The sequence below is a fragment of the Strix uralensis genome, chromosome 14, assembly GCF_047716275.1.
Source record: "Strix uralensis isolate ZFMK-TIS-50842 chromosome 14, bStrUra1, whole genome shotgun sequence".
Taxonomy (NCBI): domain Eukaryota; kingdom Metazoa; phylum Chordata; class Aves; order Strigiformes; family Strigidae; genus Strix; species Strix uralensis.
This window is the reverse complement of record NC_133985.1, coordinates 22,684,166-22,822,500: the sequence shown is the minus strand read 5'-3', so window position 1 is coordinate 22,822,500 and position 138,335 is coordinate 22,684,166. Positions and strand designations below refer to the sequence as shown.

The 138,335-nt window shown below is 46.9% G+C and overlaps 5 protein-coding genes across 12 annotated transcripts; 2 read left to right on the top strand and 3 right to left on the bottom strand.

Moving 5' to 3' along the window:
- Nucleotides 1-36,541: 36,541 nt before the first annotated feature.
- Nucleotides 36,542-51,904, top strand: SPRY4 (sprouty RTK signaling antagonist 4). The gene is made up of 2 exons (XM_074883473.1): nt 36,542-37,092; nt 47,541-51,904. The coding sequence occupies exon 2, from the start codon at nt 47,587-47,589 to the stop codon at nt 48,484-48,486; it is 900 nt and encodes a 299-aa protein (XP_074739574.1). The 5' UTR covers nt 36,542-37,092; nt 47,541-47,586; the 3' UTR covers nt 48,487-51,904.
- A 26,614-nt stretch (nt 51,905-78,518) lies between these two features.
- On the bottom strand, nt 78,519-95,900 carry NDFIP1 (Nedd4 family interacting protein 1). The gene is made up of 8 exons (XM_074883467.1): nt 95,646-95,900; nt 85,969-86,056; nt 84,663-84,793; nt 83,660-83,747; nt 83,362-83,486; nt 81,428-81,494; nt 80,966-81,071; nt 78,519-78,679 (listed from the first exon to the last, which is right to left on the bottom strand). Exons 1-7 carry the CDS (start codon nt 95,688-95,690, stop codon nt 80,968-80,970), a joined length of 648 nt encoding a protein of 215 aa, XP_074739568.1. The 5' UTR covers nt 95,691-95,900; the 3' UTR covers nt 78,519-78,679; nt 80,966-80,967.
- Nucleotides 95,901-102,783: 6,883 nt separating this feature from the next.
- On the top strand, nt 102,784-107,617 carry GNPDA1 (glucosamine-6-phosphate deaminase 1). Of its 3 annotated transcripts, none has more exons than XM_074883346.1 (7): nt 102,784-102,863; nt 102,946-103,071; nt 103,141-103,242; nt 104,444-104,626; nt 105,265-105,449; nt 106,101-106,275; nt 106,559-107,617. In XM_074883346.1, the coding sequence occupies exons 2-7, from the start codon at nt 102,948-102,950 to the stop codon at nt 106,654-106,656; spliced, it is 867 nt and encodes a 288-aa protein (XP_074739447.1). In that variant the 5' UTR covers nt 102,784-102,863; nt 102,946-102,947; the 3' UTR covers nt 106,657-107,617. The 3 variants fall into 3 exon arrangements, with proteins under 3 accessions (XP_074739447.1, XP_074739448.1, XP_074739446.1); XM_074883347.1 differs by having other exon boundaries at nt 102,790-102,863; nt 102,936-103,071; XM_074883345.1 differs by having other exon boundaries at nt 102,801-102,863; nt 102,925-103,071.
- Nucleotides 107,618-109,917: 2,300 nt separating this feature from the next.
- RNF14 (ring finger protein 14) lies at nt 109,918-118,537 on the bottom strand. Of its 5 annotated transcripts, none has more exons than XM_074883341.1 (9): nt 118,382-118,537; nt 117,599-117,790; nt 116,909-117,071; nt 116,238-116,389; nt 115,288-115,815; nt 114,275-114,503; nt 113,441-113,613; nt 112,705-112,835; nt 109,918-111,482 (listed from the first exon to the last, which is right to left on the bottom strand). In XM_074883341.1, exons 3-9 carry the CDS (start codon nt 117,060-117,062, stop codon nt 111,425-111,427), a joined length of 1,425 nt encoding a protein of 474 aa, XP_074739442.1. In that variant the 5' UTR covers nt 117,063-117,071; nt 117,599-117,790; nt 118,382-118,537; the 3' UTR covers nt 109,918-111,424. The 5 variants fall into 5 exon arrangements, with proteins under 5 accessions (XP_074739442.1, XP_074739445.1, XP_074739441.1 ...); XM_074883344.1 differs by having other exon boundaries at nt 116,909-117,090; nt 118,375-118,533; XM_074883340.1 differs by having other exon boundaries at nt 118,375-118,533.
- Nucleotides 118,538-118,959: 422 nt separating this feature from the next.
- On the bottom strand, nt 118,960-137,761 carry HSPA4 (heat shock protein family A (Hsp70) member 4). Of its 2 annotated transcripts, none has more exons than XM_074883259.1 (19): nt 137,497-137,761; nt 133,328-133,385; nt 131,517-131,657; nt 130,694-130,816; nt 130,157-130,256; nt 129,625-129,758; nt 127,499-127,743; nt 127,040-127,116; nt 126,586-126,737; nt 125,505-125,611; nt 125,047-125,180; nt 124,400-124,581; nt 123,906-123,995; nt 123,242-123,394; nt 122,606-122,731; nt 121,474-121,581; nt 121,041-121,160; nt 120,485-120,646; nt 118,960-120,226 (listed from the first exon to the last, which is right to left on the bottom strand). In XM_074883259.1, the coding sequence occupies exons 1-19, from the start codon at nt 137,601-137,603 to the stop codon at nt 120,020-120,022; spliced, it is 2,526 nt and encodes an 841-aa protein (XP_074739360.1). In that variant the 5' UTR covers nt 137,604-137,761; the 3' UTR covers nt 118,960-120,019. The 2 variants fall into 2 exon arrangements, with proteins under 2 accessions (XP_074739360.1, XP_074739362.1); XM_074883261.1 differs by having other exon boundaries at nt 131,517-131,593; nt 137,497-137,760.
- Between the last annotated feature and the right edge of the window lie 574 nt (nt 137,762-138,335).

The window sequence follows — 138,335 nt, the reverse complement described above, 5'->3', positions numbered from 1 at the left end:
GCAACATTTAGAGAGGAAAAGAAGTATAAAATCATTCAGGTCTGGGGCCATCAGGCCTGAGATGCTGCTCAGGTCATGCAAGTATTTTATTCGCCTGGTGCTGGCTGTGCACCTCTGCCCCTTCCCCCGTCGCCCGCTGCTCCAGCAGCGCTGCCAGGAGGGCCCCGGGGGCCGTGCAGCGGGAGGAAAGGGAAGAGCAGGCGTTGACACCACCGTTCTAAGCTCTTCCAGTTTTTCAATGACACAAACTGGTCATATTTGAATGAAGTTCATTAGAACCCATTAATCTGAAGTTTAGAGGTTAGACACGCGTACGGGGCCAGTTGCATTCACTGTGGGTGTCGAAGGGGCTCAGCAGCACACTGTTCTGCATTTTGAAGAACTATTTGGCCTGATAATTAACAAAAAAAAATTAGCATGCAGTCCATTTTTTAAGTTTTCAGGCACTGTCTAAATCTCAGCCTTCTACCTTTTTGGCTCTAGTTTCAGACTCTCTTCCCAGGAAAATGTTTGTAAAAATAATTTGCTATAATTAGAAAAACGATTCATTGAAAATTCATTACTGGAACCCTGTCCTGCAACTCAGAGTACAGCAGGCTCCAAGACATTTCTTTCTGTGACATGTTACTGGTAAACTGACAACCAAAGTGACGCCTATGTTTGTTTTACAAAAACTTTTTTTTTTTTTGAGTTCCAGCTCCCAGAATCAAATGATTATGTGTGCTTTGCTACACCTATTAAAAATATCTGTTGATTGTAGCCCCTGCGCCTGGCGGGAGTCCCGACTCCCAAGAAGAATGGGAATGACAAGAATGGGATATATATTCGTTTGACAGTATCTCATGAAATATCTGCTCAGCTGTGGCTGACAGCTATTACTGTACGTGGTTCTAGGAGTCTCAGTATCTGGCCACCAGAAAGATCAGTCTCTGCACCCTGTGCTGGGTAACACCTGGGAGTTGTCACCACGTCACCCCCCGGGAGAAGGGGGACTGTCACTGCAAGGACAAAGTAAATTTGGATGATGTGACCAAGCCCAAACAATGCCCGAGTCTGAGGCGTTCCAGTGCTCTGAGGGAGCTCTGTTATCCCGCGCTCTCCCCAGGATCAGCACAACTGGAAACCAGCGACTCCAGCCAGGGATCGGGGCTCCTTCGCCGTCCCTCTCTCCATCCCTCTGCGCTGGCACGGAGCCCTTCGGACACAGCATCTCACTGCTCTCACTGCTTCCCACTGCATCCCACTGCTTCGCTCCCGGCAAAGAAAAGCACAGTTTGCTCATATTTGTTAAAAAGGGAGATGGCAAGAAAAGGCAACCCTTGAACACATCCCTCCGACCTGGGATTCTGAGCTGTTAATATCCCTTCAGGTCTGGGACTTTTCCAACAGAGCAGAGCAGGCTGGGGGCTGAGGGATGGTAACTCTCTGACCAATTACAAAGTAATTAAAAGACCCACCATCGGCTCCACAGAGAAAGCTTTGCATATGGACTTTAATTATTATACCACAGTCTTGCCAGAAAAACACAAAAGAGGATCTCAGGCAGCTCGGAGGATGCATATGGCTTGTGTAGGTGGAGAAAGCTAAGAGACTGTTACTTTGGGTAGGAAGTGGATTTTCTCTCTCCTATAATCTTGTTAAATTACCCCGTTTTTAAATCAGTGATTTATATCTCTCTCTTTAAATCCAGAGGGGAAAAAAAAAACAAACCCTCTCTCTAAACAGCAAGTATGTGACAAGCAATACATTTTCACTTTCATTTATCCTCACATTGCAAAGTTCACTCAGCAAACCAAAAGTGTTAAAGGAAAATACTGGGGAAGGCTGGTTAAAAAGAAAACCTTGGCTGAAATGAGATGGAAAACAGATTTCCCGGGTTAGGTAAGTATCAGAAAATAATACATAATGTTAGACATCTGAAAAAGGAAGTAGGAAAATATTTAGAAATTTGCATAACCATTTGCAGCCTAAGAAAAGCACAGAAAAACAGTTTCATTCCGAAAGGACATTTCAAGCAGACGGCCGTGCCGGGAGGTGCTGCGCCCCCCGATCTGTGCCGGGAAACGGCGATTCCCCCCGCACAGCACCGGCTGCCTGGCAGGGCCCCGCGTACGCCTGCCCGAGGATTCCCACACAGATTTTCATTGCGATGCTTGCCGTTTGGGTTTCAGGGAGTCTCCCCTCCCTTTTACACCAGTTTTGCATCTGTGTAGGTCTAACAGCTTCCATGGGGGATCATCTCTTAGCAACACTCACAGAAATAAAATAAAGCTCCGCCCAGACCTGAGACAGAGGCCGTGCTGCAGCCCACCTGCAACAGGGAGGGCTCGCGCGTGGGAATTTACACTGGCAGCCGTGTATTTTCAGACAGGGAAAAGGAAAAATAACCCCAAACCATCTAAAATCTCTACCTAATGGAGTTATATATGCTCTTCTAGCAAACTGCAAGGAAATACCAGGAACCCCAGTGCTGCTCTGGGCTGTGTGCGGGGCAGGGTGAGGACACCCCAGGGAAACGCGGGGACAGGGCAGTATTGCCCGCTCGGATGAGTTTCCCCCCAGGCCGGTGTGTGGGCCCATGGCAGCACTGACCTGGGGGCCAGCACACCCCACGCTCACGGCAGCGTCAGGAAGTGGCTCTGGGAGGAATTTCCAAGCAAAGAGCAATGCCCACGGGTGGAAACTCAAAGGTTCAGTGGCAAACCGTGTGTGGTGGCTCAAACCAGGCTGCTCCTGCCAGCCCAGGGAGTGCAGGCTACCGCTGGAAGAAGTTGAACCTGATAAAGCTCAGCAGGCCCTGCCTGCACCCTACAGCACCTCGCTGGCCCATCAGCGGCTTCCACCCTCGGCCACTTCAGCCACCAGCTGGGCTAGTGTCCCGGCGAGCAAAGGCTGCAGTGCCAACACGATGCCAGGCGTCATGGCCATGAGCTCAAATGATACAAACTCTTGGGGGTAAACACGTGCACGTCCCAGCTTCCACCCCTGCGCCGGCGCTCCAGGCAATGCCGAGGGCAGTGCAGCGGGAATCAGGTCTAGAAAAGCAGGTTTTGGTGAAAGCATTGCTGCAGCAGCATTGGGGCAAGCGGTGGGTAAGGCATGAGGTGGCCTGGCCGTGCCCTGCTGCAGCGTGCCGTGCCATAGCTGTGCAGTTTGTTAAATACATGAGAATTTGTCCTCAGGGGTGCAGGCAAGTGCTGGCGGCGATGTCAGCCCACGCGGCCCACGAGCAGCCCCAAACATCAAAGCCTCTTCCCCACAGCTGAGTCCTTCTCTTCTCCCCCTCCACCCAAAGTGTCCCAGACCCGCTAAGCTCAACATGTCCAAAACTGGAACAAGTCAGAATGATTTAAGAGGTGCCAAGGTTGGCACTTTGGCAACAGTTTGTCCTTGGTGGGCTCCAAGGACAAAGTCTTGTTTTGTTTGCTTGTACAGAAGCTCCATCTTCCACTCGGAGGCTGCGACCTGCGTGGCAAGCCCTGATGAGGGGTACGATCCTGCTCCAGGCTGAGGGGATGGGGACCCCGGAGCTGAGCGCAGCATGGCCGTGTGATATGCACCGCTCTACCTGGGCCGCTCCAGCTTTTTAAGCTCAGAGAAGCATGAAAACTCCACACCTCAGAGCCAGGGAGTTCCCTTAAGGATTGTGTCCTTTCCCGCAGAGGGGATGCACAACACTTTTCGTATGTTGTCCCCTTGCCTCTTCAAAGCAGGGTTCAAATGACTCTGAAGGATCTCAACCTTGTTTGTAAGCTGCTGGTGAGTTTCCCCCTCATTCTGATGGACCCTACAGAGCAGTTCCAAACCACTTTAAGACTCTCCAGTTAACATCTCATCTACCTGCCAATTTCCGAAGGTCTCACTGTGCTGCCATTGAGCACCAAGTCCTTGTTACCTTCCCAAGAACAAACGGCTCCGTCCTATGACCCAAATGCCTCTGTCCTATGACCAAAACAGCTCCATCCTATGACCCAAATGCCTCCGTCCTACAACCCAAATGCCTCTGTCCTATGACCAAAACAGCTCCATCCTATGACCCAAATGCCTCCGTCCTATGACCCAACTGGCTCCGTCCTATGACCCAAACCCCCGGCGTAAGGTTTTGCCGGCTGTGACAGCAGAGAGAAGTTGCGTGTCGGGGAGTCGGGAGGAAGCCCTGCCACCATCGACAGACGTCTTTAGCTCTGCTGACTCACTGCTTTTCCCCCCAGCAGGAAAAACACGTCCGAGTACCATGAGCCCTTCTCACAGCAGCCCACGTTACTGTTGGTGGACTCGTGGCTGAGCAAGACGTTGGGGAACAGAGAAGAGCCCCTTTCTATTTCAGGACTCTGGGTGAGGTGGATGGAAATCACCAGGCTCCCGGTTCCCGTGGGAAGTCGTTAATAACCTCCTAAACACTGTCACATCCTTTAACGTGCATGCTATTATGGGATGCTGAGAGAGAAGCCATTGGGTCGGTGAGCACGTGGGGCTCCTTCCCCCCCGCCACCCACCAGGCACGTCCGGGACGGTCCCACCATGCCCCAGCCCGGGCACAGCACAAGACACGACTTTGTGCGCCTGTCCCCACGGCTGACAGCGTATTTGAAAAGGAAATCCTCCCCCGTGGCCTCGACGACTGCGAGGGAAATAAAGCCATCTGTTCATTGAGACATGCCTGTTTCAAACCAATTAATATAAAGAGCTTATATTAAAGGATCTCCCTTAGATGCAAATCCCCTCTTGTAAACAAACCTCACAGGTCTCAGCCCCAGTCTCTAAGGCAAGTTCCAATCTGATTAGTTACTCCACATGCCTTAAATTCCCCCTTATCGTTACCAATGAATAAAACTGTAAATTCTATCTTTTTGCTGAGATACATTAAACACTTACTGCATTTCACCTTCAGGTGCCCTTTTCAGTGATATTTAGTGAAACTGGGACCTCTTGGGTGAAAGACAAGTAATTTAACTTATTTCTTTGCACTAGTTGTTCTCCAGACCACCACCCACACACCACAGCTCGAGACCTCCACAACAGTACAGCACGCACTGAATTTTATTTCCCATATACGCACCACTGCTGACTATTTTTGGATGACTGCCTAAACCAGAGAGCACAGCGCAAGGTGCATAGTTCAGTACATTAAAAAACTGGAGAATGAATTAATGAGAAGGATGTTCAGCAGCAGTTTTCTGACTTACTTTGAGCAGCAGGCCTGAAAAGCATCTGTGGGAAAAGTGCTTCGTTTAGGTGAGTTTACCTGGGCAGGATGAGAACTGAGTATTGCTGCAGGAACAACACACACGTCTTGGCTCTCTGAACTCTGGAAAAGCGGTTGGATGAGGAAAGACCATCACCCCTATGGAGGAAATGCATTTGTTGGCTGATGGTTAAACCTGGTTAGCAACAAAATGGATCCACAGGCTGCTCCTCCACAGCTCAAGGAACCCAGAGGAAACTCTCCATGACTCCTTTGAGCACGGGCCTTCCATCCACCCACCAATATCCCCTTTCTTTTCTCAGACAATTTGTCTTCTCGGTTTTCCACTTCGATTTAAATACACAAGCCTGAAAGCTCCCAAAATTGTAGCACAGCCTGGCAAAGCTGTTAAGCAATGTATATCCCTGCCCACTTTAGCTCCAGCCCTGGACCACTCTCTGCTCCCCACAGCAGTGACGTGGTTCCAGGCCACCTCAGTGGACACGTGCTCATCAATAAAGGGGGCTTGATCCTGAGTCAAAACCAGCCTGATTTCTTCCCCTTGCCTCGTACATCACTTTTTTCTATACTGTTTAAAAACAGACACAGAGAAGCAGGAAAATGATCAAACTGTGAGAGTTAACTGAATAAGAAGAAGTATATGTGACATTTATTTGGGTTTCTTCCCTGTCTTTATAAGTAAAGCAGAGTCCTTAGGTGGTACCTGGGGTGTTCACACAGAGGCATGTGCTTTGCTTCTCTTTTCTTGCTTACAGTCAGCCCTTGCTCAGGAGGAAAAGTCCCTTTCCAGTAAACACAAATCTCCCAGACATGGACTAAATATTGTCTTCTATTGCAGGGCCAAATTAAGAGATGCATTTCTGGAAGAAACAGGAAAAAAGCTTTTCATTAGAGGTGAGCCCATTTCCCTCGTAGGCTGCAATGGCAATTCAACTCCCTGTCCAGGAGCTGCAGTTTGTCAGAGGCACCAGGAGTGCTGGCAAAAGAAGAAGTCATCTCAAGCCTGTTGAAAGATCAGGAGACACACATATGGTCATCTTTGGCTCACTGCTGTCCTTCCCCAAGAGTGGAACAGCAATTCTGTCAGCCCCAGGGCTTCCCAGCCAGTACAGAGCAAGTATCTCCCCATTGCCCTAGAGGCAATAAAATGGGAAGTTCTGGTCTTACATGAAATTCATCACAGAAAGTGAAATTGTGGGTGCCCCACGCCTGCACATGAAGCAGAAGCTGCCGGAAGCTGAGTTGCACTGAAACCAGTGCAAGTGAATGAGGAGTCTGGCAAAAAGAGCGAGCCAGTGCTGGGAACACTTGTGATTTTGGCATTGAAAGTGTTACAGAAAACATGCCATAAAGTTCCTCTGAGGCTTTAATTTCCCTCCCCCCAATCTTCCTTTGATTTTGATCCCCTCCTTCCCTCGTGTCCTTTGAACTTTTAAAAAGGCACTTTGAAGACATGTCATAAAGCACTGTTTTTATTCAGGATCTCCTCTTTGATGCTCCTGCTGCTGTGTGTGAAGTGCAGCCTCGCAGGATGTGGGAGCCGGAGGAGCCGAAAGCTGAGACGGAAAGGAAAGGCCAGAAAAGTAAAAGTGTGGACGCGGTGTTTGTCAATAACTCGCTGGGCCATGCAGGCGGGCACAGGCAGCAGCCCTTGTTCTTGCCAAACACGTTGGCTTCTGGGCAAAACGGAGCTGGTGTAATTATACCCAACCTGCTCCTCCAAGGGCACCACGGGCCTGAGGTGGGAAGCGGTGGGGAGGAAGAAGAGGGGCAGCTGGCTGGGAAGTCCTTCATCCCAAAGGTCATCCCCATCTCCCACGTGCTCCCAAAACCTGAGATTTAAGAATAAAATACCAGAACAGGCAGCCTGCCCTGGGGCAGAAGAAGGCATAAGCAGCCCATGTCCAGGTTCCTGCTCCTGACTATCTGCCTCTGACCTGGGGGTTTTAATTTGGCCAATCTGCATCCAAAACCACAACGCAGCCAATTTGGTTGGGTTGGTCAAAGGCAGCTGCTTGGCCCAAATCAGTCCTATCACAAGAACTGGTCTTTAGCATATGACACAATTATTCTAAAGAGGACACGTGCCTATTTTGAAGTAGTTGCTCGAGGCAAGATTTACTGTATTAACTCTATTCACTGGTTCTTCTATTTCAAATCTGCGTTACTTGCATTTAAACAAATCCTGGTGCCTTCTTTCATAATTTTATTTTGAATCTCCGGAGATGGAGACGTTCTTAAAGTCCCAAAAACTAGGATCCTATGGTATGGGCGAAATCTTCATTTAAGTTTTAAAAAGGTGTCTAACCACAATGGTTAGGGCGGAACAACTGAAAATAAACAAGCCTAAAAAAACCAAAAATTAATCAGAAAATAATAAGGATGAACTAATGCAAGTAAATAGAAACGTATTGCAGATTGAAGTATTATGAACTCTAACCCAATGCTCTGATATGGAGATATGTCCCAACTCACAGTATTTGAGCATTTTGATACTGAAATGCCCCCACAAGCTCTGCTGGAAGTCCCTGCCACCAGCCAGTCCCTCCCGGCTCCCGAAGCGCTGAGCTGAGCCCTGAGGGTCACTGCGGGGGGGTTCCTTACAGAAAACCGAGTCTCCAGCAGCCAGGCAGGGCAGGGATGGGCTGACTCTTCTCGTGAAACCCCCACTCCTATGTGCAAGGAAGAGACTTTTTCTTCCAAAGAGGGATGGCTCAAACATGATGCTATTTGCCACGATAGATAGCATCTGTGCCACGGGCTTTGGGATTGCCACAGTATGTTACCGGATCTGCCTGTCAGAGAAAGACAGAAAGACCAAAGAAAGGATTACATGCAAGCGTATAATTCTGCATTTACAGCTACTTAAATATTGAATCAGTGCTACAGGATTATATACATTTGATATTTCCTGGATCAAGCAGACTGTGTAATTCATCGTGATCGAAGTTACAAGGAGGGACTTTTTCTTTAAAAAAAAAAAAAAAAGGGGGGGGGGGAACCCCACCTTAAACCCCACCTTCAAATAACTCTGCCAGCAAGCAGGGTTTTTTTCACCAAATCACATTCACTTTATTTCTCCCAGCGTCAAGCAGTCTCCCCTCACGACTTAGAAGCCACAGTCACAGTCGCACCACCCACCATTGCTGGGCCACCACTGTCAACTCTCAGTGAGCCCATCCAAGGAGCGCAGGGCTGTTCCTGTGTGGCTCGTGGGAAAGTGCAGGGAAGCAGAGTGAGCCCAGCCACGCCAGCCGCTGGCGCATCCCTGCCCGGGTCCCGCCAGAGGCAGCTCCTCTCCCAGGGCTAATTCACACTCCAGTGGAAAGCAAAATTTAAATAGGAGATCGCGGCCCTTGCCACGGAAGCCAAAAGCAGCAAAGCTGGCAGCTGCCTGTGGTAACAGCCCTGCCTGCTGCTCGCCGAGGCCTGGCAGGTGCAGGGAGGTGGCAACAGGGCACAGGCTCGATAAATGGGAGGAACAGCACGAAAGTGGGAGAGGTTGAAAGTTGGTTTGCAACCCCTCCCAAAGATAGGGAGGACGGTGCTGCCACAGGTGCCCTCCTGCCTTGCTGATTCCTCAAGGACAGGGAAGGCCCCACCATCTCCAAACGCTGTTGGATGCACAAAGGTTTCTGCACCACATCTCGTGCCGCAGGACGCGTCAGAGCAGAGCCAGCCCAGCCCCCGGGTCCCTGCTGCCGGGCTCCCCCAACCCTGCTCCTAACGCCGCGCTTGTCCGGGCAGCAATCTCAGCCACCATCATGGCAATGGCATCACAAACTCTGGGGGGTTTCAACACCAAACGCTTCCAGCTTTCTAGCCAAAAAAAATGAATTGCCAGTGCTCTCCTGCTTGCTGGACTGGGTAAGGCGCTACGGGCACATGCCATCGCAGGATCGCGTGACAATACAGGGAGTTTTTTGTCCGTACTGGGACTCTCTACCTTTATGAGAGATCATCACATGCTACAGATTACCACAATCTTGCATCTAAGTGCATCACAGTGCCTTCTGACGTGGAGCGTGAGAAACGGGATAGGGAAAACAAGGAATAAGGAAGCAAGGAGGAGTTGAAAAGACACATATCACCTTAATTTATGCAACATTTCATTGAAGAACCGGAAGTTTCTGAGCAGAACTTATCTTAAGGAAAGGGTCTTCACACAAGACCCAGATTTGTTTGGGTCTGTACCACAGTCGTATGGACAAGTTGTCAGGTGCCAATCCCACAAAAATCTAACACTACATGTAAGCTAACAATTATTTGTAGGCAAAACAGTATTAAATAACCAAAAAAGTATTAAATAATCCTGTGCACACATAGTGCCCATTCACCAAGAACAGAGAGTCAGCTTCCAAGGGCATCCCGCAGGAAGACAATGCGGCTGCTGGCAGCAGAAGGAAGTGGATGCTGAGCTCACCACCAGCACCAGCTCTTCAGACCCAGCAGAAGTGCGTGGTTCAGAGCCTTTCCACACTGAAATACCTTCCCCTCAAACTAAAAAGCTCAGAGCTGCAGCCCAGGCTTAGGCTGGGTGACTCTTTTCCCCCCCGGGAGTTTCTTTCTGAATTAGAATTGGACATTTCTGCAGCAAAGCTGTTTTTGCAGCGCAGGCCTCTGTGGCACGATGCCACCGGTCGGAGCCTCTCAACTTTATTTAACCTTTGTGTAGGGAATTGCATTAACTCATCGCAAGAGAACCTCTCGGCAAGGGAGAAACAGATGTTCAGGCATTAGATAAGCTACAGGCAAGTCCACAGCGTTTATCAGCAGGGATGCGGGGTTAGTTTTGGTTTTGTTATTTTTAAAGGCTGAGCAGTGGTAGGAGTTATTCGGAAACAAGTGAAAATTATCCTGAAAACTGCTTGAGGGGCTTTTGAAAGAATGTTTTTCTTCAGTTGCTCCTTTTACCTGCAATACCAATATTTTATTCTTTTTTTTTTTTTTTTAAACTTACAGCCAAGTATCTGCTCCTGCAACTGAATGCAGATGCAGCTGGAACAGGATATTTTAACTTGCTTCCAAGCTGGGAATTCTGCACTTTAAACTTGAGATAAGGAGAAAACTTTGTTTTAAAGACACATGTCCCCTAACAAAAGACAAAAATACTTCCAGAGGGGCCACTCCACATCGCTCCTGAGAAAGCAGTACTGCAGAAAATAGCAAAATCTAAAGAGCTATTACGATTCTAGCATGCATTTATTAAATTATCCCCACTTAATACACTCCCTCCCTGCTTGGTCTTTAAAAGAACCACTAAAATATCCATGTAAAAATTATTTCTTTTGATTGTGTCTGACTTGTCAGGCACCTGTTGGTTCTGCTAGGAGCTCAAACTCTCTGCTCTATGATTTAAGGAAAAGCAGGTCTCTGGAGGCAAAATCTGGCCATCGCTTCTTCATTCACTGCGTAAGCAGACACAGGCACACTTACACCCAGGTGAAAACCTGCATTTGAGCTTTTCAAAGTGCTTCATGGGCAACAATTAATTTCACTACAGGCCAGCTTGCACTGCTCAAAGATGTGCTTTTAAGCCAACTTAAACCCTGCATAAACCACTGCAAAGTTATTTATATTTGTATCAATAACTGGCCAACTTTTTATGTAGATAAAAGATGAACTACTGCACTAGATTGCACTAACTCCAGCCGCTGACAGGAGAGTTCTCGTGAATCCCCACACATCCTTTTAGCAGTTACTGTCCTGACCAACTTTCAATCCACAGAGAGAAATAACTTGTCCAAAGCCACGTAGACACACAACTCTACAGATGTCAGAAGTCTTGGATAACGGAATTGTAATTGTGACTCAGTGACACAGTTAAGCTTCAGTTTAAGTATATATATATATTTATACACACACACACACTCAATGTAGAATGAGATTCGGGGGTGACAGCCCCTCTACACTTAGGACTGTCCTCTTGAAGAGGTCAGCAGGAAGGCCAGGCCCGTTGTGGTGCCATGAGTTATCAACGCCCAAGCAAAGCAATAGCTCTACTGACCAGAAGATCTTACAGAGGACGAGCGAGATCTGGCAAAGCAACCACGGCTCTTCTTGGTGGAACAAAGTACTCTTGGGAAGCGCCATGGCAGCCTGGCTCCTCCCGCAGCAGCTACCTTCATACAAGGAGGCTTGAGGAAAGCAACCAAGGAGAAAAATTTTAGGTAGTAAATGAAAACTAAGTGGTTTGTGTTACTAACCTACAGCAGATTTTTAAAAGACGTGTTCAAACATCTAAAGCTGCAAATATGAAAACTGGCACTACAGAGAAACCCGCTGTCCAGCCTGCTTGCATCTTACCTACCCAAACATCAGACAAAACTCAGGCCCTGAGGTTTTCATCCTCCTTAAGCCCTGCTCTCCCACTGGCACAGGGGAGTTGCCCCAGGGCTTCCCAAGGACCTTCACCAAGAGGAGGTCAAGGGAGGAGAGAGCTCAGCAGCCACCCTGCCACTGCCAAGCCCACTCTTCAGCAAACTAGGTCAAATTCAAATGCTTTACTCTCAGCTGAAGGTCATTACTGTATCCCCAGCCTGCACTGGGCAAGCTAAAATATATTTACATTGAGAAGATGCAGAGAGGTTTTGGAGCTGGAAATAGTTAAGGGAAAAACAGGCTGTTAAAGAGAGCATGTGCATGAGCATGCATCTAAAATGGTGAATACAGAGGGAGGAAAGAATTAAAAAAACAAATCATCAGACATTTCCCTCCAAGGGCAAGAGTGCTAGCCCTGCCTTCCCCACTCTTGGTCAAGCACTGGTAAGTGTTGCCGGTACAAACTACAGCACTGACTAGAGGTAAAGGTCTTGGATAACACTTGCAGAGCGCTTTGACATGGAAAGTCCAAATTCCCCTTTACAGAGACAAAGTCTGACAAAAGCATAATGGAAATAGGCTTCCGACAGACAAAAAAGTGACTCCCTGGCACACACACAAGCCCATGTAAACTTTCCAGCCTGCCCTCCAAGTGTGAGCACTGGTGTTTCCGTTAAGTGCCTGAAAGCTCAGAAAGCATCCGGCAAAAAAGTAAACTCATGATTAGACCGAGCACGACTTTTTGCTTTAATTTCTGCAGAATTATTACATGTAGCTTTGCAATAGGAGCAGAGATTACCCTGCTAAATTTGAGAGTGTCTCTTCTGACTGCCATACAGATAGGAATGAAAATTTAGCCATTTGAGAGTATTTGTCTGGAATTATTATTGGGAAGATCTGTCAGAGACTCATACAGAGGTGGGTTGGAAACAGCCCTAGATCTGGAGCCACACTCAACTCTGGGAAAGCCCAAATCTGGACTAGGCTGCCTCCCCTTCCCCTGTCTCCCCGGCATGACCCCACCACCAAGGTGGGGTCCTGGGAGCCTCAGGAAGGGGACACGTCTTGACATGGAGGTTGCATCACGGCCGTCATTCACGTGTTGTGCAGACCAGCTCTTCTGTCCCGATGGCATGGCTGTGAAAGCTATAGCATTGCCCGCACAGGAAAGTTATGTTAGAAGGCTAATTAATGTATTTTGGCTGTCTTTTAATGAAACTCGGCAGCTGGAAGTGGGCACAGAGCCAGCGCCACGTGACCGCTCAGTTCTCCTTTGGACACGTTTCAGGAATCTCTTTGCTGAAGTATCCAGTTGTCCTGCATGACATTTTTCCCCCCAAACTGAACTAATCAATGTCTGGCTGCTAGTTATTGTGGAGGGAGGGGGAGAAACGCGCACGGACAAGCTGTTGTACATCAACCGCTGTATTATATTTTTGCTAGCAATACAGCTCGACACAGTGTTTTACTCCGCCATTTATCTTCACGCAAGCAGAAAGGCTGCAAGCGGGTGAGTGTCTGCCGTGGAGAGCAGTTTGAAGGGAGGTTATTGCATTCTTGACTTAAGCCCATTTTTCTGGTTTCCATGCAAACGTCAATGAATTTAAAAAGGGAGCATTCAGTATCTCTCTATATGGGGATTATACTCTTGCTTGGCAGAGGGATGAATCCAATGGATTTCTTCTGCCTCTCACGGTTACAGCCCCGACTGTCTCAAAGCACACCCCCCCGTTACCTCCATCGGTTACCGTGGCCGTTCTCACAAGCACTGGGCAGAAATGCACACTCTAAATGCACAGGAATATATATGCTTGCACCTCATACATGTACATACACACACATACAGGTGTGTGTCCAGGACCAAAGACAACAGGAATGTAAATATGTTTTACGCCTAATTATGGAAAGTACTTTGGCAGAAGGTGGCCAGAGGCACAAAGAGCTACTATTGAGATTCCTCAAGCCATGGCCTCCATTCAGTACACAATCAACAATATTTAGACAGTATGGGCTAGTTCCTTCCTTCTCAAGGTAACTTCCTCCTCCTGGCAGCCCTCGGGCAGGCTATAAAATGACCTTATGTTTAAGGACAGTCTCAAATAAAATAAGCAAAGGAAAACCGCGCCTGCTCGCTCCCCCTGCACCTCCACTGTTGTTTCACGGTTCTCTTCTTTGTCTTCAGGGTATGGGCAGCTTCTCTGGTTGAATGGAGCTGAAAAGCTCCCAAAGCAGATGCCCGCACGCTGCCCAGCAGGCAGCAGGCAGGCAGCAGGCAGGCAGGGTGTGCTGGGCAACCCTGCTGTGTGGCACACACCAACGGCTGCACGAAGCAGGCTGGCGGGCACCGTGCGGCGAGAAGAAAAGCAAAAAAAAAAATTAAAAAAATGATGGCATGAAAATTAAGACTTACTTATTAATCCCAAAGGAATTTCAGTTTGGGTTCTGCCTCTCTCCCTCCCATTTCCAGCCTTCCCCAAGCACAGGCTCTCCGACGAGATGCCCAAATGTTTCCTTGCCTTTCCGCCGTGCAGCTTTGATAGCAATCCCTTTCTCGCCGTGCAGTGCCCCATTCCAATCTGCTACCCGTAACATTCGGCTCCAGACCACAAGGCACATTGGCTTCTGAAAGTCTGGCTCTAAAAACCAAATAAAAAGCTTTTCATTGACACTCAAATGTAGGTGCAGCAAGTCAAAAGCCTTATTTTTGTGTTTTACAGTGCTCCCACCTGAATAAATTCATTTTAAGTGCCACTTTTCCATTTGTGGATTATGAAATGTTGGGAGGTCTGGATGCCATAGCCAGGTACCAAAAAGCAATATATTACCCACTGCAGGAGTCTGTCGGCGCTGCTCTGACCGCAGCCATCGCCACCGGACAGCTTTGCAGAGCACCGACCCGCGCAGCCCCCGAGCGCTGCCTCGGACCCGCCGCCGCGGATGGACAGACGGACGGACAGCAGCACGTCCCCTGCTCACAGGAGGGACAGCCAGCAGCCTGGTAAGCTGTAAAGCAGTGGTGGGACTTGAATGTGACACGGCCCGGTGGAAAAAAATTACTAATATAAAATTTTTCCTAATCCACCCACCTTCCTGCTCCCCTTCGGAGCAGAACAGCTCCATTATACCACAGGGTTTGCTGAGCCAGGACCTGAGCAGCGAAAGGAGGGCTTCCACCAGCCCTCAGAACATACACACACACACTCTGGTCCGACTGGGTTTCTTGCAACTACCCGGTTTAGATACAGCTGTGATTCTGCCCGCTTTCAGCTATAACACACAGCGTCGCCTTAAATTACGTGTGTGTCTGTGGGTGTAAATGCAAGTGCAGGCAAGAGATGTAGGCACACTCACCTTACACGTTAAAACCTACAGTAAAAATCTGGAGAAACAAAGTGGCATGGGATTATTGGCTCTGTCTATATTTAATTTTTCAGACATTTTTAATCACATGGAATGATAGCTTAGGTATGTCAGAGCATCACTGGCTACCGATCCAGAGGACAAAGATGCTCTGCGTGCAGAGATCTGAAGCTCTGTCCGCAGTGGGAACATGTATCATCCTATCAAACACATAAAATATCAGCAAGCTTAGCATCTTCCATACAGAAGGATTTGCCAGGTTTAAAATCCAGATCACAACAACTCCAAAAGCAAGAGGTACTATATGAGCCCGCTTCTTCCCATTCAGTGTATGAAAGGTTTGCCACAGCCCTTGGTCGCTCTCTAGCAAAACCCAGAAGGTTTAAGTTTATTCTGCTCGTGCAAGGAAACTTCTCCGACAAATCAAATGTGTGTCTGGCTGGGAAGGCTGCAGCGTATGGTTCCTCACTCCCCGCACATACCAACCTTTCACAGTAATGCAGGGACAGAAGCACTAGGTGGCAAAAAAAGCCAACAGGTCCTTATTAGTAGAAATGAGCATTAATGTATCTATAAAATTTCAGGTAGTTTAATAACCACCATGGTGGGTATCAGCCCATATACCCATCAGCATGTTTTATTGTACCCAACAAAGGGATGGAAGCGAGGGCTCAATTACAGAAAGAAAAGGGAGAGAAAGGGGTTAAACCCCAATTTGTTACTGAATAAATGTTACCAAAGTACAAATAGCATCTTGCTGGATTTCTGTGTGCTGTTTCCTTCCTGGTAATGGCAGTGTAATAAAGCATCAAAATAAACAGTAATCAAAACTAAAATGGCTAGAATTGGTCTGTATTCCAGATGAGAAACATCTGCAGGGGTAGATCAGCAGATCTCTTCTGTGTTTCCTGCGCAATTAGTTGGACAATGCTGCACTCTTATAGGTAAAGTTATTCTCCCAGCCTCTTCTATTGCCTCATAAATTAAATCAGTATTTTTGGAAAGAAAAAAAAAAAATCAATAAATACCTCTAGATAAATAAGAGCAAAAAACTCCCTTAGATGTAGTTTAGATGCCTGCCTTCGAGAACATTTCCTGTACAGCCCTTCTCATTTCTAGACGCATTTTCTCAAATGGATGGGGGGAAAAAAAACAACCCTCAAATGTTTTAAAATTTAAAAATAAGACTATAATTTTTCCTCTACTAAAAGGAATATAAGAAAACGGTAGGATTAGACCAGTCTATTAACTGACTTGTTACCAGACAGGACAGTCTCATTAATTTTGGAACCACTACTGTCAATTATGAAAGCATTGTGTTTGTCATACACATTGATTAGAAAAGCTGTTTATTTGAACTAATAAAGCAGTAAATGAGCTGAAATTGTCTTTTCTTTATTTTTAATATGATAAATGGAATAAACTATGAGTACATCTGTTCCAAGCCTCTTTTCCACAACATGTTATGCCTGAAGAGCCTGAAAAACGTTCTCTTCTATTCCAACATCTCAAAGTAACGATTTTCTGCAAAGCATCACCTACAAAACATCCATCAGGACTTACAGAGTTTAATCCTCGTTCTGCATTTAGTTCACTTTCTGAACTAAACCACATTATATGGGGAGGAGAAAACAGGCATTCGCCTATAAATAATTGTGGGCATAGTAGCCCATCGACCTTGCAAACATTCCTCAGCACGTCAGGACAGCTCAGACATCTGTGATGGTGCCCTTATCAGCCAAGGCTTTGGTTGAGGCACCCTCCCACAACGCCCGGGAAGGCTGGCCAGGCCCGCCGAGCTCGGACCGAGTCCTGGACAGGCTCACCAGCCCCAGGTACAGCTCTGCCAGATGTCAAGAGAGCCAGAACGTTTGGCCTCACCCCCAACGCATGGATCTGGGGGGTGTCAGCTGCAGAGCTTCGTTTCAAGCCGCTCTCTCTAGTCAGAGCCCTGGGCCTCCATGGGCACAAGCAGACCCTTCCTCAGCCAGTCCCACATTTCCCCTGCAAACACCAAGCAACGGGCTTCACAGCAAACTCCATCCACAGATGAGGCGCGACGGGAGGAGCTCACCCACTGCCCCCAGCCCTGGGACCCCCAACACACGTCCCTGCAGCACCTCAGCTCCAAACTTCCAGGTTGACCAGTCCCAACTCATTTCTTTCAGAAAAACCTGCAGCATGATAATAGGAAGAAGCCAGAGGACCAGACATGGTGATCTATTTTAACCACAAAACTATTTTTCCTCTTCCATTATCACTATTTTTCTTAAACCTTGTTGATTAAGGGTCTGAGCCTCCCCCCATCAGGATAAACACCCTTGGTCATCTTAAACAGAGATATGCGCACAAACTGCTATTATTTTAAAAACATTCCCACCAGATAACAAAAGAAAGCCCATACACAAATCTGCACAATACTGCAGCAGCCCTTTCCTCTCGTGAGACGCCACACTGCTGTATTTTTCAATGGAGTATATTCTGAACCTCACTTTTTGCCCAGGAGCTGTGATGACAGAGCACATTAAGACAAATACACGGTCTGGTTTCGGGATCTCCTGGGATCAGTTCAGCTGGAGCTGGGAATGCAGACCTGCTCCCTGCACTGCCTCTGAATGGGAGCTCAGTAAGGCAGCAAATAGTGGGGGGGGGGGGGGGGGGGAAATGTCAGCAGATAATGAACACCTTATTTTAGGCTGTGGTCAAGTCATTTGCTTTTCTGAGGAGGGATTTTTTTTTTTTTTTATTGTATTTAGTGGTTTTTTTAGGGCAGCCACAGTGAAGTTTCTACATAAAGGAAAAGCAAACAGCTGAAGAGTCCTCCTTGGGCTTTGATCCTCCCTGCAGAGAGCAAACCATGAAGTGTTTGTTAAAATCTTAATCCGATTTAAAAGTGCTTTTGAATGTCTTAGGGGAGGAAGTGCTGGCTCTCGCTGTCCCATCCAGCCCTGGTTTGTAAAGCCGTGTTACTGGTTTTGCACAAGCAGAGTATCCCCGTCCTGGACAGCTGTTGCTTCGGCCAAAAGCACCCACCCAGAGATAAAGCTTATTTAAAATGGACAGTTAGTACATCTCTTTATTTAGGTACCCTTTTGCTCCCTGAAGAAAGACTCGTTTTCTCAGCAGAGGTAAAAGCACACCTTGCTGGGGTACAATGGCAAGAGGGGTCCCTTTGCCAGCCCCCACTAACCCAGCCACGCTCTGCCCAGCTCCCCGAACCCCTTGCTGCATTCCACATCTCTAAAGTCAAGCAGGAAAGGCAATTCCTGTGTGCGTCCTCCCAGGCTGGGACACGCAGCGTTTGCCACCTCCACCTGTTTTCTAACACACAATTAGACAGCGGTGAAAGGGGTGTCAGCACAGCCCCGTGCCACGGGGCCAATTGCAATCACTGTCAGGCAATCCAGGAAGTTCTGACTCCTCGAAAGAGAACTGAATACTTGTGTGGGCAATATGGCAGAATCAGCCAATTTCTATTGATTGCTAATTAACGAGTTGCTGGAGCTCTGTGCAGCTCCCCAGTAACTAAACCCTCAACTGTATAAAGCAGGGGAACACAGTTTAAGCAAGAGCAAGAAGCCTGCTCAGTGCTGGCAGTCACTAAGAAACACTTGAAAATAATGCAAATTGGATAATTGCTTAACCTGTGGTTATTCCACTGACACACCAGGAAGTCTGAGCACCACACGAACACCCTGTGTATGATCACACATCTCGGGTCATGGAATACAAACCCCAACATGAACGAGACCCAGGCAACCTGCTGTAGCAGAATCACCCAATGCGTGCACATCCCAGGCCAAGCCCTGGACCCCGCCTGGGCAGGCCTGGCTTTGCTGCAGCAAGCCCCACTGACAAGGCGACCCTGCCTACAGCCACCCCAACAGCAACGAGCAGCTCTCACACCAGCTCTGCTAAAGACCATTCCTGTGATGTGCATCTGGATGAGTATTTCTCATGTTTTTCTTAACATATGTTGAACTTAGCACATAAAACTCTTTCTACTTTTTTCCTTTTAAAAATGCCATTTCAAAGGGAATCAGCATGTGATTGTGCAAGAGTGTGCAAAAAAAGAATGTGCAAAAAACCTGCTATTGCTGACCAAATTTCAGCTGCTATATCTTTCCCTCGTTGACAAAGGAAGACGACTTGTTCTTGGGAAAACGCCATGCCACAACCCACCCGCTGTCCCAGCACCTCTGCGGAGGCTCCACCATTCCCACCGGATCCTCAGCAGGTGCCTGGGTACCAGTAGTCCCATCCAAAAGGCTTTACTGACCAGCTTTGAGACAAACTGTTGGCCAGATATTTTAAGACTTAGGAAAATAAATAGGTACAAGGAGCAGGGAGTGAGCAGAGACACTCATTTCACTGCAGGTCTGAGCTCGACACAGACTTTTAACATAAAGGGAGTGCAGTGCAAAGCCTAATGAGCGAAGTTGTTTTGAGAGCACAAAGTGTCCTTATTCTTTGCAAAATGGAAAATTTGTCAGATGTCTGCAGGCAAGCCAAGGAAAACACAAGCTGCATGCCTGCCGTGGCACGGGGGCACAAACGCTGTTATTGTTAATGTGACAAAGTTGCACATCTAGTCACACAAATTACCAGAATGAAGAAGTCCTGAGTTTAAAGAAGAAAAGCAAAAGTACTGTCAAAATGAGCCACGCTTGGGGCCTGGGCAAGCTTGACTGCATTTCTTCGAATGGTATGGTGCTTCCATTCTTTTGGGAAAGAAGAGGGAAGAAATGGATCCCACTTACTCTATATCAAGCAGTATCTGTAATTTAAATGTACAATTAAAAAAAAAACCAAAACCCAAGACTGTCTGAAATAGGCTCCAGCTGCCCTGGGTAACCCATACCTCCCCCCAGGCACCCAAGGGCCCAGCCAAAACCCACCAGCTCCAGGAGCCGGCTCTTGCCACCAACCCCTCACAGATGTGGCACCACAGTGGAGCACCCTCTGCCACCTCCACATCCAGCTGCACGGAGAGGGTCCAGAGGGCACCCAGGAGATCCGAGGCTAAAGATTATTTCTCCAAAAAGAGATGTATTTCTACAAAGCTCCACCACTCAGGGCAGAGTTAATGAGGTTTAAAGCGCATACAGCCGGCCCAGAAGCACTGGCCTTGCTCTACATTAGCAGGTAGCGTTGGGCTGTGTCTATGAACACTGGGGTACACACCGCAGCTCTGCATCATAGCAGCATTTCGACAGTGGAGCCCTTTCAGGATTAAAGATGCCCAACCTGAGAATGCCCAGGTTCATTTGTATTTAATAACAGGAGGACAGAGGTACAGAAGAAACACTGGCCGGAGAGCGATGCTGCCTGGGCACAGAGCAGAGGGGGTTACCTGCAGGTCTCTCTCAGCCCATCAGCAGGTGAGCTTTTATGCCACCCATTGCTGATTCCAATAATGTATTATTCTCTGGATCCCTCTATTTTGCTGTCAACAAAGAGATTATCTAGATATGCAGCTTGGCATAGGGATGCCCGTAGCCCAATGTCTCTGTTATCACAGTAGTAGGACCCTGCTACACCAGGAGCTGCACAGCCAGAGCAACAACCCTGGCTTCAAAGAGTTTACGAAGGAGAAGAACAGGAACATTGAAGATTTAGGATCCTCACATCTGGATTCTGTCATTGTAGCAGGATAAAACAAAGCTGTGATCCAGCCTTCTTTGGTCAAGTGTGGATCCGAAGATGAACGTACGCATCTCAGCTTGGCGTGTCATTATTTTCTACGTGCACAGTCCACTAAGAGATTGTTAGGAGCAGAGATTTCAACACAACAACGAAGGCCCCAGGACACCAGGATCAGAAATACGCTGGTAACTGGCAAGATGTCAGAACAGTTTCCTTGGCTGGAGCCAAAAAGCAGCAATTTTGCCTTGGAACTGTTTATAAATCCCGGCTCCAGAAAAGCTTAAGAGACTCAATGTGGTCATTCACACAGTAAAACGAGTCTGCGTGTTTGCAGGACGCAGGTGTCGGTTCCGGGGAGATCAAATAACGTGGTTCTTCAGGGGGGAAAAATGGTCTTCCATGTGCCAATGCACATTTAGTCATGACCGCAGCTCTCATGTTACTGGATCCCAGCTTGAACATGGTCTAAGAGCTGCTTCAGCCCAACAATTAATTACTTAACATTTTTCAGAAAATTTCAAAAGGTAGGAACAGGGGAAAGACAACACGAGGAACCTCCCCTCCCTTCCAAGAGCAACTTTTAAAGAGCAGAATGACCTTTACTTCAGGAGAATGTGCTTATGTAGCAAGAATGCTGTATTTTTTTTAAATGATCTCTTTTCAAACAATTAAAATACACACCCACACCACATTCAAGTACGCAAGTCAAAAATCTCTGCTTTACATCACACACAGCACTTTTAAATGACATCTCCTTTTTCCGGGGTGGAAAATCACAGTCAGCATTTGTATATAAATATTATTACACAGCTTGAATGTACAAGCCAGGAAACAGAGAGTGCTGCATGACAACGTGCTAAAAATTCCTTGCTGCATTTTTTTTTTAAGAAACCAGCACTGTTTGTACAGTAATTCCATTGTCACACACAGCGTTGTGCTTACAGCGACTGGCAGTTCACACAGCTACAGAACCAACACTTCGACCTAAAACCAAAGTACAGCCGCACGTAGGAAACCATCTCCTCCTCTTGTGATGCTGATGCACTGATGCTCTCCTCAAAATTACGGATTAATTTAACCGGTGCATACATTAAATCCCAGGCTATTGTCGTGCGCTGACTACACATATGCTTATAAACAGTAACATTTTAATTAGGAGTGTGAACATGTCCTCCAAAAAGAAACAGATGAAGAGACCATGTTGGCATGCATTCTCTTTAAAGTAATAACAATCTACTTGTCTTAATAATATTACTTTATTTTAATAATAATAGTTTTTATTGGGCAGATTTTCAATCACAACAATCCTCTTTCATAGCCTACGCGTGACTAACGGGCCCAAAGACCAGGACTTGGCTTTGTCTGGGGCTAAGATCAAGCTTAGGATCAGCTTCCCATGCAATAGCTTGTGCCTGTCTGTTGAGCAGCACGACATCCTAATTTCTCTTGGGAGATTTTAACTTGCTATTCCAGGGCTAGAGACAGTAGTTTAACAGTCCAGAGCTTTTCCACCTCCAAGCAACAAATGACAAAACCTGAAATTGAAAACTCCAGCCTTCAGTTCATCAAACCCTGATCCCCCTGTACCAGACAGTGAACTCTCTACTGCTAAAAATACACCAAACTGGCCTACGCTGCCCTGTTTAAGCATCCATAAATAGTGGTTTGTTTTCTGAAAGCCACACACTTCCATGTGTCCACAATGTGCTGTTTGACTTTGAAAACAAAACCACTTCCACTGGAGATACACACTGTTCCGTTGAAAATGTCTATCCTGTCCCTAAGGCATGAAAACCTCAGATGAGGACAAACCACGTCCAAAACAGGCCTATCACAAATCTCCTACTGACAAAACATTAAGCACTTTTTGGGATACTGCAGCATCACATTAAGCAAATTGTGTTTGTAAGCACTAAGATCATCAAAGACAGAGTAATAAGAGACCCTCCAGTACTAACACAGGTACACCGCAGGAATCCGCAGAGCGTGCAAGACGGGCCCTAGTTAGGGTTGTCCTTAAACCATCTTACTGGGTTCCTGCTGGACAAAGCCAAAGTAACTTTAGCACCTTTGACAAGCCATTTCAGGCTTACTAAGAGAGCCTGGGACAAGAGGGACATGTGACATCCCCCCAAAGTATATTTTTTTAGAAAATATGTGTCTGAATGGTAAGGTCTTGCTTGGGATGCAGAAAACAGGAGAAGTGGAATAAGGTGGTGGTTTCCATTCAAACTCTGGCTTCGCTACTCTACAAATTTCACTATAAATTGCTGAGGAGCAACTGCAAAACCTTCCCCGTACCCTTTGAAGCTTCTGACCTCAGAGCCCTTCAGCTGAGCCCACAGCAGCTGGACGAGGGCCTCCTGTCCGGGATACCCCTGGGATCTTATATCAGTAGGACAAATCCACAGAATTTTATTCATCATATCACTGAGTTTGTCTAGATATGACAAAAAATTATGAGGGCTCCCTGCCACTTCAGCTGCCAAGCTCCTGTCAGGGATATCAATTAGCAGATCAACTATGAGAATTTAACATTTCTGACAATTCTGGGGGCCAAAATTTGATTAGATTATGAAAATTCAGGGTCGTTTCCAGACTGTAACCATTCCATTTCTAATGACTTTGATAGTTAAGACAAGTTTGAGGTGAAATCTCAAGTCTCTTTCAACACATACTTTAATGAAAAGGAATTCACAAAACCAATGAACAGGCAGGTCACAATCCCTACAAATAACTTTTCCCTTCTGACATTAACCCTTTCAAAGAATATCAGACATAAATCAATAGTCTTGGAGAGTGTTAGCGTACATTAAAAGTGAAGTCTCCTGTCCATCTAAACTGCAAAAGTGGGGTTTTAGATTGGACTGAAATATAAATCTCGTCATTCCTGTAACTCTGGGCCAATAAGCCCTCACGTATTTTTACATCAGTTTCTCTTTTCTAGTTTTCCACTTCCCAAACATTTCCCGTTTGTCCCACAGATAAGAAAAGCTCCTGCACTGCACTGTGCAGCAAAACGCTCGTGAAGACGTGCACAAGGACTTCAGAGTATTTTCCCTCAGAGGAACTTGACCATCACATCCCATTACATTTGAAATTCGGGCTATTTTTGCCCGTGTGCATCATCCAGCACTTGTCCTCATCAGCTCTCGCCTGCCAGGACGATGACTAACTTTCTCCCTTCACTTGTTCCCTCCACCCCTGAGAACATTCACATCCATCTGGAGTTTCTCACAACAAAATATTTTTAAGCTAACCAAAACACCGTAAAACAGGATGGGCAAACTCCACTCGCTCGTCCCCGTGTCCTCCCGAGTCTCAGCACATGACAGCACCGGGCTGGAGCCGCGGAGCCGGCGCCCTTGACCTGGGGCTGGTGGAGAGCAGGGGGTCCCATTGATGGCAACGCAGCTCCACACCCTGGGTGAGAAACCCTTTGAATCGGGGTCTGTACAGGCCTTTTCTTAATCAATTAGATCCTGTTCATGGTCTACCATTTAATTTAATTTCCTGGTTTTAAAAGAAATGAAAGAGAAGCCCACTTTTCCTTGTACTCCAAGCTCTACAGCCTCACTTCATCTTCCCATCCCAGCAGGAAAATCGGGCTCTGGAGGATGCTTTACCCAAACTAACCACATTCTACTCAAAGAATAGAAAGCTAAGGAGGGACAGAAACAAAAGGACGCTATCAACTGAGCATGAATTAATTACATTAATTAGCAAGTGGGAACTGAACAGGATGTAACAGCGTTAAGCTGCAGCAGAGGACACCGATGTCGAGGTGGGGGAAAATGCTGATGACTAAGAAGGGGGGGCAGTGAGATGAGGGAGAAGGCAGGCCGGCTGCCCGGGGTGCCCAGGAGATGCACCTGCTGGGGAGGGCTCAGCAGTAGCTGCAGCCCGCGGAGAGGCGATGCGGGGCCGGCAGCTCCAAAGCCCAGCAAGCCCCGAGCTTGTCCCATGTTTTCACCTTTCTGCACATCCTCCTCCAAACTTTGACGTCCATATTGCATTCAAATATTTAACACTTTGCTTTGGCAAAGCGATACAAAGCTGAGCACTCCCTACCCCCAAACGGTACCAGGTTGCAGAAAGGCTTCCCATACATCCCCCTCTCTTGTATTTGGGTTTCTCCGAGCGCAGCCGGGGTCCTGAGCCATGACCCTCCCGCCAGCCACCCAGAACCGATGCGCTGCTTCCCTGCCTCCCCTCCGCAAGCTCAGAAAAACGGGTCTTGCACAAGCAAACTCTTATTAATTTCAAATACTATCTGCTTTTGTTCATCAGTCACCGGGGATAATTACTGTGCTGAGGAAATACGTCACCTCAAATTTGTGGCCCAGACTGTTTGTCTTTAGGCTGCGAGTCTCTGACACCGGTAAGGTCACCGACACGCAGGGAGACACAACTCTGAAGAGAACCAGTAATAGCAGAAAGGAAGAACATGAAGGTGCCCAAAAAAGATCTCATGAGTAACAAAGCAAGGAAAAAAACCAAAAAAAGCATTTTGAGATCCATTAAAGGCAAATCATTTAACATTTACTTTTCTTTCTGTTGCTGTTTTAACTTTCCACATTACTGCACCATTAATTAGGCAAAACTACAGGAACTGATGGGTATTTTGACAGAGCATAGACTGCTGGACTCAGCCCAGCAGAACTGTCATAACATTCTGATATACAACATTAGGGGTGCTGGTTTTTAAAGAAAAAAAGCTAAAAAAAAACCCACAAAACACTAAACCCCAGTAATTCTGTGAAAGGTAACAGGTTAAGGCCACAAAGAAAAGTGGGGTTTAAGTGTTAAAAAAAAATTCCTTTGAAATCATATATTTTCCAGTCTATAACTTTTAATGGATATAATCTGGGTATTTTCAAAGCAGGGATGGGAGGAAATTAGTCAGGAAAATATTTAAGTGTTAGAATATGGCAATTATATACAAGTGTGTGACTCTGTAGTACCCAGCAATACTTCAAAGAGGGAAGGGCTGAGTTAATCTTATTCTATTGCCATACCCTATGGAAGAGTAAACCCATGAGGGATGGAAAATAGGGGGATCGGAGCTGACCCTGCAGGGAGAGACAGACCCCCCCTTCCATATGTGGGTCTGGGGGTGAGGCACAAGCCCCCCCGCCCCACAGCCTCCATGGGGGCCGGGGGCTTCCCCTGCACCAGCCCTTCCAGAGAAGGGAATAGATCCCCCAGAGGAAAACAAGATGCCTTGGGTGCTTTAGTTTCATTTCTTGTTTGTAAAATCATCTGATGAGTTAAATCAAGACCAACAGCGACTCAGCTCCCCCCCTCCCCCCCCCAAGCCATCGGAGGTTGAGGAAAACCAAGAACAGCAGCGTGCTGTGGGGCTTCCTTCTATAAAGCTACTGTGTGCTAAAGCCAGCTTGGCTGGAAGAGGCGAGATAATTCATGAGAGCAGCAGATACAGCTGGAAAAAGCTTTGGGGAAGGCAGAGCCTTCAGCGGGCGAGCGAGAAGCTGGACGGGCGCAGGCATCCCCCTCCCACCGTTCAGAAGCGGGACGTTGGCTTGGCACCTCTTTGTTAGGGGGTGTTTTGGTTTATGCGTTGTCTGAGGCTTTCCTTCAGCAGGATGCAACAGCAAAGCTGCCCATCACCCAGCCAGGGCGATCCAGGGGGAACACACACCCATCAACCCGCCTGAAAGTTCACACTAAACGTTAATTCGGAACAAACTCGCGCCAGTCACTCGAGCAACGTCACCTTCCTGAAGGAACTTGAACTTGGAGGAGCATTTTAGCTTGCAGCTTACTTCAGAAGTTATAAATCATTAATGAAATGTTGTGTTTCATCCTTTTCTACTGTAATACATGTTATAGATACACATCATATCAAAATCAAAACCATCAAAATTACTGCATGGGGATGGAAATAGGAGCCGCATCAAACCACATGAATGTTACAGAGCACAAAGGAGCTGTGGTTAAAACATGCAGTTAATCATCACCAATCCTGGGGAAACAGCAAAGAGCTACAATTGGTTTTATAGTACACCCAAAAAAAAAATCCCAATTGTTTTCCATCAGCACAGCCACCTAGCTAGCCACAGCGTACAGACACCATCTCCAGCGAAGTTTTTGCATTTTAAACCTTATTAATCTCAGAAATAACAGAATTAGTAAATAGAAATACTGTTAACTACTGCAGTAGCTAAACCAGAATTAAATATGTTCCTCTTTGCTACAAGTTTCACAAACTTAAGCCCAGAAATGCAACAGGAAAGAAACATCAGTGGTGCCTTGGCAATCAAAGAGCTGTGAGCTCAAGTGATTTATACATTTGCATTGTAGGACTTAACAGCTCTTTTTTAAAGAAGAAGCCCCAACATCTTACCCAGCAAATCAAAACTAATTGCCCACAAAAAAAAATTTTAAAGCTGAAAGCAGATTATTTAACTGAAGAGATCTCAGAGATCATTTTGCTGTAGACTTTTTTCAGGGAAAGCTCAATTCTACAGAACGAAAAAGAACGTAACAGTAACTGTCCTGATACAACTCAGTGTGGCTATTCTATTAGTGACCACTACCCCTGTCTATATCGGGTGGAAGATATAGATCTTATTCCTGCCAAAATAAAGGTGGATTTGGATTTGCTGTCTGCTTTTGATCACTTCATTGTAATATATGTGCAAAAAAACCGCTGATATTTAAGTGTTTGCTTTGCTGTTCATTAATTACATCATTTCTAAATGGAGCCTTGCAGTGAAAAATTATGTGGCTTTTTAGGAGAGAGTTATAGCTTCTTCTAATCAAAATATAACTTGAGTACTAGCGAGGGTTTCAGGGATGCAACATTTTTTCAGGCTGCTGTCAATAATTTATGCACTGGTGCCAGAGAAGTGAGAACAATCCCAATATTTGGATTTTTCAGGCTCAAACTGGCCTGCTATAGCAATACAAACACCAAAAGGCTCGTAAAGCACTGCTTTATAGTCACCATGACTTTTAATGTCAGTACTTTTCCACAATGTTGCTTTGTGAGGCAGGGAACACTATTTCCTCCACATGAAAATTCATTTTCTTAGTCACAAGTAAACTGATAGGGTTTGAGAAAGGTGTGCCAGCAGGTAACAGGCTGGTAGCATCAGTTTTTCTTTTGCATTTAAAAAAGTATAGATATACCAGCTATCACAAGCCTGTAAATCCATCAGGAAAGAACAACCCCCAGCTGTTCCAGACCCAACAGAGACGAGCAGCTCTGCCATGCCAGGGGACCACCTTCCTTCAAGGGCACCAGCCACATCTGGCAGCAGCTGGGCAGATTCGAGGAGGGGTTTTACACCATTTGGGGTACTTCAGGAGCAGATTTCTTAAAACCTTCTGGGCCAAACACCACCACCACAGCCTGGGCGGGCCAGGCTGCCCCCGTGGCCCCTGCCCGCTGTGCTCCTGCGTCCCCACGCAGCCGTGGGCACGTGTCCAGTGGGGACGTGGACATTATGAAGTTGCAGGATGGCCAAGGGCCCTGTGCCTGCCCTGAGCAGACCAGCCGTTCAATTGGAAGCCCCCTCCCGAGCAGGATGCTCTGCAGAAGGGACCTCTCCTTGCCCTGTTCCAGGAGACCTGGGGCCAGGGCTCCCAGGCGCTCGGAGAGAATGCAAATGGCAACGCTTCCGCTGCCCTGGAAATATGTTTGCATTTGTTCACTTTGTTACTAAAAATGCTCGAGTCACATGGGAATGCCTGGGAATGTAGCCCAGGAATTTCGTTTGTAAGCAGAATTGTGTTTCTGGAGATTATTGACCTGAACCGTAAATAAATATTCACGAAAAAAAAAAATAGAGAGAATCACAATTTATGGTCCTTGAGATCATCTATTCAATCAGAAACAGTTGGAAATATTTCCCATAGGGCCCTCACCGATCTACTATCAAGTGACCGAGCCCTATAGATTAGAAAATAACCCACAGCCCTTCCGCGGAGGCTGAGTGGATCCAGTTTCAGGCCTGGAGCCTGTGATGGGAAAATCCATATCTCAGATTTACAGAGGCTCTGCCTGATAACAAGCACTGTTATTCTGCCAGTTGGACAGCAGGAACGATCGCAGCAGCTTCAGAATCCTGTTTGTTCAGTGCACCCGGGCCATATCTCCTCTCTACCCCAAGGATTTCTACTTGTGCAAACTGCAGTTATGCAGAACAGCCAGTCTAAAATCTGTATTCTGTTAAGGTACCGACCTTAGAATTTGCATTTACCTCAATGGAATTTTTTATCCCAGTGAACGGCAAATTGCTCTGATACACCGAGTTCAGATTTTGAGACTAAGAGACAGCCAGCACACAGCAAACATTAATCAAAAAACATCTTCAAACCAGCAAAACTTTGAAAAGCCAGTGCAAAGGACAGTACACTCAGGCTGAATTAAAGTTGCCAGACAAGTCAGATACAATTGCAAAAAATAAAGAACTATAATGCCCAATCCATCAAAAAACCCCTTGTATACAAACTTAGAGCCCAATAATCCCAATAATACCCACCTCAGAATTTTATTGCATCAGTGCCAGTGAACTGGTGTCCAGGTGATTTAAATAGCATCACCCTGTCACTTTAATATTAAGCAGTTGGATATTCTTTGGGATTACAGGTAAAATAATGTGGTTCTGCTCTGCTCTATGGTAGCCACCTAACATACCATGCTGAAGTATAAGGTAAATATTATATGTACAGATTGAAGTGTGTAAGAAAAAATAATAAAATAATTTTTGCCATTGAGTGGCGGTATCAAACTCAAGCACAGCTTGTGAAAACCCCTTTACAAGGGAAGCTGTTTAGCAAGAGTTTGTTATGCTGCCAAGCAATATACCTGAGTGAAGAAGAAAAGTCAGTTCTGATGTTGACTTTTGACTTTATAGCTAGAAGAATTACATTTTATTTCTTGCTTTTACCAAATCTGAGTGGAAGTGAAGGAAGAAACAGGCCAGCCAGAGGCAAAGAAGAGAGCTCCTGTTGGTGTTTTCAGGAGGGAGAGCAAATCACGAGTGATTTGGTGGGATGTGGAAGGACAGGCACAGTTTTCGCCCTGGATGCTCTTTGCTTATTCAGGATCTCCTTTCCCCCCCCCCCCCCCCCCATTGAAGAATCTCTTTTTCTGTCTTCCTCACGTAGACCATCTTTCCAAACCCCTCATTACCATTAACTTTACACACTTTTATCCTACCTCACAGAGCTCATGTTTTAGTTAACGGTGTAGGTTCAGTTACAACAATCGTTCACAAACACCAAATTATTATGCAAAACCAGGTCAATAGTTATTAAAAGCTGAAGTGAATCACCAAACAAAAGTGAATCCTGAATTCCTGCAGCAAACAAAAGTGCTGGCACCACAGTTCCTGCCTCAAACCCTGCGTGTACCCTGTGCTGCCAGGAGCCAGGTGTCAGTGCCAGAAATCACCTGAAAATAACCCACAGTGACACACACTTTGGGGTTCCCCTTGGTACCATCCCGACCCTCCTCGGAGTGCGTCACACAGCTCTCCATCATCCTGGGGCACATCCAGCACCGTCCTCTGCAGCACAAACTGATGCAGACAGAGGATTTGCCATTTTCTGAGCACAACTTCCCAACTGAGGCAAGCGATGGCTGCACGGGCTTCTGTTTAGGCTTGCTGCCTTTTTTTTTTTTTTTTTTTAAGCCATTCATAAGGAACTGGTACAGAATGTCCCACCACAGACAGCACCAGTTCAAGACTAGAGAGCCTCCCTTATACCAGACTAAAATATTCTCATCTTTCATGAGCTGATGCCCCCAACGCTGAAGCTGATTTCCATCCCTTGTGTTAAAACTCAAAAATAACACTGAATGTTTCCAAAGCCAGGTAAGGCCACAGAGCAAGACTGCAAGGGAAGGAAGGAAGGAAATGAAGCCCAGTTGGTGTTAATTATGCAAAACAAGATGTGACTTAAAGGATGTGAGTAATGTCTGGGTACAACAGGTGCCTGATAAGAGAGGAGGAAACCCAGACCTTTCATCTGTGCCGCAGAAGCGGACAACTGCGATAGCTTCATTTATAACAGAGATAACGCCACTTAGTCACCTCCAGGGTGGATTACAAACTTCACCAAGTACTTTCATAAGAAGCAGAGGCGATGTGCTGCCCCCGTGTTGGGGAGCCTGGCTGCCGGGGAGAGGCCCCGCTACGTGCTGTGGCGTTTCAAGGCAGCAAGATAAAGCTCAGGATGGGCCCAGCACTTGCCTCTACCCACCAGAAATACGGGGTCTGCTTCGACAGCCATCCGTCCGTCCGTCCCCTTCTGGGTTACAGCGGTGGGCTTTCCTCTTACCTCCCATGAGGCTGGGGGGGTGCAACCCAAAACGGAGCTCCCAAGAAGGGGTATTTCACAGGAGATCAACTGGCTCAATCATTTCCAATCCTCCCAGATTTGGCTCATCTCAAAAGCTCGCAAACATGGCCCTGCAAGAGCTGCACCCAAGCCTAATATCTCTGCATCTAAAGCAGGCACTTCTATTTTCTGTTTGGCATCTGTTTTTCTGTTTGGCAGCACCTCATTTCTGTTTCGCAGAACCTGATTTCTATTTGGCACCTCGACACAGACCTGGGTCAGGCCATGACTGGTAGCCCACGATGCCACCGCCAACGTAGCAGTCACTGTTTTGCCAACATTTTTGTCATTCCACATCTACCTTCTCTTATTTATTTCCAGGCATGATAGACCAAGCACAGTAACTGGGGAGGGGAGGAGAATTCCTACAGCAACATCCAAACAACTTATCTGACATATGTATGGCAAATATTTGTCACAATTCGTCAATAAATTTATCAGTGGGCCTAATTTTTCCTACCCTGCCTATAGCTAGAAGCATCACAAGCATCAAACACATCAGAAATACAGGATGCTGCTCTAGATGGATTTCGCAGCAATGCACTTCCATGCAAGGGGCATATCATCGCAGTGGATTAAAAGATAAAGATCCAGTTATTCAGGTTTTATGAACTATTTCTAAGAGTTAGGAGAGAAAAAATTGAAATTGCCTTTCCTAATTTTTAACAGGAAATTTAATCTACAGTTTCCATCCTTACAACATACACAGAAATGATTAAGTACATAATGAAAAGGAAAAAGTTCTGCTCCTTGTACCACCAACAGATAGCAAAACCACCCATAAGGGCACCCTTTGGTTTCAAGAGGCAAGGCCAAGTTTAAAAACCACTTCTGTAATAACTTGAGCCCACTGCCAGCAAATTAGAAAATTCCACGTGCAGTATCAGTTTAGACAGGGAATTAGCTACTTCTTCAGGCAGGAGCGCTGCCTGCGCGCTGACTTACCGTAAGCCTACAAACACCAGCCAGAAAGGATTTGGAGGTACATGAAAACCTCAGCAGATAAAGTCGACACATCTGCTCTTGATCCAGCCTAAAGATAGTAAAATGCCAAGTGACCAAAGATTTAAGACAGAACGTGGCTACACATTCGGAATGTCTCAGAAGCACAAGTTGCGCATTCCCCAGGGGGTTGCACTTTCACTTCACTAAATTGCCTGCATATTTGCTTTTTTCTGATGGTAGATTAGGAACCATGCATTTCCTTAAACCGCCAGCTTTTGGCCAAGACACACACGCCCTTCCTGGAGACCTGCCAGCCCACACTCGCAGAAGAGGCAGATCTGGAGAGCCACGTTCCAAGGCGAGCTGCTCCAGGGCCAGCCCGGGAGCCAGCTGCCGGTGACTGCCAGACACCCACCATAGACCCAGCTCCCTCGGGCCGGGCAGGCAGGAGCACAGTTCAAAAGAAGAAAGCTTGGCTGAGTAGCCTGACCCCTCTGACCAAGGTTCAGCCTTTTGTTAAATCTTTATACAACAATTTTGTGACTGTGAACAGTGTGAATTTGAAAGCCCAGAGGAAGAAGTGTATGTTCCATTTAACATGCTTGATTGTAAGGGGAACTTTTTTTAAAGGTAGGGAATAAGGAATATAACCTCAAAAACACAGGTAGTAACACACATTCCTCTAGGGCAGACCAGCTTCTGACCCCCGAAACCCCTGTGTGCTTTCAGAGGCAGGTTATGTGAATGCTGCACAGAGCAGGCTACACAGCCTTAGTGTGAAAGCCCCTGAAATATTCTGTATCTGTGGCTACCTGTTCAGTGCTCACTTACACACACGGTTTCTTCATGCAACGTCGTCTCCTGCTGCCAGAGGTCAGGAAGAAAACTGCTCTCCAGCTGTCACTGGGTGCAGGACGCCAACAAACCCCGTCCTCCAAAGCAGCCCCGCTCCCCTCTTCCAGGCATGCGCATACAACTTGGGTATCTGATCTGTTTGGGGGGTGGATTATGGCCTTGCGAGGCACAACACCTCTAAGGGACGTGACCAGACGCGTATCTGACATGTGACCACGCTGTACGGGTGTCCCGGGAGACGAGCAGCAGAGGTGCCGGCTCAGCACTGCCCAGGTGACGCTGAGAGGGGCCTTCATCCTGCACCACTATTTTAGCAGGGTGGTAGCAGGTACGTACCCAAGACTCTCAGGGCTTTCCAAACAGTAACTAATAACATGCAGAATCACCCGTGGTTAACAGAGTAGGGCTCAAAACGTCTGTTTTGGATGTCACCTTACTGTAGTCTGCTGCTAAATTAATGCTTTACACAGTACTAACAAGACCTGAACCGTTACCACTCTGGGGAGCAGCAGCAGCAATAATCCAAGCGGAGCACTGAGGGAGGATGGTGGCACTTCTATTGCTCAGGGTTTAAAAGGGGAAACCCTGAGCAGTTCTTTGTATTGGCTACAGCCATCCAAAGCTGAATTGTCTCAGCACCTCTCCACATTTGGCTTCCATCCGAACAGCCAAATCTGCACCTCTAACAACTAACTCTGGGTTGAACTGTGCATATAATCATAGCTGTTCTACTGATTGCAGAACGTACACAAGGTGACTCCAAAGCGTTTAGCTAGATGATGACAATAAGTATTTTCTGTCCTCATTGGGAAGGAAAAGAAACAGGCAGATACTGGAGGTTCCAGGAAGAGGCAGTATTATATTGGCTGGACAAATATTTTGCTGCTTCATACAGTTTCAGCAAAACAAATAATATGACCTGAACCTGACAGTTAAAGTAACACAAAGCCCTACAGAAGATAGGACGTAGCCTCTATCACAAAGCACAGGCAACTCTTCAGCTCTTCCAAGGATATGCAAGAACAAAATCAAAGTATTTACTTTATAGGCCACATGATTTTTGGGAGCGCCACGATTCATCCCAGGGAAGAAATCACATTCAAACATCTACAGCCATTTCAGGGTTTAAATGTGCATGAAATGAATAAGTAATTAATTTCCTGCAGAAGAAAGGAATGTAGAGTTCTCTATCAGTGGTACTGCCAACACATATAAACATATGACACGTCTCAGGATCAGTGGTATTTCTCTTAAAGCCTCAGCTTCCAGAATCCCACGATGATAACATGACGCTCCTCCCTGGCACTCTATCAACCCCACAGAGCCCTCGCTCCAAGGACAGTCTCACCCTCACGGGCAGTGGAACAATCTCCTTTTTAGAGAAGAACGGGGAGGTCTGAGGGGCAGAGCAGAGCACCAGACGGGTGGCAGGGCTGAGGGGAGATGCCAGCCCTCCCGCGCACACCCCGCCCCAGCACGGCGGCGTGTGCCTCTTCGGCTCCTCCTGTTTGCAGAGGGAAATCAGAAGAGCTGGGAGATCCAACACATCACCCTCGCGCTGGGATTTTGCTTCAGTGACCCACAGCTCAGCTGCTGAATCCTGAGCCAAAGCAGGGCCTGCCGGTGCAAACGGGAACGGCCGCTTGGAGGAATCCAGCCCAAAGCAGACCTACGCACTCGGGCAGAGCAAAGGTGATGAGCTCTAGCAAGAAACAACGCTGTCCATAGGGAAGAAATAGTCAGATATGTTTTAAATATGTGTTAGGGATGGAGGCAGAAGGAAAAAGAGGTGAATTAACTCAAAGATTTACCATTTTAGAATGCTAAGCTTACACAGGTTTCATACAATTCGCAGTGATACTAGCAACATGCTGAGTTTTCTCACTCCCAGTTTTCTCTCCCTAGAACCATATGGTCAGACCCCATTTTCCTCCTACCCCTCCATACACACAAACAATGATTTTTATTTCCCCTTTTTGGTTTCATTGCTAGGGCTTTTGTCAAGAGCATACTGTCTAGGTGGGCTCACCTGTAACTACCCCATAATTACAGCGTCAGCCGCCTTTGCTGCTACGTCAGGGTCTGCAGTTGCCACACAGGCAGCCGGGGTCTCGCGGGGACATGCTCCCTGCCCTGCACGAAGAAGTTCCCCTGTGCGTGTCGGCCCCGAAATACAGAACCCAGCAGCCACACGTAAAAGCCTTCAATTGGGAGATGCTCGACTCACACTGCTGCGGCGCTACAGCACACCGGCAAAACACAGAGCAAGGTTCAGAACTTGTGCGTGTGCTACTGTTGGAAAATGATGGGATCAGAGCAGATTTTTTTTCCCCAGGCACTTGAGTCTCTCAGCTTTGAGCTGGTTTCCAGCACTAAATACAGTGAGATGTTATTTTTTATTTTTTAATTCTATATAAGCTCCTTTTAAAATGGCATTTTCTTCCATTACCCATTTATTCACCAATTTTCAAAATCCTAGACATCGAATTTCTATGCTTGCCTGTCCTTCAAGCAACATTTTATTGTTAAGAACATGACCAATAACAAAGCAACATTTTTAACCACCATATTCTATTTATTCTCAAAAAGAAGCATCAGTCTTGAAGCCTAGTAATATTTTATGTACCACACAGACAAGCTGTTCTTTAGAGTCTCCTGTCCTTTCCTTGTTAAATCACATTTGCCTGTGACCCATGAGCACTGCTCCCGCTGGGAAAGGTCTCTGCCCTCCGAGACAGACACACACATAACTGAACAATCAGTGCCAGAGCAGACACTCGTGGAGAGACAAACCTTTTCTGCGGGGTGTAGCTGCAATAACACACAACGTTCCTATTAGCACTAAATAAATAAATAACATGAACTTCTTTTCAGTGTGGTGTGGGCTTTTAAATATACGTGTCATAAATACGGCAGGAAATGGGAAGGGGCTTGGTTTGTACCCCGAGGATGACTTTTCACACACATTAAAAATATATTGTTAATGCATTTTCAGGGTAAAGCAACCTGTTTCCGAGGATCCCAGAGGACAGGGCGCACAGAGACCTGCTGAGGCCTGAGATTCTCCATTTGCTGAAGGGAACCGAAGCACGTCAGGGCACCGCGGGCTCTCAGCGTGAGGTGAGGACAAGGCTTTGCAGGGAGCTCAGCAGCAAACAGCAGAATTTGAAGGATCATTTGGAAACCCGGCCCTGCAGGCCTGCCTCCCGCTGCCTGCGGAGCTCTGGGGACAAGGCCCAGCGGGATTTAGGAAAAGCTAAACATGGAAAAAATTGCAGAGCTGAGAAGAGCACATCCATCACATCCCTCCCAGGGCGCAGGAGCATCTCCCTGCTCTGGGTTTGGTATGACCTGGGCGGCTCTACCCTACCCCCCGCTGCCTTCCCAAGAGACAGGAGCCATAAAATCAATCCACACGTCGCCTATACAGAACGTAAAAAATATAGCGATGGCTTCTGCTCGCCTTTCCACACCGGGCCGGCGGCAAAACGCGCAACCGGCAACGCGAGCGGGGTCGGAGCGGGGGGGACGACGACGCGTGGGCAAGGCACGAACCGCGGGGCCAAATGCGGGAAAACCACGATTATCTTCTCACTCTCCCAAAAACGGGGGTCGCCAAAGCCCCCCGCCACCTCCACCCGCACACGGCAGCTCGACACCCCCCCATACCCCATTTCACAGCGCGCTGCAGCATCCCGGGGCAGGGAGGGATAAGGGGCGGGGGGAAAGGGGGGGATAAGGGGGGGATAATAGGGTGATGATGGGGGGGGCACCGGCTGTGCCCGGGGGCATCCTCAGGGCTGCTCCCCACTCACGGCAGCGCTCGGAGAGGGCGGGAAGTGGGGGGACGGGGCAGGATGAGCCCGGCGGGGAGTGGTGGGAGGGGGTATATGTGTGTGTGTGTCCCCAGGACCGCGGTGCCCCCCACGGCGGCGGCCGCCGTTACCTCCAGCCCCGGGCGGGGGGCGCGGTGCATGCGCAGCTGGCGCCTGCCCTCCATTCATAAAAAAAAAAAAAAGAAAAAAAAAAAAAGAAAAAAAGCGCGAGCCGTATCCGTCCTCCGCAACTCGCCACACGTCCCTTTCCAGCCCCCATTCATAAAAAAGGCAGCCGCGCATGCGCGCTGGCGCCCCGGTGCCCACCCATTCATAGAGTCTGGAGGCCGCGCATGCGCAGGAGGGGGCGCTGCCCTCCCATTCATAAAATAGCCATTTTCCCAGGCAGCGGCGGGTGCAGCGCCGCGGCTGACAGCGCCGCGCTCCAGGTCCCTTCCCGCAGCTCTCAGCCGCTCCTGCCAGCATTCTCCCAGGTCCGGCCCCCCTCGTCCGCCTCGGATTTGGGATTAACTCGCCCGCGGGGAGATGGTCGTGGCTGAATTCTTCCAAGTAAGTGCGAGATTTGGGTTTGCGAGCGAACGTTCGGTGTTTTTTAAGTGTGGAAAAATCAAGCCTGCTCCCCGGGGGAAAATCTTGCGCTCTTCCTAGATGTATCTGTCTCGTCCCTTAAAGATCGCTGATCACAGGCGTACTCCTGCCTGTGACTTTCCTAGCAGCAGTTATCTATAATTACATACGGTGGGTAGCTGCCTGGTGCTTCACGACCTAAAGCAGACTTTGCATTCTGAAGGAATATCCCGTTTCTTGAGAATTTGCATCTGTGCTCCCGTGTTTCTTGTTCACACCTCTTTTCTGTGTCCTTTCATCAACATCTGCATCTGGTGTACGTACATGGCAGGCAGGTTTCACCACACTTGCGTCGGGTTGGTTTGCAGGGTTTTATAGCAGAATCAGGCTTTCTGCTGCTGGGATGTCCTCTCCTTCATCCCTTCTTCCTTCCCCAGAAAAGGAGCATAAATATATGGTCACCTGGGCTGACAAATCAGAGTTGGATATTCCTTGCTCTGGAATATGAAAACTGATTATGTGCATTTCCTCTCTTTTCCAAAGCCCTATGTCTTGTCAGTGTCAAGTAGTTCTGAGCTGTGTCCATAATAGGACACTTCAGGGACCAGCCACTGGTGTGTCAGATCTTTCCTGCATGACCTTTGCTCTTTAGCATGTTATTTCATATAACTGTCTCCTTTTTTTTTTTTTTTGGCCTCAGTGCCTTATTCCATCACTGTTCTGTTCCCTGCCTTACTGTACACTTGGTTGCTTCAGTTTTAAATCTGGATGGTTTTATACATTTTAAAGGCTAGATAAGTAATAAAAATGTGTACCTAGAATCATTTCATAAAGGTATACAAAGTGTATTATATATGGAGGAAAAACCTGTCTTGGCTGCTCTTCTCTACCAACTGCGTAGCAAAGATAAGCCAGGATTTTATTTTCTGGTACCAGTCCTGGCGTCACAGGAGAAAGACAAGCCTAGAGACGACATGTTCTGAAAATTCATTATCAGAAAGGGAATGGAAAAAACAGAAAGGGGCATATAAAAGGCACAAAGGTCTTCGGGGGAAAGCAGGACTGGAAATGCAGACCTTGGAAATGGCAGTGCAAATGAATATCAGCATTGATCACAGGAGGAAAAGGCTTCACTCTTTTTCTTCAAGTGACCAAGGGTCTGATTTCTTCATTTAAATCTTTTATAGCCCCGAGTTTTTCCTTAAAGGGTGAAGGAGGGAAAGAAAGAGAAAAGGAAAAGCATCCCTGAATTATCCAGAGTGGAAAAGGCACGTTCTAGATTCTTTAAAACTTCTTCAGCTGCTACCTTTCTTCTATACCATGCTAAGGGTACAGTATGTCAAAATCAGCTCAGGAATTGCTGCTTAATTAGGTGCAGAAATGCAGCTTTCCCAATATTAAGGGTTTCCCCTCCTCTCTTTATTTTGGGTTAAAGACTAAAGCTACAATTTGTGCACAGAATCACAATGATCCCGATGACTAGCTTCCCCCTTCTCCATATAAAAATGAATGATAGCAGGAGGAGGGGTTGGTCTCAGTTATTGGAACCCCACTGGGGATGTCTCATTGATAAATGTGCCATTTTCCATGGGCTACTGTGTTTTCTGTTGCTAGAAGGGACTCTACATTGGTATTATAAAATTAAAAAGACTATTTCTGAATACTGCAGTCCTTTTGAAATCCTCTGTGAGGTATGTGCAGGGGAGAAATTATTTGTTCTCCTCCTGAAACAGCAAAACAAAAGCTGTTTTCATGGAATCATGACTAATTCCCAAACCATACTGGGAAATGCAACGTCTCAAAAAGCAATTCCCCCCTCCCCCCAAAAAATCCTGTTATCAGACTTCAGTGAAATAAAATTAACAACCCTTGCAACACTACAGCAATAATTAATTCACAGTTCTGATAGTTTTCCAAATATTAACCATAAAAAAAAAAAAAATTAATCATGTTGCTGTACAATTTCCCAAATACAGCCCAGTACTTAAAACTGCCTTTTTATAGGCAAACAGTTGCACAAGTATTGTTTGTTTTTTATTCTTTTTGAATGCAATACAACCTATTTCCTTAAGAAAATATAAAATCCTTCTAATACGTTTATCATTTAGTCCCATTAGCTTAATAGATCATATCTGAGCATAGTTTTCTGGCCTTAAAATAAACGTTCTTATCCAATAAAAAGCTTTGACTAAGAAATTTCAGTCCCTAGAGATCTGAACGTTAGTGGGCCAAAATGTGCTTTATTCACTTGCACCATAGGAACAGACTTTAGCTGGACAGAGACAGCTTCTTGGAAGTCTACAGGTCTCATTTCCCAGCTTCTGAATTTCCACGCTCTGGCAAGAATTTAGTGTCTCATTTTAAAAATGGCAGGTTTCCCTAATAAGCTTTCTAATTTTTTTTTTTCCTTGTTACTCATAGAGAAAATTCTAGCTGGCCTTAGATAGGTAAGGTTGCTAAGGAGGGGAACAAAACGAATTAATATCAATATTTTGTTAATATTAATGCACACTTGATGGAGAAGAGTGCTTTTTTTTCTTTTTTACAGCATTTACAGCTTGACTCAAAATTCAGACAGCCTAACTCAGTCTTAATGAACTCCAACATTATATATTATTCTTAATCACACATTAAAAACATGTGACTACTGAAAGGTCTCCTTTAACTTCAAGTGTCATCTTCCCTCATTAAAAGCTTTTACAGAACCTTTTGACTTCCCTCCGGAGCAGCGTGTCCCTTGCCGCTGCTGGGGGGTCTGGACAAGAGGATGGGATGTCTTTCAGCCCAAACAAAGGCAATGGCACAACTGGTCGCCTTATCACCAGCTCCTCCTCCGCTGGGGCTGGGGGAAGCGAGTCCCTCATCGATCCCTCTCGTTTGCCGTGGCCGGCAGCACCCAGCAGCATCCAGCTTTCCCCCCCTCCAGGTCCCCGCGCTGCCATGCCTGCCCTGGCCACCCCTCTGGGCACACACAGACCCTAGGAAGCCCTATAGATCTTCCCTCTGCGAGTCCCTTCCGATAGCAAGGCTAGCTCTTCACCACACACCTGGCTTCGATTTCAGCGCGTGTCCTGGGTATTTCCCTCTTTTCCAGAGGGCTGGTGGGAGGACCTGGAACGTGCCGGTGAGCCCTGGCCCCCAGCACCCGGCCGGAGCCAGCACGGCCAGCCTTGCCCACCCACCCAAAGCACGGGAGGCAGCTGTGAACAGCACTGCCTAGATAAGGTTTTCTAGACCGTGTAACCAAACCGCCAGAGGAGAGAGAAGAGTCATGGATGTTCTAAAAGCAGTGATAAATCCCAGGAATTTTGCACTGGTTACCATCAATTCTGAACAGTGTTGATGTTCGCAGGCCTTGACATATATGCCCGCCCTTGACAGTATGCTACTTCAAGTATATTGTTTTCAATTATGGTAATTTCTTTGTATTCAGACTTATCTGTAAAGATTCTCTTGTGGGTTTTTTGTTTTCTTCCTGTTGCCCTATCGATTTAGAAATTCACATGTCCCATATAGCAAAAAAAATAAGCAAATTTCTGCAGTACGTCTTCTGCAACTATTGCTACCTGTATGTTAATCTTAACAAGGGATGTCACATCTCTTCCAGAGACTGTAATTCAGCTTTTGCCTGGATAATAACAGGTCTAGGACCACAGTAACCAAGAGGAGGTGTAATCCAGCTGTTAGGTGACAAGATTCAGAGGTCTCTGGTCTGTCCCCTCGCCCCCACTGACCCACAGCAAGACTCCAGGCGAGTTCAGGCCTTACCATGGCTCCCACGGGCATCAGTCAGGGCTTGGCCTTTCATTTCCCTGTGGTAATTTTTCTGTCCCTTCTTCATGAAAGCTTGTGATGCTTCAATCTTGGAAAATTCTTGGAAACCTGTGATGGAAAATTCTCATTGAAAACCCAAGGTTGCTTTACTCTGCTCATGATTAGAAGGCAGAAGGCAGCTCTTCCCATACTATTAGTGTCCATCCCACCTAGTACCATTATAACCATTACAGATGTCCTAGAGCTGGCACCCACCGCCATGGCAATGGGCAGTGCTGCACCCCCAGCACATTCAGCAGCTCCCAGCCGATACAGGGCAGAGGCCCAGGCTCAAGAGAGGGGCCACCAGCGATGTTACAGAGCACGCAGAGGACAATCCAGCACCAGCAGACCCAGGAGGAGGCTTGGTTTGCCAAGGCAAACGGCTCTTCCCTGACACTGGCGCTGTTCAGACCCAATGGAAGGGACAGACAGCTCATGAGGTGTAATTACGGCGTAATTCATTAAAGTGACCCCTGATCTGGTACACACAGCTTACAAAGGATAGAAAGAGTTATTGATGGCTCCGTTACTTCTCTGACCATACTGGTGGTCTCTCTATTAGCAAACACGCACCAAGCAGCACGTTTGGGGCTTTACTTTTTTACAACATTTAAGGCTGAGTCCAGATGTCTGCGCATCAACATCTCACGTTGAAATTTTCTGCATCTTTCAGAAACGGGTTGGGCAAAACTGTGGTACCTTGTACCTGGTGCTGGGTGGACAGGAGGTGAGAGCACGTTTTCCCACTTTCCTGTTGATTTTGCTGGGACTGTGGGCACTGGGGATGTGTCAGAGTCACACTGGCGCTTCCCAGGGCCGGGTTTTGCAGGATGGCTCCTAAACAGGACCCAATTCTGGACTTAAGTCCCTTATTCTTATTATTCTTTTGTTACTGCATACATCTAGAGTGTTGTGAAACATGAGAAAGAACTTATTAACTAATAGGTAACTGAGACAGTTATAAACATTACATATTTCTGCCCTCATTAGATATTTAAGTCAGGATCCATTTTGTTTTTCAGTAACTGGAAGACAAGTTATCCAACTCCACTTTGAAAGTAAAGATACTAGAACCTTATAGCTTCAACAGTTGTTCTGAAGACGTTAACTAGAACGAGCTTTCTTGGGGGTTTCTCACAGAATTGCCTACAAGGAGGTAGCTTTCTATAAAATGATGTAGGCAAGTCCAAAATTCTGTTAAAACATAAGATCACTTTTGTTTTAATTTCATATGACTAAAGAATTTTACAGAGCTTTTGAGTCTGAAATAATACCAAAACACTTTAAAATAACAGTTGGTTTCCTACAACTTTAGGACTTGTAATTATCTAGTACAATAGTAATTTTAAATTGGCAATATCTTGATGAAGAGATGAAACAAGCACTGCAGCACATTTATGAACTGGACTTTTGAATCCAATTTTAACTCCCTTGGAAGGAAGTGTATTTTGACTTGAAAATTGTATGTGGTGAGCAACCATACAGTCCCTGGATGGCATGGGGGAAAATAAATTTTCTCTACATGGGAGTTTGCTGACATGTCAGCTTTGAAAAGAACTTCACTGTTTCACCTGCCTCTAAAGAATGAAAAAATCCCAGTATAAGAACACATGAATTTTTCTTCCTGTTGTCTGCTTTCAGAAAATTGCCTGTACAATTGCAGCCAGTGAATTTGTGCCTACATTAATGCTATAATATGTCTGTAATTACTGATGATCAAAGATTAACTAATTTTGTTTACAAGTGTTCTGTATGGCAATTTTTCTCAATTAAAATGCAATTTCCAGTCAGGCTGGATTAGTGCATTGGACAATAAAGCCACTGCATAGAGTGTCATATCTTCCGCAAAGTCACGGTGCTTAACTACCTTAAATCTCCTATTCTACTTTATTATTATCTTTTCTTCTATTTCTCTTTTTTTTTAATCTACAATTTTCTTTAAATGACATATTTTGTTATATTAAATCTGTTTAATTTGAGCAATTATATCTGCAAGTAGTACCCAAGTGCCCTTGCCAGAAAGGGCAGATCTGTTCACAACACCGGTGTCACAAACTTCAGTCCGTCCTTATCACAGCAGATGAGCCCCGCAAGCAGAAATGTTCTTTCTTAGGAGGTCTGACATTTGCAGCTCATCTCTAGTAACCGTCCCTTTCCTGGTTAGGCAGGGTGGCTGCCACAGCCAGCTTCAGACAAGTGGGGAGAAGAAAAGGGGAGATGGACAGCTCAGTCTAGTCTTTCTTGCCTTCCCTCCCAACCAAAGTGGCTCACGTTTATCACCACTTCAACCCACGGCTGCTCCAGACACACAGTGGCCAGTTCCTTGTGCCGTGCGCTGAATTAGGTCACTTCAACATCTCGGCCAACACCAGCAACTACACGACACAACTGACCACTCTGACCCCCACCTTGCTCACCTGCACAGGCCTTCAGAGTCAGTGCAAGAGCCCCAAGGTTACACCCCTTCGGCTCTTGTCCTTTTTCAAGGTCTTAAGTTCTGCCAGGTCACCCCAAACATTAATGTTGATTGGGGATGTGGCTGGGACAGATAGCAATGTTGCTGCTTAAGGCAATGTTGTCCTTGCTGATGAGCACCCTGCGTGCAGGATGGTTCCTGGTGGGGCGGTGAAGAAGGGCATCGTGTCCTGCTTCTGGTGTGGGAATGAGCTTTCCTGCTGCTGAGCGGACGTCTTACCAGATACTCCTGTAAACAATCACAAGGAGTCCTTCTATCTGCCTGCAAACTGCCTGCGTTTCAAAGGATGACTTGCTTGTATTGTTCCAGTCATCCTGAAACGCTTTTAGACTGGTCACAGCTGTGTTTTTCCCCTCTGGGGAACCCATCAACCAAAAAAAGTCAAGTTATGATGTCTTGGAGGATATTCCAGGGAAATCACCAGGATTCATGCACGTAGCCAGGCAGGCACACCTCAGCCGCAAGACTTCATGGGAGCAGTCTGGCTTCTTGACTTGCTTCTGACCAGCACAAGTCCTTAACCTGAGAACTGGACTGGAGTCCTCTTTACCAGGAGAGATGGAGTGCTGTGGGCACATACCTAGTGTCCTTTGCTGAAATCTGTCTTTTCATGGGTTGCAGACATAAAGCTTAAAGCAGAAAGAGCTCAGGGAAAGATGTTCTCGAGGCACGTGCTGGTGGAAGCACACAGACCAAAAAACTGAAGTAACCACACCATAAAATATCGTCATTGTTGTCACCTGGGCAGATCCCAAGGGAAGAGAGCCTCCCTGCAGAACAAAGGCCACCCAGCTCGCACTTGAGTTCAGCACTCGAGATGTTTGACCTGGATCTGTCACCAGCAATCTTACTGCACTGCTGAAACTTCTGGCGACAAGACCATCAGCAGCAACGTAGTCGTGGTCCTTGGAAAATTCCATAAATATCAAAAATTTATGTCTCTTAAGAGTAGCTTGAAAGGTAAGAGCAGTTAACTGCGGAAACCCTCCGCTCAGGAGTGAGAAGGCAGGGCAGAAGTTGAAGGACCGTGTGTAGCACGAGCACCAAAAACTGGTAGGGTGTGTGTCTGTGGTGTTTCAAAGGTGATCTTCAGCAAGGGAGATGTTGTGTCCAGAGCAGGGGTCTGGGAATTCGGAGAGCTGGGTCTTATTTGGCTGTCTTCACTGCAGGGGCTTTATCCAAGTACATTCTGTGCCCAAATATCTGCAGGGTCTTTGAGTTTCCCATGTCAGGGCTTCCATTTCCCTTGCTCTGCAGAAGTAGTTTGCCCGTTTGAAAGACAATTTGAAACAGTGTTATAATGAAAAAAGATGATGAATGATTTTCAACATTAACTATCCTGAAGTGTGGTGTTTAGTCCAGGGTTCATTTCCTTTCTGTGATAATTAACTCCCAAATCCTGATTAACATTATCTCCATTAAGCCACCCTTAACGTCTGCCTGCATATGGCCACGTCTGTGTACCAGGCTCTTGGGTGTTCTAAGAGTGCCCATGGCTATAAACCTCCTCCAGATTAATCTGATGACATAACTTCCATGAGATGTCATAGCTCGTTCTGGACCGTTGCAGACTCTGTGACTACAGAGTTAATGTCAAGCCCAAATGCCAGCTCCCGTGTGCCGCTCCGGGGGGGGGGGGGGGGGGGGGCTGCCCTCCCACCTGCTGCCCTCCTGTGCCGGGGCAAGGGGGTCCCCGGGCGGTGCCACCAGCAATGCAGAATGTCCTCAATGTGCCACCCCGGCTCAGAGCTGCCATGTCAGGGAAAATCAGCATCGACAGAGGCAGCGGGTGCTGCCGAGGGGCTAAGCAGCTATCCTCCACACCCGGGCTGGCACACGGGGCACCTGAAAATCCATAATGCTCCACAGAGCCAGTCTAAACCTACTGCGAATGGACCGAACTCCAGAGACTTGTGGAGTGGGAGTGAGTTCAGGCCAGAACGCAGAGCCCCGTGCTAGAGGTTATTTAAAAATTAAGGAGAGGCAACGAAGGCAGCGCTGCCAGTGACACGAAGGAGCAGACAGATCGGCTCGTAGCGCCGTTCAGCGTGCCACCATTTCCTCCAGCTACCTTCCATCTAATATCAGCTCTGCTGCATTTACTCTTGGCAGCCAAAACAGCTGCATCTCTCTCCTTAAAAAAAAACAAGACCAAAAAACCCCGCTGTGAAGTCTTCCTGCAAACATAACACCTAGCTGATACAGAACTGACTATTTTGCGAAACTCTGGCTTGCAGCAAAGCACTTTTTATATCATGACACTGGATTCTGGTGCACAAAAGAAAATTGATTTTTTTTCCCTCTGCGTGCCCCATAGTTGTCAGAATCATTGCTTCTTTTTATTTTTTACATGCAGTAAATAGGAATAGATGCTTTAAAAACTCTCTTGTTTCTCAAGTCAGGGTGTCAATGAGTAATGAAATCAAAAATTTCAAATGAATGGCTAAGGCCCCACAGCGAAGTTTAACCAGTGAAGAGAAACAGCATAAGGGCTGCGTTACAATAATCATCATTACTGCTGGATAAAGCACTTCGTCCTGCTCGCCTGGGGCAGCGGGCGCTCGGAGCGCGGCCGGCGGGACGCGGTGCCAGCATGTGCCGCACGGACCACGGGCTCGGCTGCCGCTCCCCGGCATCAGCCTCTCCTGTTGAGCTCGGGAGAACTGGCAGGTTTTCAACCCCTGAAATGCCAAGTGATCTACCAAAGCAACGATTTACAAATATAATAGTGGGCTCTAGTGACATTTTTCAGTGGGTAAAAAGGCACTTCTCTTTCTCCTTCCAAAAATGCATAATTAGTTCATGCTCCAATTTCTGTAGCATTGTGTTAAATTTAGGGGGGGATGTGCTCTTGCAGGAGAGGCGGACGTTCACTCACACACACACATATTTCTCATGTCTGACTTGGTTGAAGTTGGATGCAGTTTCTTCCTGACTTTTTTTCAGACTGCTGTAATATTAAAATCTTCCATGCTGTTGGAAAAGGTTAATTTGTTTGTCTGAACACAAACACTGGCACTGCCTTAAGCTGGTCACTATTTCCTTGTTCTCGACACCAAAAGCTTCTCCCCCTCCCCGCAACTTGCTCTGAAGCTTTCCTCACCGCTTCTTTAAACTGATCTCCAACATTTTATTATTTATGAATAAAGGTCACCCCGTGAGGAAATGGCACATCTACTAGAAAACAATGTGCACTTTCTAAATTTGAACCAAGTCGTTTCCGTTCTTTGATTTAAGTTTAGTTACTTCCTGTGGTTTCTTGTCCTACGCCGCTGCTGAATCTTTGGATCGACTCCAGGATAAATTGCACTCTCTCAATGAAATTAGAAACGGCGGCAATAGATGGCTTAGCCAGTATAGTGAGTAAACAGCACTTAAGCTAAATATTAGTCCACTTAGTGTTTTGAAGAGGAGTCCCTCATTGCCTGCGGGAGGTGACATGGCAAGCGTGACCCGCGTGTGTGCCCTCCGGTGAGCTGTACCCGTCCGCTCCCACCCCGGGCTGCAACCAGACGAGTTGCTGAGCAGGAGCTGCCGCCTCCCGTGGAAGGGCTGAAGGCAGCCGCTGAAACCAGCGGTCCCCGACGGGGACGGGACACCCCCGCGATGAAGCCAAGCCACCCCCCCGCAGGCAGATCCCGGGTTAGCGAGGACAAGTGCTCAGCCCCACGCTCCCGAGCATCTTTGTACCAGGCCAACGCTCCTGCGAGCCACAACCTGGCATCAGGTTTTTATAAGGATCGGGGTCAATTGGGGAAAACCCCCCAGGCCTTAGATAAGTTATTGCAGGCAGTTTGCTGACAGAAATACATGCGAATATGCACCGGTGACCCTAAGATGTGCTCTCCCTCAGTAAAAATGATGAACAGGCACTTCAGGAGCCTGCAGTAACAGTAGCCCTCCCAGGACTGGAGGAGCTATATATGGCCAAGGTTAGGGAGAGGAACAGGAGGAGTGATGCACTTTATACTGGGGCAAGTGCTCTGACTCCCTTGGACAGAAATTTACCTTGTAAGACCTTCTGCATAATAACCAGCCTCAGCAAAGAGCCCTGTTTGGGCTGGGGTTGCAGGGTAACACAATAACGATGCACTCTTTCTCTCCCCCGCCCCTTTTCTTTCTCCTTTCCTTCCCCCAGGATACTTAAGAGCAGATTTTTCACCGTTAATCAGACTGCTTTATCAATGGAGCCCCGGATTCCCCACAACATCACCGTTGTCCCCAACTCTGTGATGGTCCAGCCCTTGCTGGACAGTCGGATCCCCTATGGGCGGCTGCAGCATCCGCTCACCATCCTGCCCATTGACCAGATGAAGACAACTCACATCGAGAACGACTACACCGACAACCCCACCGCTTCCCAGCTGGCAGCCCAGAAGCACCCCCGCGGCCCCCACGAACTGGTCCTGACCAACCAGCACCTGCAGCGGTGCGAGCAGGATGTCACCCACCCCTGGATTTCGTTCAGCGGGCGCCCCAGCTCCATCAGCAGCAGCAGCAGCACGTCTTCAGACCAAAGGCTCTTGGACCACATGGCCCCGGCGCCTGTGGCGGAGCAGTCCTCCCCCCGCGCCGTTCGCATTCAGCCCAAGGTCATTAACTGCAAACCCCTGGACCTGAAGGGACCCGTGTCTCAGGAACTGGACAAGCACTTTCTCCTGTGCGAAGCCTGTGGGAAATGCAAGTGTAAGGAGTGCGCGCTGCCCCGCACTCTGCCTTCGTGTTGGGTGTGCAACCAAGAGTGCCTCTGCTCGGCACAGAACCTGGTCAACTACTCCACCTGCATGTGTCTCGTCAAGGGCGTCTTCTACCACTGCACCAACGAGGACGACGAGGGCACGTGCGCCGACCACCCCTGCTCCTGCTCCCACTCCAACCGCTGTGCCCGCTGGTCCTTCATGAGTGCCCTCTCCCTGGTGCTCCCCTGCTTGCTCTGCTACCTGCCAGCCACCGGCTGCGTCAAGCTGTCCCAGAGATGCTATGACCAAGTGAGCCGGCCCGGATGCAGATGCAAAAACACAAACAGTGTCATTTGCAAGGCGCTGCCGGAGAGCAAAGGAAGCAGGCCAGAAAAGCCCTTTTGATGGTTTGGGAGGACGCTCCACGGAGGGGGGTGGCCTTGGCTCTTTTTAATAACCTGTGTTCTGAGGATAACGTTAGTCTTTTGCCTTCGGAGAAAGCAGAGGCAACTATTTCCACAAACTGAAGCACTTTGGGTTATTCAGGGTTTTGGAACTGGTCAGAATTTAAATAGATGGGGCCAAAGGAGGAATCTTAATAATGTCAAGTGAAGGCTGAAAACCTATGTATATCATGAAGTACAGCTGCTTAAAAACTCCTGGTTCGGACGGACGGCTGCTCACCATGCCTGCACGCCACAAGAACCATTAACTGCTCGCTTGGCAGGCACGGCCGCACAAGCAATACCCATTCCCAGCTGCAAAAAGCTGCATTGGATTCGTATTCAGGGTGGGCTTCTTGTTTTCACTTTCCTTCCAAACTCTGATTTGCTCCCAGCAGCCTGTTGAAGGTGACGGGTTAACTCCCTGCACCCTCCTTCCCCACCCGCACACTGTTAGAAGGGCCGTTTGCACACAAAGTACGTGTTTCTCAAAAGCTTTCTGTGTCCCTCGAAGATGTTGAACCAGAAGTAAAGATACAGTTCATTTGTTTAAGGGTCTTCTAACATTTAGGCCTATCGCTTTCTTTGCACCCACCTGGCCACACTGATTTGGACCCTCTTTTTAAAGCAAGATGGTAGCAGGGTTGCTCCCTCCCCGGGAAGAATAGCGGCAGGATGTGTTCAGGCAGTTGTATCAACATCGTGTCCTCCTGCCTGTAAGCCGATCCGTAGCATGAGGTTTCACTCAATGGAATATTAATTTTACATCCACAGTACAAACCCACGCCAGAAGGCTGTTGGTCGAGTCCCGTTTCCCCGGCGCGTGTGCTCACCCCCAGTGCTGGAGCAAAGGGGATCTTAACTCACACCACAAAGCAAAGACGTTCGGTGTCTGTTTCTCTAAACCTCTTTAAGCTCTGTTAAGAAGTCACAGAAACCTAAGTGTACCATACACCTAGGTGTATTTTTATAGGGATATCAATCGAGTACCTCCTCTCCTGGAACAAGCTCTTCTTTGCTCATTAAGATTTCTAAATTTTTTTGTCCTGGGGATGAATGGCATTTGCTTGAAGTACAGCCCATTCCCCCATCTCTATTGCTGCTGCTCGACTTTTGCCTCCTCTGTACAAAAATGTGTTCTTTTAAATGTAGAGAATGCTTTTAATGTTTATTTTAGTGTCAACAAAACTAGGGAAAGCCAGGGGAGGGAAGAGAGCGTACTTAAAGATGTGCCTGTGGTTTTCAGTAAGTGAATATCATCTGCTTTATCCGTGCACTCATCCTAAGGCCCGTTCTGCATTCCCGTAAGATGCAGTGACCCCTTAAGATGCAGTAACCCCTTTCTCTTGACAACTACAAGGTGCTAAATAAGAATCTTTGTCCAAACATGCAACACTGTAATAAGTAGGTAGGTACTTGTTGCATGCAGAAAACTGATCTAATCTCTTTTTTTGGGTTGTTTTTTTTTTTTAATTAGAGGAAATTTCCTCAGTAAATGCACAGCAGTGACAGTGAAATGTCATCTCTAATTAGATAAGCAATAGGCAGAGCTCATGTAGCATTTCCAGGAATCCCATTTGCTTGGTTGCAATACAGTTGCTGTGTAGGGGTTGGCAGGAGTGTACTGATGGGACTTCTGGTGTCTTTTGTTGTCAGAATTCATTTAACCTGGATGACTTGGGGTTTAGTTAGGCTTAATTGTATATATTTATTGAATGGGGAATTTAAAAAAAAAGCCCACAACTTCCTATATTTATAACGTTTGCTAGCTTGTATATGATAAATCATAGAAAAAGGATACTATGTCTGTCACCAGATACTTGTAGTTTATCCTTGTGTTGACCGTATGGGGACACCAGAAAGAAGGAAGCAGGGGGGGATCCAGAGCTGTATTTATTACCTTGCACAAATTGGAGGGGAAAAGATAAAAGGAAAACCAACCCCAAACTAACTGAACCATTGGTTGAATGTATAAGGTATTGTATTTAATAAGAGAAATCATTTTCCTAAGATGCAAACAGGCCAGAAGACACAGCAGGAGAGGTATTTGCCTGCTGCCCTCCTCTACTGGGACCATACGTATCCAAATGGCCTCCACCTATGGTTGTTTTGCCTTTTTGACCCTCTGTCCCTGGCTGTTCCTGAGGGATCTGTGCTGAAAATCTGCAATAGCAAAGCCCATGGCTTAGATGCATGGTCCTTGCAAGCAAATACAACGCTGGAGTGGTCGCCACTGTGCCAATCTACACTCATGTATATACACCCAGCAATCCCCTCTGGATTTACTTTCATTGTACATAGTTGTAAACTATTTCTCTGTTGGTTTCTTTTAATATATAAATCCTGCTATGGTGTAAGCCGATCCCGGGCTGGACGACTGTAAAGCGTTAGTGGATGTGTTAGAGCAGTGGTAAATGTAGCAGAGTGACCCCCCCTCTTCTCCTCGGCCTCCCAGCACAGCAGTCGGATTCTACTCCACCAGCTCCTGGCCCAGGGCAGGGAAGCGCTGAGCTCTTTGTGAGCACTCGGAAAGGCTGGGGGTCCGCCGAAGAGGGGGCTCTGCCGCGGCACGGGGCTGGCGGAGGGTACGTCTCTGGTCAATAATGTCTGTATCCCCCATCCTTTCTCTTCCCCCATCCCCTTTTAAGGTACTTGGGTCTCCTGCCAGCCCTGAGACGTACCACGGGCACAGTGCCGTGTCACCTCAGCCCCGGCAGCTCTGCCCACCCGTCCCTGCAGGTCGGGTCCCCCCCCGGCAACCCGAGGGACGGCTGCTCGTTAGCACAAATGCGACATTTGCTCTTGGGCCGTGTCAGCATGGTGGGGTGGGACCACGAAGGCGAGAGTTGGGGTGAGGGCAGGTTCCCGCGGGACAGGCGCCGTGCCACCACAGAGCAGCTCCAGAGAAGGAAGGTTGCAGGGCACTTGGGCTTTACCGCCCTGAACTGCTAATTGCTGTAGCAGGTTCATTGCCGGGGTTTGTCCTCTGCCCGCACACCGGAGCCAAGGCCCAGGAAGCAAGAAGGGGTGATTTTACGGCGCACGGGCAATGCCACACCGTGTCCCCAGCTGGAGCTCACCATCAGCAGACAAATAAACCACCACCCTGCCCCAGTGCCCGCCGGGTACAAGGAGTGGCTACTAAATTCATGCCACCGGCTTTCCCACCCGGATGAGCCCTCGCCCTTTCGCAGCACTGGGTATCCCCCCTCCCACGCTGATAAAGGTTTCCCCCTTCTCCTGTTACCACCCCACCACATACACACCCTGAAAAGTTACCACAGAAGGTTTTCTTTGTATAGAATATTTATTTTGAAGCTCTATTTTAATAATATTTATTTTAGAAAGTCTACTATTGTAAGAGTTCTTCTGTTTGTGAAGAAAACAAGTACTGATGAATGTACTGATCTAGAAATTATATATATATATATATAAAAATATATATTGTTAAATATATAAATGGCTGTTGTGGTTTTTTTTAAAAAAAATCCCAAAGAATGTTTATAGCAATTATTCTAAAAATACAAGCAGAGAGTAGCCCAAAATCAGTTATTTGATACGACACACACCAGGAGCAATGGAGGGAGGTGAGAGCCCGGGTGGGATAACTCGTAATACAGACAGCACGCTGGCCCCGGGGACCCCGGCACACGGTGCAGACCCCCCTCACCACACGGGAATCGCGGACCCCAACACGCACCGTCGAGGGTTGTGACAGCACCATGCAGCTGCCACCTCAGCCACCAGCTCCGCATGGGAAAGCCGCGGCCGGGGCAGAGCTTCCCGGGGAACGGGGCACCCCCGAGCCCCCGGCACGGTGGGGAACCCCTGTGCCAACAGCCAGAGGGGAGCCCCAAAAGCACGCGGCCCCTCGCTGGGATGGTCTCCAGCCCCATCGATTTATTCCGGGCGAGGGCCTCGGGGTGGTTCTGCCCCACGGCCTGGCTCAGCGGGGTGCACATCGTTTAAATATCCCGCAGTTCACCTGCAGCGGGGAAGAGCTGGCTCCTCCACACACAGGAACACCCTGCTCTATCCACTTGTAGGAGCAATTCTTCCCTCCAGCTCTAAAATATACCAGGGAGATCTGCACTGAAGTCAGGCTGCTTCTTCCACAGGGCTAGAGCTCAATTGTACTATGAAAATTGGGCTGGAGATTAAAAAAAAAAAACCCAAGTCAGTGGTAGCCACCGCACAGAGTGGTTTTGTGGAGAGGCGCGTCCCACGGAGCCTCCCTCGACATTTCAGCCCCGCTCCCTGCTGTCGTGCTTCCCATTTCTAGGAGCAGAGCCCCTGGGTTTTGTACCCGGAGCCGTTAGAGACGGGATCGGCTCGGGCGCCGCAGCCACAGCGATGGGGTGAGCTCGGAGGGATGGCGCGAGGCAGGGACGGGACGGGGGGCAGAGGACAAGGCCAGGAGGGCTCTCCCCTCCCGCCACCTTCTCTCGTGCTCATCCGAACAGGAATAACACAATAAGTACGTGGCCTCAGGCAGGTGTAATTTTCATAATTTATGAGTCTCCGGGGCAGGAGGGGAGCTCCAGGCTTCATCATTTCAGCTGCCTGCGCGGAGATCCGCATCCTGCCACAGCACATCCCCCCCCTTGCCCACCCCCAGGCACCCGTGGTTGGGGGTCCCTCTGCACCAGGGAGCAGAAGGGACAGAAAACCCCTCCTCATTTCCCCAAGTCATTACAAACCCTTCCCACCTTGACACCAATACAAGCTCTCCGCAGCTACAGCCATGACCCAAACTCCTCCCGGGGGAGGGTGGCACGGGGCAGGATGAGAACCCCAGCCCCATTCGCCGGCCTCACCAAAGAGCAGGACATTGTTTCCTTCCTTATTTATTTTTAGAGACAAAAAGTCAGAGCTGCTCCTATGGTGTGATTTACCCAGGCTGTGCTGCCGACACCAGCAGCGGGCACCGCCAGGGCCCTGGCGGGACTCAGAGCATCCACGGCCCCCATCCACCAGCACACGCTGCTCTGCCTCCCCCCAGCTTCGACTGCTGCCTCCTGTGTCCCCAGCATCACATTAGACTGCTAAAAATAAAGTATCCTGGTTATTTTTCACCATTCCTGTTATTTATTTGCACGCGCTATGGAGGAGCTATGACTCATTAAAAGACACGCCATGTTTTGTGTCACCCGCAAAGGTAACGCGAGTGCTTTACCTGGCCTGCAATAATATTATTGAAACAATAATGTTGAGTTAGTCACTGGATCAGATACAGAGACAATAACTGCACTGTACAGATCATGACATCCGATGCCAAAAAATTTGCAATAAGGAAAAGATGCTGCGTTCATTGTGCTGGTGGTGTTGGGTTTTTTTTTTAAACAGACTGAGCCAGGATGTATAAATTTAAATCAGCGTTTGGCAACACTGACTGATGTCTTGCACATAAAGCTTTAAAAATATCAACTCGGTGTTCACGTCTCTCTGCTGGAAGCAAACCAGAGCACTCTTGTTGATTTGACTATTAGACGTTACAGGAATATTTTTTCAATCAATCAGTATTATCACCTTTTTTTAAATAATTTTTTATACCATTTTCAGTAATTGACCATTGAAGGAAACAATTCCAACACCACGAGCACAGGTTATAAGATGGCAAAGAGATACACCGAGCTAAAAGTATAACGGACTTCACTGTCAGGTCGGAAGCAACCACAGCTCTTGGAGGTCAGACCAGAAAGGGAATTTCTAGTGAATCAAAGCATCCAAAATACCCATTAAGCAATGCGCTAATTCTGAGGGAATGGGCTGAAACTTAGAGAAATGAGATAAAAAAGCTAATTTTGAGATGTCCTTTTAAACTATTTTGCTAAAGTAGGTACTTAATAAACACGTGGAGATTTTTCCAAGGGTTTGAAAAACACCCTTGATGAGATGTGGGATTTGTCAGCGTTGCCCATGGTGGGAGGAGGGGATGGGGAGAGCAAATGAGCAACGTTGGGTGAAAGTTGCATCCATCCTCAAAGACAAACTCTGCGGTAATATGGCTTCACACCGAAAACTAAATAAAGCCCTGCAGATGGGGCTTCAGTTCGCTGGCAGCTCCAGGGGGGTTTCTGGCCGGGCAGCAGGACACATTCTTTCATGGTGAGACACCGCGGCGAGGGGAACAATAGGCACGAGGCAATCCAGGAAAAGGCAGCCACTGCGGCAGGCATCGGGTGCCCAATTTGAAAGCGGGGGCTCAGGCGGTGCAGGGCTTGCTCAGCACCCTGCCATGGTGAACCCAGCAGGATCTGGCCCTCCCGGGCCACGTGCACAGCACCGCTCACCCTCATCCCCGGGACCGAGGCAGAACCCGTCCCCTACGTGCGGCTCATCAGGGGCCGTAACACCAACCAGCCCAAGCTTCTCCAGTAAAGGACTTTTTTTAATTCTTTCCAATTGTACAAATGTTTTCCCACCATGTGTACACACACACACAGGTGCACAGACATGCACACGCGGAGCCAGAGTGGGATTATTTGATGCCATTCCGCTTAGTGAACACCTCTGCTCTGTTTACGTGGAAACTAGATAAGGGATTCAAAGTCTGGTCTGTTTTTCAAAAAAAAAAAAAAAAGAAAAAAAATTTACTAGAAGTCAGCAGATCCACATCCACAATCACCCTACTGATACAGGAGCTTTTCTTTCATTTCTTGAATTTTCAGGTGTGATGCTGGGGCAAGTGTGGCAAGCAGGAGCTCGGCTGTGGCACGGGCGCAGCACAGCCCTCCCATGTGGGTTCCACCTTATCTCCCAGTAATAAATAATTTCTATCGCCGGAGTTAGACGCCAGTGGTGTGTGAATGGGCACGATGGAGGCTGTGCCAGGAGGGAGAGCCCTGTGCCGCAGGCGGACAAGGAGCTGGCTCCTCGCAGGGGATCCACACACCAGCACCTGTCACCCGCGGATGAAGTTTGGCATTTTGTGAGCAGCAGACAAATGGCCAGCATAAAGATAAATTGCCTTTGCATTTTGTTTTACTTCCTAATGATAATAACCTCCCCGTGTGAGACAGCGAATCACCAGGCTGCCTACTCCGACCCCCACCGAGCGCCGTAAAACTTTAGGGATCTCCTCAAAGAGCCGAGAACGACTGCGACCCTTCAGAGAGCACCTGCCTCCCACCCAAGGCGAATCCTTCCTTTTCAGGGAAATAACGAGTGATTACAAAGCTCGAGGCAAAGCCTTTCAGCATGGAGACACAGGGCTCACTCCTCTTGCACCCCACACCAGCTCAGGGCTCAGCCTCGATGGGCTTTGGGGTGGAAGGACTCAGAGCCACCCACAACCTGCACAGACCCTGGGCACCCAAGTTGGACCCTGGGTTTTGAGGGACAAGAGGGGTGCAGGGGGTTCACAGAAGCTGCTGGTCATACCTGGGCCACTTGAGCCCATCATAGCCCCGGGGAAAGCAGCCCTGGGCACCCAACTTGGGCACACCAAGGCTTCTGCTACTTGCTCAGGGGTTGCTATGGCAGGTAAAAAACCAAACAGCAAGCTAAGACAGAGCCGTCAAAGGCATGACTGGAGGAGATAGTCTTCATAAGATTTTTTAAAAATAAAAAACTCAAACCACAATCTTTTGGGTCTCCCTGGTGTCAAGATAGCTGCCTCTAGTTCCCGTGGGCTCAACAGTCACCCAGCAGCAGCTCAGGCTGAACGATGGCTCAGGACCTGGGGCTCACCCCCACCCAGCAATCCACTCCGCCTATTAAACCCAGAAAATAGCAAAGGAGATCGTGGAGAGTTTCTGAATGAACCAGCCAGGATTTCAAGTCTCTAAGGTTTCTGTTTGCTTCTGTCAGACCATCGCCCCACAAACCTGCGCAGGCAACGAGCGACCGGGCAGGGCAGGCAGCCCCCCAGCATCTCCTGCTCCCTCCCCAGCCTGGCTGGGTTCTGCAAACCCAAGCACAAAAGGTCCAGGAATTTCTCAATAAAAAGCCTGAAAAAATTTACTTTTCAGTATACCTGGAGAGAGGGAAGAGTGACCTGTGTGCTAACTGCTCCATAGCACTGCAGCTTTCACTTACATGTTTCTCCCCTTACAACAGAGAATAAATAGATGTTTATGCATGAAGAAATACTTATGAATAAATCGTAAACCCAAGTTCCGCTCAATGCCAGGTATGTTTGTGATTATGTGCTGCAGTTATGTAACTGGGTTCTCCTAATGAGAAACACGATATTCTCAGAGCATGAAACTGGGACGTTCTGCACCACGTCCCTTCACTCCAGTTACGGCACGGGAGCATCCGACCGTGTGCGGAGCAGCAAAATCCTCCGCTAAGCAATGCCCTGCTCTGAGCTGGGAAGGAAACGGTTCCTGTTGCCTCTTCAGTGGAGCTGTCTTGTCCAAACAGATGCTAAAGCATGAATGTATGAATAAAAAACCCTATTATTGTTGACACAGTATTTAATTGCTTTCTATGAAGAGGATGAGCTATTTGCACAGATTCTCCGCTTTAAACCCTACAGGGGTCCGTGGCCTAAAGTACCTAACTTTTTGGCCCCTCCAAACCCAAATTTTTATAATCTCTCACGTTCCAGGACACGGATTTATGATTCTGTTTCACCAGCTGCCCCTTCCCTCCGCAGCAGCCTCATCACGCTGCTGCACTACTGCAAATAGCAAAGGCTGGCATGAACCAGCTCTCCTGATATTCCTGTAATTAATCTTTATAAAGACAACTACCAAATTTACTTTTTCCTTTACATGGATGTCTGTATCCACTGCTAAGAAACCTGCAGCCGTATTTCAGAGCAACTGAAGCGCAGCAAAGGACTCGTGCCTAGCCAAGTGGGATTCAGTTACTGTGAATTATGGGCAGGATAAATCCCAGCTCACCAGCACAGATCTAACTAAAATTCTGACACAAGCAACAGCACCTCCGCAGCCGCGGTGCCCCCAGCAAGGTCCTTGTCACCCACGGCACCCCCTCCTCACCAGAGCTAGGGGAGCATCAGGAAGCAGCACCCGCCTGCTCTCAGCCAGGACAGAGAGTTTTGGCCGCACAGTTTCTGAGTAAATACAAGGTGGGGATGTAAAATAAGGCCAGAGAGTGCTTGCTGAGGTCCGGAGATTAAAAAAAATGAATTGGAAAGACCCCATGCTGCTGGGAAGTGATGGGTTTCTCTGCCAGTCCCAAAGAATCGACTGGAAAATGCGGGTTAGGACTCCAGCGAGGCAGCAATATATCTTAACGACGGCTTACCGGCTAAGCGCTGTAAACTGCAAAGGAAACCCAGAATGACAAACAATTGTAGGAACCTGAAAAACCAAGTTCCTCTGGATTTCATGGGAAGTGCAGTTTTAAATACTCCGACCTGTCTGTCTGAGGGGAAGTGGGCAATAAATAGCAGCCTGGTTGTTATCAAGAGGATGTGAGCTATTTATAAAAAATTCTTGGGCTTTTTGAACTCTGTTTAAAGGGGCAATATCCTTCACTTGGGTAATTGGGGGACTAAAATGCTAAAGCAAACAAGATTACTCAGCCACCTTGGGAAAGTTTAGTGCTTACTTGTGTGTTTCTGAAATTTTGAGTGTATTTAAACAGCTGCACTGTTATTGTCCCCAAATCCAGAGGGGAGCATGAAAAGGTCTTTCAGACCGCTGCGTACACAGGGACACACCAACAGCCGAGAGCTGCTCCTGACACCCGGGGATTTGGCCATCACAGCTCAGCGATCCCAACAGCTGACAGCTACGTCGCTTCGTTAAATAATATCTTACATCAGTGAAACGCCTCAGCTGAACAGGGGCTTCTACATGCCTTTTAACACGCTGGCTTCCCAGCAGGATTAAACTGTCTCCAGCTCTGAGACAAAGTGAGGGCATCAGCTCACGCACAGTGCAACAGCAGAAGAGGGGGAGATTTTGGTGGGAGGACAAGGGGAAAAAGAAAATGGGCACCCTGCGTAAGGCAGGACGCACCCGACAACACAAACCTCTTCAGAAAGCAATAAAGACCTCCTTGCTCAAGGGAAACTCATCCCATCTCTCTGACAAATAATTGGTTTTAAATAAATTAGGAAACTCTGCCACCTTTTCTGGGACAACCACCTCCACATCCAGCCTTTGGCAGCACACAGAGACGCACCCAACCTTCGGGTGTTTTCAGAGAAATGAGGACTGAGAGCCCACGGTGCGGCGCCGAGAGCCGTGGCAGGGCACAGCCACCCTGGGAGGGGTGGTTAAACACCCAGGTCGCGTTGGCCACAGCGCCTTTACCCTCCCAGCACCATGGGAGTGACCAAGGAGCGATGGAGGTAGGGTTGTCCAACTGGGAAGCCTCTGAGCTGCTCCCGTTGGCCAGGTCCCAGCCCCCTCAGTGCAAAGCAACAGCTGACACACGCCAGGGAAACATCCCTCCTGCTCCTTCTCACTGTCCCATGATCCACATGTCAGGATGTGGCACCAAACGGAGCCCTCAAGGGTTTCCACTGGCTGCTTTTTTTATTTTTCTGAGCACAGCAGTCAGGCAGACAACATTGCTCCTGTGTGGGAACCACACACAAAGTGTCCTGACAAAATGATGGCATCGTCTAAAATATACAAACATGCTCAAAAGAAGGAAAACCATGAAATTAAGGATAACAAACAACAAAGAGAAGCTCATACACAGAATCTGTTAGTGTTTATGAGTCACTAAGGCCTTCCTGTCTCCTCTTATAAATTGTGGGAATCCACTGTGGTCCATCCTCTCCTTGAAAACCACCGAGGTGCTATTTTCCTCACAGCCCCAGCACTCGGGGCGGGGGGAGCCCGCTGCACAAATGAAAGATTTTTTTTTTTATTTTTTTTTTTTTTTCCCTCTTCAAAGTAGGAAACCAAATCTGAGGAGCAAATGCTGCGAGGCGTGTAAACAGAGGCGACTGCAGAAGCCTTCACGATGAGATCACCGAGCGCCTTGGCCCGGCGCTGTTTTCCGACGGCGGAGGGCTTAACAATGGAATGGATGGGAAATGCCAGGAAAAGTTAAAGAGCTTTGGACACGAGGTCTTTGTAAAAGCTCATTCTTTATTATTAACAAACAACTTCTCCCCATCCTCCTTCCTTTCTCCCTTCAGCAAATGAGGATTTTCTTTCTTAAATATATTTTTTTTAATCTTAGCATTTTTAACCTCTCCCAGCGCACCCGTTCTGCTCCATCCAGGGTGCCCCACCACGCCGGGACGCCAACCTCTGCATCACACCTCCATGCACCCCTGCCATCACCCTGAGCTGTGCGCTGACTCGGAGGTTGCTGGGGGGTTGCAGGACGGTGCAATCCCACCCCTCGGGCAGGACAGACGCTGCTCAAGCACCCAGGTACTCCCAGGAGCAAAGACCATCAGCCCTTGGTCAGGCTGAGCCTGTGCAAATACCTCCTTTAACCCGAGGAAAGGATGCTCAGCCCATGCTTCCTGGCTGAAACTGGAATACACAAACTAGAACCAGGAACAGCAAGCTTTTCTGGATTTTTATGGGAAAGCCTCACACCACAAAGGATCTCAGATGGCTTCAAGAGAAGCCACCCAGACTCAAGGGCCAGCCTTGAACAGCTCATCCAAAAGTAAAACACTGGCTTAAACACATTTGCTTATTTAGGGACCCCCAGTACCAACTTTGTGTGTAGAGATAAAAATACATGTAAGGATTGTAAAACTCTCTAAAATGGCATTTGATACTAAAATGCAAAACCCAGCCTGTGGCAGAATGGTACATAACCCTACACAGCACCTCGACACGATGGCGTCGAGCACTGACAAGAGCTCAGGGGAGACTAAATCTCATATTTTTACTGTCAAAATTCTCTCCTTGCCTTTTTCCTGGGGAAATGCCACCAGCCACTGACCAGTTAAGTAGCTTCTACATTAATGGAAGGACAGACCAGAGCAGGAGCTGTGCTGCTTCCTCAGCCTGGGGCAAGTCCCATGAGTTTGGAGCCCTCAGCAACACACCTCCACTGGAATTCCTGTTCAGTTCACACAATTCCTTATGTTGGGTCACAAAACAGTTTTCCTGCCCTCTGCCTTTCTTGGTTTCCACGCCACAGGCACTGGAAATAAAATTATTATTATAATGATTATGCTACAACAAAAAGGCTACCCCCAAAATTACATACTTTGGAAGAAACAAGGGAGTTAAAACCCTGAAATGTCAACCATAAGTGTTATAATTTTATGTTTGCACTAACTAGAGGACATGCTTCAGCGGCCCCTTTCATCACCAACAATATCTCCCTCACCTCCTTGCCGGAGGAGCCCCACACCTGGGACGGCGGCTGTGGGGACCCCGCTGCTGACAAGGCTAAAAACACCGGCACAAAAAGATCTCAGTACTAACAGTGCGAGATACGGAGTAGAACCCAAACGGGATTTTTACACCTATTTTGTACCACTGCAAATGGCTGCAGAAGGAGCATCTCGTGGGCACCGAACCCACTGTGCCCAAAGCAAGGACAGTGAGACGGGTGCCTGGTGCTGAATTTATCCTTCAGATTGAATCATTCAGAAAGTTGTACCCTTCGTGTCTCGCTCACTCATGTGCACACTGTAAAAATCTGCACCACAGCTCAAGGGGTCCCAGGCGGGTACAATTTGCTGCAGAAAGCCCCTCAGCATCCAGCCCGGTGCCCGAAGTGAGCAGAGCTGCAGCTACAGACGCACGTTCAGCAGCGCCACTTGAAACTTCCAGCTTTATAGAGACTGTCAGTTGTTGGGAAATGTTACAGGAACCTCTCCGTTTCCTCAGGAATATGAAAGAGATATTTAAAATAAAAGCAAAATTATGTAAATTTTTTCAGCATCCACACGAGTTGCAGTTTCGGGGGTGCTGTAGCGGGCATGTTCTTTCAGTACCAGGTTCTTTCACTGTATGATCACTCATATGACAACAGAGAACAGAACCAGTGAGCCCAATCCTGTAGCCCTCCCCAACAACCCAAAGTGCCACCGAAGCGATCAGGGCAACCCACGTCTGCAGGGACCCAGCCACGCTCGTGAGCCCCATCTCCGGCCATGAGCAGCAGAGGTGGGCACAGCGCTGGGGCAGGGGCTCTCCTGCCTGGCACCGAGCATTGGCCTCGCCGGCAGCACAAAATAATTCCCTTTTCCTCCTCCCAGCCTCAACCAGAGGCAGGGGAGCTGAAGCACTACTCATACACAAAGCGACCCTCCTCCTCTCCTTCTAGTTTTTAATTTGCTTTTTTCCTGTTTTCAAGCAGCAAAAGTGTTGGGAGATTTGCCCACCCCAAAATGTGTCTCCTGCTTCCTGGGCAAGTGAGAGGGTGGCATCACCCACGTGACACGGACACAAGGGTGGCATCGCTCGAGACCTTTGCCCAGAGTGTTGAGCTTGTGCCTCTTTCCCCGTCCCTGGGCCAGCCTGAAACCAAAGCTGGGGCCATGCCTGCTCTGGCCCTGCTAAACTGGCTTCTAAATCCCAGATCTATACATAACCCAGTGGAAAAAAAACTGGTGTGGGTCCCCTGGGATCTGCTGGTGTCTCAAACTCCTTCTCACAGGCAGCATCAGACACATTCTGATTTCAGTACCTCCGTAAAGGCAGCATGTGGAGGGCACTGGGAAAGGCAGGGCTGAATAAAACAATAGGTACCACTCATCGCCCTGAGGGCTTCCTCATACCGGGGCTTAATTTCCCCAAAAAACAAAGAACAATTCCCTGCATCATGTATTGATGGGTCTTGGGTTTGGTCCCCAGTACGAACACACACACACAATTTTTTCTCTTACATTTTTGCGTGATGACTTGCATGACAAGCCTAATAAAAGCCTAGACAAATAACCCAAAACACACAAAAATGTAATACTGTTTCATATTAACTTCCAAAGCACTTCACTCACTGTAGGAAGAAACATTAAAACATTAGAACAAAAAAATCCACCCTGTATGGGAAAAATATATAGGTAAAAAGGCCCACTTAAAAATCTTCCACTGTTAGGGAGTTGACAATGAGCGAATGTATCGTGGTGGGCAGAGCAGCTCTTGGGCACCTCTGTGCAGGGGTGGTTTGATCTGGAAACACAGACTCGGGCAGCTGCAATGCTGCTGTCCTCCAGCAGAGCTCATGGGCACAAGATATTTAGAAAAAAATCCCACTTGCTCATCCATCAGGAGCTCTGCTGCGCCCAGACGTTTTATTTGGCCACAGGGTTTGTGCTCTTGGGTCGCTCCTCCTTCGTTTGGTATCAGGCAGCAGCTGGAAGGTCGGGCTGCAGGGCTGGGAGATGCTCTTGGGAGCACACGGGGACAGGATGGAGGAGTCCTCGTGGGACCACGCTGACACCCAGCAGGCTGGGCTTGGGGGGAAACGTGCTCAGCCCCGACAGGCTTATCCGTGCGGGGAAGGATAACGTGGTGCCGAGCAGCTCAGCAGGTCCGAGACCTGCCCCTGCCTTCGAAATCACCATGAGAGGACCCTGGAAAGGCACCAGGAACCCCAATGGAGCTGGGGGCCATTCCTGCCCACCCCGGGGTGCCCACGAGGTACTCGGCAGTGAGGGCAGCGATGCTGAGACAGGTCCTTCCACCACAGCCCCACACGTCCCGTTGCCACCCTCTGCGGGTCATCCCCTCCTGCCCCACGGCCAGATGCTGTTCCCCATCCAGGGAGATCCCTTTTTGGGGGCTGCTCCCCTGGGCATCACCCCACTAATTGCCAGCAGCAAGAGGCAACAGCTACAAACCCACCCCCCCCACCCCCTCCCCCAAAATACAGAGCAGCAGCGTGGCCCTGAGGGACAGGAGCCGTCCCCATCCCTAATCCAGGGACAGCCCCCCCCTGGAAAAAAACCACCCATCTCATGGGGGAGAACGGGGCCACAGCGGAGTGGGAGTGAAAATCATCCAGTCGGAGCAGAGCGGAGAGGACGTTCTGGAGAGGTTTTTCTTGGCAGGAGACAATGGGGCTCTTGCTTCCTGCCCGGCGGGGGGACATCCCCCCCCAGGGGACCCCGAGGCCGCGGGGACGGCGCATCCCATTCCATGTCCTGCCCCCCCCGCCCCGGCCTCACTCAGCTCCGGCTCAGCCGACGGAGAACAGGCTCAACCCTCCAGCTGCACGGGTGTGCTGTCCAAAAAAACAAAAAGCCCCCAAAAACTACCAAAATCCGCCAACAAAACATCTATACTGTAACAGGGAAAACAAACAGCATGAGTGCTATAAACCAGGATCTCTGGTCTCTCCCCCTCCCAATATATTTATAATCCACCCGGGGGTCCTGTAAGCTTTTTTGTTATCTAATGACCCTAATGGCTTTGGGAAACAGGCAATAAAAAAAATTTAAAAGTGTAATCTATACCTACACGACCAGCTTTGTATAGAAATGGGAAAAGTTCTTCGAGAAGCTGATAGCGGACTGAAAACAACCTTTTCCGACTCTGATTGTGCCAAGCAGCTGCAAGAAAGAAATACCAGCAGGAATGGAAAAATGTTTCCACTTATTTTCCTAGGCCTCCTGCCATCAGAGCGCCCCTGGAGCGGGGCGGGGGGCACGGCGAGACCCCCCCCAGGTGTTTGCACAATTGCCTTGGTCAGGAGGTAAATGTTTACGGCATCTTGCTGCAAAGCAGCAGGCAGCCGCTCGCAGCCCTGCCAGCCCAGCCAGGGCAACCAGAGTTGGGTAAGTGGAAACTGGCCCCCGCTTTGCAATGCAGAATCCAGTAGCTAAAGTTGAAACCACTTCCTCTACCTCCTAACAATGCACAGAGGAATTTCCACAAATCCCAAGGCTGCCCTGACTTCCATTTCTAAACTTGGAAAAAGAAATACCAGGACATTCCTTTGTTGTTCCAGCTCACTCACTGTTTGATCTGGGTTTTTTTCTCCAGCTGAGCCAACTAAAGAATCCCAGTTTCCCCTGGAAAAAAACATAAACCGGTAACAAACAATGTGCTTGCATCTTTGATTTTTAACTAATTGTTTTTGAGTTGAATCAAAACCTGCCACCTCATTCTGGTCGGTGTGGTTTAATGCTTAAATAGTCTTTTGGCCAGAGAGAAGAGAGCGATGGAGGCATTTGTAACTGCATTCCTGCCCTCTGGAAGGAAACGGTCTAGTGCTGCATTTATTGAACAGCAGCTATTTTGGATCACACAAGCAGCTTGAAATACATCCCCCCCGCCCTCAAACCACAGCCAGCCCCCGGCCGGTGCCCAGCACAGTCCCACACTGGCCGCCGGGGCAGAAACCCCTCAACGTTCACTCACGCTCCTGGGAAACATTTCTATTCTTTACTTTTATTTTCAGGAGTTTTGCCCTTTGTCTCCCCTTTCCACTTGCTGTCATCCCTGCTGCCCAGGGTCCTCCCTTGCTATCCCTTAAGTCCTCCCTCCACCTGCCCATCTTGCTGGATTCCTGCTCGCACGTTCTCTGCCCCTTCATCCCCCAGTAAAATCCCCTTCCCTGCTGCCCGACAGCTCCTCTCCCCGCTGCCCATGGGCAGAATCCCAGCTGTCCCCCACCCAGCAGCCGGACACCAGGCACAGCCTCCCCCACTGGTGTCTGGGACAATCTGCCGGGGAAGCTCCAGGCACCAGCAGAAGGAGCTGGGAATGAAAGCAGAGACCCCCAGCATGAGGAATTCAAGGCAGAGGTCCCTGCTCGCCCCACAGGGACACAGGAACCCCTCCCGCCAGTGTTTGTCTGCTCCACTGTCCCCCCCCCGTGGTGTTTGGATGGGAAAATGCCATTTCCTTGAACTTCGAAAGAATCTGTCAGTATAAATCACTGCACTGAAAAACAAGATATACACTCAGATGGGAAGCACCAGCCTTCAGTTTGCTCCAGTTTTTAACAGTCATTAGAGAAAGTGAAGGGAGTTTTAGAAGCGCTGAGGGTCAGATCTGGGTGTAAAGCTGAGCAGAGATGGACACCTTGACTTGAAGTGAGTGTAACTGCTAATCAGAAACCAAAAATAACCCAAGCAGCCTCCTAACCACAAATAAATAGCAAAGCTAGTAGGGTGACTCTTGCCTCAAGTGTAAGGAAGCATCTATTCTTCTGCCAGGAAGAGCAAGAGACGCGAACCTTGAACTTGGGGAGGAAGGACCGGGTTCCTGTTGTTCAGCTGGAGTAATTAATTGCATATGTATGGAGAGAGGCTGAAAGGGGAAACACGTGCTGTTCGTGGAAAGCCGGCACAGAGCCAGTGCCACGGGCTGGCGCTGGCGGGATGGCCACGGGGAAGATGCGACTGCTCCACCATCACCTCAGCGGTGGCTCTGCCCCGAGGTTTGGGGGCCCCGGCCCAGAGGAGCTGGTGGCTGCAGCCCGTCACCATGGCCTTGAACCCAGCTCTGGGCCCTGCACGGCTGGAACGAGCCTCCGAGTACAGACAACAGGCAGTCGTGTCCTCAGCCGGCTGGAGCCCAAGTACCGTGAGAGAGAGAGGTCCCAGCACAGCATCAAAGTGTCGTTGGGTATCATTAGTGAAATTTTCTTCTCATGATATGACAGAGCTGAAGCTCAGACCTCTTTCTTTTCCCCCCCCCTTTTTTTTTTTTGGTGGTATCTTATCATCCAAGAGCTCATTAGCCAGGAATTCCTCATGCTGTTTATTTTCCATTTGTCCATATGTTCCCCACAAACTCAGCCTAGTCTCTGTTTTAAGTTTATACTTAGAAGCAGTAATTGGAAGGGATGAACAAAGGCACAAAGGAAGGCAACACAAGCACAAACAAACTTACCAGATGTTTTGGATTCCTGCATTTCCCTAAGAAGCAGGATCCTTAATGTTTTGATCCTGTCATCACTGTACAGAGTTGTTGCAGTCCAGAATACAACTGGCTCCTCTCTTCTGCCTACTGGCCACAGAGACAGTAATTCAAGTCACCGCGAGCAACCCAAATCTGCTCTTACCATGAGCAAAAGCAAAACCCTGGGACGTGCCTATTCAGCATCGATACCTACAGTGGGATTGTCTCAGGGATGGATTTGGCTGTAGACGTTGAAACCGCAGGATAAAACCCAACGCCTCAATTCACACAACCTGCCTGGAAGGTGACTGAGGGCTCGCGTGGCCCCGCAGGTGCCGTGACGAGCCAAGAGCTGGAGGAGAGCCACAAAGCTGGTGCTGGCCATGGGGCCAACCCCAGCCCAGACCACCCTGCTCCTTTTCTAAATTCTCTACCCACTGAAGAGTGCAAATGCTCCGGGCAGAGCTGTTTGCAGGACAGACAGGTGACTGGTTACCAGCTCGGTGCGTGGCCACCCAGACCCGCATCCCCTGTGGTTTTGGAGATGCTCTCACACGCACCCTTCAGCACTATTAGTCAAAGTGATGCCACCAAGAGATGCAGCTCCTGCCTTGGGGGTGAGGGATCCCCCCGTGCCAGCCTGAGGAGGGGGCAGCCGAGGGCTTGGGCAGGCTGAGCTCTCCCAGCACCCAACCCTTGAGCCACCCTGCTCACGTTTACCGTGTTTTAAGTTCCCTTTATTGCTGGTTTATTTGCTGCTAGCGCAAACCCCTGTGACCACACCGATATCCTGGTGCCCGGGCTGGGGCACCGTCCCCTCCACCCCCGGTTTTGTCTGGCTGCTCCCCCAGAGACACTTCAGCCAGCCAAGCCCCTACGCCGGGGTTTGCATCCTCAGAGGCTGACGCCACTTTATCTTCAGAAGCGAACCCTGGTTTAGTCACGTAGGTGTGAAGTCTTCTGTGTGTTTTCTTCTTCCAGTTCAAGAGTGCTTTTATCCTTTAAGTTTTACGCCAGTTTGAAATCAATTTAAACCTCACCTCAATAAACCAGTATTAATCTGAAACAGGGCTCTGCACTAGTTAAATTAAAATGGTATATGTTTGCTTCTAGATAAGGCCTCATTTTCAACACAGCTGTTGCAAAACACTTGGGACAACATTGAAGATACTCTACAGAACAGAAAGAATTAAAATAAAAAAGGGATACTGGCAATTGTGCACGGCCCGACCAGCAGACAAGAGCTGCTGGGCTGGGGAGATGGCATTTACATTATGGTTAGCAGCCTTCTCTCCCATTCAGAGTGCAGCAGTGAAAACAGGCCGTAAGATTAATGAGAGGAAAAACTGTGACCACAGCAAATAGAATGACTCATGCCCACTTGATGGTCTTAATTTCTAATCTGGAATAGTAATTTTCTGCTGGACCAGATTAAAAATATTTCTCCTCCTGCTGAGCCCATAGCCCGTAGGGATCCCACAGCCCACACTCAGAGCACCGGCCATGGCTTGGGTTTAATGGCCTCAAAATTATGCAAGCCCTACCTCAGCGATGCACCAGGGAACACAGGCTGGGGGACGAGAAAAAGAAACACGAGACAAAGAAATCCCTCCTGTCTCCCTTCTGTTCGAAAAAACAACCGAGCCCTTCAACCACCACCACTGCGGGCTCACAGAAATCAACTGAACACATGAAATTAATGAAAGGGAGAACACTAAAAGCAGACTAAATACTGGAAATCATGTATTAAAGCACAACTTGCATCATGATAGGAAGGGGAACTTCCCAATTTGATTGCAGAAAGCAATTTACTTCAATTAGCAGGGACATAAACAGAGCGCTGGCTTAATAGAAGTTTTTCATCTCCAAAAAAACAAGCTCCCTTAATTGTGTCTCTCCTCTTGGCACTTGCTGAACTTTCAGAGCTGTTTTATGAGAGACGGGTTGAAATAACCCTTTGGTTGTCAGGCAGCCCCTCCTGCCACGCAAACACAGCTTCAGCAGAGCAACACCAGCACGTTCCTGTTGGGAGATTTAAGCCACGTCCCAACAAGGGGGACACGTGTTGGGCCAAAGAGGGGATCGTCCAGGGGCAAGGCAGCAGGAAGAACCTTCCTCCGTCTCCTCCTCCTCCCAGCAGAGCCCTGCCCACACCACTCTCCCCTGGCTCAGGCTCTGCCTAAGTATGGATGAGGTCATTCCCAGCAGCTTTGGGACGTTTGGGCCTGTAAAGGGCTTCTTCCTCCCCGTTTCCAGCTGAGAGTTTGGGGTAATGGACCCGGATTGTCCGATAAAAGCTTTTCTATAAAACCAGCAGGGAGGTAGGACCAAAGCACAAGGGACACATGGCACCCACTACACCTGCTCTCCACCTCACCACCCTGCACCAGAACCCGGCGCTGGATTTATTCCGAGTGCTTTGGAGCCGCTTTATGCCCTTTGAGCTGCAGATCGAGAGGGCAGTAAAATTTCTCCATGAGTTTTTCTTTTGCTCAAAACTAAAACCAGCAAGAGATGAGGAGACACTGCCATGAACACCCATGCGAACTGTAGGAATTGAGCACAAGCAGCTCATCCTGAAGCTCTGCATCCCACACCACAGGAAAACCATTCCCTAGGAACTGTTTAAAATTGAAAATTCCACCCACTGAACCACCCTGGCATCAGGAAACAGCACCCAGACCTTTGCTTTCTGACTCTGGTAGGGACTGTCTCTGCCTCGCTGTGCCAACACCTCTGCTTGTGCCTCGGCTTCTCGTCCTGGGGAACGGTGGTGACACGATTTATCTGGATGCGCCTCTCAGTTCCCTGATAAAAGCGCTTTACTATAACAGAAAAAAATCACTTTACCCAATCAGGAATATTTAGGTTCAAACTTGTGCTACCCAGCCATGATGGAGCAGAGAAACGGATTTTCACAAAGGACCCAAAGGGCAGCTCAGAGCTGCAGACACCAGGTCCCACACCAGGCTAGAAATCACAGATCCATCATCACACCTGAGAAACCATTTCCCCTCAGTCACTCACAAAGTGCTGCAGCATCTGCAGCTCCGCTTTTCTCAAACCCTAGCCCTAAAGCCAAGCCTAATTTACCTCAATGTAGGCACCAAGGTACGGACAAGACATTTAGATCCCACCGCATCGGTGTCGTGCTCACCTCCACCAGCTCAGCAGGATTCGGCGAAGCCAGGCAGGTCTGCAGCCTCCACTGCTGGGACCCGGCCATCACGCTGCGTGAGGATGCAGAAACACCTGAAAATGAAGAATTAGTGAAATTGCTGGGAGAATCCTTCAACAATGTCACTGGGAAGAACAAGAGGAGGCTGTCTGGACCCGCAGCCCTGCGGTGGTAGCCCAAGCCCAAGCACTGGCCAGTGCAAGATCCCACCCCTCATCTCTCTTCTCTGGCAACAGGAAGAAAATTTACCCTTCCAGGCTCTGCAGCCCCCTGTGCCCAGCCCCTGGCCTGATCCTGAAACTAAGGGCTGGTCTGAGGGTAGACCAGGCCCAGTTACAGCCCGGAGCGTTGGCAGGAAAAGCTCCCAGCCAAGCTCAGGAGAACCAGCTTGTGTCTACACCAGCAAATTATCCCAAAGTGAACCCCAGCTCTGTCACCACTGCTGCACTCACTGTCCTGTACTTTGTATTTTAACCTACAGCTGGCTCAGTGGTTTGAATTTCCTTTTCTTCTGGGAGTTCTAAAACATCATCTTGTCAAAGCCAAGCTCTGGGTTACGCTTTGCATTACTGATCCCACCTGCAGCCTTCAACCCACCTTTAGATCGGCTGGGCATCTGTGGGCTGGGGCTTCAGGAGGTTTGGTTTGGGGTTTTTTTTTGCTAAATCAGGGTTAGGGCTTCGTTTAGAGTTAAGTTAATGTATCTCTGCTGCCCTGCTTCTGAGGGGCAGGGAGCTGCCACCAGTCTCTCCCCCAAGCAGTAACCCAGCCCCATCAACAGCTTCACCACCCAAACCAGCTCCCATGCGAGGGGTAAGTTCTAACAGGACTCTGAGCCAGCAGTAAGGTTTTGTGCTGGTCCCACTTACCTCTGTGCAAATGGGAGAAATAAAGCAGCAACTCAGGCACGTCCTCGCACAAATAAGGAGCGCACCCCATGGCAAAGGTTACAACCTAATTTTGGGCCCCAAGCAGGGCTGGGGTGTAGGAGAGGTGGCTTTCCCCCAGGCAGGGCTCCCATCACCTACTGCAGGCACAGAAGCCCCAGAGCAAGTAACACCCCGGCACAGCTGGGGCGTTTGGGCTTTTGGGCCCTCCCGCCCCAGCTGCAGCTGTGAGAGGGAGTCGGCAGCAATTGCAGCTGCGTTGCAGCCTCCCACGAGGGCCTGGGGCCAGAGCTGCTGCCCAGGGAGCTCTGAGGGGCTCTGTGGGGTGGCTGCCACCGCTGCCTTCCAGCCACGGCACTGCACGGCCTGTACAGCCTCCTGCAGTGTGGCACAGCCCTGCACAGCATCCTGCAGCGTGGTGTGGTCCTGCACAGCCTCCTGCAGCATGGCACAGCCTCACACAGCACCCTGCAGCGTGGTGTGGTCCTGCACAGCCTCCTGCAGCATGGCACAGCCCTGCACAGCATCCTGCAGCACAGCAGGGTCCTGCACAGCCTCCTGCAGCATGGCACAGCCTCACACAGCACCCTGCAGCGTGGTGTGGTCCTGCACAGCCTCCTGCAGCACTGCACAGCCTCCCGTGACACTGCATGGCATGGCATTGTGTGGCCTCAGACGCCAGCACAGCTCTTGCACTGTTTCCATTTTCTGGCTGCTCCGTGCGCCCGTCAGAAGCAGCCGGGCCTGTGGCAGGAGTCGTGCCTGCGGTCACAGCGCTGCTGCCAGCCCCAGCACCACACCAGAGCCTCTTGCAAAGTGGTGGCCATAGCCCCTCCATCCCCTGACACCCACAGAATCACAGAATCATCACCCGCAGCAGGAGTGGCTGGTTTTGGGGCAGCACGATGTTACATGGGGGACCCAGTGCCACAACCCCGACGGAGCAGCTGGGACAGCCACCACCTTGCTCCCGGCCCAGGACCTTGCGTTTCCATCCAGCGCAGGGGCCGTCTTTGTGTGGAAAATAAACCCTCCAAATTAAACCCAGGGCATAGCACAGCAACTCGCCACCAGATCCCTTTAATTGAGCCAGTACAACGTGTGGGAGCAGGCTGGCAGAGAGGGGAGCAGCGACAAAGCACCCAAAAAGATTAAAACAATGCAATCTGTAGGCAAAAGTTACTGGAGGCATCCCAGTGCGGATGGGCAGAGCTGCGGCAGGGAGGGATGGCCCCGTGCATACCCCGCTGCACCCCAGCCCCGCGGTGCTTGACCGTTGCACATCTGCAACCCCTTTTCTTTTTTTTTTTTTTTTCTTCTCCCAGATCACTTTAAAGGTCCAGATTAGGGCGTAATTAGAAAAGCAGTTAAAGTGGCGACCTGGCAAGGGCAGTGACCTTCGGCGGTGGCAGGAAGCAGCAGCGGTGGGTGGGCTGGGGGTGCACAACACCCACCCGGCGCCCAGGAATTAGCACTCGGTTGCAAAATCCCCTTCTCCAACCCCCATCACAGCCTCAGTTTCTTCATCTGCTCAAAGAAAACAGGCGTTTTGGGGAAATAACCGTGCTGAGCGATGCTGAACGCCCACCCCGTCCCACACCCTGCACTGGCACCGGTCACTCACGCATGAGGTGCCTCAACTTCTCTCCACCTCCCAGCTGGGCAGCACCGGGTCCAACCCATCGCCGGGGAACACCCCACCGTCCCTCGTCCCCCTGGCACTGACACATGGCCATCGAGCTGTCCCCGTCACCGCGAGCGGGGCCCGGGCGCTTGGCTGTGGGGCGCGCCGGGGTGGGTGTCTCCACGCAGGGCTGTTTGTGGCCGCGGTGCTCCTTTATCACCACCACGACCTTTGCTGGTTGCAGATTAGTGGCTGGAGCCAGTTGGATTTGTTTGATTTCTGTTGATGGTTATTAGGCAGAGGAAGTGCCAGAAGGGATTTTGACCTCGAGTTTAAACCTATTCCAATTAGAGCCACTGAGCCTTTAATTACTGTGCTCCAGCCACTTCGGTTAAAGCAACAACAAAAACAAACACAAAATCTGGTCAGAGATGGGCTTTTCTTCTCATCAGCTCCCTGATCTGCTGCCTCCTTTGTCCGTGTGCTGCGTGACTGTGGGCGTGGGGCATTTTGGCCCACGAAGCGCCTCGTGCTGCCTCTGGACACCACCCACCCGTGCCCGAAGGACGGCCCAAGGACCAGCCCCGGGTGTCCCGATGGCTCCAGGCAACAAACACCCGAGGTTATGGTTCAGGGGCCCGTTAGAGCTCATCGAGAGATGATGGATATTTTAGAAATGCTGATTTCTCACTGAGCATAACTTCTATTGAGTAATTCAGTCTTTGAAAAAAGCAGTTCAGAGCGCTCCTGTACTTTGCTCCACTTGGCCCTGGGACATGGAGGGCGTTTTACTCACCGCCGGGGACTACAGCACCTTTTGGCTCCTGGCACAGACGCCTTCCGACGCCCCAGACCCCGGGCAGAGACCCCCACTTTTTGCTTTATTTCTTATATCCATTGCTATTAGGTTTTATTAACATATTTTAAGCTTGGCAAAATAGGGCTTGTGTCTGTGTAAGTCCTACGATTTAAAAACAGTTTCTAGGATACATCCTGTGATTGATATTTTAAGTTAATAACTAAACCCTTGCGCTCTTGATATTTTCCCTCCCTGATCGGCTTCTGTCCGTTCCCCAAAAACTTCAGAAAAAAAGTAAAAAGCATCTCAGCAGCACAGGCATGTGCAAGCGGGGCCCCTCTCCAGCAGCACCTCTGCTCGCGTTTCCCAAATTTCTCTTACCCCAGTGTCTCCCTTACCTGAGGATGCCCAAAAGCAGCTCAACCCAACCCCCTGCAGCCCTTCCCTGGGAGATTCAGTTCATGGACGTGGAGAAAAACCCAAAGTACAGACAAACGCACGGGCCATATTTTGTATTTAAACACCTGGAGACATTTGCCACCGGCTGGGTGCAGCTCTCCGAGTCCCAGTTACCGGGAGACTGGGTTATTCAGCTGCTTGTGGATTAAATCTACATTTTGGCACCTCGTTTCCCCTCCCCAGCTGCTGTCGCGGGACAGATGGAGTAGGGCAGGGGAGTCTCACTGCGGGAACAGCTCAGCCGTGGCTGTGGGGTGGGGGGTGAGCAAACCACAGGCTGAGGCAGGACGACTACAGCTACAGCCACATCGGGTAGTGCTTTTATAAGCCTTACATTTTATCGTAAAGCTCAGCAAAATCTGGTTTGATCACCTGGATTGTCTCTAATTGCCATACAATGGGAACGTCGTCCTATGGGGAAGCCTCTGAGTGATGGTTCCTGCACCTCTTCCATCACCCAACCTCTCTAAGCCTCGGTCCTTGCCTGGAGCCACGTCTTCGCCATGACAAAGCCCCGGCACAGAGATGCCACAGTTATTGCACGCACACGCTCACAGGCGACCGAGGCGTTGGGGGAAGCTGCACCAGCCCCGAGCTGCTCCTCCTGCAGACACAGGGATGGACTGGAAGCCACTCTGCTTCCCCATGGGAACACCGACCGACACGTCTGTGCCGGAGCACGACCTGTCTCGGGAAGCCCAGGACCTCACGTGAATGGGAACTTGCTACCCTGCTAATTTCTCTTGCATTTTCATACATTTGTGAGACTCATGAAGGTAAAGCAAGCCCAGGATGTTAATTAAAGTTTCTTCACAGAGTGCATAGACCAGAGGGCACTTGGGCATGAGGCTGAGATGCTTGCAGGTGAGGAGCTGTGGGACTCTCCTCGCTCCAGAGGAGCTCTGCTGCTCTACAGCAAACATCCCCGGCTGGATAAACTGCAAGAAAAACACACCCAGCTGATACTCTGAGCATGACTTGTGTTGGTTTTGATTTAAAAAAAAAAAAAAACAAAACACACCAAAAGGTTCATTGGTGTTTATGCACAAGAGATTATAAAAAAAAAAATGATATACAATTACTCTGCAAGGAAACCAGCTAAGAACTATTTGTGGGAGAGAGAAACTCCTCATTGCCCAAGGTCACGGTAACTCTCACCATAATGTTTTCTCAGCAATACATACGACAAGGATGACTCCTAACGCAACCCTTGGGACAAAGGAGGTACCTAAAATGAAAATATATGTGACTTTACTGACCTACTGTCGAGAAACAGATGCTGTATTGATGTAAGCTTACCAGTCAGAGCAGTGAACGGACCCGGGTGTTAACAGGACGGGGCTGGGTGAGCGTAACGACCCTGCCAGTGCCTGCACTGTGAAAGGTTTTTATGTGATGAGCAATAAGTATCACCACTAAAACGGCCTTGTAAATGTTCTGCATTCAAGGAGCTTTTAAAAAGGCTCATTAATCCAACTGCTACCAGGTTTGGCTTATCATACATATTTTTGAAACACATTTGTTTCTCTTTCCTTCCAATTAAAGCTATGCCATCTTTTAAACACGAGGCAATGAAAACAACAGTAGGTACTACGAAAACTTACTTCATCATGTAAAAAGTCGGCAGCAAGTCCCACAGCCCTGCCAGACACGGTCTGGGTACACAGAGGCACCGCAACCTTGTGCTGGCGTGGGCTGGGCTGGAGCTTTTACCCAAATTACATTTTCTGCCCCTTTCAGGTGCTTCCTACCACCCTCTGCTTCAGGATCTCCGGGCCATCCCCTCTGCCGTCACAAGTATCTTAAAAGAGGTGAGTGCACCAGCCCAGAGAAAAGGTCATGGTAATCCAGCCCATGAATCATTTCCACTAACGAAGCCACTGCAAATGAGTCAGTCGTTGGCTTTGTGTGGCCAAAACACAAAGCAATTAATTCATTGCAGCATTTTTCTTGTGAGAAAGGACTTTTGCACTAATGCAAAAAGGCTCACAGAAATCATTCCTAAATCTAGCAGTATTTATCAACTTCTTGGAAATAAAATTGTGTATTGGGTAGGGCAAGAGGAGAAGGGGGAAAAGTCTTTTTTTAAGTAAGTGGGAGGTCTCCCATTTAGTGGTTTTATTCCTCAGCTTAATCCTCTAATTTCACATGGATGCCATGGACAATTAGCACCAATCTTTTCACTGGAGGCCGAGCTCCCACCAGAGCAGGCGGAAGAGCACGGACAATGGACAGATCCCATTTGTTTCCTCCGTGGCGGCCCTACCTTCTCCGTAGGCAGATTTGATTTCCTCCAGCACGTGCTGTTCTCCCTTTATCTGATCCTTCTCCCCTTGAGTTGCTTTTCCTTCTTTCATGGGAACTGGAAATAAGATCTCAAGATGCGCTTCCTGCAATACCTGGAAAAATAACCTTAGAGCAACTTTCAAATGATTACAGAATATTTTAAAAAATCACTTGTACAAACAATTCTAGTATTTGGACCCAAAAAAAAAGCGACTCCTCTGTAACACAGCTGAGCTTTGCTGTGTGAGACTGTTACTGATGCAAAAGAGTTCAACCAGCTTGAGACTTACCAGGGAATAACCCGTGCCAGCACCCCGACATCCCGGCCGGCCGCTCCCCTCCTCGCACACGCCAACCTTGGCCTTCGTCAGGACCAACTGGCACGTCTTGCAGAGGCTGCTCAGCCCGGTGCAAGGGGGGCTGCAAAGACCCCACCATCGCAGGGGGGGACCTGGGAGCCCCCAAAGCACCTCGGCGCTGGTTTTGGGAGGGACCAGCGAGCGCTGGGCAGGGCCAAGCCCAGGGCGGGCAGCCGGAGTTCTCTTCCCTCCGAGGCACGGCCGCTCCGCAGTCCGCGTGTGCCCCCACCACCACGCAGAGCCTCCATCCCTCTTCCAGGCACAGGAATACTAGAGAGCTTGATGCCTCTTGCATAGAAATGGTGAGATTACTAAATTTAGGGTGATTTGCTACAGAATCTCAAGCTCTATCAGCATTTCTTGTTATCCCCTCCACAGCCAATGGCCAAAGGAGAGGTCTCGGGTTCGTTCGCATCTCCCCTTGCTCAGAGGCTGCATCCCAACATTTCAGTGTGCTAATCACAGCCTGACCCGGCTCAGATAGACGGTCACAGCCCAAAGAAAGCCTGGGGTTATCAGAACATAAGCAAATCTAAAATGGGAGGAGGGGAGGGAGCAGCGATGTGACGCTGGAGTTTCAGAGATGCCGTTTCAGGCGCAGGCAGTACAGAGGTGCGATGGAAACCCTCCCGCCCAAGCAAGTGCCAGGAAAATCACATCACTGGGTCTTCTGCAAAGGTCACCAGGTGAGGCAGCACTTTTTAAACCTGCTATGGAAATCACAAGTATGGTGAGGGCCGAGCCAATCCAGCTGTCTCCCCTCTCCAGGGAAGGATGGAACATGATGTTTTCCCCAAAAGATGAAACCCGTTTCTGGGAGATTAAGCCTGAATCCTGTCTGAACCTGATCAGAGGTTTACAATGCTGGAAGGAAATAACAACCTGGCTGACAAAACATAGGCAGGAAGGCCAAAGGTATTTATTTGGTCACTGCAGATGACCACAGACCTGCCACTTATGCGGTATAAAGTGGCTGAGCTGTCACAGACCCAAAATAACTATTTGAGCTTGGAGTTGGTGTTAATGCCCGCCCAACGCAAACGCAGGTTTCTTTGGAGCCCATCACCCACCGACTTCGGGCAGCACATCCCTCCCCTGCCCCCCCAGAACTGCTCTTTGCAGAGAAGCGATGGAGCAGGAGGTGGCCGCAGCTTCAGGCCACTGAACGAAGAGGCCCAGGAATGCCAAATATTCGAGTTCTCTGAATATACAAGACCAAATAAGGCCCAGATGCCAAGAGAGTAAACACAAGGCTGATCTACCAAGTTTGGGCAAATGTGATTCAGAGTTCCCTAATGCTACAGATTTTGCCTTGCAGGATGAACTGTATAATTCTCTCTGTGTACACTTATTTTTGTTTAAGAAGTAAATCTCTGTGTAACCTCCACCTCTCTCTGTCAGCCCCAATGGCTCGTTTGCGAGGACTATACATTTGAGAAGTTCAGCCATGAACCAAAACCACGAACAAACCGTTTCACGAGGCAGATAAGTTATGTGAAACTATGAAAAAAATTCCAACACCCTCCCCAAAAAATGTATGGAATCGCCTTCTCCTGAGGTGCCAGGCTGGCATTGAGGAGCGTCTCAGGGTTTGAAAAGCTGGTTACAAAAAGGAAGACGGACACCTTGAAATGGAGATTTGTGTTACCCCTTCTGTGGAAAAATGATGAAACTCCCACAGATAATTTGCATTTGTGATCAATAACCAGGTGCAATGAAGCATTGAAACTAAATTAAACACTGATCTACAGCAAAAATTGCTACATAAGTGACATTTATTAATGTTCTGCTATATTTACAGTTTTAACATAGTAAAACTCCGAAGTGAATTACCACTTGGCAGAAAGCACAAAAGTGCACATTAAATCTACATTTATAATGCATCAGAGTCTCTGCTAACACAAATTATAAAAGCAAGAATTACAGTTATGTTAGGAATTGTCTCAAAAGTCCCAAGCCAAAGGAAAAAAAAAAAGGGGGGGGGGGTGTTTTGCAAGGTAATTTTTTATATAAAGTTGCAACTTGATCTTTCATTTTTACACTACCAATGTGTACCATGAAAATCTCTATATAGTCCAAAAAGTAGGTAGTATGAAAGGAAAGTATACTACAACATTGAGAAGATAGACTATTAAAAAATTAATACTTGTGCCACCTTCAAAATAACGCGCTCTCCTGCGTACACCTCAGGATGCACCACCCGGCCCCGCTTCCCCCTCGGGCGGCTCTGGGGAGCAGGAAGGGGTGCAGGGGGAAAGGGGGGGGTGCAGGGGGAAAGGGGGGGGTGCAGGGGGAAAGGGGGGGGTGCAGGGGGAAAGGGGGAGGGGGCAGGGGGAAAAGGGGAGGGGGCAGGGGGAAAAGGGGAGGGGGCAGGGGGAAAAGGGGGGGCGCAGCCCCTGCCCTCCCCTCCTGAGATCCCCCTGCTCCGGGTCAGCGGCTGCCCAGGCCGGAGCAGAGCCGAGCCCAGGCCCGCTGGGGACGGAGGAGGAATAAAGCAAGTCTGGCCCCTGCTGGCTCCGGGGACAGGGCTCACGCCACCGCAATCACCACAAACTATCTCTAGAAGGCTTGATGAGCACGCCACGGACTGGACTGCAATAGCTTTGTCAAACATTAGCCACTAATGATTCAACGATTACAGAATTCTGCATTAATTATTAAAATTTTACACCTAGAAACAAATAGAAAGAAATGTTTCTCCTTTTTTTTTTTTTCAACAGTACTTTTATTTATTTATTTTAAAGCAGGTGATTATTTTTTCTTCTGCTCCAGAGTCTTGATTCACTTCCTGCAGGTGTCCTGTTGCTTCTTGAGGGAGAATTCACTAACGCAGGAAGACATTTGCCAGAAAACATCTGTTGGAGAAGGATATTGAATATTGAAACTATAGTTAGATTGTCGTTTCGGATAAGAGAAGGATGTAGTTCACAAAGAGTGCAGGATGTCTAAAGGCTTATAAAGCACCTCGGTAACACAATGACGTGGCTCTAGCAAACCCCTCAGTACTTCTGTGCATGCTTTACAGTTCTGCAGAGTTAAAATTCCTGAGGGGAAAACAGATGCTAAAGCAGACAGTGCTCTTAAACGCTGGCATAAAAACCTCCGGGTGTACGAAACTACGCTGCATCCGCACTGCGAGAACAAAACTGGACTGTGTCTTTAGCTGCTGCATCCACCCAGGATGATTCTGGGTTCTGCATCTTTCTCTCAGCTCCTGCACGAGGGGGACGTCGCGGCGCTGGAACTGCTCCGACCCGCGGCCCAGCACCAGCCCCGCCACTCGCCGGACAGCTGACGCGCTCGGCTGGGCGCTGCCAGGAACAACGGCTCAAGAGTAAACACAGCCTTGCCATCAGATCCGTTTTCACCAGTTATTATTTTCTGGTTTGCACTAATTATTTCTCTCCTCCTCCCCTCCTAATTTTCTAAAAACTATCCCCGCTCTAAAATGAGAATGATCCTTCGCCATGCCCTTTTCATTACGCCCTACAGAGGGAATCTAATCTCCAGAACAATAATACGCTGAAAATCCAAGTCTTTTGTGGTTTCCCTGCTCAGAATTTAGGATTAAAGATTTATTTTCAGGCAAAGTGTCAAAGTTGTAACATTTAGAAGTGCTTCTGGACATTTATCTCAATATATCCAAAAGAAAGAGTGTTTTTTGAAATCTTTTCTAAAATTACCAAAAAATAAACAATTAAATAAAAAAATTTTAAACGCCCTAAACCTCCATCCTCACAAGCAAGGAGTCAAGTGAGGTCTCTAAAACTGTGATTTCAAATTCCAAACACAGGAAAAGAGTGTGCAACAAGAAACCACACAGTTCCTTTAATACATGAAAAACTAAGTTTCAGTAAAGAAGCAAAATAAGAAAAAAGTTGTTCAGTGAGAACAAACTACAGATGATATAGCTGATGCTTAAACACAGTACGTGACCATACAACTGGGGGAAATAAACCCTCTGGTGACTCAGCAGGAATTTGAGAGGATATTACAAATCCTGGAGGAGGTCATAAACCATCACTGTGTTAAACAGAACTGAAACACTTAAATAAATCGACTGAACTATGTTTACACACTATCACCAGTGGAAAACTCAAGCTGGAAAACACTGCCACAATGCCCCTTTTGTGTAGCACATTCTCATTACAGACTAGAAATGAAGCAGAATCTTACACAATTTGCAGTTTCTAATAAAAGGAAAGTGCATTTGGAAAAATCAAGCCTCAGTTTTAAGATCTGAACAATTTAATGACCCCCAATTTAAAGCTGTGGTTTGTTTGGTTTCTTGATACCACTGTCCCAGCTGCAATTGCTTCAACCCTGTCTTGGGGAAATGTAGCGTTATTGTGATATTTCTAAAGGGACCATCGTGTTGCATTCGCCATCTGGGAAGCAACCTATTAGAGGATTTCCTTCCCCTCGGGGAGGGACAGTTAATGCAAGGCCATTATCTGCTGTAAGCAGGAAATTATGCTAGAAGGGTTCAACTACTTAAGCCTCCTTCTTGAAAGTCCCATTAAGGAGTCAGCAACGTTAAGGTTCAGCCTTAAAGCGGAAGACTTTTAGGCATCAAGGGTTTTGAAAGATGTTCAAGATGTTCAGGACGGTATGTTCAAGTATGTGGGAGGGGTTTTCAAAGAGCAAAGGTGTGCAAGTGTTGGATTTCTTCAGGAACTTGGCAGAAAATTCAGGCAGCATGCAAAATTCAGACAAATTGTTCTTTCCGGGACATAAGCCAAAGACAGTGACACAATCTTCTAACAACATTTTGTGACCTTTACTCATGTTTAGGACATACCACGTGTTCCAGGCATGTGATTTACTCTGAAAGCCACGCTTGCCAAATACAGTGCAATACCAAGGGGCAGAGATTTTGTTCTTACAATTCAAGTCATGGAATCTAGTGAATATACAATTCCTGTAAGCAAAAACTCTGGAAGAAATGTCAAGTATTTCTCTGCTCCCCACCAAGTCAGTCTGGACTCTGTAGAAACAGGAGCTGTGAATGGGATACCAAGAAACAACTGGTTTTTGCTGCCTTGTGTTCTAAAAATCTTCAAGAAAAGTCTAGCCTAGAAGAGTCACTGAATAGAGTTGAAAAACAAAACAGAAAAAATTCAGGAAAGCAGAAAGTTTACCTTTAGTAAATAAAGAGAACTCTGGTTCTGGGGAGAGTGGAAAAAGTATCTGGCATCTTCCTAACCTTTGCATAATTAATAAATCCTCTGAGAAACAGCAGAAAACCTAGATGGAAGAAACATATTTGTCCAGTTAACACAGGTGTTGCTTCTTCAACCAGAGAGTGAGCAGTTCAACTCACCATTACTAGTACGGAGGGGCCTAACTGGGATGCACAATAGCTGACTAAATACATCTTTTTCGTATCAATGACACCTATCTTTCCATTTCAGGCAATCTCAAGAACAAACTCTCCTTGGGCAATCACAAAACTTTTGACTTCAAATGAGATCCAGTCACTTGGTGGAAAAAGAAAAAAAGAAAGCCCACACAACCCACTCTTCCATTTAAGATCAAAGCCCTGACTGCACCTTACAGAGTTTTCAAGCATGCATTCCCTCCCTCCCCAAACCAACACTCACCTAGTACGAGGAAGACCCACCAAAGCCAATATTGGCCATCAAAGTAACCAGGAAAATAAGTGGAGAACTAAAAAAAAAAAAAAAAGATACAAGTTGGAACACGTGCAAGTTTCTGAACCCAAATCTATTCTCACCAATTTCAGCAGTAACCAGATCAAGCCCGCTGCACAGAGGAGAGTTTACAGAATGCCACACTTCATCAGCTGCAGACTGCAGGGAACAAGCTACCTCCACAAACTTTCATTTAAGCCTTTTCTACACACATCAGACCAACTCTAACCAAGGGGAATGGAACATTCCATACCAGCCATGAACTCCTGCCATCAGTGGAGCAGAAAGACACTACTGGGCAAATACTCCTGTTTTCCCTGATATCTTTGATGCTTATAAACCACAGCTGCAGTTTCTGAAAGGGAAGACCAGGTCTGCCGCAGTGCATCACATGAATTACACCATAAGGTTGGTTAGTATAGCAAACAAAAGTACAGTTGAAAAAAAGAAATCCCAAATTTATGGAACTCTCTGACAAGTTTTGCATTCAATAGGCAGTAATTGTCCCAATAGAAAGGCACCAACAGTATCAGAGCACTGAAGTTCACTATGTCAGTGGTAAAGATAGTATAAATTTTCTTCCACTCTCTTCAAGTTTAAAAACCTAACAAAAGGTAAGCTTGTTATCAAAGTTAAATCAAATCCACAGTTAAGGTCACCTGTTTCTGTCACTTTTCTTAATCCAGCAAATGGCTCTTAACACCAGTTACAAGATGACCCCAAAAATCTTAACTTTCTACAGAAAAAGTTAACAGATGCTATATTTACAAATCACAATTCCTAGCCCAAAAAGCTCAGGTATGAAGTGACAGCCCTAACACTAATGCTCTCTACTACTACTTATGCACAGCTAATGAGATTTTCCACTTGATATTTAAAATTTGGCCTGGGATGTCTGCATGCCCTTTTCACAGACACCTTCTTTTCATGGGCTCCAAATAAAGCTTTTCTGGTATTTTCTCACAGTCCCTCCAAAAAATAGTTTGACCTTTTTTTTTTTTTTCTCATTCCTTTCAGCATCAGCACATTTATATCCTCTTTTTTTTTTTTCCCTCTCAAGAAAGGTTTCCTCTTTCTCCCCCTCCAAGTTTTAAAAATACTGCATCAGCCTTTCTTGCTTCCGTAGGCAGAGGTCTGCGCCCAGCAGAGATTTTCCATCCAGGCTCCCATAACACAAACTAGTTCTGATCAGCCACCCCTTCCTCTCCCTGCGTGATCTGGTGGAGGGGAGCACAGTGGATGTTTTAACGGCCTGGATATGCCCAGTTTATATGAAAATAAAACAAGCCAGAAAAGCGTGCTTCCTCCCGATCCCCTGCTGCTTGTGCCGCAGGCACGTCGCACCAGAGGGCACCAGCGGGCTTCTCCCATCCATGTGACAACGCAGTGGCTGCCTCTTCTTCCACCAGCGAAAAGCAAACCTCACACTTACTAGTTTTTAAATCCCCATTTCCCTCTTCTCATCGGCTATCCCACATTTTAGAGAATTTTTTTTTTTTTTTCTTCAGAGGAGCACCTAAGGACCGTCATACTGGACAGAAACATCCCTGTGCTGACAGCAGGGCTCGCTTTATCCGGATAAATGTTTTCCAAAGATCAGATCGTTGTTACTGCTCAACACACATTTTGATCGAACAGAGTGGCTCTGTCAGAGCACACCATACTTGGGTGTGCAATCTTTATTCTCTTTTAATACAACAATTCCAGCATATAAACAGGACAGAATGATGAAAAAACTCTGTTCTCAGTGAATAAGGGGCTCAAAATCTATTTTGTTATAAAAAGCTAAATTTCTAACTAGCTTCACTATAAGTGAGATAAAAACAAGCTAGGGAAAAAGAGTATCAGTGTCTACATACACATTTTGGCACTACACAACTTACCCTAACAATAAGGATCCACTTAATAAGAGACAGACCAAACCCAGAGATGGCCCCATATCGTCCTGCAGCTGAAGTAGTCAGACAGAAAGACAGGAAAAATCCAATCCAGTTGAAGAGGAATGCCACTGAGAAAGCAGAAGGAGCAAGGTTAAGCCCTCTTTATATTCCAAGGAGAACAAAAACCATAAAACCCTTCCACACAGGTCTTTCCTGGTGCCACATAAACATTAAGTGTGAAAATAACTCTGGCTATTTGGGGTCACTCCTTGAAAAAAAATAAGTTCCGCCATGTACTTACTGAAGAAAGTCAGCATGAAAATGCCATCATTTCCTATCCTCAGCTGGTCGGTGTCATCAAAGTCATCCCGTGTCACAAAGTCATCATCCTGCAAATCAAAGGGAGACAAGACAGGGGGGGGATTTAAGTCAGTCCAGTCGGTGCAGCAATCCCAATTCTGCACATGGCTCTTCAAGAAAGAGCCAGCAAATTGTCCAGCCCTCAAAAAGCAGTGTAGGATGGATACAAAATGCTTTGTTTACATTTAAGGAAAGTCCCCCGTGGGGCACGGGGGGGAATCCTAAATCTCAAAAGGCTACAAATGCAAGCAGGTAAAATTCCTGCTTCTCATCCTGAGATGATGCAGGGCATGAAACATTAAGTCACTGGCAGTATTTTTTTTTTTTTTTAAGATAGTCAAGAACCAGCATGTTCTTGTTCTCACTGTAAAGAATTCTCCTACTCATTAAAAAAAAAATTAAACTTATCTCAGCAAGGAATTTGGCTTCTATGAAGAAGTATAACAAGCAGTGGACATTCAAGGAGTGGAAGAAGAGGCTGAACAAGAGATAAAAAAAAAGCAAAAAAAGCAAAAAGAAATAAAAAAAATGAAAAAATAATTCTTCTGACAGAATGGTTTTATCATCCGTGTACTGGCTACACTGACCTCTGGAAAAGTAAGCAGCAGGAGTATCAAGGGTAGATATGCAAGATGGCTGAACAATTAATCCTAAATATTTTTTTAAAAAAAACAGTGACAGTGCACACAGACACAGTACAGTGCCTCTGTCAGCTTGTCAAATTAATCTGGATAGCACATGCTGGCATTACTGAGCTGCCTGACATCATCACAGCCACCCAGAGGAAAATAAAAAAAAAAAAATTCAGCCACAGAACTCTTGGGACTATGTAATATCACCACCCCAGAAAAAAAAAAAAAGTCATGACACTTGATCAGCAGGACTTAAACCAGAAATTCTACACAAGAAACACGAAGGACGTACAGCCAGCCAAGCAGACTCACCCTTCCAGGAACCAAGGGAATTGTGGCTTCAGCCTTGGTTCTCTCCGCCTCATCATAACTAGGCAGTGTTGTGGCCACGTTGTAAGATGGAGGCTTAGGAAATCCTGACTCATCCTTGTAGTCAAAATAAGCTGCAAAAGAAAAAAGTTAGACAGAAGGTAACTTGTCAGGTCCTTAAGAACACCCTGTTGGGAATGAGAAGCGTTTGGGATGACTTCAGATGACCCCAACACCCCAGGCTGCTGAAGCCTGCCCCTCCTGTCCCCTCCCCACCCTCTAGCCTCTTGCCATCCCAAAACAGAAAGCAAAAAAACACAGGAGCACCTTATCTGATATAAAGTAATACACAGAGCGCTGCTTTAAAATGCCTGGCTATATTTATTTTTAAAACAATGATACATGCTGCGTCTCTCCTGACTTCAGTAAACAGAAGCAGTCATATTTTCAAACTCAAGTGGTTTGAGTGAGTCAAAGAAGCATCACTGTAAGCCTTAGGCCACTGGTGACCAATTTTTCCAGAGACAGACTCCAAACTGTTTTCTGATGGAGGGGAAAGGGATCGAAACAGAAATCAAACATAGCATTTCTGAGCCCGGTCGCTGGGCTGCACTAAGGAACCAGACCTCAGAGGCCATCTTTGCAGTTAGTGGGCCAAGCAGGGGTACTCAGCAGGCTGCCTGACAGACACGATATTCAAACTTCTGTCCCAAGCTGGCTGGCTGTTTGACAGTATGTTGCATTTGATTCACAAATCTTATCTGAACAATTGACTATGAAAGTTCTGGAGGGAAAAAATGAGAATATTTACCTAAGCCAAAAATACTCTGATAGATAACCAACACAAAATAAGCTGTTTTGTTAAAAGCTGTTAGTGACATGACAGTACAATGATTCAGAAGCATAACCCTTCTGACCAAGTCCTTAGTTACTGAAAACTGCAGAGAGAGTGAATTCTTTAATCCCTTTTAAGTAACAAGCCCTTTTTGGAAGGAGCACAGTATCATCCAAATGCCAAATAATGAGAGGGGAACCACAAATCCTCACAGCACTTTGATTTTAACTGTCTTCAATCTACTAAGAACACTGTGAAATGTAACTTGAACACCACTTGATGGGATGACATCAGATGAATGTAGCCAAAATGCATCTTCTAAACCACAAGTAACAATAGTCTCTTTGGATCAATTCTGATCCTTTGCAGTCTTAGTAAGGATGCTGCAATGCCATCCGTCAATAAGGAGAATAATTAAGGAGGCAAGAAAGAACAAGAGAGCAAACCTAGCTATTTCCTTTCAGCTCCATTTACCTGTATTCTCCGCAGAAATGCTGCTGTAAGGCGGAGGGGCATCATTCACCACTGGTGCAGTCTCGCCTGGCTCCTCTTCATTCTGCAGCTGAACAGACCCACACACGAGAGAGGTTAACAGGGTTTCTCGAGTTCTGTGAAATTACCACTGTAGTTTTAATTGCTTATGGCAGACTCTCCTGGAAGAAGACTGTTCTACAGCATCACGGGGTGTGCAAGCAGTTGCTCTGCTTCACACCGAAGTACTCCCACTTGAAATGATCAATATGCCATCTCAGTTTTAATGTGGTTTTAAATCACATCCTCACACACCTGGACTTTGACAAGGCACAGCACGCACCATTTCAGTATTTTTCCATTTCCCTGGCACTTCCTCAGATCCCTCAGCTCACACTGTTTAGGAGCTGCAGTTACATCTCTTTTAGTCGAGGAGATAGCAGGAGATAGCCAAGAAAAGACTCCATCGCTGCCTGTGGCTTTGCTAAGGAAGGATTTTTTCCATGGATACATTACGTAATGATCCATATCGGTATGAATCTTGCCATTTCCCTTCAACCTTTCACACCGTATGACTGAAAAGGAGAGAGTTTATTTTGTGCACTGCGCTTCCCACAGACCCTGTATAAATAACCATACAGCTTATCAAATCTAGTGTCACTTGCATGAAGCAGGTATGAAAACGCAGGCTTTGATCAGAGAAGCTAGTCCTTACCAGGCCAGGAGCCTTCGAAGCAGAACATACCAGAAAGGAATTTACAAACCAGCTGCCATCTAGTTTTTTTCTTCTTTCTGTTTCTTATTATCTCATCAACAAAGAATCTAAGTTTTGATGCAACTCATTTCAAAAAAGCACCTTGGGACTGAACCACGGGCCTGAACAGAGAGGCACTACTCTCTTTTGTAATCACCACGAAAAGCAGCAATCCTGCAGCTTCTTCCCTATCATCTTCTTGAACTATCCCCCCTGCACACCCCTGCTAACACTCTTGAAGCCATCCATTATTTTGCTTTCTTTTCTTTGGAGAGACATGTTGCCATTCAAGTCCTTCCCAAGCATTTAACGGGGGGGGATATGTTCTTGTTTTACTTGTATGTCTTATCAGGAAAAAAAAATATAAAAATCAGCTCATACTTCTAAATGAAGGCCTTGTTTTATACATAACTGTTCTGTGTCTTGGCTTTTTATTCCTTTTGCTGCCTAAGATCAAATATCAGACTACATCTGTGCCCTCTGTGAAAGTTAAAGCCAAAACTTTTTCAGGTGTTTTAAGCACAATTCGTTGGACATTGGCATCCAACCACAGCTGTGTGTCTGAACTGTGAGACATCTGAGTCCTGCAAGCTTGCTGAGTGGAGCGTGGATTGTTTCCTTTCCTCTGCCATGAACTGGGCAGCCACACGAGCACGGACAGAACGAGTAACTGCAGGTGGGTGGTTCATCGCACCGTGGCCAGACACCGTGTCCCCGCTGGCTTTTCAGCTCCTCGGCATGGAGGCTGCCGTCCTCCCCGCTGCGTCACAGCTCCCCGCGCCAGTTATGTCAAAAGACTTTAAACACACCTGGTGTTGAAGGAGTTTAACCTCGAGAGGTTTAAATGCCTTGGGTTAGCAGGCGATGACACGAGCAGTTCTGTGGGCAGGTCCAAGGGGTTGGCCAAGAGCAGGAAAGGGCAAGAAACAACACTGGGAAGCACTAGGAAAGATTCAGCAGCAGTGTCACCCAGTCGAGCTGTGCCAAAACAACAGACCATCACAGGACTGTTTCACCTTTCATGAAGCTCACCTTGCTACTCCAACAGCGAGCCTCCACCCTCTCCCCATTCCAAATGGGAGAGGTGGAAAAAAAAAAAAAAAGAGGGAGCTGGTCAGCCCCAAGTTTTCAGGGTAAGAACTCCCCACATGGCACAAAGCTGAACCACTTCCTTGAAGAAGGAGAAATTAATTAAGTGATCCGGATGAAAATTTAATCCGTATTATGCCAAGAGCACCTCCTAGCACAGACGCTGTGGCTGTCAGCCGCAGACATCTAAAATGCTGGCCCCCGGCCAGTCGTGAACCCACACCAAATCAATCCCCTTCTGCACCCTGGGAGCCAGGCCACGGGGTACATGGGGCAGAGGTGGCAGGTACCTGCCTCCAGGGCTGCAGCTTTAATTAGCCTCAGGGCACCAAGCAATTAACACAATAAGCTGCAGCAGCTCCTACAACAGCAACACATCTTCATCTTTTTCAAACCAGCTGACTCAGCATGAGCCCTTACCAAGAACCAAAAATGCCTTATTTTATAAACCCCATGGAGTTCAGTCATTAGAAGAAAATGCAAACTAACTTGTGAAGTAATTGCCTATTAAAATAACCTTTAAAAAAAATTTTAAAAAGAGCACTGCTGGAGAAATTCAAGAGCAGCCTGCACACAGCATGAGAGGGGCAACCTAAAGGATAACGCAGTAAAATGTAGCATCAAACTAGTTGATTCAGACTGTCCCAGCTCCACCATGCTTATTTTCAGTCTATCCATGAAAATTCAATACCTCTCCCCTTTTTTTCCTTCTGCCTATGCAGGACCCAGTCTATTAAAGAAGGAGGAAAGGCTCTGACACAGTAGGGACGCCCTGGATACCGCATGCCCTGCAGTACCTGCTCTCCTAGCGAGGGGGCGGCAGAAATTAAAACCCTGATGTTTTTAAGAAGGAAAACATATACAACCTAAAAGAACAATCACCAAGGAGCGGGAAGGAAGGCACTAGATGTGACAACACTGGAAGAGATGAAACAAAAGAAGACACAGACAGTTGAGTGTAATATTCATTCCTACCACTGGAATTCTTACAAGGTTCTTCTTTCAACAGCAAAAAGAAATACGTATTCTTACAACAACGTCATGCGGGAGAGAGCAAGCTGAACTTACTGCCGGCTTCAAACCATTACGGTTGAGGTAATGGCAGAAAAGACGCAGTCGCTTTTTGAAGTTGAGCTAGAGGCTGTAGGAGGTATACACTTAGAGAAAACAGATTTTTCTTCTAATGGACAAGGTACACAAATGCCTTCCAGCCTTCCTAATGATTCCAGGCATCTAAAATTCAACTAAGTGCTTATTTGCAAAGCAGTAAGGGTTCATGTGACAGGAAGAATGAGTCACCGGGCCCTCGCCCTGGCACTCGCCACAGGCTCCTCGGTGGGCAGGCGATGCCCCCGGCCACTGCCCGGAGCCTTCAGCACCCTGAGAACCCCACAAAGCAGCGCCTGGCTGCTGCCTGTTTTGCTGAGGCTGTGGGGTATTCCTTCTTTGAGTCACTGATGGATTTTAGCTCTTAAAAGTATGACTCTTGCATTTGTGGCATGAAAAAATAGACCATCTTTACTGCAACACATACAGTTAAAAGTTTGGCTGTGATTTTTTTCACTGGATTGCTAAAACAACAGAAAGTTGCCTGGCAGAATGGGGTAAGACCCAGGGACATTTATTTTCCAAAAAACGCCATCACAAGCTTGGCTCCAAGCAAGATATCGCCTCTGTCCGCCACTTCCCCCTGGCTGAGACATATCCTGTGTAAATATACAGAGCACAGTAGCATTAAAGTTCACAACTTACAAAACGTTTTGAAATATTTCCCTGTAAAACTTTGAAGAGAGCACTTCCAATAAATATATTTGTTAATTCTTCCAAATTTGCTAAACATTGCACATGGGCTGCTGACAGAGTTTGTTTTTTTTTTTAACCTCCCCTTGCCCCAAGTCCTTAGGCTGCACACAAATACTCTACACTAAATCAGCATTACCATAAGCTTTGCCTTAGCAATATATCATCAGTAATACATTAACTCAGCCATATATCATCAACATTTACTGCATTTCAGTCCTTATTTTATGTTCTGGCACACAAGGTAGAATGGCACAGAAATCCCACAGAGGAATTCTAGAATGAAGATAACCCTAATCAGATCTCATTTTTCTTGTTACTATGGTTTCTCTGAGATTCCAAAAAGACAGATATTTAGGCTAATGACAGAAAGACAATCAATAATTTTTTAAAAGGTGACAGGATTGATTTTTTCAGAACAATGAAATCATAACCTCTGCAAGCCAAATGTTAAAAAAACCAAAAATGTGTATCACTATGAAATCTGAGAGTACTCCAGCAAGGGAACAGCCTGCCCACCAAAAGGTTACGCTTCATCCCCGTTGCAACACCCTTTACTTTTCTCCTTCCATCTCCGGCCTTTCGGAAGCAAATGGAAGTCGCTACCAGCTCTGAAGGGAAGAGGATTATTTTTATTGACTTATGCTTCATTTTAAACATACCCTGATTTGAAATCCTGACTTTTGCCCAACGGTGTTGCAGACTCCTATAAGTTCGTACCAGCTTACTGATCAGCAGGAATAATGACAAGCTATTCAACAAGTCAACCCACAGGCATCAGTCCTCTCCTCCATGAGCAAATAACTGTTTTCTCCCGTAGGCACTCCCAGCTCATTCACCCGCAGGAGTGACAGCCCCCAACAGCTTGTCTACCCCAGTGGCGCCGTCGAAGCGAACCCTCCCCTGGCTTCTCCCCGCCCCGGGAGATGCTGATGCTCCTGCCCAAGCCTTGCACCGCAGAACTGGTTCTGCCCAGGGCCCTGAGCACAGCCCAACTCTGCGGAACAACCTCCTGAGGTCTCCGCCAACCTGAGCTACTCCTTCACTTCAATAAAGGACTGAAAACCATCCACCTCCCCTCCTAAAAATGGTGCTTTTTTTTTTTTTTTTTCCAGCTGGACCAGCTCCTGGGTGCTCCCCACAGCAGGATGCACAGACCACAAACCAGCGACCAGCGGGAGCATCCGCCTAAAGGGTATGTTTGCAACGACCCTCCCAGCTACCAAAGTAAAAACACAAATCAAAATGTATTTTTTGTCCATCAAAACACAACCTATGCTCATGAGGATGTTGTTCTTCACTGACTCACTGCAGTTAATGGCCTTACAACATGGAAATACGCCTCGGTCCTGGGAAACACGCTGACCTGACTCCATCGTCTCTGTTCAAATTATACTTTTTTGTATAATATGAATTATACTGGTCTGGTTAGACTGTAAACAAGCACTTGGGCCAGCACAGACCTGTGCCTGCAGACTGTCCTTAGGTCTGAGCATTCAAGGTCTTAATGCAGAAGAAGTAGGTTTTAATCTCACATAGCTGTAATTAAATTTCACGTGCTTAACAAAGCATAAGGCCTTACCGTAATATTTAGGATCAGATTAACATTTTTCTGGACATTAAGACATCACATAAAGAATTCCGGATCTTTTAAGCATTTTAAAGTATCACATTTTTTAAATTGTCATATGAAGAATGTTAAGTATCTTCAATGAAAAAAATCCCATTGTTCCACCATGTATCAAATTTGGATATTTCACAAGAAGAGGAAGAAAGAGAATGATCGGATACACCTCAATATTGAATTTTTCTTATTAGTCCCAATGACAAAGAATCAGAATTCACACACACACAGAACTTTTGCTACTTGCTTTCAGTATGGTACTTTTAAAACACGATGCCAAGCCCACAATAAAGAGGTGCCACATCTCCTGTGAGCCACTGAACAACCCGAAGGTCTGAGGGACTGTTCCTACATCTGCTTCCCAGATGAGGTTTTGGAGCCCCACTGAATTTTAGTGATGAGAGAAAAGTCACCAAAGCAGCCCAGCCAAGAGTCCAACACAACCCTGATACCTGAGATAATATTTTATTAAACAGTTTGCATGCAAGGCTACTTTCTCCTGTTACACAAGCTACGTGACGATACTGACCTACTACTGTTTCACTGCCTCTCCCAAGCCCTTTGATATTTTAGAGATGGAATATATTTTAATTCTATCATTAGTTTTTCACACAGAATCACTAAAACCTTGCAAAGTCACCTGAGAGGTACTCTTGCCTACAGAAGTAGGTATTTCAGAACAAAACAGTGAGACTGAACACAGACTGGGCTGGACATTGAGCAGCTTCAGACAAAGCGTGCAGCCCCCACCAGCTCCAGCAGAACCCAAGCGTGGCAGCTGTGCAAGAGGCATGATTTTACTCTGTGACTTTTTTTTAAAAAAAATCTTTACTGGTTTTATATCAATGGACATCTCCTACTCTCCTTGTCTGAATACAAAAAAGAAAAAAAAAAAAAGAAAACAACCTACCCTAGAAATTTTTTCACCTGTGTCTTTAGCAAGCACATCTGCACACTACTAGCACCTCACCAAGGAAACAAATAGCCACTGACATCGCTAACTCTATCAGCTGACATTAAAAGATTTGGTATAGTCTCATATTTTAGTTTCCAACTGTGTGCCCATTTCAACTGAAAAATTAAAGACAAGCTTAAGGTAAGTACAAGGTGACAACTGACATCTGCCTCCCTGTTTCACTCCAGCCTTCCCCGACATTAACTTAGCACTGTGGTCCTTCATGGATTTTAAACTGTATTCACCTTGTATCTTCCACAGTTTCACTGAAAGAAAACCAAACAACTGGCAAAATCTTTCTTCCTTGTGTTTCCCATAGGCACCTCCCCTTATGAAATGATTCATGATCCATGTAAGCCTGCAACAAGTGGAACAGGAAGAAATATCTCTTAAAAATGAATATGTCTTCGTTATTTAACACACCCACCATTTTCTAGGTGGGTTTACATTACTCATGTACATCCCATATATTTTCAAATGCTTCAAGTAAAAAACATGCCTCTGCTAACATACAGTGTAAATAAGCCTATTAAAAGCCTGGCTATTTTTTCCAGAATGGAAGCTAGTTTCTATTCTAGGGATGAAATACAGTTCTGCCACTGAACTCACAATCCAGGCGTTATGCGCAAAGGGCTTTAAGCCACCTAATCCTAACAACATCCCTGTGTAACTATCCCAAAGGCAGGTCTAAGTGACAACAGCCTCCCAACGTCCCTTTTTGGGACACAGCACTACCCAGAATAATGACAGCAGGGCGTGCTGCAGCCTTCCTTCCTCCCAAACATCTCCCACTCCCATCTCCAAGAAGCACAGCCGTGTCACCCGACCTGCAGAGGAGGAACCGAAACAGCGCTCTGCCCCAGTCACCCTGCCTGGCTCCCACTCACCACCCCGGCCCGTGCTCCCGATGCAAGCCGAGATCCTTTTTCTGGAGTTTTAGCTTTATTCTTCATCGAGCTGCACTTCCTCAGTATATTAGATCAGCCTGCCACATCATCCAAAGGCGTCATCGCAGGCTATTTTTTATCAGATTATCTAAATCCTGAACAAAGCACAAGGGCTAGAAAGTTAGCTTTAGAAAATAAAACATACGGCATCGAACACCCCTTTCACACTGCATGTACTGGTGAACGCACACAGGTTGTGAGTTTGCAGCGAGGGAGGCTGCTGGGGCTGCACGGCCCACCCCTCGTCTGCAGAGCTGAGGAACAGGGGGGACAAAGAAACACACAGGTTTCAAACTCAGTTATCAATTGCTGTCGTCCTCAAATCATCCTCATTAACTACCACCTTTTTTTCTGAAAATACACACACTCAAGGAATCCTACAAATGTTTTACATGTTCAAGGAGTGCCCACACCCCAACAGTACTGTTCCTACACACAGGTCGAAACACCAGGAACGCTTCCCGGAGCAGGGGTTACACGACGGCACGCTGGCACGGGGTATCATGTTTAGCCGTACAGGAACCGCCTAGTTATGTGACAAACTCCACTAATGTATTACCCCACTCCCCCCAAATTACCAAGTTTTAAAGTTACCAGTTCTCCTCCACTGCCTCATAATCCAGTAACTTTATTATAAAGATTAAATGAGCTTGTTCTGAATCTCTACAGGCTACCTCTCCTTACTGGATCCTGTATTCAGCTCTAGCCCTTACGGTTATCAATTCACTTCGTTGGCACGTGGTATGTTCGTTAATTTTACATTCATACACACAATAAGTTTCAATGTATGGAAAAAAAATTGACACATTCAATGCTAGAGAGACTCTCCCACCCTCTCATCTCCTCTTCATCTAAATACCAACTCTGCGTCTTTAGTTTCACAGCTTGCAGGGTTTTTGGAGCAACGCAAGCATGAGGAACCAGTTCAGCAATAACACACTTTACAACAATATGAGCACCAGGGTTCTGGCAGAGCACGAGGGGGAAAAAAAAAAAAGCAATTTCTAAACAGCTACGCAGAAGTAAATACATTTACATGTGAGTTTCTGATTCTGCACTCCAGTTACACCAGTCCTTTCACGGGGCCTCCATTATCTGTTTGCCTTTAGCAGTATAAACCCTTCGGGCACAGCCTGCCTCCCTAATCTCTGCAGTGCCACGCAGTTATGCTCTACAGCAACAGCGGTGTCTGTGTGTCTGTCAGATGGGTCAGCAGGACCTGGCAAAACGACAGCTTTACACGTTTCTCTTTGAGGAAACCAGGATTGTGTTTATCCGTCAGATAGAGAGTCACTGAAGAGCAACGCAATAGAGTTCTTCAGCACATTTTGTCACCTCTTTCCACATGCTCAAGGTGGTGGGACACAAAGCCAGATCCCTTCGCAAAGGACATTTGTGAAGACGTTTGCCAGGGTCAACACCAATGGCAGGGCTCTGATAGGAAAGGCGATTAGTGAAAAGACCTGGTTATTTCTACCTACCATTTCCGAGAACAACAACAAAGAGATTTGTTTTTGTAAGCAGGCACATCTGTTTTGCTCGGAACAAAAAAAAAAAAAAAGCCTAAGTTTTACTTAACTTCTACATTTCTAGCATGTAAAAAACAGACCTTCAGCTGTCACGATGAGACTAATATTCGATCCCAAGGGAAGGTGCATCTCGTATTCTGAAGAGAGCGAGCCTACCCACGCTGAAAACGCTACCAAGGCAAAGTCATAACACAAGGATTTCTGATAAGAATCTCGGTGAAGCAGGGGAGAGCGCCATGTACCGTTTTGAGGGATTTCTCCCCTAGTTTAAGTAACGAAGTCTCCATGTCTGTGTGTCACGAACACACACCAGCAGGAGCCGGGTCACACAGCGGGGCCCAACCGACCCCGAATCCCTCTGTGAGGCTGATACTCCCGAGCAAACGCGTCCTCTCCTTCAGGAGGGTGGCAAGGAAGAACAACGCCGAGTTTAGGAGGGAGGTCTTTAAGGGCAGCCTCTGGCCTACGGGGATTTCAATCTGAGCCGGGGGGGACCACACGTAAAAGATGAAATAAAATTAACGGCAATTTCAAGACAATGCAGGACAAGCTCGCTGCATCTCGCTGGGCTGCGGGCTGGAGGGGAGCGGCCGCGGAGCCTCCTGCAGCACGGCAGGGGACCGGCGAGGAAAATGCCCGGCGGGGACAGCACCCTGCGCACAAGGTCGCTCCGGCCCCTCCGCCGGCGGGGCCCCCCGCGGTAGCTGCGAGGCCTCCGCCCCGGGCGCTGCCGGAGGCCGCGGGCCCGCTCCCCGCCCCGCTCCCCCCCCCGCGCTTTCCCCGCAGCGGGACAGCGGCGCCCGCAGGCCCGGCCCAGGCTCAGGCCCAAGCCCAGGCCTAGGCCCAGGGCTGAGGCGCCGCCCGGCTCCCCGGGGCACGGCCGCGGAGGGGGCACGACGGGTCCCCGCCCGGCCGCGGCCTCCGGCCTCCCCGGCGCGGCCTGCGGAGCCGCGGCGCTCGCGTACCCGCCGCCCCCCCTCACCTGCTGGTACCGGCCGCTGCTGGGCTCGGCGGCCGCGGCCGCCATGGCGCTCGGCGGGGCTCGGACAGCGGGACGGGGAAGGGGCGGGGGGGGGAGCTCGGCGGCGCGGCCCGGCCGCCTCCCGACGGGCGCTACGGAGGCGGAGGCGGCGGCAGCCGGGTCGCTCCTCGCTGCGGGCTCCGCTCCCGCCCCTCCGCCCGTCACGCTCGGTCGCACCCGCCTCCCGCCCCGCCCGCAGGGCCGGGCCCGGGGCCGCGTCCCGCCGGCGGCCAGAGCCGGCCCCGGGGCGGGGGGTGAGGGCAGCAGGGGGCGACCGGGCGGCCCCCGGTGGTGCCCGGGGGGCGACCAGAGCCAGCCCGGGGGCACGGGTGGGCGCGTGGCGGGGACGCGGCGCACCGGTGCCCGCGGGGATGCTGCACGTTCCCTGGCAGGTTGTGGGAGCCGCAGAAGCAACCCCAAAAGCTGCCGAAGTAACCCCAAAAGCTGCCGAAGTAACCCCACCAGCTCTGTGCGCGACATACCTTATCTATTATGAAACTCAACATACAATTATTGAGGGTGAAAGCTTCCACAGAAAGTGGTAAAGAAGCCCAGGGAGTCAGAAAATGGATGTTAAACCCATGTTGAAAACACCCCTTCAGCGAGGACACGCGGGGGCCAGCGCTGGCACAAACCGGCGGGTCCTGAGCCACGTTCGCCCAGCCGTGGTCCTGGACACCCACCGCTGTCGCCAGCCCTGTGCCCTCGTGCCAACACAGGCCCATGCCGCCGCTCCCCGCCCGGGCAGGGAAGAGGCCCGCGACGCGCTGCGCTGCAGCGTGAAGCAAACACGAGATGTTGGCCAACTCCTCCGAAAGCGCCGTCGGATCTTTCCGAGCCACATAAAGCAGATGGCATGGCAGATTCGAAATCTCATTCCAGAAGAAGCACGCGTAGGAAACCACGCAGAGATAGAAGTTTGTTTATCCAGAGGGTTTTTGCGTTGTTACATTGGTTAAGAGACTTTCCAGCTTGTGTAACCTTTATTCTCTACGTGCACGGTTCAGCTATAGTCGGGCTTGTACAAAACTACCCACATCAATCTCTAAGGTTGATGAGACTTAAATATATCAGCTTTAGGACGAGGAAGGCTGAATCAGCCCCGCTGGGATTCCAAGCTGCAAATTCAGAGAGTCGCAAGCGTTTAAACCTGTGGACATGGGTTTGAACTGCGTACTCAGTCGTAAATACATGCCTTAACTCTCATTATTCATTACCACAATCAGGTTGGGGTTTTTTTCTGTATTCTGTTTTTGCAGGAGATAGTTCGCCCATGTCTCAGTCAGACCAATGAACATCACAGTTCTCATGTTGAAGGAGAGGCAGGACTTGTAAAGGATTTTAGCCAGGAATAACCTCAAAGAGTTATTCCTGAGAAACGCTGGAGACACAAGGAGAATGCAGGTTTCTCGGAACACAGATCCCTTTGAAGGAGCTGGAATGAGAGCTGCAGGCACTGACAGACTCTTGGGTTTCACCTTTCCACAAGATTCACAATTTGCACTAAGAATCTCTCTGAAGCTGTCCTCATGGCATGCACGGATTTGCTTGCTGTTGAGGCGGGATTATATCCCTAAGTAAGGCTATAGCCACAGTGGTAATTAGCTGTACACTGATTGACTTGGACATCGGAGAGACTAAAATAAGAAGCAACCTGTACAAAGATGCTGGAATGTATCCTGAAGAAATGGTGGAACAGTTTGTGTCGATGCCATTTTGGGGCCAGCTGGAGGCAAATCACTGCCTAATTAGGCCATCTCCTCTGAGTGAGACTAATTCAGGAGGGGTAATGGCAATTTCTTCCAGCTGCTTTTTCTGTATTTATTTTGTTTCCTTAGATGGGGAAACTGTAGAAAGATGATGCTGTGGTCACCGTGCATGACTCGTTCTCCTTTCATTTCCCACATCGTTTTAGGCAAATCACTTCATGCCTCTGTGTTTTTTGACTTTTCCTCCAGTGCAAAATGTCTTTTCTCCCAAGAGACATTCTGAAGCTTGAAGTCATTGCTTTTAAGTGACTTCCGCACGGGATGTGCTGTGAAAGTATTTGAAAGTAATTGAAAGTATTACAGAATCACCGTACAGCGAGTCTTCTGAAATCCTGAAACAAGTGTTCCTTTAATTACTGCGTATGACTGAGCAATAAAGGGAGCACTTTCAATCTACACTTTGTAATAAATATTGAACTCTAAAAGCTAAATAATAAACCTCAAAGGCAGGGTGTTTTAAAGCTAGACTAGTAAGAAATAAGCAAGATGTTTAAACTAGATCTTTCTTCTAATCTTTTAGTGATAAATGACCCAATTAAGAAAAAAGCAAAGACAAAATGTTCACATGAGCTAATGGGTCAGATTGTACCTCTGAAGCTCTCCAGTTTAATAGCTTAATCATATGCAAGCAGGCTGCAACTGGCAGGTTAAGAAAAAGTAAGTGACAGTGAAGTGTTGTTCACTAAAAGGCTGGATTTTCCACCCGTTTGCAACACTGGGCTTAAGGCAGATGGAAACTTTATTACGAGTCTGGTCCGAAGAGCGCTGGTACCAGCAGAACCTTCACTGTGCTGCCCACAAAATCTCAGCAGAGTTCTGTCAGCCTGGCTGGGGGCTGAGCTGCTGCTGCCCGCTTGGTTCCTTCAGTCCCAGTAGCTGTTTGTAGTGTTCACTGGTTGTCGGTGCATTTATGGTTTACTGAAAAAGAATTTTTTGTCATCGACTATGAAGTGAGCAGCATTCCTTGGAGGCACAAGTACTTAATATGCAAGAAATGGAGTCACAGGGTTTGAACATACATCTATGTCATGTCTTGTTTTCACACTGTGGAATAACTTCTGGAATTACAGTTGTATAATTAGGCTGAAGAGATTTATTAAGGATTAATAAATGTCTAACGGATGTTCCTCCCCAAAACATCACGAAAGAGTCCTGCAAACTGCAGAAATGTAAAGACAGGACAATAAGCAGGAGATGGGTCTCTCATATGTAGTTGACTTTGATATAGCTGTCAATTCTTTCTAGCAAGCTTCTGACATGAAATTAGTTTTACTTTGAGGCACCACTATATACCTCAATGCTCTTCAATGTCTTAATATTTCGTACTCGGTACGACATTGTATTTGAATCATCTTTTAGCTTTTTGCCAGTTCAAAGCTTTACTGACAGAGTACAGTATTATTCTCATCTCGAGTTGGTTTAAAACCATGTTACTGATGTATCTACAGTAGGTCAGGGCCTCACTGGGTCCTTCTGGTTTTGCTGCCTCTTCAGAGAGACAGAATCAGTGAGACCACAGTCTGTGTGAGCATGAACCCCAGCTGTTTCACGGGCAGCGTGGCTGCAACCCTCTGGATGGGCCTGACTTTACACTGCCGGGTCAAACATGCTCAGACACGGCCTCTGAAAGCACACGGGGGGCCCTGGCCCCAAGCCCCACGACAGCACCACACCTCGTCCAACCTCGGCAGAGGGCGGCTCCCCGGCACGGCAGATCCAGGCGTGGATCTCTGTGCGCAGCTTTGAACGGGCACGCAGCTGCAGTTTTCCATGGCTGTTTGTTGTAACGACAAAAGCTGCTTGCTCACGTCGGGTCTGCTGTAACGGCACGTGCTCCTACAGCCCAAGCAGTTATTCGTAAGCAGCGCCTCGATTACTGGTGCAGAAAATTATGCCCCAATAAGCCACGAGTATTGTAAGGAAGGGGAATGAAGATAGCAGCAGCATTGAGATGGAAGACTTTCCCAACGGGACTTCAACAGCAGAACTGAGGGTCAGATCTCAAGTGATGTGGCCAAGTTTGTGCTGACAGGCCGGGCTGTGAACAGGGCAAGGCAGACAGCTCTGCTCCAAACTGCCTTCATCCAGCACAGCCAACTCTGTCCGAGCCTGATTTTTGGAGCCCTAACTCAGATTTCACCAGCGATCTTTGTCGCTCCGTTATTTCTTCAGCGTACTGCAGAAATCACAATTAACCAATGGTTAATTTAATCTTGCTGTCCAGACTAAATCCCCTACTGCATAGACGAGCAGTTTTTAACGTGGTGAGGAGTGAAGCTCTGCCAGCTTTCCCATGGGAGCCTCGTCTGCAAAAACAGGAAGGGACTGGCACGTGTGCTCTCCAGAGCTGCCTGCTCGTGCGCTGCCCTAGTACATCGAGTTGCTGTGACTCCCCTAGCAAACTCCTAACTGGGATTTGGGCGCTGCTGGGAGAGCTAAGGAGTGAGCGGTGCTTGCAGAAAAGAGCAGGTCCCCTCCAAATCCATCCAACAGGGAATCTTGTTTCTCCTTTTCTTATAAATAGGGGTGAGAAGGTAAGTGGGATGTGCGGGAGCAGGAAGTGGTGACAGATGGTGGAGATTAAAAAGATGCTTTGATTACAGGATTTGGAGAGAGGGTCCTTTAATGCAGATAATTTTTTAATTGTTGCTTTTTCGGGGAAAAAAATCCCTGCGCTCCCAAGCAGTTCCCGGTAGCGAAAGCCCTGGTCTGTGAGCACTGCTGTCTCTAATCACTTCAACACAGAGAAAAAGAAAACGCTGTGCTTGTTAGAACTCCTTGGTTAAACTTCAACTTCTGCAGAGAAGTGTTTGTTTCCTTCCATCTGCTGCCTTTGCAAGGAAAGAAAATCAGCCTGTTCAGATACCAGGAAGTTCTTCAACATTTGAACAGCTAGCTGTAAACGCAGAAACAATAACATGCATAAATTATCATAAAAATACCCTGCATGCTAGTCACACATATAACCCAGCCCTGGAGCCATTCCTAAGTAACGTTAAGGCTGCATAAAGTATGCAGAGACACGGGATGTGGGCAGAACAGGGCAGCTGTGGCGGCAGATGCACGTGCCGGGCTCTCTTGCACCGTTGTAGTTTTTTCCTCTCATCAAAACATGTTTTGCTTTTACTGGGAGCTGCCGGCTGCCTCCTCTGTCTTTCTGCACTGTATCTGCCAAAGCCACTTGCACAGGAGATTAAAGCCAGAGCCAGATCCTTTGCAATCGACAGAGACCCACAGCATTTGAATTGAAACCAATTCCATCCCGTCGCTGGGGCTGTGCAAGCAGCGTGGTAGGATGCTGGAAGGCCGACCCTCAAATGCAGCAGCTCCCCAAACCTCCGAGGGGGCAAAGTGCAGTAGGAAGGCGAGGCAGGGGCAGGGGCTGGGGCGATGGCTGTCCACAGGCCGCTCTGACGCCACACAAACGCGACAGCCCGCAAGTCACCCCACGGGGTGGGGGACATGGTTGTTGCCCTACAGCTCACGGCTGTGGGAAGTCCACAGTGTTTCTTGCAATCAATTCCTATGCGGTCTCTGCCTGCGGTATTTGCTTTTCAGAAATCTCCGAGCCCTCGCTGCGTTTCCGTGGTAACGCTGAGCGAGCCGATGTGGGTTATTTGCAGAATCGAGGTGCCGGAGCACTCTCCCTCCCGAGCGGCTGCAGCAGTTCTGGCTTTGCACAGCGGAAGCTGCAGGTGTGCTGCAAAAACGGTGATGTGTTCCTCATGGCAGCTCCCCGTCGGCGTGCAGGTCAGGAGCTGCGCTCACCATATTCCCTTCGTGCCGGCAGCACGTGGCAAATGGACCGAAGTGGCCCCAGGACGGGAACTGTTCCAACCCCAGCCAGGTCCCTGCGGCCCCTCCATCCCAGTGGAGGCACAGCCCCCCGTTTAGCTCAGCGCCTTGGTCCTGTGCTTATGAACCCTCCAACGCTGTAATTCCCGCCAGCGTCCATGGGACCGATGGGTCTGTCACACCGATACAACCCTGATGGGAAAAGTGGAAAAGCTGTTTCACACAGAGCCAAAGCCCAGGCTGCCCTGCGCTGCAGGAGAGCCGAGGATGCGCTGCTGTCAACTCTTCACCCAGCACTACAGCCACCAAAATATTTCGTGGCTGCTGGCTAACCACTGCTGATGGAAACACACGGCGCTTTCAATTTATTTAGTTTCTGTGGCCTCAAACTCTTCCCGTGTCCAACCACAGCTGTCTGGCTACAGCCCGTCACACCCATCATTCCCCATCCAAATGCAAACCAAGCCAGGACTTCTCAGCATCCATGATGAGATAACTCAGTCTAGCCAGGTTGTTTGAACTATTAAACTAAGAAGGAACTGCACAGGCTGGATCCTAGCACAGCAATTTGTATGTTATTCTTTCTTCTAATGAAAGCAAAAAGCTAACTTTGAAGTGAGACCTTTGCATCTCAACAAAGAACCAAGACTTTGCAAGGGGAAGTCGGGCACGTTTCCACTACAGCTTGAAGGCAGCTGGAACAAGAGCAGAAAGATCTTTTTTGGGGATACGTCTGCTGTTAGGAGCAGCACAAACATCGGCAGGTCATGATCTGTTCACTGTCCCTGCAGCCAAAGCCCTGAAACAACCCCGACATGCCCTGAAACGAGTCCCTATGAAACGCTTCAAGTGTGAGAGCTGCTTGTTCCTGCCCAGGACACGGCTCATGGCTTGGCTTTACAGATCGTGGGTCACCCAGAGCAGCTGAAGGGCCGAGTCAGCGGATCCCAGCAGCGGCAGGGACACCCTAGAAGCATGAGGGAATAAGGACATCTAAAGATCTAATTGCCTTTTTAGTGCATTTGGGGAAAACCATTGAATCACTGGTTGGTTTGGGTGGGAAGGGACCTTAAAGACCATCCAGTTCCAAGCCCCTGCCCTGGGCAGGGACACCTTCCACTAGCCCAGGTTGCCCAAAGCCCCGTCCAACCTGGCCTTGAACCCTTCCAGGGAGGGGGCAGCCACAGCTTCTCTGGGCAACCTGTGCCAGTGTCTCACCACCCTCACAGGGAAGAATTTTGTCCTCGGTTGGTTCCCGAAAGCTTTGTCCAGGCATCAAGCACATTTCCCGTATTCGTAAGGCGTTTGAGCAGACCGCTAGCAGCCCAAGCACCCCATTACTGGGTGCATTTAACCGCTTCTTTGAATTCTCTCCCCGAATCCTGACTCTACGATCGTCCCGGCTCCCCGGCCGGGCCCGCTCCTCCCGCCTCGCGGGGCTCCCTCTGAGGGGAGCGGCCGCCATGAGGGGCCGGGCCGGGCGCTCACCGCCCACCGGCGGGGCGGCGCGGAGGGCGGCGGGGCGGGCGCGGAGGGCGGCCCGGGCGGTTCTGCTGCCTCGGTCCCGCCCGCTGTGGGGATCCCCGGGCGGCGGCAGCGGGACGGCAGCAGGCAGGTAGGTAGGGAGGGAAGGAGGGAGGTGAGCGGCGCGGCGGTAAAATGGCGGCGCTCCTCAGCTCGGCTCCAGCCCTGCCCAGCCATGAAGCTCATCATCCTGGAGACGTACGCGCAGGCCAGCGAGTGGGCGGCCAAGTACATCCGCAACCGAATCGTCCACTTCGGACCCGGCCCCGGGCGCTTCTTCACGCTGGGGCTGCCCACAGGTGGGTGCCGGGAGCGGGGCCGCGGCCCCGGGGCCCTCGCCCGGGGCTGAGGCGGCGGCTCCCCCGCAGGCAGCACGCCGCTGGGCTGCTACAGGAAGCTGGTGGAGTACTGCCGGAACGGGGACCTCTCCTTCAAGTACGTGAAAACCTTCAACATGGACGAGTACGTGGGTGAGTGCCCGCACACCAGAAGTATTTGGCTTCCCTCAGCGGTTTTGCTGTCTGTTACCTCTCTGTCTGTCCAGCCTGGATGTCGGGTGACCGGGCAGCACTCGGTACCGCAGCCCAACAGTCTTGTAGTGCCTGGTGGGCACAGAAAATCTCCCCTGCCAGAGGTTCGGGGTGGGAAGGATAAAATTTGGGTTAGCCAAGGGAGCCCACAGGCACAATTTGAAAACCTGCATAAGAAATATTAAAGGGTATCAGGTGTTGCCTGGTATTATACACACTAGGCACTGCTGTATTTTACCTGGACTTAGGTATTGACTAGCTAAGCATCCGTTTTTCACAATGGCAACAATCAGCTGCAGGAATAATCTCCCCAGGGAGGTGGTGGACTCCCCTCTTAAGATTCAGCTGGACAGGGTGCGGGGCCACCCTGCCTAGACTGTGCTTTTTGCCAAGAAAGGTTGGACCAGATGATCGTTGAGGTCCCTTCCAACCTGGTATTCTCTGATCTTATCATTGCAAGCCGAGATAGTGTGCAGTATAAACTACCACCTTTGCTCTAGGATTATAAAGGTCACTTTAGCTTCAGGTCTCTTACAAGCACGCTCCCGTTAAGATAGCAGAGGACTGATCCGTTTATGGAGCCGTGATGAAATAGCCTCTTCAGAAGAAAGAGTACAGAGAGATTAGTGGGCAAGCCTAAAGCTCCAAAGGTGAAAAACATACAGGCTAAATATTTGCTAATGCAGATTTTACTCCGGTCAAGAATTTTTTCTGTGAACAATCCTAATCAAGGAGCATTAGGGAATAGGCAGTCCAGCGTGAGTTTATAGCATTCAAGTGGAAAAAAAAAAATTCAGGAAGTTATTTCCCAGGCCATGCACAGCTTTTTAATCGTTCTTGCTAATATGAACTGGGAGGAAGGCTAAAAAGGTAGCAACAGATGAGGCACGACGCATGCCTGCTTTTCTGGAACACTGTTGCATGTTAATATGAGCACATGTCTTGCAGGAGCTATTGTGATTGATTTTAATTTTGCCATTTAGGGAAATAAAAACAACTTATGAAAGTTGAGGGAGTCACCAGTGACAGACGGAGAAAGCAGTGCTCTGTTACCAAAGCCACTGCAAGGACGTGTAGGTGGTTTATGTTATGGGTGATGTTGTTTCAGTTGGTCTTAGTCCTGTGCATGCTCTGTTACCAGGTCTCCCGAGGGATCACCCGGAAAGTTACCATTCCTTCATGTGGAATAACTTCTTTAAGCATATCGACATCTCGGCAGAAAACGTTCACATTTTGGATGGAAATGCACCTGATCTACAAACAGAGTGTGACGCGTTTGAGGATAAAATCAAAGCTGCTGGAGGAATTGAACTCTTTGTTGGAGGTGAAAACCCGAAGGACTAGTGGTCTCTAAACACTAGCAGGAAGTGCTGCCTTTCCTCCACCAGCTATGTGTCTCACTCATTGTCAGGAAAGTTCATTTTCAGTGCAGTTTGGTGGGTTTGCAGTGAAAGGCACTCTGCATATCATTGCCCTGGGCGTTCCTGTGCTGGCAGCCCTGTTTCCCAGGGTACCGCTCCCTCAGTTTTAAGTATTTCAGTCTAGTAAGTGAATTGTTCAGGAAACGATCAGCAGGAGAAACAGGCAGGGCTAGAACCGTACGGAATAGAAAATCTATCACAACTGCCAGTGCTAACAGGAAACTGCTAGGAGTAGTCAGAGTCCTCTGAGCCAACAGGAGCCCAACGCAAGCTTTTCCCATCAGTTTGCCTTAAGATTCTGCCATCTACTTTGTTTTATTGTTGTCCCTGCAGTTAGGGAAGCGTCTCTGCTGACTGCAGAGGGGTTTTGGCTAGCATTCCTACCAGAAGCAAATCTGAGCTTGAGCAGAAAAATTGCAAGTACAGCTCCGTGTTTATTCCTGAAGCACTGAATGTCCTTCTAACAGCAGTGCTGTTGGCTCTGCTTCCTGCAACGAACACTGCAGCCACTGACCTTCCTCTCCAACTGTCTGTGTCCCAGGTATCGGCCCGGACGGTCACATTGCCTTCAACGAGCCCGGGTCGAGTTTGGTATCCAGGACGCGCGTGAAGACCTTGGCTACAGACACTATATTGGCTAATGCCAGGTTCTTTGATGGTGACCTCTCCAGAGTCCCCACAATGGCGTTGACGGTCGGAGTAGGCACTGTCATGGATGCCAGAGAGGTTAGGAGAAAAGCAGGACTTTATCCAATAGCTCTTGAGCAGGGCTTCCTGGAGCAGCTAAAGCTCATCCAGCCCTGGAGCAGCATTGCACCCTGCTGGCCTGGGCCAGCTTACGCTTCCCCTGCCACGAGCAGCTCAGTACCTGATCCTCCTGTTCTGCAGCACTGGGGAAAGGCTCGTTCTTGCTCTGGCCTCCATTTTCGCTCTGCTAACACTTCGCTTTGTGTAACCCTGCGGAACAGTTGTGATTCCCAGGAAGCTAGAAAGGTTTGGGAGGATGTCTTTGATTAAGAATCTCATCAGGGGAAGTAACTGCAAGACCCACTGGTGGACTTGATGTTACACCAGCAGATCATGCAAACTGTGTGAGATAGCTTTTAATTAAGTCTGTACCTTGATTTATACTTGTTAAGCCTCGGCATATAGGTGCTTAACAGGGGAGCTCAGAGGATCTGAATCGTTACAATGACCCACTGGGCTAGGACTTAATTGATGAAGAAAATGCAGCCAGAGCAAACAGATTTGTGATAGTGAAGTGCCTCTGGGGAGGATGATGGATGTTGTCCCCTCTTGGGGACCTCTTAGTTCAGCAGGGGGTAGGTGTGCTCTCTTCCAGTCCCTAACTGGCCTCCTCTGTGTCTCGGAGTCCAGGTGATGATTCTTATCACAGGAGCCCACAAAGCCTTTGCTTTGTACAAAGCTATCGAGGAGGGTGTCAACCACATGTGGACAATATCCGCTTTCCAGCAACACCCCAACACTGTGTTTGTGTGTGATGAGGATGCCACGCTGGAACTCAGAGTTAAGACAGTGAAATACTTTAAAGGTGAGTGTTTGACCAGGCCAAGCAGCTATTGTACTTAGTTTTTAAGTGACACAAGCTATGCTTTGCATTGGCTGTTTCTGTTTAATTAACTCCCAAAGGAGTACATTCCTTAAATATAACAGTTGAGGTGTACAGTAATAAAAGAGCAAAAGTAATGCTTAACTGCGTGGGTGTGGGAGTGAAGGAACAAGGACTCTAGTAATGTCTAATTCCATTAGCATTCAGTAAATGAGAATTTTGCTTTATATGTCTACTTAAGTCCTGTTTTTACTTGCTACACTAGGTTTAATGCTGGTTCACAACAAGCTTGTGGAACCCTTATACAGCATGAAGGAGACAGGAGCAGACAGAAGCCAGTCTGAGAAGCCATACAGCGATTAATCTCGCTGTTCATAGTGCTGAACCAGCCTTTCTGTTGAAAACCAGCTGTGAAGAAAGGGAATTGCTGCAGAAACTCAGATTTGTTCTTAAATTAGCAAAATGATTATGTGCTTGCTTCCTTCCATTAAAAAGACAGATGCCAAACACCTGCCTTAATTAACCAAATGAGGATGGGATCCAGTGTACTGTGTTCCACAAACTTCTGCCACTAACTTATTCTCTGAAGGTAAAGTCAACAGAGAATGAGTTGTTTAATCTATGAAGCAACTGTAATCACATGGACTAAAGGCCCCAAAGCTGAAATGGGAAGATATGTGAAAGTACAATGTTGTAGAAACAAAAGGGGTAATCCCTTTGGGGTGTATTCCTTGCAATTAGGACAAGTACCTCTCCTGTCGCTCCCCCTCCACAATACACTCTTACATTAGAGTCATTTAAAACAGGAACCGGGCTTGTTCAGCCTGGGGCAGGGAAAGCTTCAGCGTGAGCCAGTAGCAAGGTGCTGTGCAGCTGCGAGGCGGTCAGTGAGAAGATTAAGCCAGGCTCACCTGGGCAGGGCACGGGAGAAGCGGAGAAGAGACCATGGAGCTTGAGTTGGGACTGGATGTAAGGAAAAAAACCTGCCTCTGAGGACAGTCAAGCCAGGTTCCCCAGAGATGTGCAGACTCTGTCCTTCAGAGGTTTTCAAGGCCTGATGGATAAAGCCCTGGCTGAACCCAGCTTTGAGCCAGATGTTGGACTTGAGCCCAGCTTGGCAGAAGAGAGGCTGCAGGCACCATTCACAAGCGCCATGTTAGTAACATGGTTTATGCATCTGTAGGATTTTATTTGTTGTCACACAAGAAGCCTGACATGTTCGCTTTCAGTGTATAATTTTATATGCCCTGGTGCTTTTACGATGTACGTCAAGAACATAGATTTGTTGGGATTAAGCATAAATGACTGCTCTCTGTGCTGCTCAGCCCTCTGTTATTTGTGTCAGCCTGAAGCAGTCAGTTCTCTCTCCCTCCTTCCCATCCTTTCCCTTGCTACAAGGAGATGCCACATAAGCCTCAGAGGAGACACTCCAGTCCCTCTGGCCTCAGCCTATGTTTAATTACAGAACAGCAAACGATCTGGAAAGGAATTTATATTGATGGATTTGGTGCTTGCATAAAAACAGGATAACAATTCAAACCTAGAAGAGTTTTAAAATTTTAAGGAAGAGTGACCAAACCACCCCCTCTCCTATAAATCCTTTTGCTCTTTGCATTTTTGCGTTGGCTTAGAGCTCAAATACTCTGGGAATCCCTATGCCAGGACTGCAGCACCTGAGAAAGCTGAGGCAGGAAGAGGTCTGAGCTACAGTGCTCAGCCACCAGTTCATTCGTGATCTCACTAGTCCTAAGTGACTCCAACAGTAAATGGGCACCACTGTGAAAGGAGCCTCTGAGCAAACACACTGTGTCAGTAGAACGGAGACACCAAGAAGCATTCCCATAAAGCCACGTTCCACCTGACAGCCTAAAATAAAGGTCTGTTTTAAAAAACTGCTGTGGCTTATTACATGACTGCCACACCAAGCAAAAGGCCCGGTCTTTCCAAATCTGCCAAAACCTGTTTTTCAAAGATCAGATTTAGAGACAGAGAACAGTCAACTAAATGTGGAGAGACAGCGAGGCCGCTCCTGCACAGACACCCCCCGTAAGTAAAACTCACACCAGGATTAGCAGCAGAATTACAGCCGGGTTCTAGCTGGTCCTGAAACCGCTTTGTTAATAAAGACAGAAGCAAATTCCCAAGCAAACGTTACTGCAAAGTGAAGTAGAAATAATGGCAAGAGAGTTCTTGGCTCAAACTAGCACTTGGGGTGGGGGAAAGGTTTATTTCCTGGATTTTGGTTTGGTCCGGGATTGAGGGGGTTGGTTTGATTCTGAACAGCCACCTGTACTGGCAAGACCCCACCAATTCTGAAACTTGATTCCTGGGTTTCCTATCAAATGCTATCACATGAGGGCAAGACAACTGGGGAGCCCTTCTTTTCTTTATGCAGAAATTTTGGAAGCTGTTGATCTGTAATGTAACTTTCTACAGTAAATGTCTTGATTTTTTCTAAGTGGTCACACTGACTGTATCTGGTGCTCAGTCTCACTGTGCTAGTGAAATGTGGGACAGTTTATATGGCTGAACAGGTTTGAACAGAACAAAACCTTTGAAGCATGAGAAAGACTTGTGATTTTGCACAAGATTTCTCTATCAACCTAGAACCAAAGCTGTAGTGAAAGCAGTTTGGTAGAAATAGCCACTGCTGCTCCCTACTGCAGGAGCTCCCCCCTTGCCCAGTGTTTGCTGGCAGGTTTCCACCAAACACCTGCTACAGTTCTGTCCTGCCAGGCAGCAGCAAAAGGGGGATCTTTCAAGGAGAAAAGAGGTCACAGTTCTCCACCTTTTACCACAAAATGTCTGCAAATAATCCAACACTCATTCTGTGCATGCACAGAAATGGAGAAAGGGCTACAAGAGGAAAATGTACACACTGAGGATGAAACTGCGCCGCATTACTGAAGTTGCTGCCTTGCTCTCTCTGCATGGACACAGGTCCTGGTTTTCTCTGTCCCACCAGCCAATTGTCCTACGAGTGTAGTCACCTGCTTGTCCTCTCCTCAGAGGGTCTGTCCTCCTGCACCGCGCTGCAGAGCGTGGGAGCTCCAGCCCAGGGGTCCACAGGAGCCCACAATTCACGGAGACAGCGGTGACGACGTCCCCATTCCTTCTCCCTCCGCACAAAGTTCTTGGAAGCAGAGGTAGTTCACTGCAACACCTTCAGCTACTTCACCACAGCGCTTGTGCTCTGGTAGCTCTGGCAGACAGCCCCAGGCAGGGCTTCTCATCCCAACACACCCTTTGTGGAAACTCCTGGGGGGGGATTGCAGCTCGGCGCTGGCTCCATCCAACACAGCGATCCCCGAGCGGTGGCACAAGACCACCACATACCAGGGACTTGTATCTCCGAGGGAAAGCCAGGGCTCTTCGGGTGCGAGGACACGTCGCGTACGGAACCATCCAAACTTTTATCAGCTGAACAGATCCTGCACCAGCTTCACCTGGGAGCCTGGTGCCAGCCCGGGTCTGTCTGTGCCGCTCTACAGACGACCCCGCGAGCGAGCGCCTCGGCCCCGTGGCGCCGGAGCCCATTGCCACCCAGAACAGAGCTCAGTCCCACACGCTGACCTGTGCTGCCACATACACGCCAGAATGAAGACAAGCAGGGAGACAACTCTGTTTACTGTCTTAAAGTGAATTTAGTGCATGTGAAAGGTGCAGGAAATACAATTTAAACCATAAACAATGTAAACTTTCCCTACACATTACCCTATACCCTAAACCAAGACACAAGATCCACCCTTACCCTCTCTTACCTGTTTAACTGCTGCCAACTCTAATAATACAGACTTCTATCCCCTGGGAAAGGAACTAAATCAGCACTCATTCTGGCCAGATATCCAAGTATAAATTTATTTACTAACAGTCATAACTGAGACGTGTTCACCTTGAGTTTCTGAAGTGTCTTCCAGCTCCTGAGCTATCCATCCAGACCCTGCTAATTGTTTTGAACACAGCACATACAGTTTTAATTTCAAAATAAATTTTTAGACCATTCTGCAAGTGGAAAAACTTCTAAAAAATTAATGGTTCCCTCCAGTAATAACTTTCATGCTCACAAAACTACGTACTGAGCTTTTAGAGGAAACAATTTAGTTTTGAAATAATTTGAAGTGCAGGGACAGTAGAAACAAGATATCTAGTCCAGAAGCAAAACTATCAACTAATCAAATGTCCTATATGAAGAGTTAGTAAAAAATAAATTACTTAATCATCTGAGAAAACAAGGTAATTTTCAGTATCTTGAAGAATTAAAGTTAATCTCAACTATGTATCCACAACAATTTGTTTCAATAGCTGACTGATACTTCTCACCCTCTCACTGGCCACATACTGGGTTCACTGCCTTAGCGCTCACCACTGTCAAAATAAGGAGCAGCAACGTGAGTGAATACAACAGCAACACCGAGATGAGTCATCAAGCAGATTCAAATTTCTGGAAATGGCCGCTGGTGGTTTTCTGCCAAAGCACTCAGTAATGCGAAGATCCAGGCAGCACAGCCAGTAAGAAGGGGGGTAGGGATAATTAGCATTACCATCATTAGAAAGTATCAGTGACAGAGCAATCAGCTGCTTTCCAGAGAACGGGTCAGGAAATGCTACAGAAGCAATAAGCTCAGTTGCTGAATACAGAAGAAATTTTCTGTATCGTATCAGAAACCTTTCCCTGTCCAAGCAGCACCACTACACAGCTCCAGAAAGAGCACTACAGTTACAATAAAACTGCCCGAAAACCCACAACAGACATGAGCCAAGATCCTCGAAAGGTCAGTCTCCCTAAAGAAAACCCCCAAATATTTCTGTGATTTGGAGCTTCAGTTTTGTTTGCTTTTTCAAAAAGGGCACCTCTTAGTATATATTTTCCCAGCAGTCTTCCAACTTCTGAGTGGTTGTATCTGCCTTTAGCAATCGCTGTGATTGTGAGGCCCTTCCGCAGTGATCCTGGCCACGGGATGGGTAAAACAGTCTCCTTTGGTTTTGGCAACAGCCTCTGAAGCGTGAGTATCCTGCAGTGCAAGGTAGTTATCATTCGTCTATCACGTAATGGAAGTGAAAAGCAAACTTGACACAAAAATGGAAAGCATCTGTCTCTGGTTTGTTCAGCTTTTGTTGCTAGAGAAAGCTACTAGTCTTCATCTTCATCCTCCAAGAACTCACCATCAATATGCACGGCTTGGAACAATCTGCAGGACAGCAAATAATTTACCATCAGGATCCAAAAAAAGTAAGATATGTGCCAAAAAAAAAAAAAAAATCAATCTAAATGTGACAAAAACCACAAAAGCAGCAAATTGCACTATTTTTTTGGTATCATAAACCACTCATGCTGCAGTCCTGAAAGTCGATTAAAATAAGCCACTCTGCACTTCTAAAGCACGTGACACCAGGAGGTTTTGCAGTGCCTTACAAACATGACATCTCAAGAAGTCCCTGAAAATATTAATAATCCAAAACATATCAAACGTTACCTAGCATGCTGCTGCTCCTAGCTGGTCCCTAAGCAGTGTATAATCACCAGCCAAGCCTGCCTGCTCCATTAGTTTACAATCTAATCAGGCAATACAGAGCTGAGCAAACAACTATAACATATAAACAGCAGGGAGTGGGGGGGAACAAAAGGGAAGAAAATGATTTTTTTTTATATAACAGGTGAGCTTAGTCAAGATAGGTAGAAGTTAAGCTAAACTAGAAGAAAAAAGAACAGCAGAAGGAAAATAGAAAGGAAAACAGGGTAGGAAGTGAAAAAAGTTACTGTTGGGAGAAGAGGGAATGCTGAAAAAGAAGTACCAAGAACAAGAAAAAACTAAATCCTGCCAGCTACATCTATTACAGACGGTGGGGGATGAGTGAACTATTGGTGGTTTGACTTTTGTATCCAGGCAGCGTCTGTCACGGCGATGGGCTCATGACCCAGCGGGGTACACGCGAGCTTAGAGGCTGCCCTCATCCCACCTCCCCGAGCCACCTGCCCTTTCGTTTGTCCAGGCAGCAGCAGCACCTTTTGTCTCCCGATACATCCCTAAGAGTGATGATGTAAGGCAAGTCTGCAGCTTTCCAGAAGCAGCTTTTTTTACCCAAAACCTTGTGTACCTGAGCATCTGCAAGGAAACATTTCACTACAGGCTGTCTCAGTCAGAGGCAGCAAGGAAAGCGTCAGGAATAGGCCCAGAAGACTTCTCCAGGATTTTAAAACAAAAGCTCTTAAAAAGCAAAATCATATCCCAAATCACTCCTGATTTTTTTTAACTGTTAATGTCGGGCCCTTGTAAGCATAAATATTTGAGAGAAGCAACTGTATCTTAAACTGTGTAGCTACAAATTTCAAGGTAAGAATAATCTGGGAGAGACTGTCAGAAAAAGTAGACAAAGAGGTACAGCACTGGAAGAAACCCAGTAAACACCGACCTGTTGAAGCACGGGGACGATGGGTCATTGAAGTGCCGGTAGGGGTTCACCCTTGACAGCAAACCCATACAAAGCCAGCAGAAATACCGCATGCAGCCGCTACATGTCATTTTGTTACAACCATCTAGTTTCTGAGGGGAAAAAAAAAAAAACAAACCAAAATAGCAGTAACAAAATCTGACCATGTCAGTCTTCGGGCCTGTCTCTACGTAACAGTCCTCAAAACCATGTCTGCTAAGGGATACGTTTTACTAAGAAATACATTTTACCTTGACTCTATCTTAGCACTGATACTTTTTCACCTCTTCAAAACAACTAGGAGCTAGAATCACATAACTGTAAATTGGCTGTAATACTAATAATACTGAAAATTAATATTTTTCTGAAGCTAGTTTTATTTCTTGGCTGTAGTCAGAAAGAGCAGTAACCTGAAACACCTGGAAAACAAAGGGATTCATACAGATCCATAGTCAACCTCCATCTTTTCAGTGCTGGAGTCTGAACAATACCAGTTGCTGTGTTTACTCAAGTCCCTGAGCTCCAGAAACATCACCTCCTTTTCTATAGAACGCAGACAGAAATGCAAAGTTCTCTTACCATTTCCTAGAAATTCACCTTCCCTGGTGAACTTGGAGGCTACAAATACACCTCCGTTCCAGCCTAAATGCAGAACTGACTTAATTTAGTTTCTGCTAAGAGTTACTACGATTCTTCAGCCTTTCCCCTCTGTGCTTACCTCTATATGAGTACCACAGCGAGGACAGGACTTGGAGTTCTTTTCTAGCCATTCTTTACTCTCCATCTCCTCCAGGGCTTTCTGAATCACCCGTTTGCCATAGCGTTGTTCCAAAAATCTTTTAGTTGCCTCATCTGCTTCTAAATATTCACTTCGCAAATCCGTTAACTTCTCTGGGGAACAAAAAAACCCAAACGAAAAGCAAACAAAACAGCTTTTGTAATATAGTATATAAAGAAGTCCAGCTAATAACAGCATATTCTCAAAGGCAATTAATGTCATTAATTAAAAAGTAAAACATTAGAAAACACAAGAAAAATATGAGAATATTAAAACCCCTCTACCTCAAAATACAACATTTTTACACTGTTTCATTATAAAAGAGATCAGTCAATGGAATTAGATCAAATCTACAATGTAAAATAAACTGAAAAATGGAAATATTTTTTCTGAATGTACATTTAATGAAACTTTGTCACATGATTTTGAGGCCAAACAGATGGAGAAGCATCCACCTGATTCCACTATCAACTCTGACAACAGAAAGTAGTGGGTTCACAGGAAAGGGTAAAAAAAGGCAGACATAAAATGATTCTTCCCCTGCAATGGCCTCTCAGAACTTGGCAATCAGCAGTTTAGGGACATCCTGAGCTGTGGAGTGTCATCAAAGGAATACTTTTTAATTGCCAGCACCAGACCTACTCCAAATGAATCTGTCTGATCTTTTAGAAAACTCACACAGCGCTGAGCTTCCTCGCTTAATTTCCGACCTGCAGTCTTTTTCACACAAGACTTAATTGCTTCTTGATCCATTTCCGCAATACGGTGACTCACCCGCGGTGACTTTACACGGAGAGACCCCATGGTAAGTCATTTTACAGAGAGTACAAAAAGCGTAGTTGCAGCAGGAACATATGCCCATGGTGCAACCTGGTTCTTGCATGACCGGCGTCTGACAGCCCGGGCGAGGGCAATACACCACATCCGCCATCAGGTCCAAGGTGGACTGCAGCAGCAGGCGGTCGTAACGTGCAAACAGCTGCTCTCCAACCAACTCTTTAACCTAAACAAAGATCAAAGAAAGATTACACGCTCTGAGCCTGCTGGCTTCAGCAAAAAAACAGACAGTGAAAAAGGACCTACAGCTGGGATGTATCCACTTTATATTCACCAATAGGTTAGGGAAATACTCCCAGAATCCCAGAATCATTCAGGTTGGAAAAGCCCCTTGGGATCATCGAGTCCAACCCTCAGCCCAACTCTACAAAGTTCTCCCCTACCCCACATCCCCCAACAGCTCATCCAAACGACCCTTAAACACATCCAGGGATGGGGACTCCACCCCCTCCCTGGGCAGCCTATTCCACTCTCTGACCACTCTTTCTGTGAAAGATTTTTTCCTCATGTCCAGTCTGAACCTCCCCTGTTGCAGTTTAAAGCCGTTCCCTCTTGTTCTGTCACTATTCACCTGTGAGAAGAGACCAGCACCAACCTCTCTACAACGTCCTTTCAGGTAGTTGTAGAGAGTGATGAGGTCTCCCCTCAGCCTTCTGCTCCTCAAACTAAACAGTCCCAATGCTATGTTAATAATAATCAAATGAAAAGCACGCAGGGTCAAATGCAACGGGACGTTAATTCAGGCCCCTGAGCAATGCCAGTACTAATCAGCGGGCGAACCACACGCCGAGTGATCCAGTTTTAACCCTGATGCCTCGTTGTGGCTCAGAGCATGAAATAACATTTCCCCGCATATATTCACCAGGCTCACCAGGAAAAGCCACACCCCGGCTCTGTCAGGATTGTAAGTTAGCAGAACTCTACCACCACTGCCTGCACACTTCTCTTACCTGGCCCGGAGTAGCGACAGAAGAACACTTGGGCTCGGGACAGTTGAGGCAGTGGACCTGCCCATCCCTGATCTGTATCTCGAAGTAGTCCTTCAGGCACGCTTTGCAGTACACGTGGCTGCAGTCGGTGAAGTGCATACAGTCACTGCCCAGCTTCTCACAGAAGCAGATATTGCACAAGTACATCTTACTGTTGAAGCACTTCCTCCTCTGAGCCTGATCAAAGTCCAAGATTTCCCTAATCAGACTCGACAGCGATTCCACATCCTGCACAGCTCTTACATCGATCGTTTCCTCTTCAGCTGCAGCAGAGCCCGCTGCACCCCCACAATCCTTCTCAGCATCGAGAGGGACCAAAGGTGTCCTACTCTGCCCGTTCCCTTGGTGGCACATTTTCAGCTCGTACGGGGAGGAAATATTCAGGTAACTCAGCGTTTCTTCCTTCAGAAACTGCATCCAGGCAAATAAGACCACACAGCCTCGATTCTCTTCCCATACGTTGTCCAAGTGTTTGCAAAGAGCACTGAGCTGGAAAAGGAAAAACAAGTCCAGATTTCAGTAAGTTCTGACAACTCGTTACTGTTTTGCTCTCCCACAGTCCTCCTTAGGGTATACTTGGATTTCAGATCCTGGAGCTCACAGAATCATCTAGCTTGGAAAAGACCTCAAAGATCATCTAGTCCAACCATTAACCTAACACTGACCGTTCTATATTTTTAATATATATATAAAATACATATAAAAATAACGCTCACAGATGCAAGCTTTCATTCCTCAGAATGGTGACCAAATAAGTAGGAAACAAAGGAGTCAACTGAAAGAGCAATGCAATTATTTATGTCTTAATTTTACTTTCATCTCCTACATTAACAGCCCCCAGAGCACTGTTAATTATGAATTTATTCATGATCACAAAAGCTCTGTTAAAATGTTAAAACTATGTTGCAAACCTGGGCTTGGGAGAGCCATTTTCCACTGAGGGTAAACGCCGGTGGCGACGTTGAGGGGTAGTCTGGTGGGAGTTCAAAATTCAGCACGAGGGGCGGCAGAAAGCAAACGGTGTATTCAAAGCCGTTGTTCCGGAGGCTCTCCGTGGAATTGCCTGAACCGAAGACAATTGAGAAATAACAAGAAAGTGAAAACTAATGAACTGCAACTGTTTATGACAGCACCCAGCATACCTCTTTTCATTGGATTAATTTCTGGGTTTAAAATTATTTATTCAACCCTAGATAACAAAACTTCTCAGTGCACTAAAATTTCACAGGGTTGTATATATATATAGGGTTAAATCAGTAAACACCAGTACTGTGAAATAGCAGCTCCTGCACAAACCAAGAGCCTGGAAAGCCGTGTCCTCAAGGAAAGAAAAAAAAAATTCCTAAGAAATACTATTACTCATCTCTAATTTTACAGTTCACTAAAGAGATTTTATGTACGAGGATGAAATCACCTACTCGGATACAAACCCCGACCATACCACAAGCACAGGACAGGGTCAGTCATGGCTTTCTCTGGTCCGTGTTCCTGCAGGTCGCTCGAGCAGCGACCACCTACGCACATACCAGAAATCAGCTGGGGAAAACCTAATTTGAGGATAACACAAAACATCTGAACTCACCACTCACAAAAATTTTGAAGTTTTGGGGCAACTCCAGACAAATTCTTGTTTCTCCTCCTTGGGCAGACTCAGCTCTCTTAAATTCATCTTCATCATAAATGCTAGCCAAAGCCAGCAGCTCATCCTCCTGAGCCTCTTTGTCTTCTGAAGACATTTAAATTTTCTGTGGAGTTAACACCACTCTACAAGATCAACTGAGTTAACACATCCTATTCAAATCATTAATTTGGGGTATCTATTTTATGCTACCGTAAGATTCAGAAACCCAAGTAAGTGATATAAACCAAAGTAAAATATAATTAAACTTTTTTACAGGTTGGAAGAACACTTATGGCTTTATAAAATAAAACAACCCACCTTACCAGAACATTGAAAAGTCAAAATGCAAACTGTCTGTAAGTGTTAGTAACTCAAGACAGCTGTAAGGGGGAAAAATAGTGAAATACACTAGTGGCAAAAGTGACACAGGGACATTTCATTAACGTTTGAAAGGGAAAACAGACCAAAAAACCAAGAAAGATGAATTAGTATCGCTCATCCAGTGTTCGAAAACAAACAGCCCCATTTATGATTACAGTTATTGAAGATATGGGTAAGAAGCTTCAAACCCTCCGCAGGCACCTTGCAGGTGCACTCCTGTACCATTTCAGTTCTAGATTTTGGGAAATAAAGCTACATGTCATGAATTACCTTTTTATTCACACCTGCGCAGTGGCAAAGTTGTGGGCAGTGGTTACTGACCAAGGACAGCCGCGGGAGCAGGGCCAGAGCAGAGCCCCTGATCATTCCTCTCAGAGAACCGGCGGTCGCAGGCTTTTTCTCATATAAGGCATGAAAAATGTCAACTTTTGTCATCAAAGTGCACCGGTACTTCTGAGCTGCCTGTAGCCACGAAAACAAACAAACGCCCAGAGGAATTAAAGTCCTCTCAGCATTTTCATTATGAACGATAACAAACGTTTCATTTGAGCAGGCACACTCAATAATTCAGAATATTTTTTTTTTTAAGCTCCGAGAGCTGTAACTCCTTTTACGTGCTTTATAAGCTGTGGTCGCTGCAATTCCGACCGTTCCCCAGACTAACTCCGGAGCCTGGTACGGGCCCCGCCGAATCCAGCAAAAACCCCCCCTGCTGCTCCCCCCCCGCCATTCCGGGGCACTATTCGCTGCTGAAGAGCAGAGGCAGCCCCCCGCCACCAGCAGCACGGGGCAGAAAAAAACCAAAACCAAACCAACGTACGGGCAGCGGTGGAAAGAATTAAAACAAACCAAAACACTTTCAGGTGAAGCAGCGGCGGCCGCACCGCCACAGCCCACGCCGCCGCCCTGCCCGCGGCTCCTGGGCCCGCCGGGGCAGAGGCAGGGAGGGAGGCCCGGGCCGCGCCGGCCGCCCCCAGCCCCGGCGCTGCCGCCACCGCCCCGCGGCCCCGCACGGCCCGTGCCCGGCCCGGCCCGCCCCGCCTCACCGGTCACCTCAGCCGCGGCCTCCCGCGTGCGGGCCCGGGGACGGCGGGGCGAGGCGGGGCACGGCCGAGCCCGGCCCAGCCCCTCACGGCGCGGCCCGGCTGAGCGGAGCAGGGGAGGGGAAGGGCCGCCGGGCGGAGGCCCCGGCCCGCCCCCGGCCCCACAGGCCGCCCCGGTCCCGCCGCCGCAGCGCCCCCGGCGGCCGGGAGGGGCGGCAGCGCCTGGCCGAGGGCCTAGGCCGCGGCCCAGCTGGGCCTAGGCGCGGGTTTATCCAGGCGCGGCCTCAGCCCTTGGAGCCGCTCGGAAAACGGCCAGAAAACGCCGCCAAGCTCGGGGCTGGCACCAGCCGCCTCCCCCCACGGCACATCCCCTCAGCGAGCCCAGAGCCCCCCCGTATTTATTAGCGCTACTTCATTAAAGGGGGTTTGAATTACGCTCAGTAAAGCCCAACTTCCCCCGCCTCGGCAGGCGCCGAGACCTTGGTGCCGCAGGGCAGAGCCTTCACACGCCTCCAGCACCAGACACAGCCCTTACATCTACCCCGAGACAACCATCTCTTCCTCGCAATCAACAGCTGGAGAAGGTGATCCAGTAGAATCCAGTGCATTTATTTCTTGCAATATCTGAATGGGTGTTGCAGGTTTGGATTTTAAACACATACAAATTCATGTTTGCAAGTTTAATGACAATCAGTACTAGAAGCAAATTATTGTATAAAGCTCATAGAAAAAAAAATGCCGAACGGGTCAGGTCTTTCTTTTTCCTGGGGAAAAAAACAAACAAACAAAATAAAAGCCCAAGCATTCCAAACGAAGGCCTCATGGAAGCAAGCATACCCCCTTCAGAAAAAGTTAGGAACAAGTCAGAATCAACTCTCAGTGCAGGCAGCTGAAATACAAGTATTCATTCTTTCTACAAGCAGCTAATTTAACTAGAGACAAAAAGTTTACACGGTCTAATTAGCTGGGCAGTTTGCCAGGAATACACGTTTGTGTCTAAGAGCACATTCTTAGTCTGATCTGTGGGCGTGGACAGTTGCCCCTTTTTTGAGATCAGATAAAGGACTGAGTCAGGGCTGACCCTCCGCACTCACAAACCTACCGATACCACACACCCTGCTTCGCAAACCTCGTGTAACTATGAACTGTTCAAGTGCAACTCAAAATAAATCTAGAGTAGCGCGTTAACACTAAATTAAGGGCCAGATGCAGAAAGATGAAAGATGAGGCTGCAGCAGGCTCTGGGCTTCCTGCAGTCCCAGCATCGATGGGTAACGCTGTTGCCGCAATCCACGGGGGAAAGCGAACAGAGTGGGCCAAGTTAGACTTTAATTTGTGATCTCACACTACTTCAAAAGAAGATTGACTCAGAGACATTTAAAAAATGGAGAGTCAGCTTAGGGCTGTTGCTGTAGGTCTAGTAATACCACCAAAACTTCTAAATACAATCATAACAGCACGAAATACTGCTTATTTGACCAAGTAATTAGCTACCGAAGTGTTTCTGACTTGATGCATTGACCAAACCTCTCCAAAAGTTACTAAGAGTGCTGTGGTATTCACTTGCTTCAGTTTGTATTCAGAACATACAAAGTTGACAACTTAAAGCTTTATTGGAGTTTGCAATAATATAAACAAGTGCCGAAATTCAGTCAATGTCCATTTCGGGAAGCTTCTTGTCCGTGGCCGTGGGGGCAGCGGCCGCGGCGCTCTGCTCGCCGGCCGGGGACCCGCCGTTGGCCTCCCCTTGGCCTTCTACTGGTCCGTTGGCTTCGGTCGGTTTCTGCTCCTCCTTCGGGAGTTCCACTTTGGGTTTGGGTTTGGTGACTATAGGATTACAAATACTTGTCAATTCCTAGAAAAACAGAGAAATAAAACACTGTTAGAAATGTTTTTATCTACCAACAGTTGTACTTCAACCTGCTGCTCAAATCTAACGTTTGACACCACCCGATGGTTATTCAAGGCGAGGGCTGATGTTCCAATACACATTTAACAGATTAATACCCCACCACTGTCCTTCTATTACAGATTTCTCACCTCAGAGGTTTCTAAGCACAACTAGGCCAAGAAAGATTCTGCATAATTCACTGTATTTCCACGAAAGACTTACTTTAGTTTTAGCTTGGATGTCTTTAGCTTTTATAACCGGGTCCAAAGTAAGACTTCTCTTGTTCTGTAGATTAAGTTTATTGTTCATCCACTCCATAGCTTCATTTGCACTCTTCTCCACTTTTGCTACATCTGCTTCATCTAGATGGTCGTATTGTTCATCCTGAAACAGCCAAATGAGTAGTAGCTGTGCAGACATTTGTTTGGAACATCTGAACTGCATGCTTAGTTCTTCAAACTTTTAGCTTCAAAATACTAGGAAGAGCATTTAGCCCAAAGGCTGGTTAGCAGAGCAATTAATCTGATCACCCACAGCTCTAACCAGAGGGCCAAAGTTCTACTGCTGCTGGTGTTCTCCCCTCCATGAGGAAATCAGCACCTGATTAAAAAAGATTGTCAGGTTTTCAAGCCAACATCCAGTTCTGAAAATATGGTAAGCATCAAGAACTCAGAATCTAGCCAGGAGGTTGCACCAGCTTTTTGTTTAAAGGACCTTAAGATTCAGAAAAGATTTGTATCACTTTTTCGCATTTGCCAGAAATTAAGTATTCAAATACCTTTGCTTTGAACGCATGAACAGTTTTCATGTACTGTTGAATTTGCTTCCCTAAGTCCTCAAATGCTTTTGGTCTTTCCTCCGATTCTTGAAATCTTGCCTGAATAGGTTGACCCAGAGTCTGAAACAAAATACAGACATCAAAAACCACGCAGCACCACACCAAGATCCTGCAAGATTTCACAGGGTACATTCACATTTCTGAACTCCTATGGAACTTTCCCTCTTCCCTCCACTCACAGGAAAGTCTGAGTCTCCCTCAGCCCTGTATTGTCACAGGTCTATTGGCGCTCTGCTCCTCATGTCCTTGATGAGCAGATTGAGACGTTTGTTACCAGGGCTGATCTCTGAATCAGTAGACTTAAGACAGCTCCCTGCTTGACCAAAGTTCTCTAGATTCAGTAAATTCCAGTGGGAATGTAAGAACCACTTACCTTCAACTCCGTCAATTTATCAATGTAAATTTGTTTGGGTTGGTCTTCACCATCTTCATAAAGCCAATTTTCTGTATCTTCCAGCTTCAGTGTGAAGCTATTTCGATCCTGAAGCAATACATACAGAATAGGTAGGTGAGATAACTCTTATTAGATGGCAGATAGCATTAAAGGATACTTGGAACCTTTCCGGAAGGGTTACATTTTTAGAATGTAAAGAACTCTGTCTGAAACTATCTTATTTTAGTGAAAAATAAGATATTCTTCAGTATTGCTTCATGGTGGAGACCAGGCCTAAGGAAAAACCATCTAGACACCCACAGTTCAGATCAATACTGTTGCATAAAAGCCTGTTTTTTCCCCTTTTTATTTTTCTTCACATTTTCATCATCACTGTATGAGCAAGCCTGAGAAGAGTGAAACCGACCTGAGAAGAGTGAAACCAAGGTGCCATGAATCTCGCTTGACTCGTCCCAGTTTCAGCTCTGATGGAGGTACGTAGGCTCTGCCCACACCCTGCTGGCAAGGCTCCCATTGCCATCAGTGCAGATCCAGGCAGGAGTTGGAGTGATTTGTCTGACTAACATAGTCCTCTAACGTACAATTACATTAATTACACACCGAGCTCCTTTAGTACAACAGGGAAAGCTAATTAATAATACAAAGAGATTTTTAGGCAACCTGTACAGATACAGGTACCCACATTTAGTCAAACTAATCCCACCTACTATGTTCCTAGGTAGGGCTGTTCTTTCATTTATTTTTTTTAATCTTAAACTATTCCTAAATATTGACAAAGAGCCAAAATAGAGTAGGTTGCCTTAAAATGATTGTAGTGTGCAAGTGCTCCTAGCCTGTTTCAGCCTGAAAACACATGCTCTGATTAGATCTTAATTGCTACAACTGTTTCAGAGAAGAACACACAATATACCCTGGGTACCATCTGCTTGTACTTGGGCCACATTGAGAAGTTTATCTTCACAGCCAGGGAGGTTAAAAGCTACTTCTCCAAACTTACAGCCTGAAAATACAGTCTAAGTAAGCAGTATCTGATACAGGTCAAAGGTTACTAAAATACAACTGTTGATTGTAACAAAATATATTAGGAGACAACCAAGCCAGCAATACTTACATCTTCACTAACGAATTTCTCATAAACACCGCAGAGTTTGTCTCTCATATCATACACATACTCTTCCACTGCATTCTTGGCATCGTTCCTCTCTTTCTCTAGTTTATCCTGCATTATCATTTTACCCTGTGAACAAGTTGTCACATTAGTTGGCTAAAGAGCCAGTTATTTAACATTTATTACCAGGATACCTTGTTAGCAAAAGCTTATGTTTGACTAAAGATTTTGAAATTCTGTGGTTTACAGATCTGTTCTAAACACAGCATATGAACAAAGCCTAATTTCAGTTGGGGGGGGGATATCCAATACAGGGCAGAACAATCTTGCTCCATTTGAGGAACCTTCACCCTGATGGCAGCAGCCATTGAATGTCTTATAACTGCAGGTGATTTTGGAAATAATCACCCTGTAAACCAGCTTTCCTCCAGAACACCTCTTCAGTAAGAGTTACAGCGTTCACTTCACAGGAAGAATGTATTTTAGCTCCACAGGGCACTGTTCACCTCAGAAAAAACTGCATGTTTTCTTCCTTTCCATTTTTCTTGATCACCCTTACCCACTCACCATGTTTAATGAACAACAAAATTTCTGGTGATCAACTAGTGACATTTTTAGCTTGAGCAAGTGAGAGTTTACCTCGTTCTCAATGAACAAGTTCAGCATGTCTTTCCCTATCTGCCACACCAGCTGATTCTCAATGGGGAGGTCCACTGTGGTAGTCTTGACTTTAGCCTTCTTGGCTTGAGGTGGCTGATCCACTTTCTTGTCTTTTGACTCAGCCTGAGAAGTCTGCATTGAACAAATATATTCAAAGTGAAAACAGCATCACCAGTCAGTTCAAGTATTCAGGACTTAGAGCAGAAAAAGTATTATTGAGTTAGTGCACCTCAACATCAGAACTACATATTACCTGTCACTGACACTTCAGCTGCTGAAGTCAGAGATTATTAATGGAATTACAGCCCTTTTCTGGGCACAGAATATACATTCATGGGGATGATGGTGCTTACAGTAGGCCACTTCTCTAGTATTTAGTAATTTAGTTTTCAGTAACTTATTTCTTCCACAAACAGGAGACTTCACTCATTTTATCAGTACCAGGTCACTTGAGGTCTGCAGTTTCCACACCATTTACGTACTTCAAAATCTCTAATCACAACACAGACCACCAACAGATCCCAATAAAAATTCAGCTTCCAGAGCTGACAAAGGCAGCAGATGCTCTCACACACTACATATTCTCATGAATCTTCTGGAAGTATGCTACAAAAAAAATAGAAGTCTCAGATGTTCATGTTACCTCCATTTCTTCAGACTCTGCCTTATTTTCAGGTTGGGCTTGCTGTTGTTCTTCAGTCTTTTGTTGCTCTTCCTGGTCTACTTGCATCTTCTGAAATTCACAGAGATCCAATTTGACATTAATTAAATAATGCACATACAGATCACTGCTTCAGTTCTTAGGCTGATCACTTCACTTACACCTAATGCTCTTTAGGTACAAGAAACAGAATGAAAACCAAAGTAGAGCCTCAATCCATAAATTATAAGCTTCTAGTCTTTGCTTAGGGAGGCAACACTCCTAGCATAATGAAGAATTTCATCTATACCTCACAGTCCTGGTTAAGAGATCTGTTACTGGTGTAACATACTTCAATTAGTGCTTAATCACATCTTCGTATTTTAGTTGCTGGACACGTCTACTAAATCCTTACACAAGTCTTAGAACCTTCCCAGAACCTGGCCAACTGCACTTCATTGGTTTTCTAAGTAGCCAAGAGCAATGAAGTCGATTACCTCTTCCTCTTTTGCATGCTGATCTGTTTCCATAGGCTCTTCATTCTCATCAGATTTATGAACCTCCACTAAAGATGCACTTGAAACACTGAAGATGCCGTGAATATTTACTCTAACTTTGACTTTCACTTTCGAACTGGATCCATCTGTTTGAGGAGTGACCTTCTGAACCAAGAAGTGAGCTAAACAATCCCAGAAGGAAAAAAACATACCATTTTATTAATGTAATCACTGAAAGTAAAGCCTGATTGTTGCTGACAATGGATCACTGCAATGCACTCAGAGGGTATCAAATCCTACTCAAGTCCAACAATTCAATTTTTTACTCAGCAATGCTAGGACACACAACTATCAGAAATTCTCTGCAGTATGCTGTAAAAGCTTGTGTTACTTGTATCAAAGTAAGACTGCAGTGCTGAGCAGGTGCCTTTCAAATTTGCTCCAACATCAGGATGCTTTTTATTTAGCCTATTTGTCCACAAACTTCATGTTACTCCACTCATTTTGCTGTGGATCCATGCCTTTGGAAACCTGTCCCTACAGCATTTGTAGTAGGTTGCACTTTCCAGACCACAGAATTAGTCAAAGAAGTCCTGAAACATGTACAAGACTATTAGTAAAGCTTAAAGTGACAAAATGGTCTTAACCTATAGCAGGATCTGGGTAAGGCAGCTCCTTGGGAGAACTGTAGTAGGCCTCGAGAGTAAAAGGTTCCTTTCTGTAGAATGTGAGGACCTTAGAAAATGGAGCAGCATGGTTCTTGGGAAAGACCTCACAGTCACTGTAAGACAAAACAGAGCATTTGTTTGGTATGTGGGATGATGCATCTGAGAAAGTTAATGAAACTTTTCTAGATATCTTATACCTTAAGGAAAAGCTTCTTTAAGAGGTGACAAAACAGACTCCTAACCTTTTAGGTTAAAGGAAGACCAATAGCCATGTAGGAAGTGCCAAAGTGCCACCCATCCTTGCTTTTGTTTTCCACTGTCATTAACTTCAGAAAAAGTATCAAAATTTGAGTTGTTAAATGGGCACTGCTCTAGAAGTGTTATTTACTTTAGTCGTCATCATTTAGTAATCGTGCAAGAAGATTGAACTTTTTTACCTTAACCCTTCCTCTGCTGGTGAATTCCATCGTAAAGAAATAGGATACGGTATCAAATCTGTGATAGAAAACTCTCTCACTTTGAAAGCCGGGGATAAAATAGCACACTGAAAGAGCACAAGAGCCATATTACAAACATTCAAACTTCAGGCGAACAGTAATTTAATTCAGCAAGTAGCTATTTATGCTGCTTAATATGTAGATTACTCTAGCTTCAAGGAGACCAATACTGGTGGACTTGGAACCTGCATAACAAGCACTGGCAGCTCCTACGTGCCCTTCCTTTCCAGGAGGGTGCCATGATCTGATCACACTGAAAGCGGAAATACACAAGTTTTAGTTTAGAGTCATTGCGTTGTTTGGTTTGCTATGGTTAAGCTACTGAGTTGTTTTTAGTGCCAATATAAGAAATCAAAAAACCCGAAAGTTACTCTCTAGAGTGACATAGTACCAGTTTTTTTGTATATCATAACACAAAATTCTCTTTTTAAGCAGATTCCAATAGCTAGTTTGTACCACTGATCGAACTGTAAGTACACATTAAACATCTGAAGAGAGAAATGAGGTGATCAGAGCGAAGTTAAGATGCATTTAAGAGATGGCAGCACTAGTAAGTATGGAGTATTACTACTGCTTAAGCCATTCAGCAGTGACTGATTCCACCTGAAGACACAGATTTCCATTAGCAAGAACCTAATCCTTCAGTTTTCAAGCAATCACCGTAACACAAGTTTATTAGTAGTTCTATAAAATCTGTTTTTTTCCCCCCGCCCTGTTTAACCTAGGCACCCAAAGGAGCCTTGAAGAGAAAACAACATGAACTTTATCAGTCCCAGCTTCCAGCCACAGCAGAAGTCAAGTACACGTTTCACTTCAACACACTACACTGATCCACTGATTTGGCTTAGACAAACAGCCCAGAGCAATCCCTTAAAGCTGCTATTTTCCTAACTGCTTTCTTGAAGCTTATCTATTCTACGATACACATGAAGTATCTTTCACATTACCTGCAGACTCTGGCTCAAATATTCATGGGTTTCAGTAAAAAATACTCACAGCTAAAACAAACAGCACTTTTTACCTGCAGTGCACAACCTCGTGCAACAGCCTCATCTGCATTCAAAGTCGTACTGACTTCTTTGCCAAAAAATTTACTGATCTTCTCTTTAACAGCAGGGATTCTTGTGGTACCACCAATTATCTCTACTGCATAAATATCCTCCTTCTTTAACTCTAGAAAGGAGTCAGACATTAGTTTTTATAGATTAAATGTTTGTTTCACATTAATATGCTGACATTGTCAACTAAGAGTTCCACTAGACCAACCACTATTTTAAGCTTGCTCTCCATGTGTCTAAGCACTAAGAACTTCAGATCTTAGCTTGTGTGAGAACGTTTTAAAAAGCTTGCGACCACTAAGCGAGAACTTGTTCGCTGTGCTAAATCCATCTGTCCATTCTGTCAACACCCAAAGGAAGCTTGTGTTGTGGGGGTCTCTTTTCTGTATGCAGAACACAGAACACGTATACACTTACTGGCTTGCTCGAGCACGCTGCGAAGGGGTGGTTCCACTCTTGCAAGGAGCCCATCACACATCTCTAAAAATTTACTTCTGTTGGAAGAAGCCATAAAGCTATAGCACACCATAAGCACATTAATACTGCAAATACAACAGCATGCCAAAATTGGAAGAATGCCATTTTAACTACGTACTGCAGGGTTTTCTCCCCACCCCAGTCCCAGTTCTATACTTATTTAGGATATTCTCCCAGACAAACGTGGTTCTAGTAACCCAAGCACACTTGCAACATCCACAGCACTCCCTGCTAACTCCAGGCCACTGACTAAACACCATCATTTTGAACAGCAGCCCTGCACATCTTGTTCTTACACTTCCCACCTCCCTCCAGCCCTAACAACTGGTACTTTATACTAAGTTTCTTTCTGGACTGAAGGGTACTCTAAAGCTTACTTTTATAAAGTATAAGCATTACCTGTTCATTGTTCCAGAGACATCTATGTCATTCATGAAGCATTCTATGTTCATCGGGAGATCAGAGGCATTAGCACTCATCAATTTTTTCAGTTTTTCACATTCCTGGTATAGCCTCAACAACGCACGAATCTTTGACTTTATGTCTAGTTTATATTTCTTTCCAAATTCTTCACAAAAGTATTCAACTAACATTTCATCAAACTTCCTGCCTCCAAGTGTTGTATCAAATGATGTAGCAAGGACCTTAAAAAAATTGAACTCTTCAGTAACAGCACAATTTGTCATTACTTCAGTGAAACCTATTAGCAGTTAAATTCAAAGCATTTCTTTGTTTCATATATAGTCCAACTCTGAACCAAAACAAGTATCACAACATTATTATGGAGGAAGAATTAGACTGGTGCAACCACAACAGAAAAAATCCAGTAAAGTTCATTTTTATCCTGCCCTTGCCATCACCAGCGAGTGACAAGTTTTTTTTGATAAGCCCCATCTAGAAGCCTAACCTACCCCAAACAATAAAGCCATGTCCCATACTCATCTTTCATATTTTGTGGATGCTGCTGGCAACAATTAAGCCATTCTCTTGTATTTCAGGACAACCTAAGTAGCAATTGCATCACTAACATCTGATAGTTTATGTGGATTGCAAGTGCAGAAACAACCACACATATCCTAAGGGATGCTCTTTCTTTAAAGCCTACCAAGTCTAAACCATGACTTTTGTAGCTGATAGTAGATACATTCAAAATGGTGTTGAAGAAAGAACCATCAATACCACTGACAAATTCTGACAGCTACACAAATATTGGACCACTCTGTGAATGGTAACTCACAAGAATTGCAGCACATACATGCAGTAGCTACAAGTTCCAGGAGGAGAAAAAAAATCATTCCTATAATGCTAAAAAGCAGCCTTGGGCACCCAGCCTTGCTGTAATGAGGTGACAACTTTAAAAAGAAATTTAGGAAGATAGGGCAAGGCTTAGCAACACAATCTGTTCAGTAACTTGTGCTGTAGGCAGACCATCAGAGTTTCCAAATTCTGCTTAGCCACTGTCAGTTTGAATTATGTCCTGGCTTAATATTTGATGCCTCATAAGGGTGGAACATGCTTACACCAAGCTAAAAATAAAACACGAAGAGAGTAAGTGTTACTAACTCTCACAAATAGGTGCTCACGAGGGAATTATCTGCAAAGAATATCTGTAGCCCATCCACCTCAGCTGATTCTACTCTTTAAACACACTATGCCCTTTTTTTAGTAAAACCTTAAAGTATCACATTATTCTCAATACTCTTTCAAACTAGGTTTGGTCTCCACACTGTTTTAACTGCCTTGCTGTCCAGCTCTCCATTCTATACTCAAAAGCATCCCTTCACTACTCCTATGGCTTCAAAGTTCAAAAGACAAATCTGAGAGAAACACAAAGTAGTTTATATCTCCTCACAAGAGGAGACGTAACTACAACAAAACTAGTGTTCTCACAACTCTTGCCTTCTCTTCGTTTCACTACCCCATGCTTTAAAATTTGTCTTTGGTTCTCTAGCAGATTAAAAGAAAGTCATTGGAACTGCAAGAGTCCAGATTGTAATCTTAAAAAAGCCAACTAAGGAATGTTAGTATTTGCTGGAAAACAGTAACGCTTTGGCAACTCACACTTAGAAGCACACTAACTTGCTTATCTTCTGTTTGCAGCTTAAAGTAATTAAGAATGCTTTTACTTTTTTTTTTTTACACGAGCACCACAGTGCTAAAAAAATGTGTCAGTTACACCATTCTAGGAATTCCTGTTTTAATGCTAGATCTCACAGCTGAACTAGAGTATGTTTTGAAAGCAGCATCCAGTCAGATAATTTCTGAACAGATCATTTATTCCAGGTTTTTTATTCTCTGCCAAACTCTGCTGATTAAGGCATGTTTGTCTCCTCCACATACTGCTCAGAAGCTCTCTAGTTCCCTGCCCTACTTTTAACTCCAGACCAAGTGCAATTTTAAGAATACAAATTGAGCTGTCTGGATGCACTTATGTAAAGACAGGCAAGCTTGCCTGTCACAGGCCGTGTATGTACTGGTGAATATTTCTACTGGTAATTAAAATGGATGCATAACAGATTGTTTACTTTCAGTTTTCCTTTGTTGAATGCACAAACAGAAACTTGATATGCAGAATGCCCCATATCCACAAAAACAACATTCCGTGGCTTCTCTTCCAAGGCAGGCAGGTCTTGCTTATAGATTCCATATGCAAGGGCAACTACAGAGAGACAAGAGTCAAAGAGTATAGTTAGGACATTCAGTTTTGTAATTCGTTAAGAAATACATGGTACATCAGTAAACAGCATTAGCATTTCATCTACTTTTCAAGCTACATAAATTGATACCTTGTTAAAATAATTCCCAGCACCAATGAACACGGAAGAACATTAAACAGTATCAGTCCCTCCCAGCAGCTGCATTAAAACAGGTATTCAAGAAATACCTTTATGCCTCTAAAGCAATAAAAAAACATGACCAGAGCTTAAGAAACTTTATGATCAACTAATCTATTTTAAGTTTACAAAACCAGCAGTAATTCCAGAGTGCATGCATCAGTGACAGATTAAAAGCCCTTTTATCTAAAAAAACTACAATACTAAGTGAGGGAGTTATTACCTGCAGTTGTTTCATTTATTAGTCTCAGACAGTTGAGACCAGCAATCTGTGTGGCATCCATCACAGATCTCCTTTCTGCATCTGTGTAGAAAGAAGGAACCTGCAAGAAAATCAGACAGCCAATATTAACCTTTAGAAGAGCCATCTTTAGCAAACAGTTACAAGTGTGTAGAGTCAGTACAGAGCACAGCTGAGGCATCCTTCAAATTTAGTGATCATTTCAGTTGCAACAGAGAAAAAGCAAAGAAAACATTACATGAAGACAAAGTTACTTTTTGTGAATCTTTTTCCATTCTGTCTCACAAGCCACTCTAAGAGCAAAGAACCAGAAACAAGTATCTGTTATTTGTGCTGCTCATTAGCAGCAATTTAAGACTTCTCACCGTTAATGAAGTCTAGTTTTGAAGAAGAGATGCAAGATTCAGTTTTAAACAGAAAATAAATACCCGAATATTCAAGTTTAATGGACAATTTAACGCTGTAATCATTTCAGTTTGATACCAAATATGTAAGACTGACTTACTATCACATACTTACAGAAACAACACAGTCAACTACAGGCTTCTTAAGCGCATTCTCAGCGGTCTCTTTTAATTTGGTAAGAAGCATTCCTGTCACCTGTTCAATAGTAAAGTTTCTTTCTTCTTCCATATACATGGCCTTCAAATAAAAGTTGTGTACACATGTGTTACACTACAGTAAAAACCACACACTACAAACATTAGACATGCAAGAAAGTCTTTCCTAAAAGCAAGCTTAAACAGGAACACAGCTCTAGACAGCCTTCTCCAATAGCCTAGCTCGTGCACAGCAGCTGAGAGGAGATAATACACAAACACTGGAATGCATGTTTAAGAATTCACATACACAAAGCTGCTCTGGACGCAGTTTGGTTTTTTTAACTCCTAATTGCTCAACAATGCCTAGGATGCCTTCCTCCCTACTGTTCTGGACTAAGATAGTTGTTGCTAAAATCCAATTTCAGCCATTGCTGAAAGAGACAAATTCTTACCATTTCACCCAAAGCACTAAGCTGCCATCTTACACTCTTGCAGTATCTGGACAGCAGCTAAATAAGTACACTGGTGACACAGCTTGTCTTCCAAATTCACCAGGCAGTGAAGGAAAATAGCACTGCTAAAACAGTTTGTGTGGGACTGGCTCTGCAAGGCAGTCTAACTGTAAAATCAGTCTCACCCAACGCCTGGAGAGACTATCTGTGTTATTAGCCCTTTATTCCCTCTTTAAGGCTTTCCATTCACAAGAGAACGGGAACTACAGCGAACAGATTCAAAATAAAGAGATAAAAGGAAACTATCAGTTTCCTCCTCTGGCTCTTGTTCAAATATGCCAGACTTACCTTGATGCCAGTTGAGCCCGTTGGCAGCTGGACAAGTTCATACGCAAGGCTTGCTTTTTCAGCTTGAACAAAGGGATCTGAGAATGCACGACCATGAAATCTTTTAAAACTTTGTACTGTATTCTTTGCATTTGAAATAACCTAGAGGAAAAGAAATCTTTAATACAGCGTGTCAGGGGAACATCTGAATTTCAAACAGAAGACAGAGTTTTGTTCTCATGCTTCTCTCGCCAGAATATTTTTGTCATTTGTATCTTAATAGTATCAAGGCAGTTGCTAGAAGGCAACTTCCCTCTGATTGCTGAGGCAACCTACAGGAATTTGAGATTTAAAATAAAATGTGTGCTAGAAAACAGAGCCAAGATTCTATCAAAAACTGATTAAGACAGCAGTCAATTTCCATAGTGTATGTGTAGGACACTAAAAATGTTAGCGAAGTGTCTCTCCCATTTACCTGTTTCCTACCACCCTACCTTTCTACGGCGCTGCAGCCAGTAATTTCACAAACATAACAAGCATATTGATGTAAACTCCAGTTCAGGTTCACCACACGCATGTGACAGTCAATACACAGATATTCTCACAAAACAGCTCAAGGACCTCGTCATGAAGCTTTAAAAAGTCAGGAGGGCCCCAAGGTGATACTGTCAACTTGATTTAACTGACAAAAGGTAGATCGTCTTTTATTAACAGCAGAGATCAGCACAAATGGAGAAGTGAAACGTCATTATAGCTTTTTCTCACATAGTGAAAGTAAACTTGTTTAATTCTTTCATTTACATTAGAGCAAGACACATGCGAAAAAAATACAGTAATTGACAAAGCAGACAAGCACTCCACTATTTAATATTTACCTGGGATTCAGTTTCAGTCAAGTGGCTATTTCCTAAGTAACCTGGTTCTGATTCTCTGTAAGTTTAGTTTCTGCAGGACATACCTCATCTCTACTGGATCTCTGTATCAATGAATTTCTTTAAGCTAAGCAGACACTCAATTCCAGAAAAAACATCTGTATTTAGTTCTAGTACAGTTCTTCTGTTCTTGAGTAACATGGCTGTGTCCAGTCATTTTTGTATTCTAGATAATGAATCTTCACACATCTCTAGGTATTTTAGGCTAAGAAAAACCAAGTGTTTGAATAGTCACTTCCTGTAGAGGACTTCAAAAGAAAAATCACGTTTTATAGGGGTTTCGCAGCAACACAAGATACGATACAGCAGGACCCAAAAGTCACAGGCAGGACAAATCAGCTTAACTTCTTCTCAGTCCTTAAATCATATTTACCTACCTACACTAACAGAAACTCGGAGTATGGCAAGAGCACCTAAGAGATATTTAGGTTGTGATTCAACCAGAGAGTCAAGAAAGCTATATATATTTACACTCAAGTACGTCCCCTTTCTGCCAGAACTATGCACTTAGTGGAATTCTACAGAATGTAGTCACGTCATTAAAAGCTATTAATTAAAAGCAAACGAACTGGAACAAGCTCAGGTAGGATGAAACACTACTGCTTAGCTTAGAATTTACATTCACAACCTGAAAAAATTGGTATTTATCAGAATTTAAGAGGCAAAGACTGTTTTTTTTGTACATTTCATTATGTGCAGCGATCAACCCTTAGATTTCTACCCAGAGGACAAAGCAGCATCACATGCTGAACAGCTGAATTAAGCTCAGCTGTTCATTACAGTTACAGAGACACTAGGACACCAGCTCAGAGACATTTGTAATCTTCAATGATAAAAAATACATTCTGCCACTCTGATTTTAGACTACTGATGTTGCTTTTACCCAAACTATACGCTCACCTGGCTTTTTGCTGCAGCACCAATTGAGCGATTCTTGGGTCCAAAGGCTATACATGATCTATAATAAGAAGAAAGATTTCCAGTTAGTAAGTGATTCGTAGAACTGCACATCTTTTTGTTCAAAAGTGTTGATAATATTAATTAAGACTAGGGATATTTTAAACAGTATTTGGTTCATTAAGAAAGTTGGCCACTCACTGCAATACATGCATGGAATGTTCTGTGAATTCTGGAAACAGGCACTCTAAGTTCAGTTAAAACAGCAATGCTCCTCTCTGCAGAACAGCACTAAAACCAAACTTATTCATGCTACCTCAAGTTTCACATCTAAGTAATAATTGGGTAGACACCCTTTATCTCAATAATTAGTCATACACCTAAGTCACTCAAAGATAAGTAATACAGGAAACATTCAACTGTTCAGAAGAAATACATGAGTTAAATCAGATAGCAAGAAAGTCATTCCTACACGTCTGTACCAAATGCTAACTAAGGTTTCTAGTTTTAAAGCAACCTCTGCAGGTTTTTTACTTCTGCTCTTAAAGAAAGACTGATGTTTATGAATTTAATCTGTACTCACTGAAATAAAAATCATACTTTACTCAAAACTGCTTTGTGACAGCCTGCAGTTCTGAAAAGACAGGAGCATTTTTTAAATTCTTTTTGGAGAAATTCCTAGTCCTATTAAGCCTCTTGATTTAAATATTCAACAAACTGTGGAAGCCCTAACAAATTAAATCCAGCCCTCTAATCCAAGTTCCTCATACCACTGAGGTAAACTTACTGGGGAAAAAAAATTGCTCTAAGTCAAGCAGATCTTTACTATTCACCCAACACACTAACAGCGTAATGAAGCTGCTCTCTCTGCAGCAGGTCAAGAATCTGCTTTACAGCAGGGTTATGCCATAGGGCTGCCACAAGAAACAAACTCCAACTCAGCCTGAGGTTTAGAATCCGTCTTCCAAACACAAACTGTCAAAACCAGAATTGAAGACTAGAGTGATATAATTGCACTGGGTTTGTATCTTCTTCCAATTTATTAATAACTTAACAAATTAAACAATACCCACCCTAAAGCATATGTTGCAACAGAATTAACATTTCTGAATGAATCTGTTATTATTTGAAACAGCTATTCAAGGGATTAGTTAACAAAACCTGGGGAATTTCTGTGCTATGCAGACCCTAAGGCCCACGCTAAGGGAGCAGGAGCTGCAGAGCATACAGCTAAAAATCTAAACGAGCCCTGAGCAGAAAGCTAGTTATCAATTTACTCTGCTCTCCAGAAAGGAGTTAAGACATGAACATGAATTGTTGCTTTTCTCACGGACCAAAAAACTATATCCAGCCACTTCACTGCTAAATTCACAAGCCATCAGCCTCCATTCACCACAAGTCCACTAATTTATAGAACTCTTTAAACCTGCCAGACTAAAACTTCAAGGTAGAAGTCTGTCTCAACAGAAGGACAGAGCACAGTAATCAAAAATACAGGTTTCCATATTACACACTAGGAATAAAACCCTTAAGTGCCTACATTCTTCCTGACCACGCTCGTCCCCTGCTTGGCTTCATGAACAGGCAAGCTTCTCCGAGGAGCTGCAGCTGGACAGACGGGGTGGCTCTAACTCGGCTCTGCTCCGTCCCTTTCTGTCCCTTTCTGCCCATCCCAACCCTTCTCCCGAGTTAGGCCTGGCTCCAACCGAGCCTCGGGGAGCTGCACAGGGACCCAGCGCAGAAGTCAGCTCAAGGGGAAAGAGGGAGGGAAGGAAGAATTTTCAGCCAGTCTCATTCCTCACATTAGTTCACCATAGGAACCAGGGTTAACTCATTAAATACAAATTATACTATTACACAGTTTACTGGACATTGAATAACTAACCATAGCATTTTAAATAGAAACATAATCACAGGGAAGGTCAGAGGTCTAACGAAGCAACTTAAGCAGAGCTGTGAACTTCCATAACACACCTGCAGGCACTACCTCACCCTCAGGTACCCTCCCACCCACCTTCACCTCCTTGGAGGACACCCCCATCCTCTGACAGCGCATTTCCTCTACACTGAAGAGCAGCACAAGCTTCTGAAGATCAGTTACAACTATTGCACTTAATCGAAGGCCCTTCATCCTTATGGAGATAGCTTCATTATCTTACTTTTTTTTTCTTCTCCTCATTGGTTACTAGCTTTCTCTCTACCAACTTTTCCATTTTAAGAGTACCTTATTCAAGGCACAAACATGGTTTGCACTGCTTTTGGATACACAAGTTCAAATTTTATAGGATTCTGGAAAAATCCAAGCACAGAGCTGGACACAGATTCAGTGAGAACGTCATCTGTGCTGCTGAACCAAGTACAATATATTCAGAAGGGTTTACTTTGCCCATACAAATGATCACAGTAACACACACCTGCTAATCCTTCCCAAAACTTACATGTCATCATAGAAAACAGTGTTTAACCCTGACCATGAGTTGATCCCTGAGGAAACCTGTCACAACACCTCGCACAACTACCCCCACAGCTCACTGTAAAGAAATGCTAAGCACTGACTTTCTGAACCAGGCTTTCTGTTTCCAAGACAGACACTTAGAAGTTATTAATGATTTCTTTCAATAGAGGTGTTTGCTTACAGAATGGTTTTCTGCATTCCCTCCAAACAGTACTTGGAGATTAAGTCTTGTTAAAAACTATCATTTTCATTATGCTAATTTTTACCAATTTCATTTTAGCCTTTTGTAACCGAATTATTTCCTGAAAGATGCACTGTGTCAGATATTTTATACAGCTTATCTCCTTCGATGAGATCTGTGTTCATATCTCAACTATATATAAGTAGAACTTCCAACTCCCTGAGGACCAGATACTTAGAGCTATTAGAAGACTGCTTTGAAATTCTTTACATTAAATATTTTTCTAGTACATCTAACCTTTACACTTACATATTATCGAGAATACTTGAGAGACAAGTCCTTACTCTAGCACATGTACTGAATTAAAAACTTCCTTCTCCATTTACTCATTGCTTAGAGACAGTAACAGGCAAACAGAGCTGAGGTATTGTCTAATGAGACGCAAGGTCATTTTCGGTCCCTGGTCTTTTTAAAGAGATGTGAGGGATCTAAAAAAACCCCAAACCTAGATGCAATTGTCTCAAGACAGCTATTTACTTTAGTATATTCTTAAAATAAAGCTATACCACAACATACAGCAAGCTGTAGAAATACTTTTAAGTCCACTTTCTAAACAGTTCCCCTCCAGCTCTGATTCACTAGAAGTTCCCCTTCCACCTTTATTTTGCAATTCATTCTTAGACAAGTTTTACCCCAGTGCTCCCCCTCCTTCTTAGCACGTTTTTTATTAAAACTAGGCAATGCACACCCTTCTTGAGAAATGTGTTGAGAGGCCTATTTCTATAAGCAGAGTTAGAATATACTGTACACCCTGTCAAGTGTAACGTGCTTGAGGTCCAAGCTCACCAGCCAACTGCACTGTAAGGCAGTTCCCCTCGCAGGGGGCAGGTGTCTGACTCTGTACTGCCTGTTCACATTCCACCTCCCCATAACTTGTCAACCTGGTGACCACCTTCAAGGGAGTCTCTCAAAGACCCAACACTCAAAACAAGTGCAAGTTTTTTGAGAGCCCTTGCTGAACAAAGAAACACACAGACTGAAGGCAAGGCTGCTAAGCAGCTTTCCCAAGCTTTGGCCCAACGGCCAAGGAGCTCGCACAGAGCTAAGCACCAGCTCAGCGTCAGCCCGGCCGCGCTGGGGGAAACAGGACTTGAGCTGCAGGAGAACAAAAAGATGTGCCAGAACACGGCGTATAAATGTACTGGAAATTAAGCTTTGTTACGTCCAGCAGTCGAGGATACGGATGCTTTTTCTTATATTCACGCACCCTGTAAGCGCACAGCCCTGGCTCACGGAGGACACGCTGGTCCTACCCCCCCCCGAGACAGAGGGTCACCCGCAGCACCTCTCCCCGCCTGCCGCTGGCTACCCGGCCTTTCTTGAAGCACTTATTTACCGAGCCCGCTGCTCCGGGCCCGCCGCGGGGGGAAGCGCAGCGCCCCCAGACCCCGCCTGGGCTCCCTCCCCGGGAAGGAGGCGGGAGCGGGCCCGGCCCGGCGGGCGCCACTGCCCTCCCGCCGCCTCAGCCCCACTCACGGCGTGCTGCGGTCGCTGTACTCATTGGCGATGGTCTCGATGCCGCCGGCGCGGGCCACGGCCACATAGCAGCTCTGGAAACCCAAATCGATGCCCACCACCGACATAGCTGCGAGCGGGAGAAGGAGCGGAGGCGCCGGAGGAGCCGCGGCTCGGCCCGTTTAAATGCGCGGCGGCGGCGGGCGCTGCCTCCTCGGGGCGGGGGGACTTCTCGAAAGATCCCGTCGGGCCGCGGCCGGGCCGAGCGCTGAGGGGAGAGGCGGGAATCTCGCGAGACTGGCGCCGAGAGCTACTGCGCAGGCGCGGGAAGCGCCGGGGGCGGGGCCGGACAAGGGCCACGCCCACTCGGCGGAGGTCACGCCCACTCAGCGGGGGCTGCCCCGCCCCTTTCTCCTGTGCGGAGGGTGGTTGTTCTTGCCATCATCTCGTCAGAAATGGAGAAAAATGCGATGAAGTCAGAACTTGGCAGCACTGCAGAGGTCTTTGTGGTATTACTTCCTTTCGCGTTTGAGGCTTTACGAAGGTGTTCGTGGCTTTCAGTGCAAATAGGCCATTTTATTTATTTTTTTTTTCCCCTGTGATGTAATCACCAGATTATAACAGATGGGGCTTGAACGAAAACAGTGTGCCATGAGATTTAAAAAAATAAAATCACAGTTTCTGAAAGCACACACAGGTTTTGCAGAAAAGGACCTAAACGCCCCTTGAGTATTTATATTTGCCGTTAGGCTATTGTCATTTTGTGGCCTATCAATTCAAGGGGAGCACACCGGTGATTCTACCTCAATGCTCCCAAAGTTACAACGAAATCTCATTTTTTTCTATTTTAAAAACCTTGA

Coding starts and splice junctions, on each gene's coding strand:
- RNF14 (XM_074883341.1), bottom strand. CDS start 117,062: ATGTCTTCAGAAGACAAAGAGGCTCAGGAGGATGAGCTGCTGGCTTTG. Junction 115,816..116,237: donor AATGGCTCTCCCAAGCCCAG/GTTTGCAACATA, acceptor TTCCTTTTCCAG/CTCAGTGCTCTTTGCAAACA. Junction 114,504..115,287: donor CTGTCGCTACTCCGGGCCAG/GTAAGAGAAGTG, acceptor ATCTTTGTTTAG/GTTAAAGAGTTGGTTGGAGA.
- HSPA4 (XM_074883259.1), bottom strand. CDS start 137,603: ATGTCGGTGGTGGGCATCGATTTGGGTTTCCAGAGCTGCTATGTGGCC. Junction 124,582..125,046: donor TTACCCAGATCCTGCTATAG/GTTAAGACCATT, acceptor GGGATTGTTTAG/CTCACTTCTTGGTTCAGAAG. Junction 121,582..122,605: donor AGAAATTCGTTAGTGAAGAT/GTAAGTATTGCT, acceptor GTATTGCTTCAG/GATCGAAATAGCTTCACACT.
- GNPDA1 (XM_074883346.1), top strand. CDS start 102,948: ATGAAGCTCATCATCCTGGAGACGTACGCGCAGGCCAGCGAGTGGGCG. Junction 103,072..103,140: donor CACGCTGGGGCTGCCCACAG/GTGGGTGCCGGG, acceptor GCTCCCCCGCAG/GCAGCACGCCGCTGGGCTGC. Junction 104,627..105,264: donor AATTGAACTCTTTGTTGGAG/GTGAAAACCCGA, acceptor TCTGTGTCCCAG/GTATCGGCCCGGACGGTCAC.
- NDFIP1 (XM_074883467.1), bottom strand. CDS start 95,690: ATGGCGGCCGCGGCCGCCGAGCCCAGCAGCGGCCGGTACCAGCAG. Junction 84,794..85,968: donor CATTTCTGCGGAGAATACAG/GTAAATGGAGCT, acceptor TTTCTTTTGCAG/CTTATTTTGACTACAAGGAT. Junction 81,495..83,361: donor AGTGGATCCTTATTGTTAGG/GTAAGTTGTGTA, acceptor TTTTTTTTTTAG/TTCTCCACTTATTTTCCTGG.
- SPRY4 (XM_074883473.1), top strand. CDS start 47,587: ATGGAGCCCCGGATTCCCCACAACATCACCGTTGTCCCCAACTCTGTG.